Raw genomic sequence first — 144,179 nt, 5'->3', positions numbered from 1 at the left:
TGTGGTAGTGTTTTTTATGAGAAGTTTTTAATGCTTGATACTTTATTGATTATCGATTCAATTTAAACACTTTTATTTATTAATTTATGAGTAATTATAATATAATATTTGTTTGAACTAAACATTTTTAAAAAAAAAATTGAACGAAACATTCAAACATCTTTATAGATGTCATACTCGAATTTGATATCTCTAGAAATAACAATCGTTTCTTATTCATTGAAATCATTTTATTCGTGCAGTTAAATTTGATATTTAAATATAAATAAACTCTTTTGATATATATATTCATAAGATTCAAATTCTTAACTTTAATTATGGAATTTTGGTACGCATTAATGCATTTAAAAATATTGTTTAGGCTAATATGTCATTATAGGCAAACCCATCACTGTCATTAAGGTATTGTGATTTGATTCTGTCTTGGATGTATAATTAGTTTAGCTTAACTCGTTTGACTTTATATGAATTTTCACGGTTTATAATTTTTAACCATTCGACAATAAATACTTTTATATATTTATGGTGTTTTATGGTGCTCGATCTCAATACCTTAAGAAATAACAACTCCTCATTTACCACTGAGTTTGCTCGATTTATAAACTTGATCCGCAATAAAGAGCAGAGTTAATGTCACTTTTCTTTATATTTGGGTAAATTACCTTTTTAGTATCTTTCAAACCTAGAGTTTTGGATTTCCTTCTATTATTTGATTGATAACAACGTAGGCCAGCACTTCGGTTTAAGTCCATCTCATTTCTCTCCACCGTCAACTGCCCCCACTTCCCTTCTTTTTCCATCGGTTGTCAATTAAGGGATGGGCGGGACCCGAATCCGATTGGTTTTGACATGATATGTTTTTCTTTTTTTTTAAATGGTTTTGATTTCGGGCCAGATCGATTTTTTAGAAAATATGTTCGGGTTAATCCGGTTTTAGGATGAAAATATTAGATTCAACTATAAATTAATATAAATCTACCTTATATATTCATGGATAATTATAACAATAACCCTTTATATATTAATTTTTTTCAATTAGATCCTTATTTTTATTGGATGAAAATAATATTTTTTATAAATATATTTAGTTCAGGTCAGATCAGGTTCGAATTTTATTTCAGAAAAACAACCGACTCATTCTCATCCCTACATAAAATATATCTAAAACACTTATGTATGTATGTATGTATCGCATAGATTGTTAGAACAAAAAATATAATTGAACATGAAAATTAAATCAAGATTTTATCACGTCAAATCATCAACAATAAAATAAATGCTAGATTTACGGAAACATACTTGAATCCATTGTTAGATTTTATTCCAACATAGATAACTTGTGAAAGCATTTCTTTGATTAGTAATCACTACGTGTTCATGTCATAAGTATAAACATATATACAATTTAATCACTACGTTTTTTGATTAGTAACCACTACATTTGAAATATACCCTATTTTATTTATAGCAATATCACATCATCTTATACAAGCCGACAAAATGATGAACTGGCATCATACTTTACATTTTAAGGATTTAATTATGATATTTTAAAATTTGAAGGCATTTTAAAGCTATGTTATAATTAGGAATACGTATTGTGTAATTAACTCAAATAGTTTTTAAGGAGTACACTTGCAATATCAAACCACTTGTGAGTTTTATGTATCCCCACTATTTCTGATTTCACTAGGACAAGCTGAATTTTAGCTGTCTGGGGACCATGGGCACGACTCGTGTTCAACGTTTGGTGAAGATCAATCGAATGGATGCATGTCCATGTCATGTCCATGTCTCTAGATGCATATAAATTCCAAATTCTATGGTATATGCACTACATTAACAACATTCACAGCTTCAAAAGCTTGTTTAGAGCGGAGGGAATATTAATTAATGTTTAATTAATCCCCATGATTAACTTATACATATTAATTAGAGGCATGCCATTTAATAAAGACAACCCTAATCGATATTATTCTTTTGCATGTCCCCCCATTAATTAATATTAATCCTCTCCCTCTTTATACCTTTCTAGTGATCACACTCGGACATAGCTAAAACCCTATTTTCACTTCCATGCTGGTTCTCAATTTCGTTTTGAATAATTTGGATCAATCCGTGTCGCACACTTAATTTTGGTAGATGAGTCTTCTAGAAGAGATTTTATACACACATAAAAATTCGAACTCGAAACTCACTTAAACGATATCAAACTATTTACTACTTAAATCACACACTGTTGATAATGCATTGTCTCCTTTTCAATCTACCTAAACGATGCATTTCGTGAGTTATGAATCACTTAACCCTAGAAGATACCTGTTGCATTGTGATAAGCCTCTAAATGACATTGCTTTAAAACCCTAAGGGGCTGTTTGGTTCGGAGAATGTGAGATTCCCATGGGAATAGAATCCACATTCCTCCGTTTGGTTGGCCGGTAATCTCATTCCCGGTAATGTTTTATTACCAATAGTGGATTTTTTGGGATATATTATCGGGAATGTCATTACCTCCCTTCCCTTAGGTATTGTTGGATTACCGGTGTTTTGGACTAAAATACCCTTAATTTTCCCCCAAAAATATCATTATTATGTCATTGAATAATAAAAATTCTACGAATGTTAAATTACCAATTTATCCTTAAACTATTTTAGATTTACAAAAAAGTCTATAATTAAAATTTTATATGAAGTTCAAGGGTTAAAATAAAATTTTACCCTTTCATTAAACTTTTTTATATTTTCAATTTTGTAAAAAAATTATATAAATTTTATGAATTTAAATTTTTTAAAGAAAATATATAAATATTTTTCAACTTGTTAAAAAAATAAATATATAATAAGGACAATTTGGTCCAATATATATTTCAATAATCTTTTATTCCTTTAATCAAACACTATAATCTTATATTCCTGCTAAACCAAGTAAACACAAAATACATCATTCTCAGTAATTTTATTCTCTATTAATCTTTTATTTCCACCGATAATCTTACATTTCGTGAACTAAACGCACCCTAAAATCTACCCTAAGGAAAGATCAAACGGAATAGGGTTTGGTACCGTGCCACTGTTGAGAGATCATCCCACGGACACGGAGGTAACAATAATTTTTCTGAGATCTGCATGCGATTGTCTGAATTTTTGGGAGCCGACAAAAGGTGGCAAGCAAATTGGGACCTCACATATTTAACCAGTGCTATTTTACACTATTTATCTGCCACTTTTCTGGATTGACTAATAATGCAAACATATTGTACGATTATGCTTTTGCACCCAACACCAGTAGCATAGTCAACAGCTATATTAAGAATTTATAAGAAAAAAAATAATTAAATCATTATAAAATAAAACAAAAAAAAGAGATAAAACTTAACATGATTTTATTTTATTTGTTCTTATAAACAACAGAAATAATAAATGATAGTCCCTTTTTCTCATATATATGGGTAAGGGGGAGGTAAGATAGTATGCTACACCCAACATCAGGTTGAGAGCAGCTTCCGTAAGAGACCTCCGAATTATAAAATGCCTTCCATGGGACTCGATCCCACGACCTCAACATTAAGAACCTTGTGCTCTACCAATTGAGTTGGATGGTCATTTCAAACAACAAAAATAATAATTTGCTATAAATGTAGAGAACACAAGCACACATGTATCTTACAATTCGATATATATACAGCAAGATCCGTTGTTATATCCCGGAAAATCTATCTATATATTTATGCAAAATTAACCAATCTCTACAGGATGCATCCCAATAGTTACAAATATCATAAAAAAATTACATTTGTCTAAAATATTTTTATCACGTAATTCTAAAAATAAGACCAATTATATACTTAGGGGGTGTTTGGTTCAAAGATTGTGGGAATCCCATGTTTGGTTGGCTGGAAATCTCATTTCCGGTAATGTTTTATTACCAATAGTAGATTTTTTGGGTATATTACCGGGAATGTCATTACCTCCTTTCCCTTAGGTATTTAAACATTATCGGCGTTTTGGACTAAAATGCCCTTAAATTTTTATTATTTTTCTTCAAAAATATCCTTCTTCTGTCATTGAATAATAAAAATTCTAAGAATGTTAAATTACAAATTTATCCTTAAATTATTTTAGATTTAAAAAAAAAACTATAATTAAAATTTTATATGAAGTTCAGGGGTTAAAAAAAATTTACCCTTTCATTAAACATTTTTTATATTTTTAATTTTGTACAAAAAATTAAATAAATATTATGAATTTAATTTTTTTTAAAAAATATATAAATATTTTACAATTTGTAATATTATACAAATATATAATATGGACAATTTGGTTAAATATGCATTCCAATAATCTTTTATTCCTTTAACCAAATACGTAATCTTACATTCCTGCTAAACCAACCAAACAATCGTGAACCAACGGACCCTTATAGAAAAAAAAGTCAATGGGAATCTTTATCCCGTAAAGATTCTTACCTAGGGATAGATTGAAGTGGGGTTGATACCCCTCTAATAATTTTAAATTTCTATAATTTATATATTTTTATTTATAATATGTTTTTACTCTTAAAATTTTATAACTTCGTTACTTAACGTAAAATTATATAATGCGTCCCATCTCTGCTTTTATCTATATAAAATTTTCATTAAATAATCTTCGATCACTGTAATTACATCAAAATATAACTTAATTGCAGGTCAGATTTTGGGTAAACCTATAACATGCCAGCTGTTATAGTAAGTACGTACAATCACTTGTCCCCAACCAAGATAAACATGAGATTTTAGCTTAGATTTGTTGGTGAATCAGATATCAATATGGGGTCATCTCTGCGTCAAGATCACCGGGAAACATGTACTATTGAAAAGAAAGAAAAACGGTGAACGTAAGTCCGTACAAGGAGAGGGACGTACGTAGGTGGGAGAAAGAAAGGTGCAGCGGCCAACCGGAGAATCCATAGCCACTCGTAAAGGATTCCGGTTCGGTTATTCAAGAAAACGAAAGAAAATGGAAGACACAACCGAAGAAACCCCACAGTTACGTCGGAGTTGGCGGTGGTTGGCCCGACAGAAGCTGCACCACTTCACATGGCTTGGGGTTCGCCCCTTGGTTGCTTCCCTGCCTTGCCTTCCCACCTTCTCATTACAAGCCATATATGATATATATATATATATACTATTTGTAATTATTGTGGTATAATCTAAGGAGATCCAGAGACATCAATTTGACCATAAAATGAAAAAAAATAAGTAAAAAATATTTTAATAATAAAAGAATTATTTTAAGTTCGAGTATTAGGAGTGTGCGAATATATGAATCATAAGAGTGTGATTTCGATGCTCTACTTTACTAGGTAGATAAGCACAAGCCTTTCGATATTATTTAAATAATATCTATTGAATTTGATGTGACTTAAATCTAACGGAATTTGACTTCACTTGATATTTTAAGACTATTTTTTCATAAAATTTTGAGTTCAAATGGATCGGATTTAATTTCAGATTTAAGATAAAAAATATTAAATTTTACCCGACTCGACCTAAAAATAATAGTAACATCTTTATATATTTTTTGGATAACTGTTATAATACTCATCTCTTCATACTATTTCGATTAAGTTCATATTTTATCTAGTAAAAATCTATTTCAACCTGACGTAAAACTTTTAGATTTATACATTTTTAGGATATTTAGATGAGTAAAAAAATAGACGATAGGATTAATTACCTCATTTTCCATATAAATAACTTTTCATTTCATATTATTAATTTCACTCGTCTATTTTTATTCGTCTAACCATCTTGAAAGAGTATAAAACTAAAAAAAAATTACACAATGTCGGGTCAGATCATATATATATATATATATATATTACTTTAAAATGAAAGTCACGTTTTGAATCTAATAGAGCCTTCCTAATTCAAATCGCATCAAATGATAATTAGAGATACGTTATATCCAAACTAGGTTTGAATGGACTAAAAATTCAACCTAACTTGATTATGATGATCCCTATGTTTACCCGTCGTATAAATAATTATAACATTATTTTTAAGATAAAATATATAAATGGTCCACTGACTATAGAATATTAGTTTATTAAATCTATTAACTATTAAAAGTTAAAAAATGATCCTCCTACTATAGAGTATTGCTTTGTTGAGTCTCTTGATTATTAAAAGTTACAAATGGTCACCGACTATTCATTATGTTCTAAACTCAACATTTCTGTTAAAAATTGATGGTATTATAAGTTGAACGTTAATCTGTTCTAATCACCATTTTTGTGCTATATATTTATTATTGTTATTATTATTATTATTACAAAATAACACAGTAGGCCCAATATACAAATCATAACCGACCCAATTGCCAAACCCTAGCCCAAGCCTAAACCCTAACTCAGCCTAACCCTAATTAGAAATCCTAGACGTCGCCCACCGTCGAAAAGAAAGCCACCGCCGTCAGCCACGCCTAGCCATTCCGATCGTTGTGCCATTGTTATCCCTACAATCAACCAAAACCAAACCAAATCAAAAAAATGATAAAAAGAAAAATGGTGATGTAAGAAATCCAACCAAACCCGACCTAATCCCCTGAAAATCCGAGAGCCATACCTCTCTACCACTAACCCCCATCAACGACAGAGAAATAAAAAGGGAGTAGAACCATTCGGGAAAAAAAAAGAGAAAAAGGAGAGGAAACAAAAAAATTTGGAGAAAACAACCATTCGAAAAAAGACAAAAAAAAGGAGAGCAAATTCGAAAAAAACAGAAAACCAAAAAATAAAAAAGAGCTTATACAACTGCCTAATACTGTTTGTTTTTAAACCATTTAAAATATAACAGTTATATTATTCACTCATAATTATGATTAGTACTAAAATTAGACAAAACTAAAGAAAATAACCCTAATTACTATTACAAACCCTTTTAAAATAATCTGATGAAGCAACCCTACATATATAATGTACATGCAACTAATAAGCCAAAGTTAGGAAGTCTTACTGATACTATCGGTAGGTTTGATAATGTACATGCTACTATTCAATTATCACGCGCTAAGTTTTGGGATAGAAAACTTGTATATTAATCATTTTACTAACTCAAGGCTCCAAATTGATCCAAATTGATCTCCAAGTCACATAACACTTCTAATATCAATTCTAGACCATAAGAAAATTTTCAATATTTTCCCCCAATTTTTCCCTAATGGTCGAATATCACCTTAATCTTAAGGCTAGTTTTTCATTCAATTTCAAGCATGAATTCAACTTCCTTAGATTAAATTCATGCTATTCTAACCATAACAACATAAAAAAATCCAATCATTCACAAAACCCTAATTAGGTCAAATGTTTTAAATCACTCCACATTTTAATTTTAAACATCGCATATACTTGAAAATTAATTTCCAACCTAAAAAACATAATAATTTTTCATCAATTCTTTAAACTCCAAAAAACTTACATAAACCTTAACTTTCAATCTCAACATATAAGCATCCTCACCATGAAATATTGATACCAAATGATAGAGAATTACATGTAGATTAATTCTCTATCTAATAGTTTAATCCAAAAATCAAGTATATGGCTTCAAAAATCAAAAATAAAATATTATCTTAATAAGCTTGGTATTTTCGGCCATGAGGAGGAAGATATCTGAAAAATATGCTTCATCTCTTGATAATTATAATATTAATTAATTAATACACTTGGCATTTAACTAATTAAATTGAATTTAAAATTTAATTCTTAAGAAATTCCATTTTTACCATTAATGAACCTTGGTAATTACCAAATTCCATTGCATTATCCTCCATTAAAATATTCCTTAGTCAAAGATGAATCAAATTTTCTTTGACTTTCTACTTTGGCCATGCATTTTTTGAAAATTGCATTTTAGTCACTAATTTTCCACCGTTAGACCAAATCTAAAAAATCATATTGTTTTGAGCCAAATTTATTTGATCTAAAATATGGAAATAATATTCCCAACCATTTTATAACATCCTTCAATTTTTTTGTAAAATTCTAGTTCGATCCGATTATCCGATTTCAATACTAAACTTTATCGCTTTATAGCTTTTAACACAAATCACGTTCCGAAAATCTGATTCCCATGAAAATCCTTGTTATAGACCAATTTTTTCATTTAAAGACTAAAATATATATAACTTTTTTCAAAATTATATTTTTAATCCCTAAACTTTTACAAAGTTTATACTTTAGCCCTCAAACATTCAAAACTTACATTTTGGTCACTAGTCAAAATTTGGGGTATTACATTATATTTTATATTTTATTATTTATTTTTCATCTTACGTGGATATTTCATCTATTTTGTACATTACATTTATTACTATTGCACTCATAAATCATGCATTTAATTACTCATTTTCCACAAGATTCCAAGGCAATGTTGTCTTGTATCATGAGTTAATGAAATTACGTCAAACATTACTAGATTTTAATTTATGTTAATTCACATAGCAAAAGGACACATTTTTTAAATCAAATCGAGTGAATTGAATCTTTCATCGAATCAAATATTTAAAAAAATGAATTCACTCATTCCAAAAAAATCATAGAAATAAAAAGGATCATAATTTAAATTTCGAGTTCAAATTTGTAAAATTTCATCATTTATCGATAACATATAATCGAGAGGTACCAGTCTTGGGTGTTGTGGGGTATTTACCCTTCTCCACACGTAACCGACTTTAAAATCCTTAAAAATGAATTTTGTTAAACACATACCATTTTTTGTCTTTAAATGATTTTTATAAAATTCGTTTTCTGGATATTCGACATACCTAACCAAAAGGTTGATGGCGACTCCAATCTTTTTTGAAATAATACGATTTTTTTAAAAAATTGACATTCCTTGAAAGTCATGTCGTACATATATTCTTTTCAACGTCTTTGGCAAAAAACAGTGGTGACACCTATTGACCGTGATATAATAATATCTGATCATAGAATCTGAAATGACCATCATATCTCAGTCATCATGTTAACGTTTAACTTAGACAACCCCTAATTTTTAACAGAAAAGTATGAGTTTGGAACATAATGAATAGTCGAGTGACCATTTTGTAACTTTTAATAGTTGAGGAACTTAATAAAACAACATTCTACAATCAGAAGACCATTTTGTAACTTTTAATAGTCAAAGAACTTAATAAAGCAATAATCTATAATCGAGAAACCATTTGTGTATTTTACCCTATTTTTTAATAGTCGCATCTAATTTGTTCATATAATAGAAATACACAAATCAGGTTTACGACTTAATCTGTAGGCCTGTAAATGAATTGAACGTTCAACGAATCATTTTACGGGAAGTTGATATATGTTCATTTATTTATTAAACGAATGAACATGAAAAAGATTTTATGTTTGTTTAATCAAATGAACGAGCACAAACAAAAAGCTTGTTCGTTCATTTATGTTCGTGAACGTTCAATAATTTATTCGTTTATGTTCGTTCATGTTCTCCAGATCCGTTTGAAATATAAAGATTTAATAATTTTAACCATAAACCCATTAGTATTATTAAACTCAATTACTTTTAAACCCAAATAAAAAGTACTCAAATCAATAAAAGAAAATAAAATTATTTGAAAATAAAAAATCTTCTCAAATATAAACTCAATTAATTTTATGTTCTTTCGTTTATGTTCGTTTACATTTGTTTATGTTCGATAGTTTGTGTTCATTTATCATTTAAACGAACAAACATGAACGAACGCGAACAAACTAAATTTCTTAATGAACGAACACAAACAAGAAATTTCGTTCGTTTAGTTGTTTGTGTTTGTTCGTTTAGTTTTTGTGTTTGTTTGTTTAGTTGTTTGTGTTTGTTCGTTTGTTCGGTTAAAGATAAATGAACGAACATGAACATAATCTCGTGTGTGTTCGTTCGGTTCGTTTATAGGCCTATTCATCTGTGTTTTTATATGTGCTTATTGCCGAATTCAAATGGGTGTTTATTGGCCTAAACGAACAAGAAAACAACGGGAGGACTTGATTTGGAGGACCAAATCCGAATCTGAACACACTTTATGAATATCTATTGTAATTAACCCATATTTTTACTTTAGATCTAATTTATAAATAAATTTTAATTAAAAACTACACCATTATGGATGCTCAAAAATCAGGATCTTCCCTTGTCCAGAATAAATGTAAAAGCTCTGCAACTGCTTCATTGAGTATTAAACAAATCCTCCATTTTTATTTTAATATTTTTTTTCCAAAATAATAATTAATTATGTAAAAGTTTTGACTTTAATTGATGTATAATGATAGATGCCCGAATAAGGAATCAACAAATCTTGCACCGTGACATGTGAAAGATCTCCTGCTAGTGGGCATTTGTCGTGTGTATATTCAAAGGAACTTCATTTTTCACCCCCATTTTAGTCGAACATTATAGGTTTATTTATTATGTTTTAAACTCGTTATTTTTCATTAAAAATTGGCGGTTGCTTAAGCTGGATGTTAACACGATGACTGAGATATGATAGTCGATTGAGATTCTGAAATCAAATTTTATCATATTACAGCCAGTAGGTTAACGTTCAGCTCAGAATACCATCAATTTTTTAACATAAAATGACGAATCTGGAGCATAATGAATTGTTGGGTGACCATTTTATAACTTTTAATAGTCTAGTGGCTCAACAAATCAACACTCTATAATCAAAGGATCATTTTGAAATTTTTAATATTTGAGGGACCTAATAAAGTGATACCATATAGTAAGGGAATCATTTGTGAACTTTATTATATATTTTTATAATTTAATAATAACTAAAGAAAAGGGGTTTTCATTTACATATTTTCCATTTTTTTTATTTTTCATATAATGCTTAAATCATTTAAAATTTTCTTTAAACTCAGGTATAAACAATATTTAAACTTGTCACTTTTGACCACTCAAAATTCATTGATTAGTTAGTTATTTAAACATTTAAATTTAAACTTTAACGTAGTAATAAGTAGGGATGTCAAAAAAAACCCCGAACTCGGATGGGAAAAATCTGTTTATGTTAAATTAAAAATTATTATTATATATATAATATTAGTAAATTTAATTTAATTTAAATATATATATATATATATAATATTTATATATTTAATTTAAATATATATATACCGACCCGATACTCGTTTAAATAATCGTTTATGCTAAACGGGGATACCCGTTTCCCCGCGGTTTTCTCCGATTACTCGATGGGGATCCCCGTTTAAATCCCCGCAATTTTTTAAACGGGAATGAATATGTGTTTTTTAAACGGAGACGAGGACGGGGCCAGGGTTCGGGCGGGGTATTGCTCCCCCGTCCCTGTAATAAGGTACCTAATACTTAATGTAGACCTAAAATCCACGTGTCGCACCAGGAACCCTCTTTTAAGTTAAAATTTTATTATTTCTTGCATTTTCAATTAACAATCCACTTGCCCCATACAAAAATTATTTGTACCGTAATGCCTAATAAAACATAGTTCACGTTTTTTTATTATCAATAGCTCCTTTAAAAATATTAGGGATGGGCAAGAGATCCAAATCCGATAAGTTTTAATCTGATTCGATTCGATTCGATTCGATTGGGTCGGGTTTTAAAAGAGATTTTGGGTTAAAGTCAGGTTGGGTCTATTTTTTTAGAGGATATATTTGGATTGTGCTGAATTCGAGCTTAGAGTTAAACATATCTGACACAACTCCCCTCGAAAAATAATATAAAAATATCTTATATATTTACGGATACTTACAAGAATACACCTTTTTATATTATTATTTTTTAAATTAAGCCTCTATTTATTAAATAAAATTAATGATTTTATATTATATCAAGTCGGGTAGGTTTAGAACCGGGTTTTATCTCAAAAGACGGGTTGAATTTCGGGTCGGGAGAAATTGCTTTAAACTTAGATCAAGTCAAGTTTCGGGTGGATGATATATAATTTTCGAGTCAAATCGGGTTAGTCGGAAACCCGACCGAACCTGACCCATGTCCATCCCTAAAAAATATAAATGGCTAAAATTAGTTAGGAATTATAGTTTGATTTTTGTTAGCTTTAGTTTAAGCTTTTTTGATACGATTCATCCGATGAAAATTCAAATTGATAGAAAAACAAAATGGTATTTATGTACGTACTCAAACCTTTCTAAAGCTATTGTATTTTTCGTATTTTCTTGTAATATTTTATTCATCGCAGTGTTTTTATCTTCTTCTCTATATGTGATTAAATATATATGTTCATTTTTTATTTACTATTATCCTTTTTAATTCGTCTTTTATTTATTTATTTGAATGGCACTCATCTAACTCTAATAATTGATTTCGATAATAACATTTCATATCAACATATTAAGTATTTTAGTGTTAAAAAACCCTATTAGATGCAACAAATTTAAATAATTGTATCTATAGAGTATATGTCGCATAAATTTTAAATATATGTTATTAGGGATATAATACTGCTATACAATGTAAAATTAAAAGGACTATTGGATGAGTGAAAATATATGACCGAGATTAACATTAAGAAATGAGAAAATATTCACTTTAAAAAAACCAAAGAGTCAATCTCAAACATTTATTTTAACTCATCCAACGTTCTTAAATTTGTGTAAAACTAAAGAGTTTTACATTGTGTTAGTGGATCCTAAACCATATTGTCTTATAATTATTCTCAATTATAAAAAATAATATTTTATAAAAAATGTTTTATAAATTTTATTAAATTGGATTCAATTTTATTTTAAATATTATTTAAATGTATTTGAGTTATTTGTATTAAATTAAATTAAATTTTACTTTAAATGTTATTTAAAAATATTTGAGTGATTTTAATTTTTATTCTTAGATTAAAATTTTGTATATTAAATTTAAAAATATTTATAATTTTATATTATAAAAATGATTATTTTACGCTTATATTATTTTAAATTTTTTAGATCTATATTATATAAAATCAAACGACTTCAGTAGTTAAGAGATTTATTGTTATCCTGTGAACTGCTAAGTTGAAATATCATATATGTTAGAGGTATGAGTGCTAATTATCAAATGATTGAGTTTTTGAATAAAACTGTGTCGTATCCACCCTAGTTTTTTTAAAAAAAATATTAAATGTATAAATACGATGTAATATTAAAATATTACGTCATTAAAATAAAATAACTAATATAAATAAAAAAAGTAAGGAATAAAATTGAAAATATTACTAAATTTATGGACTAAATGTTTATTATCCCTTACTTTTTAACCCCAAGTCTAAAGAGACAGAGCCATAACGCACGCCCACAACGCTGCACGCGCGCACCTTCCCAAGACTTAAACGGCGAAAAGGATGCTACCAATATAAACGGTCAGCCTATTAACAGCCTATCGCCACGCGCGCGAACTCATACTCGCAACGATTAAAAATTTAATTCAAAAAGTAAAAAGTTTTTCATTTTATCTTTTGCTTTGTTGAATTTACCAAGGCCAGATTGCTTCATAGTTCAGCCTCCACAACCTATTGTATGTCGGCATGTTTCACAAATTATATATATATATAGAGAAGGAAAACTTTAAGAAAAAAGCTGTTTCTTTTCTTTTCTGCTCTGCTTTTGTTTTTGCTTTCGGTTCTCTGATTTCCCGGCGACTAGCGTGTTCCCCTTCTCCTTGATCCTATAAAGTTCCTTTATTTTATTTTTTGTTTTTTTCTCTTTCGAAAATGTTTCTGATTGTCGGATTCTAGAACTCAAAACGATGAGCTTCGACTGAGCCGAGGAGCAGTTTTAGAAACCGGTTGTTAATGTTCCATGCAGTTAGTTCTTCTTAACCGATTAAACCGTGGAATATGGTTTAATCATTTGGAATATACCAAATGCTTGGAATAGCTGACAATTAAAGCTTTTCACGAAGCTAACCAAAGAGAAAGCATACAAGCTTTGGCTTTTGGTTTGCTTCCTAAGTTAGGGTTTCAGTTTTTCTGGGATTTTAATGTTAATTGGAGCTGCTGTGGCGCGTCTGTAATAGTTTTCCTACAAAGGGTCGCTGCTGTAAAATGGGATTTTTTTTGAAGCGTTGTGGTTTGATACTTTGAATAGCTGGAAGAGTTGTCAAGAAAGTTGATTTCTTCAGTGTTATGCTGGAGCAAAACAAGTAGTTGGATTCCTTAAGAAAGTTTCTCTCTTTTTTTTATTTGATCCAAGATTTTAAGCATGAAGGTTCCACCAAATGGATTCATGGCAAGTTCTGCAGAAGGTCTGATTTCTCTTATCTCGTTCATTTTGTCTCCCTTTAACTCAGTTTTATTCTTTTGGTTGTCAAAATAGTCTTTGGGTTTTCCTTAAATATTTGGTCGCTTTCCTCTGTTAACCAGATCCTTCTAAAGCTGTCTTGGTTTTGGTTTTGTTTTAATGCTCTACATTTGTCTTGTAAGATGTCACATGTTTTTTGTGAAATCCTATAAAACCCCATTTTCATAAAGATGGAAACAAGCAAAGAACAAAACTAGGAGTAAAGGATATAGTAACCAAAGGGTAAACTTTCCTCATTTTAATGGGGAGAAGGTTTGGGATCAATCATCATTTGCAATTTGAAGGTGCAAAAAGAAAGAAAGCATGAAACAATATATATATATATATATATATATATATTTGTCATGTTTAAATATAAAGAGTTATATAAGAATATTCATTGTAATTTTTAATTGTGATTTTTATTTTTGCTTTGAGGTCTTAAAATTAATTGCTGCCTTGTATATGGTTCAAATTTTGGGAGAATATGGATATTGAGAACTGCTTGCAAGTTGATGCTTTGTAATAATTTTAGAACTCCCTCTGTGTTCGGTTTTGTGGGATGTTCGATTAATATTCTGGTTGGTTTGTTGAAAGCAGCAGAAAGGAAGGGCATCAATTCAGAGTTATGGCATGCTTGTGCTGGACCACTTGTTTCTTTGCCTCCAGTTGGAAGTTTGGTCGTTTACTTTCCTCAAGGTCACAGCGAGCAAGTGAGTTGTTTTCCTCATTCATTCATATTGAGTAAACTTTTTTTTCCTCGAATCTGGTGTTTTATGGAACTTTCTCTAATTATGATATGTTTTTTTTCCCAGGTTGCAGCATCAATGCAAAAGGAGACCGATTTCACTCCAAGCTATCCTAACCTTCCTTCCAAGTTGATTTGCTTGCTACATAATGTAACATTGCATGTAAGCAAAAGCACCGCACCGTTACCCCAGTTTTCTTATATATTCAGCCATTGAAGGGGAAAAGTGTTTTCCTAAATGAACTTTGTGCATGTATCAGCAACTTTGGATCCGCACTATCTCTTTCATATTTTAGACAATCTTTCTGTTTAATTGCCAAGTCGTTTGTTGGCATACGTACTTGGCGCATCCATGTGCTATCTGGTTAGTTGTGGTTGTATTGACTACTTCTAGGGAGTTATTGTTGGGTGCCGAGTCATATTGCAATATGAATAGGATCTTTTATGGTATATGCATGACGATAACTTTGTAATGGTCAAAATGATGTATGTAAGGTAATTTGTATTATCATATGGATTTACTAATTGGTTCGGTTATTTAAACTTTGAATCAGGCTGATCCAGAAACGGATGAGGTGTATGCCCAGATGACGCTTCAACCTGTGAACAAAGTAGGTCAGCTATTCAATTCATGGACATTGCAGGACTGCATCTCTTCCTTCTATTTCCCCTTCAATGAAATATGGTATGAATCTTTGAATTATTTTTCAACAGTATGACAAAGAAGCGTTACTGGCATCTGACATGGCCCTCAAGCAGAGCAGACAACCCGCTGAGTTCTTTTGCAAGACTCTTACAGCCAGTGACACTAGCACTCATGGTGGATTTTCCGTGCCTCGACGAGCAGCTGAGAAGATCTTCCCTCCTCTGGTGCTTAGAAACTTTCAATTTTAGCTTTCTATTATTAAGATTTGAGAGGTCTGATGGAAGCATTTGTGCTCATTTTTCCTAAAATCTGAATGACGATATTTGATAGGATTTCTCGATGCAACCACCTGCACAGGAGCTAGTAGCTAAAGATTTACATGACAATACATGGACATTTAGACATATTTATCGAGGTAACTTTCTCTTCAAGATGTCATTAGTAATCTTTTGAGTGATACTAATAAGTCAGCGCATTTCGTTCTGCATATTATGGTAGCTTACTTATTTAATGTTATAGGCATTAATAGCGTATCTGAACGATTAATGGCTTCTTTGCAGGTCAACCAAAGCGGCACCTTCTGACTACTGGTTGGAGTGTCTTTGTTAGCACGAAAAAACTTTTTGCCGGTGATTCCGTTCTTTTCATAAGGTATGATATATATATATATATATACCCACAAACTCACACACATGCACTAACACTTATATTGTGTGTATGTATTCCATAGAATTTCCATAGATTATTGTCCATTGTGCTCTGCTTAACCGAAATTCCTTGCTTAAATGTAGAGATGAGAAGTCTCAACTTCTCTTGGGTACAAGGCCTGCAAATAGACAACAGCCAGGTCTCTCGTCGTCTGTAATTTCTAGTGATAGCATGCATATTGGGATCCTTGCTGCTGCGGCTCACGCTGCGGCAAATAATAGCCCGTTTACTATATTCTACAATCCAAGGTATTGATATAGTACATTTGGTCGTATATAGATTCATGTTTATTTTCTGATCATCAAAAAAGGATATTCATTGAAGGTCTAAAAGGATTTTATTAATATCGACAGGGCAAGCCCTTCTGAGTTTGTGGTACCCTTAGCGAAGTATAACAAAGCTATGTATACCCAAGTTTCCCTTGGCATGAGGTTTAGAATGATGTTTGAAACAGAGGAGTCCGGGGTGCGCAGGTACATGGGCACTATAACTGGTATCAGTGACTTGGATCCCGTGAGATGGAAAAACTCACAGTGGCGTAATCTTCAGGTATTTTTACCGATGTCCTGAATGCCAATATTAGCCTTTGTTTTTCTTTTTTCTTTCTAATTTCAGAAGATTATCTTTATGGAAAGCGTGTTATTATCACGCAAATATTAAGTTACATCATGGTTTTGTCATTCATAATACATTGCTCTATCATGGTGAGGAATGTCTCGGCATATGTCCTTTCGGTCTTGTTATTTGATCGTGCAACTGTTTAAACTGATTCTGTCATGGTGTTGTTGCACAAGGAGAAAATACCACTTAATTTTTCATTCTCAACAGGTTGGGTGGGATGAATCTACAGCTGGTGAGCGGCCCAGCCGAGTTTCAATTTGGGACATTGAGCCTGTCATAACTCCTTTCTACATTTGTCCACCTCCGTTTTTCAGGCCCCGGTTCCCCAAGCAACCCGGGGTGACTGGTAAATCATATTTGCCGTACATATCTTACTTTAAACATTGACAAATCAAAGGAAAATTCGAGAACTTAGTTGTGATCTCTTAAGAGATTTTGCAGATGACGAGTCTGATATTGAGAACGCCTTCAAGAGAGCTATGCCCTGGCTTGGAGATGAATTTGGCATGAAAGATGCCCCTAGTTCCATCTTCCCCGGTTTGAGTTTAGTTCAGTGGATGAGCATGCAACAGAATAATCAGTTCCCAGCTGCTCAATCGGCATTGTTTCCATCGATGGTTTCTTCAAATCCGCTCCATAGTAGCCTTACCGATGATCCTGCCAAATTATTGAATTTCCAATCTCCTGGGTTACCTGCGTCGAATATGCAATTTAACAAAGCAAATACGAACCAAGTCAACCTGTTGCCTCAGACACCTATGACATGGGCCCAACAGCAGCAACTTCAACAGTTATTGCAGACTCCTTTAAATCAACAGCAGCAGCAAACGCTGCAGCAATTGCAGCGATATCAACAACAACAACAGCAGCAGGAGTTTCAGCCTCAGCCACATCTTCTAAACCAACAGCAGCCTCAGCCTCCGTCTCAGACTCAAACTCAGCCGCAGCAGCAGCCACAGCCACTGCAGCAACAAAAAAGACAGCACACGCTACCACCGCAGCAGCTGCAACAGCAGGCATTCCTTCCGTCTCAAGTAAGTAATGGAATCGTTGCCTCTACCCAGATCCCAAATCAAAATTTGCATCAGCCGGCTGTTTACTCGCAGCTTCAGCAGCAACAATTGCTGACAAGCAATAGCCAGTCTGCTCAAACCATCCTCTCTGCCAATAAAACTTCATATCCTTTGACGTCATTACCACAAGATACACAGATTCAGCAACAGATGGAACAGCAAGCTAACCTCATACAGAGACAACAACAACAACAGTTGCAGCAGGCGCCACTACAATTGTTGCAACAGAACTTGTCTCAGAGTACACAGCAGCAGCCACAGATGATGCAGTTGCCTCAGCAGGGCTTCTCGGAGCAACAGCTTCAATTACAGCTGTTACAGAAATTGCAGCAACAGAAACAGCAGCAGTCGTCTCAACAGTTACTCTCCCCTGCTGGATCACTGTTGCAGCAACAGCCGACCCATCAACAAAACCAACCGTTGCAGCAATTGCCTCTTTTACAGAACCAATCACAACCTCTCGGAAGCAATGGCTTCTCAGCATCAATGCTTGTCCAGCCTCAACAACTTTCGGTGAACCAACCTCAAGTTCATAACAAGCCTCTTACTGCTATGAGAACCCATTCTGGTCTTACTGATGGAGATGCGCCTTCATGTTTGACCTCTCCTTCTACCAACAATTGTCAGGTTTCCCCATTGAACTTCCTAAACAAAAACCAGCAAGTACCGTCCATGTTGGTGACGGATCCACCTGCTGATCCTGCAAGTACCCTCGTTCAAGAGCTACAGAGCAAGCCTGATATAAGAATCAAACATGAGCTACCCACCTCTAGAGGACCAGAATTGTCGAAGTACAAAAGTACCGTGACGGATCAATTAGAAGCATCCGCTTGCGGAACATCATACTGCCTGGAGGAAGGAAGAACCCATCATAATTTCACCCTTCCTACCTTTCTGGAAGGTGACGTTCAATCACATCATCGGAACAATCTTCCATTTACAGCTAATATTGATGGATTGGCACCTGACACTTTGTTATCGAGGGGATGACTCTCAAAAGGATCTTCAAAATCTGCTTTCCAGCTATGGTGGCAACCCAAGAGATATTGATGCAGAGTTTTCTACTCCTGCAATAAGCTCCCAGTCGTTTGGTGTGCCCAACATACGTTTCAAGACTGGGTGTTCTAATGATGTTGCCATCAATGACACAGGAGTCCTAAATGGCGGATTGTGGGCCAACCAAACTCAACGAGTGCGAACATATACAAAGGTATGTATCCGTAACCCCACTGATTATGGTTATGCATGTTACCTCATTTGTTCTAGATACAAATCTGATATCTAGATTTCCTGTCGCAATTACAAGTTCCTTAGTCGTCTAAATCTACCAAAAATCCACCGTCTTTGTTACATATATTAAATCCTTCCCTCATTACAACATGGTCGATTGTTTGTGTGCCTTTCGCTGAAAACACTAATGTATGGTGCTGGTTTGAAATAAATGAAGGTGCAAAAGCGTGGCTCCGTAGGAAGATCAATTGACGTGACCCGCTACAAAGGGTATGATGAACTCAGACATGATTTGGCACACATGTTTGGCATCGAGGGGCAGCTGGAAGATCCACAAAGTTCCGACTGGAAATTAGTTTATGTGGATCATGAAAATGACATATTACTTGTCGGTGATGATCCGTGGGAGTAAGTGAAGAACCCCAATTCAAACTCCTTTTAACATTTACATTCGGTATTGATTCATCCTCATCTGAATTTCTAATTCCTTTGCAGAGAATTTGTCAGTTGTGTTCAGAGCATAAAGATACTGTCATCTGCTGAAGTACAGCAGATGAGCTTGGATGGTGATCTCGGGAATGTGGCAGTTCCCAATCAAGCTTGCAGTGGGACCGACAGCGGAAACGCGTGGAGGGGACCATACGACGATACCTCGGCTGCTTCATTTAACAGATAAAAAGGTTTTGAAATTCAGATAACATATATTCATCTGTTGGCAGGAAGATGATGTTTTAATTAACTTTTAACAGCAACTCTCTGACTTGGCCTTTGTATGGTGCCATAAGGGACCATTGATGTACAACCATTGTATTGCTAGAGCTGATCTGATATTCTTCTCATCTCCTGTAAATGCCTATGATGTAAGACATCCTATGTCTTGTACAAGTAGAATGAATTTCGGTCGGTGCTGCACGTTGCAGCCGATGCTTCCTTCTACCTGTTTCCGGCTACGATCGACGATGAAGTACAGTACGGTTGGATAAGTGGAAGGGCAAAACAGATGACTCAAATATGATAAATATGGAGCTGGACTTGTTTTATTGGTCATTGACAGGGTAGTGCGACCGGAAGCAAAGCCAAGGTAGAGGGATTAAGAGATCATGCATGACGCAAAGCATAAGCGCGTGTCGGATGGTATGTAATGGTCCTAATGGGGGCTTTGGACACCTTGGTTCATCGTCTATTTTGGATGACGATGCTTTATCTCTTCACGTTGGATAATAAAATTATGGGTAAATTATGTGTGTACTTAAACTATATTTTATTTTTTTTAAAATTATGCCTAAAATTTAGTTTTTGTTTATTTTAGTATCTCGCTATTAAAATTTTAGTGGCACTTTATTTTTACGGATAAATTGCATCATTCATCGCTCAACTATTTTCTTACTCTTATTTTGGTACTAGTGCTTAAAATTTTTTAATTTAACCACTCAACTTTAAATTACTCATATTTTAATAACTTTTAATTTATTATTATAAATTTTGTGACAACTTTTTTATTATATTTTATCGATATTAATTAAAAATAAATAAATTTAAAAGTTAACGTGATTAAATTAAGAGTAATTTGAAAATTAAGTAATTAAATTAAAAAGATTTAAACTTTAGTGATCAAAATATGAGTGAGAAGATAGTTGAATGATGTATTTTACCCATAAAAATGCCACGTGTAAATTACCGTTAAGCTTTTAACGACGAGGTATTAAAAACGAAACAAAAACTAAACGTTAGATATGGTTTTAAAGAAATTGAAAGTTCAAGTACTAAATCGGATCAAAATTAAAAGTCTAAACTAACGCATAATTTACCCTAAAATAATTTTAATGTATTTTTTTTTTTTCCCCCTACAGAACTCTGTTTATGACATTTCCCTTTCAAATGCATAAAAACTGACCTGTCATGTGTTTAGCGTGTATAGTGATTTTTTAATGGAAATTATTGATGAGAGATTAATTATAAGTCGAAATACTATTATTTGGTATTTGGAGATGTTAAAAAAAAGACAGTTTAATATAAGGTTAAAAAAGGTATTACTGAAAATATTTATATATATTTTTTATTTTCGGTATAACACTACCTAGGATATTTTTTTACCGAAAATATTAATATCGGGTGCTATTGAAAATGTTATTTTTTTACTTAGAATGTTAATATCGAAAATATTGATTTTAGGTAGTGAAATTAACATTTCTGGTAAAAAAACAATATTTTAATTAACACTCTTTTAAAAATATTAAAAAATATTAATATTTCTGATAACGTATTTTTTTAACCTTATATTAGATTGACGCAAAATCATCACATTCACAACTATTCTAAAAAAATTAACTTATCCTATTCTCATATGTAATGAGGTAAGGGAGAGATAGGGTAGTAAACTGCCCCCAACGTCAAGTTAAGAGCAACTTCCGTGGAAGACCTCCATTATGAATTCTCCTCAATTAGACTCGATCTCACAATTACAAAATTAAAAGCCTTATACTCTGTCAACTGAGATAGACAGACAATTATATTCACAACTATTCTCTCTTTCGTTATATATTAACATAATTAATAAAAGCAAAATAAAGGTACGTGTGGGACAACCTCCGAACGCGTAGCGACGCCAAAAAGGGCCTTCGACAATGCGCCACGTCGGCATCGTTAAACGCTTTTCGGATGCCAAACGCTATGTCAAACGCGTCTCTTTGTCTTTGACTGCTCACTCCCAGTGAGAAACCTTGGCTTCCCCATTGTAGCTCTAAATAAGCCGCAAATTCTCCCTGTTTTCTCAGTCTCCAAACAACAATCTGCAGCCAGGAATAAAAAAACAAAAAAAAACCTCGCCGCTTGGTACTTTGATTCAAGGAGGGGGGGACAGAAACAATGGTGAAACACGGAAGCGAAGAGCCTGCCACCGAGAGAACCGAATCGAAGTTCAAGGGCGTTCGCAAGCGGAAATGGGGAAATGGGTATCGGAAATCAGACTGCCACAGCAGGGAAAGGATTTGGTTGGATCTTACAAATCAGCCGAGAAAGCAGCCCGCGCTTTCGACGCCGCTCTTTTTTGTTTACGAGGCCATTCTGCCAAATTCAATTTCCCCGATAACCCACCCGATATAGTCGGAGGCAGGTCTTTGACCTGGGCCCAGATCCAAGCCGCCGCCCGTTCACTAAATCAGACCTTCGATATCGGAGGAATCCAACACTCAAACGGATCCTCTTCGCCGTCGGTTTCGGACGGGACAACACAGTTCGACACCCAGTTGCCTATGGAGGAGACCTTTCTGGATCTTTGACCCGGTCAAGATTACGGCTATATGGGTCGATATCCCCGAATTTGATGATTTCTCGAGTGATTTTCTCGGATCATCGTAGCCCATCGGGTATGAAGAGGAGAATTTTGATGGGATTTTAGTTCCAGAATATTTCTTTGGGATTCTGAAAACGGGTCGACCTGGGCATTTTAGTATCCAGAGTTGGATCCGGATTTTGGCGGGTCTAATTTTTGCTCTGAATTAGAAATATCAATTTTTACTAGAAAATATATCTTAATCCTTAAGTCGAATGTAAATTACAGCTTCTATATATATTATTTTCGTAATTTGTTTAGTAATTTTGTATATATATTTTTATTAATATTTAACTTAAACAGTTCAATTTATCAAAATTAATATACTTATATATATATATATATAATTTTAAATCAATTCAGCATTTATATATGTGGATCTAAAGTAATATTTATTAATTATACATTTAATAATTAACAAGATTTTATCTAAAATAAATAATAAATATTTTAAATTTACTTCAAATTTGATTAGAATAATCTATGTGAATATAACATGAATTTAATAATTATTTTATTAAAATTAATCATATAAAAATTTAGAAATTTATAAAACTCAATTTATTTTTTAATATAATTGCATTCCTATCTTATTTTATAATTTAGAAAAAATAAAAAATATTTAAGCAAATTTTAAATCTGATTTTATTTTTTTTAAATTATTACAAAAACTAAATTTAGTTTTTTAACCAAATTTTACGACAAATTTTTGAATTAAATCTCATAAATCTTTGTTTTTCATCATTCAAATTTAATTATATTTTTAATTATTTTTTGAATGACGACGGTAAAAATGATCAAACATTCATTATTAAATAATCGATTCTGTCCTATAATAACTTTAGCTTAATCAAAAAAAATATTTTGAATAATTCATGTCCTATAGGGACGACGGCAAGAAAATACATTTCCTGGATACCATGCATGCATGCATGGTGCACTGCTTGGATGCACTGCTCATGTCATGTAGTGATGAAGGAAAAAAAAACGAAACCCCCAAACGCCGATGACTAGCACGGCTTGCCAGGGCGGCAGGTAAGTGTACCGGAGTAATGAACGATGAGAGGCACTTTAAGGCCCGACTTAAATTTAATCGTTTTCTCAGGCGCGAACTTCTTGATGGCATCTGGACTCCCCGATTGGATAAAGATGGCGCCGTTCAACAACACGTCGTCGTCCGATCTCCAGTCCCAGCACTTCCACACTTCTGGTGCCGTGAACTCCCTCTTCAACACCTCTGGCCGCGATGTTCCGTGGAGCTCTGAACCGGTTTCCCTGTGAGATGATCGTAGGGTGGCTGCTGCCGCCGATGGCGTACAGTTCCAGAAAGTGTAGTCATTGTTGACGATGGACGAAGCCAAATCGTGCTCTCGGCATTCTCTGTACAAGATTTTTTCCGAAACGGTTGAACGCTACGGTGACCTGCATCTTCTCGTCCGGCGTGTAGCTGTCGCTTGCTCCGAACAACATCACGTCGTTGTGATCGGTGATGTGACAATTAGAAATGGTAATGGCGGTTGCCCCTGAATGATGTCAACGATGCCGTCGGAGCATTTGTAAATGGAAAGATGGTCGAGCCAGATGTTGGTCGCTCCGAAGATGGAAACCCCATCGCCGTCGCTCCTCGTCCTTAGCCCGATATGATTGGCACCGTCCTGAATCAAGCCGCCGTTCCCCGGAATAATATGGTGGATATGGATGTTATGGATGATCGTTCTAATAAACTGGATGGTGAAGCTAGCCCCATAAGCAATATGCACGTCAACTCCCTACCATCAATTGTTTTATCGCACGACATAATGAGCTCCTCTTTCAGCCTGATGATCATCCCCTAGAGAAGATGATCCAAAGAGGCACGTTCCGGGTGACGGCATGCCGTAAAGTCCCCGGCGCCGGGTTAGAACATCATCGGAAGAATTAGTCACGACGTAAAATCTCTCCATCCTTTCCGCCGGTAACACCACGTCCGAATCCGAGAGCGCAATCAGCCAGCCTCTTTCTATTCTTTTCCCAGTTAGGATCACACCGCCAACACTGGTCGATCGGGTTGGTCGCCTCGCACTTAGTCACACCTCTCCTCCTTCCCAACCTCGCCACGACCGCCTCGTCGTGGCCGTGCCGTTAGAACCGAGCCCCGCCAACGTGGCGGCGACACGTTCGTTCAGATGATTCGTGACCTCCTCCGGTTTGGGATTATCTCTTTCCAGATTCTCTTTAGCCTGCAACTCACGTTCCCTCCAGTAATCATCGTACTCGGCGATGTGAGCCTGCAGTGTCGGGATTTTTACAACAAACAACAAACACAACAAACATAAACTAAAGCTTTGGTTCCCCAAAGTGGCGGCCATGATTATAGCCCCTTTTGGCTTCAGGCCTTTATTATTCCGGTCCTGTCGAGAATTTAGAGCAAGAAATACAGGTTTTATTCGATATATATATATATATAAAAAGAATTTCCAGGCCAAAGTCCTGCACACAATTTATTCGATTGCAACAAGACCCTGACCGGAGATAAGCCAAGCCAAGCCAATACAATGAGATACTCACGTTAAGGCTCGTCTTATTATAGGGTGCAATCCGCTACTAATGCGCCGAGGAGGTTAAGGTCTCTCCATGGTTGAGAAATTTAAGGCCTTCGCTTGCGTCTTCCTCGCCATTTGCTCCCTATGCAGTTTTTCATAGTCTTAAGATATATTCTTGGGTAAATTACGCATTTATAGTGTCTAAACTATCAGTTTCTGTCCGTTTCAGTACTTGAACTTTTAATTTTTTCAAAATCATACATGAAGTTTAGTTTTTGTTTCATTTTAGTACCCCGCCATTAAAAACTTTAGTTTTTGTTTCGTTATAGTACCCCATTCAAAATTTAAAGTTAAGTTTTGAAAATATTGAAAGTTTAGGTTCTAAAACGGGCCAAAGCTGATAGTTTAATCTAGGTACTAAACGCGTTACGTTTTTAACGACAGGTTACTAAAATGAAATGAAAACTAAACGTTAGGTATGATTTTTAAAAAAAATGAAAGTTTAGGTACTTAAACGACCAAAACTGATAGTTTAGGTACTAAACATGTTAAGTTTTTAACGACTAAAATGAAATGAAAACTAAAAGTTTATGTACTAAAATAAACCAAAACTGATAGTTTTTGTATTCTTTGTAACTAAATATGAATTTAGGGTTTCTGAATTTTTAGAGTTTTACATTAATGTCCTTAAACTATAACCTTTATTTTAAATTGATCCTTAGACATTTGAATATTCCAATTTCATCCCAAACTTTTAAGCATTTTGATTTCATCCTTGAACCATGATCATATTTCTAAATTGGTCCCTAAACTTTTAAACGTTCCAATTCCACCCCAAATTCATCAAAATAGTAATTATTTTCAACCATAATTTAACCTAAAATTTATTTTTTTCAAACATAGAATAATTTAACTTGGCCTAACAATTTTATTAACAAGGGATGTGATTAGTATATATATATATATAGTTTGGAATGTTAAAAAAGTTTGGGAACTAATTCGAATGAAGATTGTAGTTGAGATGAAATTGAATTGTTCAAAAGTTGAGAACTAATTTAGAATGATAATCATAGTTTAGGGATGAAATTAGAAAAATTAAAAGTTTGATGATCAATTTAAAATAAGGGTTGTACTTTGAGGACACGTGATGCAATTAACTCAAAATTTTAAAATCTTAGCAAAATTATACAATAGCATAAAAATTATTTAAAAATGAGAGCATTTCTCAAGTAAAATTAATGATCGCGATGAAAGTTTCTTTATTCATGTGATTAAAGTATGAACCAGGGTTTTAAAAAACATTACACGACCGTGATTTCATCCGTGATATAGCGGTTTTATCGTCGTTCGAGTTAATCGTTACACCCGCAATAGCGCCTGCGACGGCCGTAATTACGGTAAACCGGAAATGACAGAAAATACGACCGCGACTTGAAACTCTGGTATGAACACCGTAAAAGTTCAAGGACAGTTAGAACAATTCATCTTAAAATAAAGGGTAAACTACGCATTTAGTTATTAAAATATCAGTTTTGGTTCGTTTTAGTACCTAACTTTCAATTTTTTTTCAAAATTATACCTAACCTTTAGTTTTATTTCATTTTAGTACCTTGCCGTTTAAAACTTAACATGTTTAGACTTTAGACTATCAGTTTTGATCTGATTTAGTACCTAAACTTTCAATATTTTCAAACTTTAACGTTAAATTTTGAATGGGTGTACTAAAATGAAACAAAAACTAAATTTTTTGATGACAAATACTAAAATAAAATAAAAACTAAACTTTATGTATTTATTTGAAAAAATTAAAAGTTAAAAAAACGAATCAAAATTAATAGTTTACGTACTAAATACGAATTTACCCTATTTTTTAAACTAAAACTAAAATCGAACCATTTTTTTAAAGTGAATATATCAAATATCATGTTTTACGTTAACCTATAAGATTGTATGTTTTCGACAATTAGACAGCATGGTTTTATCCAGAAACCGCAGATGTTTTTGCGGCAGACCAGAGGTAGTTGCGGGCATAACGGAGACTATAATAATAGGGGTACAACAAAATAAGGGTAAACTACATCAAATACCACTTGGTTTTATAATTTGTTTAAATTGGATAACTTAACTTTAAATATTTTCAATTTAAACTCTAAATTCTTGTATTTGAATGAATCAATGTAAGTAATGCAAGTCTTTGCTCTCGAGAAAAACTTGCACTCTTTTAACATTAGCCACAGTAAGCAATCTCCAAGGCAATCTGTATAATTGATCCTATTTACATGTTGTTCCACAGCTTTACCAATCAATACTCTATGCTCCCCTTGACTTGTGATGCTTGGGAGAGTTCGACCCGTTTCTAACGGCATCGTTTTTTGAGTGAATCGGAGACATCCTCGGTGATCTGTTCCGATGCCGATGTTCATGACGGAGTTTGTGGCTTCTTTGATGATTCCCATCGTCTTTCTTCGACTCCTTTTTGGAGTCACTTTCATTGGTGTCCTTGTCCTCCTTCGGCGAACCACTTTCGGTTGGAACCGTGTAAACAAAGGTACCAATGGGGATATCTTCACAGTCCTGAAGTGGCTCCAATGTCTGGACCACATCACATTTTTGGTCTCTGCTTCGGGCGTTGGCTGAGACATCGGTAAGCCAATGCAGCCGCCTTTCGTGCCCATATTCCGAGTATTGCCCTTCGAGTCTAGGATCCATTATCCGAACAAGTTTCGATCATTCAACACCGGCCTCGCCCACTCTACCAAGTTCTGTTGTCTTGGGCTACGGTTCTTGTCTAAAGATCTCCTCCCGGTTAGAAGCTCCAGAGTACCACTCCGAAGCTATACACTTCGCTCATCGTGGTCAAGTGACCGGTCATGACGTATTCAGGAGCAGCATAACCTTCTGTCCCCATGACCCTTGTGGAAACATGCGTGTCATCCCCTTCCGGACCATCTTTGGCCAGGCCGAAATCCGAAGTTTGGCATTGCAATCCTGGTTCAAACACGACATCAATAAACTAGGAATATTCATGTTACTTGAGCAACAAGCGAAGAACTTGAAGAAAGGTATACTTACAGAGTCTAACAAGATATTTGATGCTTGAAATCTCGGTAAATGACCGGCTTTTTCTGCTTCATGGAGATAGGCAAGACCCTTGGCAGCTCCGAGAGCAATTTTCATCCTCGTCGCCCATGGAAGGGAAATCGAATATCCTGCATCAAGGATGATTGACATAGTTTCGCCTCCGAGACTCGAGTTTCGGGTTTAGGGTGACACAGAAAAAGAACATACTTCTAAAAAGTTGATTCTCCAAGCTGCCCCTAGCCATATATTCATACACCAGCAGCTATTTTCTTCTTCGCAACATATCCGATCAGCTTCACAAGATGCGGGTGCCTCAATTGTGCAAGAAGATCACTCAGTCTGCTCAAGAAAAACAGTAACAATCAACGTTAAGCAAAATATTATTCTCGATCCAAGTTCGAGCAATTACGTATGTTAATAGGTTAAGAAAATTATATGTACTCACCAGCCACTCTTTAGTCCCTGCAGGCCTTCTAAATCCAGGTTTTTAACAGCAACAGGCTGAGCTTTCAACCCAGGCCTGAGCTTGTCATCAATGAACCCTTTATGAACCGGTCCGAACCCGCCTTCACCGAGAAATTAGCCGACGAAAAGCTCTGTGTTATCACCTTTAGCTCCCCGAGCGTAAAAACATGAAGATTCGAACCAGCGAGCGAGGTCGACAAATCTTCTGACAACATCGATGAGCTTGGATAACTCAAGTCTAACATGGCGAACCTCGTGAACGAACTTTGCTTTGAAACATCCTTCTTAGGTTACTCTCTGGTCTCACAACACCCTTTGAACAGCTCGGGATGATGGATCTTAAAGTAATCTTCATCACTGTCATTCTTTTTTCCAGAATCTGGGAATCAAGTCTTCAAATTTGGTTTGTGCTATCGACGTTTATAAATCCCAGAACTAAAAGGATAGTCTGTGGTTGGTGAAAGAAGAAAATATTCAATCTCGAATCACCAACTTCCTTACATAATATGAAAATCTTTAGAGATATATATATACAAGAGTTTGACATTAGTGTGTGTATATATATATCATTTTGATTTGATTATGGGGACGATAAGTCCGCAAAGTAGGTTAAATACAAAATTACGCGGCTGCTCCCATTGACTTTCTTCCTTCGTTTTTCCATGAAAATTAGAACTTTGTTCGCATTTGGAATGTTGTGTATGAAAGCACACTCGAAAACTTATTTTTATTTCATTTAAAATTTAATTCAATTTCAGATATAATTAAGATGACGTTATTATCAAATATAAAAGATTTCAAATAATAAAAAGGTAAAGCATATAAATTGTATCCCGATTGTATGGTATTGTTTTATTATACTCTCTAATATTAAAAGTTACAAAATAATCATCTGATTATAGTGTTGCTTATTGAGTTTTCGACTATTAAAAGTTACAAAATAGTCACAATATTCCAAACTCATACTTTTCCGTGAAATTAGTGATTCTCTAAGCTGGACGTCAACAATATGACTGAGATATAATATTCGTTTGAGATTCTGAGACCATATTTTTTTCATATCACAATCATCAGGTTAACGTTAAACTTAGAATTTAATTTTTTAACGGAAAATGACGAGTTTGGAACATAATGAATAGTCAAATGATAATTTTATAATTTTCAATAGTTAAGGAACTTAACAAAGCAATACTCTATATTCAAAAGATTTTTTTTATAACTTTTAATTAAGGGACTTAATAAAATAATAACTTTTTATAGTTAAGATAATAAAATAAATTAACTGACCCTATTCCCATATATAATAAGGTAAGGAGGAGGTAGGATAGTAGGCTGCCCCCAACGCCAGGTTGAGAGCATCTTCCGTAGAATACCTCCAATTATAAATTGTCAACCATGAGACTCGATCCCATGAACACAAGGTTAAGAACCTTGCGTTCTACCAACTGAGATGGACGGACAATTCAATTAAGATAATAAAATAATATCCTATATATTTACCTGTGATAAAAAGTGAATTCAAGGTTTAAAGGTTGTTTGGTTGAATAGATTAATGGGGAATTAGGTATTAATCCAGAAAGAGGACACTATGTACAAGTTGGTACACTATTTTCTTTTATTGATATGGAGTAAGTATAAAATAGTATATGTTTAAAGATAACTCTGAATAGATATTGAACGTTCACATTTTTGACATTCCTTGTGCTCAAACCTGAAACCTTAAAGAAAAACGAATAATTCTTTTACAACCGAAATCGTTTGATTCGTACATATGATGCACACTAAAATCCTCAGTCAGAGGAGAATTTTAATCCTATTTTTTCTTCTTATTTTTAGTTAACCAACTCGGAAATTCTGGGTTTGTTTTGGACTTGGTAAACGACAGAGGTTGGCACACTATCAATAAGTCATATGTATCTTCTAGAAGATTTAATCAAAGATTGTTGACATGAACATGGTGGAAATATCTTGCATGCTTATCCAATGTAAATGAATAATCTAATGTTTGAAAACAAATAAAAAAACTATATAATAATAAAAATACATTTTGATACCTCAAAATTGTTTAATTCAACATCAGCCCCCACTATATCTAAGACGTGAATGAAAATCGAAGTTACATTTGGAACGTACCTTTTGAAATTTAGGGTCTGTTGCCACTACTTGTGCATCGCATCCTACCCCATTGTTGGCTGTTTGCTTAATCCGATCGACGAACCGTTTCCGAGCCATCTAGTTATTATTCGAATCGTTTCGCCCCATTTCAATACAGTTGAATTAAAATCGCTAGCTTTAACTGTTCCGCCCCCTCCGACTATCGCTTCGGTATCGTACTTGCATGATCTCCCACGGTCGGGGCAGTACGTAACCTGCGTAAAAATTGGCGTATCCGATTTAGAAAATAGGATTATAATGAAGATCACCAGTAATCATTAAAAGCAATTTAAGCCTTCTTCGATATTATGATTATTCAGTCATGAAGCAGAACATCAAATGGAAGGATGTAATTTTCAATAACAAACCTCCAATAACTTAGGCTGTGAAGAGGCATCAAGCATTACATCCACACCATACATGGCCCTAGACTTTGGATCATGCATCTCCGGATGTACTGATGCAGCTGACTCGAAGACGGATCTAATCATGCTTTTTACTCTCTGGTGGATGTCGAGCCATTTAACTGTAACAGACACGTAAATCGTCAATAAAGAAATGACTTAAATATCGCCTCTAGGTTGCCTTCCAAGCCGTGTACATTCGTTTTGTTCAAGGGAAAGGCAATCTGGGTGGGCACAAATTCGGCAAGCACATATACCATGATGCTCCTTCTCAAGCTCTCTAACAAATTCTGGTGTGTTCATGTGATTCAACCTCCGACCGTAGTTCTGCAAATCATAGAATAATTAGATTACAAAGTAAAAATCCGAAGTTAACATTAAACTCCACAAGAACTGCAATGATTCAATGGGAAAGCATAAAATACACTACTCTATTCGAGCTGCCAAAAGAAGCTGCCTACACATACCATAACAGTGAAGTGTGTCTCGTACTCGAAGAGACTATGCTTCTGGAGGGTATACGGGTTGTTTGCCAATCGGACCTGAAATTAACAGGAAAATCTAGATAAGGTATTTTAATAGCAGAAACATATTTAAACAAGAAAATTCCTCTAAAGGAAACTCATTCAATAAATGGCATCTCTGTCAGACAACAGAATGTGCATTACCCAGAAGACATCTGAAAGGAAGATCTCCAAAGGGTTTATACTCCGAACGAGTACAATATAACGAAGATCAAACTTTTTTCATTGAAATAGAGCAGGATGCTCAATGAACTTTTGGCATATTTTTGGACCAGTTTCCATGAGACGAATAATAGCAGATAAATTATCAGTTACAGTTGTATCAATAGTCCGTGCCATGTTCCAAGGTTTTAAGATCCATAGATTGTTGCGCCCATCTCTCTCGCGCAGAAAATAGTCACCGATGAGTTGAGAAAGATGTGTTTCGAGACTATAAGAAGGCTGCATCCATCCAGGAGATCCCTGCGCCTATTGCAAGGAAAGAATAGGCAAATTAAGTGTTACTGTGTTAGTTAACCACAGCAAAGAGAATAGGTTATCTTCGTATCAAGCTTTAAAACTATCGGAAGAAATATGATTGCCATTGAAAAAACAAGCCAGCAGGTTAGTATCGTAATAAGTAAAATAAAAATTTCAATTCTTGAAAACAGGGTCTAGCTGCAACCATTAATATGTAAAATAAGTTAGCAATCTCAACCTTTTGTATGGTATCTGCCAAATGATGTTTCATCACAACACAAGCCTCGAAAGGAAATTGATTTACATATTGTTGATCTGTTATTCCTACGGCTTTTTTCATCTCTTCATCTATCTGCATACTCGTCCATAAAATATCCGCATCCTTCGGCTCATTTGCTGCTAGCAATAACAAGAACAAACTATCTCAGATCAGAAAGAGTACTGAAGCCAACAAATAAAAGCTCGGGTATATTCAATGCGCAGCAGATTTCAATATGCCGCATGAGAATTGACGGTTACTTTCCTTTTAATAAATAAAATGACTTAATTACTTGAAACAAATCTCATCAGATGCATATGTTTCAGAGGAAAAAAGAGTACAAGGCAAAATGAAAACAACTTTGCCCTGCATGGAAAATAGCACATACTGATGACAAATTCTGGTTGTGTCAAAAATTCTTCAACTTGCGGTATGTCGGAGTAAACACATAATGCACTCCCATCACTGCGACGCACCACACCAGGGGAAGAAGAATTCACTGGTAGAGAAGGTAAACTTTTTGATTGCAAGCTTTGAAATGCTTCTCATATTCCTGCATAAAGTGATGCAAATTATTAAGAAACCAAGAAGCAGAGAAGCAGACCACAGTTTAAATGGAAACTGAGGTAATTCCAGCAATAGAATAAAATACTTGGATAAAATAATGCTGAGGCTGTGGAACCAAGCGGTAAGTCTGGCAGAACGCTGCTTGTCCTCCCCAATACCGAAGAGATAATCACGAGTGCACTCATCACCTTTCTTAACATTTTGGATTGGCCATAATATTGAAAAACTGAGAAAGGAAGTTAACATGTGTCATGACTCTGCATGAATGAACCTCAATTGAAAGAGCAGAAAAGTTATACTACAAGAACGGATAGAACGGATAGCACGGATGAACGAATATGTGGAGGCAAGCATACATTTTATACACACTATATAACTAGAAAACAACTGAACACAGTACAAAGTACCTTACTGCTGATGCCAGGTTCCCCTGTGGCATGAAGAGAAAGGGAGCAACTCTGAAATTCGGTTCATCGCTATGCCGCAAAGCTGAACCGAGTTCATCCATAACATACCAGTGTAGGAACTTAAATATTTTTCATGATAATTGAATATAATGAATCCAGAAAACATCTTAGAAGTGATGATTGCAAGCAGATGCTTGTGGCTTTTAATGTTTAAGCCTAGACAAATACTGATGATTGCTTCCAAGAATTCAATAAATGATAAAAAAATTGTCGGAGGTATAGATGCAAGTAAAAATATCAATGTAAAAGTACATACCACACAGGAGTTTCATCGAGCTTTTCCTCATCTGCAAGTCTATAAGTCATTAAATATAACCACATTGCATTAAGAACACGATCGACAAGAGGTTCCTCGGCAGTCCTTTCAGGCAGACGAGGCTGAAGCATTGAATCAACAACATGCTTTTCAGCTTCTAAGATTTTGGATGCATCAACACCGTTCAGCAAGGAAAGAGCGGGAAGAGATTCAAGGATTTCCACAGCACTATCTCCAAGTGGGCCAGGTATATCCACCTGTAAGAACAATTGATATAAGAGGAAATAAAACCTTCCAACGGCTTCAAACCTTTCGTAGCATCAAAGCGACGTTTTCCAACATACATACCTCTAAAGATTGTAGGGAATAAAAGGCCCTCAAGAGTCCAAACAAATCACTGACTGAATTTTCTTCAATCGGATTGCCTCGAATGTTCAAATAAGAAAGATTCGGCATCTCAAAAGGTGAAAAAGCCTGAAAAAAGAAAAGAAAAGCAGAACTATCTCACATCTTATTTCCACATTATGATTAAGTTTGGAAACAAAAGGGAAAACACGAAGTATATTACACCTTATTGATCAGATTATGAATGCCTCTATTCGAAAGATCAAGTGAGGTCACACTTTGCAAAGGAAGGTCTCCCAGATGACCGCTTCCAGGATTATCCTTCCCATACACATCAGCAGAAAACCCCAATGCCCACGCACCGAAATTGCGGGTAAAACTAGAGTTATAGATTTCTAGTTTGGGACATTCTCGAAGAATTGCATCTTCCATACCACAATCACTATAAACAGAAACAGATACTCAACACAAACCCAATTAACAGCAACTTAAAACAGTTTAATCTTCAATTGTGAACAAGAAAAAACCTTTTCTCAATAACTGGGTTATTGTTCAACCAAGGACCCTTTAAATTCTTAAACTTAGTAACTTCGTCGACAATTTTCTCCCGGTTTTCGAGCTTGTTCCCGAACAAGCTGAGAGCCAACAAATCCTGCAAACAAAACAGAACAAATACATAAGTCAAAGGAGATTTCACACAGAAACGTGAGAATATGTAAAATGAGATAAAATGGTGGTTTAAAAACCGGAAATTTAGTGGATAAATCGAGAGAAAGGAGAATGGTGTCGTCAAGTTCAAGCTCCTCTAGCTCCAACCATCTCACGAATCCATCTCCACTCTCTTCCGCATATCGAATTACGGTCTCCAAAGCTTCCTCAACCGTCATTCTCCCGCCAGTTTCAACGGCCTGTTCTAAACCGCCGTCATCGTCATCGCCTTCCACGCACATTAAAGCAGCCATCCTCTGCACCAGCCCCGGAACCTCCAGCAACTGCAAACCAGTTCATTGAGGTTGTGCACAAATGCTGTCACCACAGCTCGTATAAACCCTCATGGGGCACCGAACATTAGTTCAGTATTCGTCCCGAAGGACTGCTATATATGTCCCCGTAGGACCACTACGTCCCGAAGGACTACGTCCCGAAGAACTACGTCCCGAAGGACTCAGAACCCTCGACTCTTGGCATGCCAACTATACATATAGCTCTCGTATCATATACTAGGCATTATGATGATACATTTCTCACTTGTTCTTTCTCTTCTGTCACATACCACATGTATGTGTAACCATGTATTTCATATCATATCAGTATCCATTTTGCATATTCATATGTCATTTCATATATTCACATAGTTTTTTCTCATTTCACATGGTCATGTCTCATAGCATAATCATGTATGCATGTATATCATGTAACATTTATAATAATCTATACACATTTCATGTATTCATGCACATATAAAAATCATGAAATCAAATAACAATTTAGGAGTCACTTCTACCGATAACTCCATCACTGGCTCATCGCAAGCCAATGTTCGTTCAATATATAAGTACAATAAAAATTGCACTCACCTTAGCCTTGTTTGATTTGAATCAATTCTAATCCTTTGATTATTTCCAGAACTTGTTTAGGCTCAATATCTACATAAATAACATTTCAAAACAACTATCAGAAGCCTAAACCTTAAACTTGATGTTAACAACTTAAGCCAGATTATTGAACCTATTTCATTTTTCCTTTAGGGGGAATCGATTCCCCTGAGGAATCGATACCCCTGGACATTCTGGAAAAAATTCGTCCAAGAGGGGGAATCGATTCCCTTCATAGGGTATCGGTTCCCTCTACCAGAATTGGTATTTTAACCCCCGAAAATCATAAATTCTTCACTTAATTCTTCTATTTAAACCCCTATCATGTCATTAAATTCAACTACCATCACTTAAACCAACTTATATCCATGAAAATCATCTATAACTTCAAAATCCTATCCTTCATATGAAATTCAGAATCATACTCAATTTCAATATGTTCTAAATACAATTCTAACACTTCATATTCCTTAATTAGATGATGACAAGTCAAATTTAACTTTAATTCAACTTATCAACTCTTTTCCATGATTTCATATAAAAACTCATTTTCTTTAATCTCTTATAACTTCTCATCTTTTAATTATAAGACAACTTAAGCTTTCCTTAAGCTTAGTTATCATCTAATGATCAAAACCTAATCTTTAATTTAACAAATAACCAACAATTTAGAAAACCTTACCTTTGCCCTACACGTTGGAGAAGAAAGGAAGAAGAAAGAGTTTTCAGAAACTCTTTCCCCAACTCACGTTTATCTCTTAATAAAGAGATAAAAATATCTTTCATGCTAAATGACATTTTGCCCTTTAATTCCTTTGATAATTACTAATAATTTCAGGAAATATTTCCGAACAATCATTGGACTGTACAAATCCTACTTAAATCACCAAACTCTGAAATTTTACAATTTAGTCACTAACCCGTATTTTGGGATGTTACACAACCTTAATTTTTTAATTAAGTATAATCACCCAACTATGATTACTTAATTGATGATTCTTTATTATTGTTGAACAATTTTTTCTCATTATTAAAGTTTATTCTTTTTGAGTGATTTTAGTGATGAAAAATATTATTATAAATATTAAATTTAAACATTTATATATATATGGTTTTATATAAATAAATGTTACTATGTAATCATCTGAGATTTTTTAAATAAAAATTAACCTTTTAGTTTTGGGCCTCGAAAGTTTGAGTCAAGGTGGCCCAGGTATTTTTGAGCTTTTCCCCGTTCTTTTCGTATAGGATGAGTATGATCGAGTTTCCTATCATCCGTTGTGACCTGAAATTATACACCTCCCACACAACTCGAATTTGACATGTATTTTGAGGTAAAATCCGAATAGGAGAAAATGGAAATAAAAACAACTATTGACACACGAAGCAGTCAACAAAAATCCAAGGACGACGATCTCTACAAGACTACAAGGAAGTCTTACTCCGTCCTCTTTCTTTCTTTCTTAATTCCTACACGGCCAAATATCTCTATCCAATCTTATTTGCTCCCTCTCTTTTGTTCTTTCTTCCATTTTACAATTTTCAACATCAAAGAAAGAAGGAATTTTCCATCAGGATAAGGCTTCCCCATCTTCATTTATTCGATTCAGTATTCAACAATCTCAGTTTCTTGTAATATATATAGAAGAATTCAAAGTAACCCTCTCTTTTTTTCTCTCTCTACCTTTTGTCAACAATGGAGGAAATATAGCCTCCCCATGTGCACTTCACCAGATAATTGATATACTCGCTGCTTTTACTAACTCCCTTTGCTTCATCTGCTGCTTTCGTTTCCTCAGACGGTGTCGTTTTTTTTCGAAATGAATGTGAATCTAGTTCGATCAGATCCTCTGTGTTTATCCACGGGATGGAGCGTATCTCGGTCCACGATTCGGCGGAGGATCCGGGGAGGTTTTCGTCGGAGAGGATAGAGAAGAATGATTTGGGGTCTAGTAGTTCGTCGTCGATCGGAAGGAACAGTGATGTTTCCGGTGAATCATCATCGGACGGTGAAGGTTCAGCGGGGGCTGAAGTGGAAAGCCAGCTTAAAGAACCCTTGGATTCCATGGATGTTCTAGTGGATGCTTTGCATATGAGTATTTTTTTAAGAAATAAGGACTTATTCTTTATGGGTTTTGATCCAGTATTGAATCTCTGTTGATGGATTATATTAAAATTATGTAAGAAAGTTTAGGGGAATGTTTAGGGTTTATTGTGAGATTTATTAAGCTTAGCGATAAACTGCTTGAAATTGCATGCTTTGTTAATCTAATGTTGTTAAGCATCCCAGATAGTGTAAATTCATCTTTGAAGATTAAGAGCTCCTATTTTTCCTAGTAAGCATTGCTTGGATCTCGGGAAAATGTTTCCGAGAAGGATTTCTGTGATTTTGTACATTTTGGTGCTTCAATTTCTTATTGTTGTACTTTTGCTTATTTCAGAAGAGGCATATCCAACTTTTATGCTGGCAGATCAAAGTCCTTCACTAGTCTAGCCGATGCAGCTGCCGCGCCGTCCGTTAAAGATTTCGCCAAGCCGGAGGATCTTTATAACAGAAACGCAAGAACTTATTAGCTCTTGGTTCTTTTCTGGGGAAAATCGCAACCGAAGTTCAATGGCTCTTCGAGCTATTGCGAGCACCTCCGACTTCAACTCGATCTCATCATCACCGTCCAGCGCCTTCCACCTCTGCATCCACAGTATAAAAACCAACTGCCATTAGATCATCGCCGACTTCTCGACCGATCCCTCCTTGTGATCTTTCTCCTTATCTGATCTACAGTATGCTGGTTCTTCAACTCCTCACATAGCTGGTTTGGCTGTTCATAGTGGCAACGATGACAACAAACCGTGTTGACTCAACCGAAGTTTCCGCATTCAAAATTATGAAACTGGAAATACCCGAATGGAACTGGTCTTCGAGAATGAAGACCGTCACCTCCCCGTTTCGTACTTTGATCAAATGGTTTAACTTGTAGTTACAGGTGTTCCATGGCCATGCATTTTGAGAAGTAATCCTTGCAGCTGTACTGTATTTTCCATTTCTCTTGTCTGCTTTGAGGTAATAATGAGAATGCTATGTTGTATAGTACAAGAACTAAAATACATTCTCTTCCTATGCAGCCACCGTTGACCGCTTTCTTATTTCTCGGTGATATTGATACCGGTTCCCGGATCGGAGTCTCTATGTTACTGCGGTTATGGTTATAGTACAATGATCAGTGCTTTAGAGTGGCTTGAATCTTGATTGATTTCCCGGAATTCTTAGTCAAGGTCATCCTATGGATCTTGATCTTTGTCAATTGTGTGGTTAAATTGACCTTTTCCCCCTTTTGTAGTATTAAATTATAAATAGATATATTCATGGGTAAACTACCTCCTGTCATTAACTTTAGGGTGTATTTGGTTGCGTTCGGTTCACAGATGTTGGACTATTTTTGGAAATAATATTATCAGAATGTAATATTATTTCGAGAATGTTGTATTACCTTATTTGGTTTGTTTATCAAATGTTAGAAGGTTTTTTTTTTTCCACCCATTTAATTGTAGTTAAAGATAATCATTTTTTTTTGTGTCTTTTGTGACCACCTTAATAAGATGGCGTAGAACTTTGGATAGTTTCGTCAATTTTGAGTGTGTTTTATAAAAAAAAAATCAATCTAAGAGAAGAAGAGAAATAAGATTATAGAATGTTTTGATATCAATTTTTTACGAGTGACTACCAATGATGAATTTCATTAACCGACAACGATAATAAGAGGGTTGATGATTGTCAGCATGGATAAAAAATATACAAAATGAAATCCAGTGTTTAAAAATAAAATATTTTAAAGTGTAATGACAAAATTGATATATAAAATAAAGCTAACAAAATGAAAAAGAATGGTCGTTAAAGATTTAATGACTTAACACTTGCATAAAAATTAAAATATTTTAAAATTTATAATAAAATTAAGGGTGAATTACACGTTTAGTGCAATACTCTAAATTTTGACTAGTGACTAAAATGTAAGTTTTAAAAATTTGATGGTTAAGTATAAATTTGTAAAAGTTTAGAGACCAAAAATATAATTTAAAAGTTATATTTTAACCCGTAAATGAACAATTAGCATAACAAGAACTCTCGCGGTAATCAGATTTTTGATACGAGATTTATTTAAATGCTATAAAGTAATAAAATTTGGTATAAAATCGGTAAACGGATCTAGTCACAATTTCACGAAAATTTGAACGATGTTAGTTTAAGGGAAAATGTTATTTCCATTTTTAGATTTGAGAAATTTAGCTCATATTGGTGTAATTTTCAGATTTGAACAATTTTAGATTTGAGAAAGTTCAGTTTTGGTTCAGTTCTACAATGCCTCCATCAACGATTTCCAAACTAAGCTTGTGCTGAAGCCTTTTATCCCCTGAACGGAGGTGGAAGTTTGCTTATGAACCTTTACATCAAGACGTTCGACTTCTTTCGAAGAAGATTCCTGTTATAAACTTTCTTATCTCCAGTGGTTCACTGTGATTTTTTTTTTTTTGGGATAATTTGGTTTACTGTGATTTATCTTTTTGGAAGATGAACTTTTCTAGTAGTGATGGAACGTAGGAGTCTATTCCCTGTGCATTGCTTGCCTATATTTTCGAAATAGGTTGGGGTAAGCCATAATTTCAATGAATGCAACTGGATGGAAATGGAAGCTCACCACCTGTTTGGGGAGACGGGGTTTCTCGGATTCGGAATAAGACGACACTTGGCTTGGTTCCCGGCCTGGATTTTCGATTCGGGTGGAGGTCCGTTTATGTTCTACCGGAAGCTACAGGGTAAGTTCCTTGATATTCTTTGGACATTGTATTTAAGAATGTTATGTGACAATGGAGGAAGCCCTAAGCTCATGTCTTTGATGTTAGTTTTCGGAATCGTGCCCTATAATTTCTTGAATATTTTGCTGGTTGTTTCCTTGATGTTGTATCCCAAGGGAACTGCAAGTCAATAGCTATCGACCTGCTGATGATATAATTTTTATTGAAAATGTGTTATTGTTGTGCTTCTTCTTTGTTTCTTTGGAATTTATTATTCACTGATTCCATATGTTCCTTCTTTTACCAGTGATGATTATTTGTAGCTTACCATTAGTATCTTGAATTTAACAGAGCTCTGGGTACCGACGAACCATTGTTCAACTTGAACTCGGGGCGGTTGCAAGCATCGTTAGATAGAGTTGAGGCCATTGTGACTCATTTGTCTGATAGGTCGTGATCAGTTGTCAACACATCAGGTACGATTATCTCGAGACCTTCTTCGGAGCATTTAAGACCTTCCTCATGGTCTCCTCCATCTCCCTCTCTCCTCATTTGTAGGTTTCTACTCTCAGTTAACACGCCTCTGCTTCATAACCCACGTTTCTCTTCTCGTCGCCTCGTTGATCGGCCAAGTTCTCGGCATACTGTCATTGTTAACCAGAGAGAAATCGAGCATATCGATGCTGAAAACCACGTTGGAAGTTAAAGAAGCGAAGCTGTTTGCGAGGGTGGAGTGTGGGGTTTTCATCGCGATGTCGGTGATGCAATTGCTGGTTTTGGCGCTGTCCTTCGCGGTGCATCATTGTTGGGTGAGGGAATACGGAGGGTTAGAAGCCGAGAGAGAGTCGACCGCTAAGAAACGGAGCAGGAGGTTGCAGAGAGTGCAAGAGTAATCGATGGCGAATGCAGCGAGGAACGCCGAGTTAAAGCTAAGGACTTTGATGAGAAGATGAAGAGCAAGTGTTGCCAGTGGGGTGAAAACTGATTTTGAGGGCTGAGAGGAATACATGTACTTGTGTTGGTTTCTTGCTCCGGGCCACTGCTGTGGTGGCGCCATTGGAGTTGTTGTGAAGAACCTACCTGGTTTTTAGAATTTGCTATTTCAAAATCAAGCGTGTAACGATATCGTTGATTTTTCTTCGAATCAGATCGAATGCAAGTTTTTATCTTAAAAATCGAGTTGAATTTTAGATCGAATGCAAGTTTCTATCTTAAAAATTGAGTTAATTTCTTATAAGATGAAACTTTATAAAATAATAATTCATCAAATAATAAATAATAGACCCGCCAATCAATTTAAATACAAGTTTTAATCTTAAAAATCGGGTTGAATTTTTCATCGATAAAACTTTTTAAAGTCTGATTCAAATCAAATAATGAAGGGTAATTTATGTGTTTTGTATCTACATTATTAGTTTTGGTCAATTTTAGTATTTAAACTTTTAATTTTTTAAAATCATACTTAAAATTTTATTTTTATTTTAGTATCATGCATTTAAAAATTTTAGTTTTTGTTTTATTTTAATATTAACGTACAAAATTTAATAAATTTTGAAAAAATTAAAAGTTTAGATATTAAAACAGATAGTTTAAATACTAACATATTAAATTTTTAATAGTGGAGTTTTAAATGAGATGAAAATCAAATTTTAAGTATGATTTTAAAAATATTAAAAATTTAAATAGTAAACTAAATTAAAAACTGGAATAAAAAAGAAAAATAATAAAACCCGCCAATCAATTGGAGCCTTTAACTTAATGCCGCATCACAATTCATACACGTGTCAAAATCTCAACCCACATGCACTATTTTGTCTTATCCACTCTTTGAATGGGCCCCACTATTTCGCACCCAACTCGCGTCGTCGTCTTCGGTTCCTTCTTTATTGCTTTTACTAATATTTTTCACATTTTTTTACCCAATTTTCAAATAAACAAGGAAAACACCATCTATATTTTCCGGGAAAGTTTAGTTTTCCGGGAAAACTTTTAGCTCTGCCGCCATGTCAACCGTCTCGGCTTACAGAACTGAATTCCTGACTTTCTCTACTCATGGATCCATCCCCTGCCACAAACTTAAAAGACTCTCCTTTTCTCCCACCGTGTGAGTTATATATATATATATATTGGATTTTCAGTTCTTTTGGGGGGGAAATGTACTTTTTAGATATTTAATGACTTCTTTTGGATAATTGATTAGGAGAATGGATTCTAAATCATTCGAAAAGGTGAAAAAGGAAGAACCTTCGATACAGCTGCAAACGTCGTCAATTCCTCAACTTGAAAACCCGAGGCCCTCTATTCTCAGGTTTGATCGGCTGCAACCGTCGGATCAGGAGCTGCTTCAAGATCACAGATTAGAATTCGGAAGATTCGTCGCAAGAGAGGCTGTTCTTGATGAAGAATTCTGGGTATACCCTTTTTTAACTTTTTTTTTTACTTCCTTTTTATTTGATCAAATTGTCCCTTTCGATGCTGATGAAAATTATGTTTTGATTTGTGTAATAGACAGCGGCATGGCTGAGAGCAGAAAGTCACTGGGAGGATCGACCAGGTGAAAGGTAAGGATTAAATTTCTTCAAGTAAATGGGAATAATACCCCACTCCCTTTTTTGTACTTATCTACAGAAATTAACCATTGAGTCCTAATTTGATAGCTATTTATGATATAGAGATAGTGATGCAGAGGAGTTGCCCTTTTCTGCAAAGAAACAAAATTCTGACCTAATTGTGGAAATATTTAGTTGGTGCGAGTTAATTGTTTCAAAGTTTTACTGTTGAAACTCTATTAAGATGTTGCTATTAATATGTTGACAATGGATTTGACTCAATTCCCACTCCTCTTAACGAATTCAGCATCCTATGCTTTCTTCTTTTGCTGATGTGTGTACGTCGATACTCCTGATTTTTGGTATTCCTTGATTATATAGATACGTCGATAGCTTCAAAAGGCAGTTTGCTGAGCAGGTAGGAGATATTTGTCTTCTCTTAATTGCTTGAAACTTGGCCACATGTATGCTGAGACAGTTTCCTTACCTTGTAGGAGTTCAATGCCATAAAAAGGCGATACAGCGGCCAACATGGACGGACATATACGTGTGTCACGGTTGATGTTCTTACAGGACATCTTTTCCCAGATTCTTATTGCTTTTTATGTGTTTGTTATGTTTGTTGGGGTGAGGATTATGAATCTCTATTTCAATTCAGTTGATGCATAAAGCTCCTGTGTTATGTTGTCATTTTCTTTAGATGGAGTGTCTTAAACACTACTTCTATATCGAATTATCAGGTTAGGAAGGAGGAGAGGAATGTCAAGCGTACGGTGCTGAAAAGTGTGGTCGGAACCCTTGATTTCAGCTTTAGGCATTTGTTGCATGGAGAGTCTTTTCCCGGGGTACGGTGCACATTCTTTTTATTCAAACTGCTATCTTCTTTCATTGTTCTAGGTAAATAGGTTATGTGTTAAGAGAATTGGGAATTTAAACTCTTGCAGGAACGTGAAAAGCATACGTTCTGCGGCATCAGCAGGACAAATCTGAATAGATGTTTATGTTTCCAACTTATGTGGCGAAATCAGCCCGTCGACAGAGCATTGCTAGCAATATGTTGTATTTTGTTATTGAATCGGCGAGATCAAAGGGTAGAAAATTACAAACTTTTCCTTTAGATGCACCTCATCCGATGCAACCAGCAGGAAAAATTCCCTTTCTAAGTTGGTCATTTGGTCGCAGGTGTGGAACCAGTTTACGTGCATGTTCATAGAGACAACGAACCTGCTCTTGAACTGTACGAAAAGATTGGTTTCGAGGTAATACCATTATAATCCGCTCGGATTTTACTCTCTAATTTCGTTTCGTGCTCTTTGGGTTTTCACATGAGGCTGATATATACATTCTGCATTCATCGTCAGATTGTCGAAATTGCAAACTCTCAATTGTTAAAGCAGCAGATGTACTTGCTTTGTTTTAGGACACAAATTTCCTGTTGAAACACAAATCCAGGATTTCGTTTTTTTCTCTTTTTGAATGAAAGAAAGAAACCCTTTACATACAGCTTTGTAATCCTGTGAGGCTTTTGAATGATTGAAAATGGGGAAATATTAGGATTCAGTCCCCCAAGAATGTAATCCCTGCCATTACTGCTCAGGGGAGTTCACGTGTGCTTGTTTCCAAATTGTAAATGCCATGGATTTCTTTCATGCTTATTCTTTGATGTTAGAAGTACAGTGGGATTTCATTTAAGCGTTAGCAACAAGCAGTAGGGGCATTCGTAGCCCTTGGCCTACTTAGCCCGGTGAGGGGTAATGTTAACGCATGCGTCTGAAACTAGTTATTACATAAGTCGCAACATAACCATCCTCGTGTGATTCACGTCCTCCACATGCACCACATGCCTTCTCCGATGATACCCTTTCTTTACCCTTGCTCCTACTTGATGATTTACTACTTGCAGCTTGTACGATGACATCAAAAAGTTCTTCCCATTTTCTCTTACGTACGCAAGTATTCTTTTGAACCTACTTAAAAGCGAGAAAAATCGAGTTTGATCCTCTTTTACTTTCATCTCTGTTTGTCCAAAACATAATATATCCTTCATCTTCTTCTTTACACCTACAAAACAATGGTCGAAAAACCAGTCAAATCACTTGGTCTGCTTTCCCATGATGCTGCAATAGGGGCATTCGTAGCCCTTCGCTTGCTTAGCCTCTTGAGGGGTAATGTTAACGCATACGTCATGAAACCAGTGATTACACGTGTCACAACATATCCAGTCCACATGTGATTCACGTCCTCCACATGCACCACATACCTCATACCATGATACACTTTCTTTACCCTGTGCTTTCTTGCTCCTGGTTGAGGATTTACTACCTCCCTGTATAAACATCTGGTTTTGCTCATCCATTAATAAGCCAACACATGATTTTTTTTAAAAGCATTACAATGTCCTACTTACAGCTTGTGCACTTGGCTTGAATCTCTTGCTGCTAGGGTTACAATCCGATGGCTTTTCCTTTGCCTTTTCACTGACAATATCAAACAATGTAGGTAGATCATTGATCAATGTGAAGAGACGATTCCTTCAAAAGAAAAAAGGAGAACAGGATAGCTTTTAAACAAGATTGTTCCTGAATATAAACGAACCAAACACTTCTATTCATGTTCGTGAATATAAGTGGTAGGAGAGGGGGGAAAGTTTTACCTGTCAGCTTTACTGAAAGTACAGTTACGGGCACCAAGAAAGAAAGCCACTGCTATCAGCCATGAATCACTTGCAGCGGTAACAAAAAGCAACCATTCATTTCCAGGCATCTCATCTCTTACATAGTTAATACCTGTAAAAGGTTCCGGAAAATCTGCAGGTACCAGCTCAACAGGTGGCTTAACTTCCCATTTCCCATCTGCAAGTCCATACAAGAACAGGTCCTCCCCGTTATCTGGAAAAAAAACCAAGGAAAAAAGAATACAGCATTGCCTTGTAAAGAAAGCAACGGGCAGTTTAACTTCATAATTACGTCCAAGAATCATCAGGTAACAAAGAGAAGAAGCTCTTACTAGGATCGCATTGCTTATGAAATTCTTTAAAATCTACGCCAAGACAACAGAAAGAATGGGAATTAGAATGAGAAAAGGATTAATGGATTATAAAGAAAGGGAAAGATTGAAGGAAGATGAGAGAGACCGGTGGTTAAGGCTTTGATCAAAGCTTGACGGCGGCCTCGGAAGTTCAAAAAGACGGCGTCCAATCTTCTGGTGTTGCGTTGTTCTTGAGTATTGGTTCACTCCATTTACGTACAGATTGATTCACACCAGTGATTTAGGAGAAATATGTAGTACGTGTTACTTTTCTTTCTTTATAAACCACGGAGAGTCGTGAAGTCATGAACTATATATATAGTGATAAACGGCTGGAGGTCTCATTCGAGAGCAGTCTGGTTCTTACGAGCCATTGATCTTTTAATGTACTTTCATCTTCATCACTCTCCTCTATTGTTTAACTCTTTGATGTCACGACGACATGAATTTTCTTTCTAGTTATCTGGGAAAACCTAAAGCTGACATCAAAAAGTTCTTCCCATTTATAACAAGAACATATACCCTGCGGATTCAAACCTGAAATCTTTAGAAATAATAACACTCTTTTACCATTGAAGTCGTTTAATAGATTTATATAGTTATCTTTTACAAGGAGTAAAAACAATACTCAGCCAATGAATCAAATATATCGGATTAAAACATCCGAACTCGATGCTGTGTCCGCTCTGTTTTGATATATTTGGACGAAATGAAGGTCTATTTATTTATCCATGTATCCGACACAAGAACATTTTATGACTAATCATTTAGTTGTACGCATGATTCATGGTCTTATACCGTTTAAGTTTCTTTGTTATGGACCTGAGTGTTATCATTTTCCTTGATGCATATCCACAATCTGACTTTTTCAACAAATTGATGCAGAAAAGGTTTCAGAATCCTCTTTATGATATTAACAAAACTATGAACAAAGAACACAATTCAGGCCACCAATATGTTGAACCAACAGGGCAGCACCCCCATTAATACTACTAAATTTCCCTCAGAAAATCATATGATATTGATATGTATACGGTCCTTAACATGATGCGGGTATTGGTTTCTTGTGGCTGCAAGAGGGGCATTTTTAAACCTCCTCGGCCGATGCCTTTGCTTGCTCGGTGGTGCCGCTCGAGGATTGAGCAGATTCAGACCCTCCCTGTGTAAATGGCAACAAACATGTTCAAAGTCTAACCCTACTCATCCAACTGGTAACAGTAAGGATCATGAACAGACGATCAGTTGATATGGAACTCTTGCTGATTGGATTATCAGAATTCGATGACTTATCCACAATACCAGGTAGGGAGAGCATTCATAATCGTGAACAGACGATCCCTGCATCAAAAGATAATGCTTTTTGGAGTCTTGGGACATGACATGAAGATTCCCAGCAGCATAAATAAATATTACCTTTCAGCTCGATTAAAAGAACGCTCAGAAGCAAGAAAGAAAGACGCAGCTAGTAACCATGAATCACATGCAGCAGCAACTTTACGCATGGATATTTATCCAACAAATCTCTGCGAATGTAGAAACCCCATGTAGGGTTTGGTATCACTGGAGGTTTATGGGGAGCAAGTTTAACTTCCCATCGTCCATCTTCAAGTCCAAACAAGCAAAGATCGACGCCCTTCACTGGACAAGAAACACAAACTCGGAAAATAATTATACCACAACTCAAAGAAACAGTCTTGACGTCCAGGAATCATTCAAGCGGCAAGGAAGAGAAGAAGATCTTACCAGGATCGCATTGCTTATAGAATTCTTCAGAGTCTGCTCCAAGAAAAAGGAAAGAATGGGAATTAGAATGCGAAAGAGATTATTAATAGGTTTTAAAGAAAAGGAAAAGCCTAAAGAAAGAAGAGAGAGCGGTGGTTTAAGACTTTGACCAAAGCTTCATGGCGGCCTTGGAAATCCCTAAAGACGGCGTCCACTGCTGTGGTGTTGTCTTGTTCTTGATCTTGAGCATTACTTCCCTCTAGTTACTTAGAGATTGATTCACACCACTGATATAGGAGAAATATGTATTGCAGTAATTTTTCTTTCTTGGAAAATCACATAGAGTCATGAAATCCTTATATATATATATATAGTGAAAAAACAATTTGCTGACTCGAGTGTGATTTGGCTGACTCAGTCTGGTTCTTGGACTAGTGATTTCATCATTAATATTGGGCGTGCTGGTGGTTAAAAGCTAAATATGTCACGAGGTTGTTTAAACCATACCGATTATTTCATCTATCGACTCTGATTTATAATTAGATAATCAACCCATAAGCATAAGAAAATGTTAATGACTTGCAATAGATTTCCTATGTTTTTGCTTGTTCTAAGCTTCTGAATGTCGATGACACAAAGTTGTTCGTTCAAGCTCCGTGTCGCTCGTCTCCTCCTAACATAGACATCAGCCTACTCGAATGACAACCTCATCTTTATTTCCGATCAGTGAAACAACACTAATTGAAGACAAGGGAGGCAACAGATGCTTTTAAGTAATCTTTTCTGCAACAACAAAGAAAAAGGAACACCAGAGAAGCAAATAGAAGGCTCATTGGTCTACAACTGCAAAATAGAGTCCACAAGATCAGACAGAGGTGCAAGTTCTCCTTTGTCAATCAACCGAAATTCCTGCATAAAATGACAATGTTTCAGATATAGAGGCCTCTCATAATCATTAGTCATTACCATAAAAAGAGAAAAACTTACCCAAGTAAACAGAACAAAATGCTTAAAGCAAGTATTCAAATGAGCTTACTCTTTCAAGCTCACAATCTCCTGAAAGTGTGAGTGGTAAATGTGTGCATATACTCTGAACAATCTCTTCAATATCGTCTTCACTACTTCTTGAAAATTCGGTGGAAATGGTGCCCCTGTATTCAATAACACTTCTCATCAGCAATGGCAATAGCTTCCATTTTTAAGTTCATATCATGAGTGTACTATACTAAGTTACTAACCCAGATTTTGTGGGAAAATAGCTTCATCATCCAACTGAGCTTCAATCCAGTCCATGAGATAACATATTTAGGAGCAGATACCTCTATAGGCTTCTTTATAGTAACCCCATCGGCCCACCGATACTCGTATCTGCCAATATCGATCATCATCGATGAGTGATTTGAGTTAAATTCTCAAGTAAACTATAGTAAGTGATTCTGAGTGTATCATACCTTGATCCTGCTGATGAGGAGAAAGTTGATGAGGATAAAGGGGAGGGTGGGGTGGGGTCTTTTTTTTTGTGGGGTCTTCTCTTACATCATATACAAAATTATATGGAGTTGAGTCCACTAATCGGTTACGTTAAACACAAACCAATCTTAAGTAATCTTAAGGGGAGGGTGGGGTCTTCTTAGCTGTAAGTATTTGCTGGATTCTGGATTTGCATTTCAATGCCGTGATTAAGTTGGATTGGATTGGCTCATTCAATTGCTTGACAGAATTCTCAACTCGAAAGTCTCTCGATCACTACCAAGCCTAGTTCGAGCTGTTAAGAGTCCATGGCGTCGAGGTGATCGATTCCGGGTGAAATTCGGATAGCTTCTCTATCTGCACCGATGGCTTTAGCTACTGCTCCAACGATTTGCACCAAGAATCAAGTTCACTCAAGTTTGTCAACTAATGCTCAAAATGCATGGTGAATAACAATGGTGAATGAACGACACAGGGGAAATATGAAACCCTGAACTATATATATAAACAGTTGGCAGGAACACTTGGTTTCTTACGAGCCATTAATCTTTCAATGCACTTTCATCTTCATCACTCTCTTGTTTTAACTATTTGATGTCATGTTGACATGCAATTTTCTTTCTAATTATATGCCAAAACCTATAGCTTTTCTCTCACCGTTACTCTAACTCAATCATTATTCGTTTTCGCCCATTGTTTATGAATTGCCCGATGAAACTAATATCGAGATACATATGGTTTAGGTATTAAAATGAACCAATAGTTTAAGTATTAAAATGGACCAAATCTAATAGTTTAAGTACTAAATACATATTTTACCTAAATATTATTATAGATAAATCAATGATCAATAAATATTATGCAAAACAATGACACAACCTAATATTTATTAAGATAATATTATAGATAAATGTTAAAATTCTATTTTAATTCACACATAATAGGCATAGGCATCATTCATAACAAATAAGAACCAAGTAGGCAGACTCTTAGAACAGATGTTTTTAAGACACTTTACAGTTGCACAACATGCATGAAAGATGGTTGAAATGTAGGTGATAATAGATGATATAAAAGCCAAGGATGAGTTGCCAGCTTCGTCGCCCAGGTTTCTCACAGGACGACCGAAGCATAGTGTCGGATTCCATTGCACACGCCGTTTGCGCTGGGAGAGATGCCTGTGAATCCGTGTTTCGGCCGCTGGGAGCTGCCGTTGTTGTTGGAGATGCTCGAGATGTCCGAGCAGCTTGTAATTGAACCGCTGCAGTCTGCTACACGTGAATAGCTCGAATTCTGATCCGCCGTTAATTCGGTCTAAGCAGGTGGCATCAGAAATGGAACGGGAACTCGGGTTGAAAGTTGGATCGGGAGGCTGTATGAGCTTCTTTTTGCTAAGAAAGCGTCCACCGGATCCCCTAACCCTATTCAGTGCGTGACGATGTCGGGATTCATGAAGATATGGCTGCATTAATTTCAAACCAAAGCAATTGACGGCCTCAAAAAATGTTGCCATTACTGGTACAAGTTCATGTATAACACCATTGCTAAAGCTGCATTTATATCCTTTGGTCATTAGTTTCCAAAACATATCCCCCATGCCACTAAACGTTATAAGTTAATCGAATTCCGAAACGAATTCTATGTAACATACCTTTCGAGATTTGACAAGTTTGTTTTGTGCTTCAAGCTTAGCACGATGCCGCCTCCTTCTAAGAATCCCATTATATTGTTTCGCATTGACATAAACGGGGCCATCTTCAGCAAGATCAAATGGAAGCGGAATTCGTGCTCGTGCACTTCCTCCTCCCATCTGCGCCTGAATCCGGTCAAGTTTAAAACAAGTTGCATTGCAAGTAAAAAGGGTAACACGAAGGATTCTATGCTAAACAGGGTGGAACCTTAGACCAATACTAGAGGAGCAGGGAAGGTGGTTGAAGAAAAGACTTTGAGCTTTTCTAAGCTAACTGACCGACTGTTACGAAACGTTTTGTCGATAAGCAGCATACCGCAAAAACATCCTATAAAGCAATTAAGATGCCATAGAATCGTAGAAGCGAAAATAATCACACTAGCAACTAATGCAACAAGGCACAATAGCTCGGAAGATCTTACAATAACCGGTTGCCCATACGGAGTAAATAGGCCACCAAAGTACGCATCCACATAAGGATATTGAGCAGGAGCCTGAAATAGGATGAGGATTATTAATTTAAAGCAGAGCCAAGAAAATGAACTTGATAGTGAGTTAATGAATGTTAAACATGCTTACGATACCGTTGAATGGTTATAGCTTGGATAGGAAGGGCAGAACATGTTGTTTTGATTGTTAATCAAGAATACGGGCTTCGTTTGACACTCGATGTCCTTCCCACAACTTTGAGCCTGAACTGATGCATGACGAAACAATTATGATATCAGGCAAGCATACAACAAGGTTCGCTCTTCGATAAACTATCTAGCGGATCCTTTTCGGCATATTCGGAAACCAAGGCAAAACACATTAATGCATCGACAGCATGAATCAAAGAATGCTAAACACCAACAACAAGACTACTATTCACGAAACTTGCACAAATCGACAATAAGAACTAGTACATTGCCGATAGATAAACAAGTTCTACCAAAAGTCTGCATCTTCTAAGGCTCCTCACTGATAGTTCAGTTCAATTAGTGAACTGAGAGAAGTAAATAATAGAAAATAGAAAATTCTTGATGAATAACACTTCCAGAAGCATCAATACCAGATTCGGATGAACAAAACGGAGAACCGGTCACTCCTTCGACACTCATTTCAGGCTGAGCATGACCAATCACTTCAGATGAGGCCGATTCCTGGTCTGGTACATAAAGATCACGATTCATTGGTTTATAAAGTTTGGAGGGAGTTTCCTCTTCCGGACTCGTGTTGTGGGGTAAAAACAGTGCAATTTCCCTTTCATTTGAGTTCCACCATTGTTGGAAACCAACAGATACATGGGATCCTGAATGAACGGACCGTTCATTGAAGTTTTTCTTCGACAAGTTTTGAACCCGAACAGCCATATAACTAACCAAGACAATCCTTATCAACAAACAGACCCTCTTTGTCGCACTCCACTATCGACCACTACGAGAGTTAAAAAATATATATATAATGAGCAGTGGACGTCTAAGTCATGAGCCGAACCAAACAAGCAATTGCCGAAGAAATTAAGTTGATGGAACACTAAAAACACAAGCTCAGCGCATGAACCGAAATCACAAGTTAGATTCAGAATATAATATTTGCCAATTTATTAACACTGAATGAAAACTCAGACCCGAAAAACAGCAACACAAAAGATGGAGAATGGGAATGATCCTTTGCGAGTCATATTATCCAAAACCATTTTTATAGCGATAAGGCAACCAAATGCACCAGCCCGTCTTCGGAGGTTAAATTGAAGGTAAATGCACTTTGAAATCATGAATAACTGATACAATTAGTAATCGACATGTAATAGTTTAGACGCTTATTTCAATCATCAAGAACTCACTCAGCACCAATCATCGGACACATAAAATTCACAAGGGATACAAAAGTAAAGCATTTATGAATGTGATCAAAAGTAGCATTGACAAGAAAAGAATGTATTTGCAATAACACCTTCTACAAATTCAATGAAGAATGATAGTCTAAAACCCAGATTCAAAACCATGTACTAGAGCTACCGAGCAATCGAAATACATAAAAGACACCATCACCGTCACCTTTACAAGTCAACTTTAGACAAGCAAATGAATCAGTTTGTCCAGTTAAGACATACATAAAAGTCAACCCTGTAAAAAGCAAACATTTTTGCTCTGCATGCAACAAGAAAGATCTGGAAAAAAAACCCAGATAATATGCAAACAGTTTGGCCACTAAGAAGTTTACAAAGCCTAGACTACAAGTTCAGCAAGGAACCAGACAAGGTTCAGATATGTTGGGTTTTCCATGAATAAAATAGCAAGTTATTACAAATTCCAACGAATTAAAGGAAAACCCTAGCTGAGAAACATGTGGGATTTGAACTTTGAAACTTGAAGAAGAGTAAAGCTTCCTAGTGACATGCAACGGAAGTTAATACAAGAACCGTAACAGATTTAAGAACACAGGAGGTGAAAATAACAATCAACAATATAAAGGGTAAACTTATATATCAGGAAAAAAAATCCCAGAATTTAAGAATCATGGAATTTTAGCTGAAGTAGATCCAAGTTCGTGTCTAGAACCCTAATCTATACGGAGAAGATAATGCTTAAAGGCTCATGATTATGAATATGAGCCATACCTACAACAACTAAAGAAACATTTGTGCAAAAAAACAAGAAAACTAATGCACCCAAAGCCAAAAACAACAGTAGCCAATTACTATACCGAGGGGGAAAAAGGCATCAACTTTACCAACTTCTACAAGAACACCACCAACTTCATCATCATGATCAAACATGCATTTGAAATGGGATAAGATAGAAGAGATAGTAAAAGAAATAAAGGCCTATGGGATCTGATGAAGCTTGAAGAAGAAGCAAAAGCAAATAAATGTTTGAGTTGTTGGGAGGAACTTGGGCATGTCCCCTCCCTTGAAACTCTCCAACTACTCTCTCTCTCTCTCTCTCTCTCTCTCTCTCTCTCTCTCTTCAAATGGATGCCATTGGCATGCTCTTTTTCTTCATAGATTTTCCAGTAAAGACAAAAGAAGTAAATGAAAATTGAAAAGAAAAACAAATAATATTAGTAAATTATCATCACCATTATTCCATCCACTACCGCCATTAAAATCCAGCTTTGACCAACGCCTTTGTTTCTCGACCCTCGGTAACGTATATGCGTTTCTTTTGATATATTTTTTTTGGGTCTAACTCTGAGTTTCATATTTCTACTTCATGAAAATTGAAAAATTAACCCTTTACTTTAATTTGTTAAAATTTTATTCTCTTATTTTATTATAACTAAGAAATTAGTCCAATCTATAACCTTGTTAAGGGTAAAGTATATAAATGATCTCCAGACTATAGAGTGTTACTTTGTTAAGTCTTCTGACTATTAAAAGTTATAAATGACACCTTAACTATAGGGTATTATTTTGTTGAGTCCCTCAACTATTAAAAGTTACAAAATGATCATCTAACTATTCATATATTCCAATTGTCCTTTTTAGTTAAAAAATTTATAGTATTGTTTGGATTGTATAGTCGTTTAAGATTATGAGATCAGATTTTATTATATCTCAGTTAGTAAGTTAACGTTAAACTCGTACGACCATTAATTTTCTAACGAAATATGACGAGTTTGAAACATATGAATAGTTGAATTACCATTTTGTAACTTTTAATAGTCAGAGGACCCAATAAAGTAGTGTCTTGTAGTCAATAGACTACTTTGTAGCTTTTAATAATCGAAAACTAAACAAAATAATATCCTATAGTTGAGGGACCATTTGTACACTTTACCTTATTGTTAAAATTTATCATTGAATTATTAATCTAAAAATTAATAGTTCATCAATTTATACATAGAAAAGTGGGGAAAAATCTATAATTTATAACTAGTAAATGAACAAAAACCATTTGTTTAAATTAACATGTTCACCAATAATAGGATTAATTTTTCAATTTTATAAAGTATAAGGATCAAATTCAAATAAAAAGTAGAAATATTAAGTTGAGTTTTGTCAAAAATATAGGGATGAAATTCATAACTATACCTTAGTCTTTTTTGTCTTTGAGGGGACCACACTCCACCCTTTGAGTTCATTTATGGTTTTATTTTGCTACAGCCGCCCCTTCGCTGTATATAGTTATGTCTATTCTGGGCAGAGACGACAAAGGACAGGATTTTTTTTGTTACACCCAATCCATATACTTAGGGCTGTAAATAGGATGATATAAATCATGAGGTATTCGAAATTGATTCAATTAAAGTTTGATAAATATTCGATTCAAATAAATTTAATTAGAGCTCAAGCTCAACTCTAATTATTAACGATTCGACCAAACCACTTAATACTTTACTCGAAAAACTTATGAGCAACTCAAAAATATAATATATTAAGATTTTATTTTTTTTAAATAAATTATTAATAATATTAACATTTATGCGTTAATTTTTTTAAAAAATGTAGTATAAGGTTTTCATGTATTTAAGGTTCAAGTTCGAGTCTGAGGCTTCAATCATTTCTCATTTTGAGCTTCATATCATGATTTCGAGTTCGAGTCGAGCTTGAAAATTTTTAGGTTAGTGAGTTTCGAGTCGAATCGAGCTTCATTTCAAAATTTTCCATTCGAGTCGAGCTTAACAATACTCGAATTTGACTAGACTCGTTTACAGCCCTGCATATACTAGTAAAAAATATTATATAATCTCGATTTTATTTAAGATTTAATATAATTTTATCTATTTTTAAAAATAAGTACTCTCGTTGTCTCATAATTTGTATCTTATATTAACTATGCACATAATTTTAGGAGATATATTTGATCAAAATATGATAAAATTATCCTTAAAAGTTGATTGATAGATTTGACATATTCATTTTAATAAGTATAAAAAAGTGAGACGTATAAGAATAAAATAGTAAATCTAATTGTTGTTATTTGTTGACGTTTTTAATATAACATTTTGAATGAGACGGTTTTAAAAAAAAAAGATAATTTTAGTGGATATTATTTATGGGTAAAAATCTAAAAAATATTTTAAAAAAACTAAAAAAATATTTAAATAAGTATTTTATATAAAAATAATAAAAAATATATTTTAATAAATATATCAAGATAAGTGGTATTAGATATCATCTCAATTTAATTGGATTCGACCCTAATTTTTTTTAACAAATCATATTTTAAAATCTAATTTAAGAAATTAATCCTCCAATTCGACATCTTTTCAAGAGTATTACAACCATTGATATCCATGAAATTTTTTAATGTATTCAAATGTCAAAAAGATACCTGAGGTTACTGTATTTAAAACGTGACCTTCAAAATCTTTTTTTTATTAAATGTGATTATTAAACTTAAAAAAGAAAGTCAATATAATCATTTAATCAATAGTTTTTACGTTGGTCGTTACGATGCTGACGTGACACTTCATGGTACTGACGTGGTAATTTATGGTAGCTGGTGACGTAGCAAATAGGTTAAATTATTTTTGTTTTAAATTTCTAGAGCCAAATTGATATTTTTTAAACTTTAAGGACTTGTTTATTTTTAAAAGATAAAAATATTTTAAATTTAATGACATATGATATCCCTTTCATGTTTTATTCTAAGTAGTAAAAAGTAGTAACATTTTTAAAAGGGTCAATTATATATTTAGTATATAAACTATCAGTTTTGATCCGTTTTAGTATTTAAACTTTTATTTTTTTCAAAATCATACCTAACGTTTAGTATTCATTTTATTTTAGTACATGTCATTAAAAACGTAATGCATTTAGTATCTATACTGTAATTTTCTGTCCGTTATAGTACCTAAACTTTTAACTTTTTCAAAACTTAACGTTAATTTTTGAACAAGTGTGTTAAAATAAAACAAAAAAACTAAAGTTTTTAACGGTGGGTACTAAAATGAAACAAAAACTAAATATTAAGTATGATTTTGAAAAATTGAAAGCTTAAATACTAAAATGGATCAAAAATAATAGTTTAGGTACTACAATTATAATTTACTCATTTTAAAAACAGGTGTTTGATGCAAATCTCAACCTCTCGGAGTTGCAGTTGGTGGAAATAGTTGGATTATGACACATTGTAAATGTAATAGTCGACCATGATGACATTAAAAAAAATTAGTGATAATATTTTTATGAAGGTTGGGCTGTCGTGTTAGAGAGAGGGGTATTTGAGGGTAAGGATGGGCAGAAAATTCGACAGGTTTTGATTCGATTTGATTAGATCGATTTTTTTTATATATTTTTGGCATGAGACTTTAATCCGACAGATTTAACCCAATTTGATTGGGTCAATTTTTTTATATTTTGGGTTCAAGTCAGATTGAGTGTTTTAAGGTTACATTCGGGGTGGATCGGGTTTAGGTGAAAAATACACGACTCAACCTCAAAAAAACATTGTAATTTTACTCTATATATTTAAGGATAATTACAATAATACCCCTCTGTATATTATTTTCTTTCAATTAAATCCCTATTTTTATTGAATAAAAATAATATTTTCAATAAATATATTATTTATGGTCAGGTCAGATCAAATTCAAATTCAAATTTTATCTAAAAAAATCGAGTCAGGTTCAGGTCAGGTGGAAGATGTATATTTTTCAGATCAAGTGAATGATTTATAATTTTTGAATCTAGTCGGGTAGATCAAAATTCGACCTGACCCAACCCTATTAGAAGGTGCCTTTGAAGATTTTAAAAATTTAATATAGTTGAAATTCTTTTTGTATTTTTTCATTAATCTTTTAATTTTACATTCTTGAAATTTATGATGTCCGATCTGAATTATTCGAAAATCAAAAAATAGATCAGATATCTAAATTTTTAGATCAAATTATCAGATCAACATATCGGATTAGATCATTTTGCACACTCCTAATTTCAACCATACTCAAACAAAACCTAAAAGTCAACAACAGTCTTCAACCACATATAAATTTATTGTTCAAAGATCTATTTAATATTTTAACAATTTAAAGGTAAAATAAAATATTAACATATTTATTAATAATGTTATGTCATTAATTTAATGGGAAATAGCATGGTTTTCAGAATCATATCGGTTAGCGAACCGGTTATGTTATCGGTTCACTGGTTCAATCGGTCGAATCGATCCGATCGGTCGGAAGAACCGAACGACGTTATAAAAATTTAAATAAAAATACCAAAAATATTTAATAAAAAATAATTTTTTATATCACAAGTCATATTCAAAGCAAGTCATAACATATATAAGTTAAAAACCATAAAATCAAGTGAAACAAAATGATTCAAATTAACTACAACATAATATTTAAGGTAAAACATATTAAATAATAAATATAATTATATAACTATAATTAAAAAATAAATTTGGGGTTAAAAAAATCATAACAAAATTATATAACTATAATTATATAACTATTTTTTCACTTCAATCAAGCTCGAATTTTAGGCTTCAATTGAGCTTCTAATTTTTTTTTGAGTTCAAGCTTTTTTGAGTTCAAGTTTCAATATTATATTTCGAGTTTGAGTTGAACTTGATAATTTTTAGCTTGTGAGTTTGAGTTGAGTTGAGCTTACTTTTAAAGTTTTCAAGTTAGAGTCGAGCTCAGCAATACTCGAGTTCGATTTGGCTCGTTTAACAGACGACGTTGTTTGGTTTAATTTTTTTTAAAAAAAAAAACAAAAATCCCTGTTTTTTTCGGTTTTTCCCGGTTTTCAGTCGATCCGATTCGAACGGTTAAACGGTTCTGATCGGTTCACTAATAGCGGTTCAACCAGTTTAAATTAAACCGGACTAAGTAACGATTCCCGATTGAACCGGTTGAACCGACCGGTCCGATCAGGTTTTCAAAACAGAAGGAAATAGGTCAAGCGATCATTTTGTTACAATAAAACAAATCAGCCCATCTAATTTCTCCAGTGGGCCTTTCGATACTATAATTGAAAACATTAGCTGAGCTCGCCCCAAGTCCCCACTGCCAACTCCACTCTTCTTCCATTACAATACACAGCAACAAACTGCAATAAAGCACCTTCTTCTCCTATCTCATTCGATGAGATTTTGAGGAGCTAAATTATTTCTCTTATCTCTTCGATCTTTTTCTATTAAAACCCCTTTTTGTTGTTTTAGTTTGTTTTTAATTATGGGTTAGTTCAGAGATTCTCTGATCGTTTTAACTTGAAAACGTGGCATTAAAGAGCTCGCTGAGTCATTGCTGAGTCTCGAGTGTCGAGCTCCCTGAATCTGCAGAGGTGGAAAATAGAAAGAAATAGTACTAAGAAATATAACCCAAAATTGTTAGTTCTCTGCCTTACCAAGTAACAACCAATGATCCTCTGATTTCTGGGTGCATTAAATTTTTGTTTCTCTGTTTATTTGTTGTTGATCATTAATGTCTCCGACTAGTTTTACTCTGTTTTTTTTTTAAGAAAAGCTGCTGATGAATTTATTAGTTTTTCATTGTTTAGTTCTTAAAATCTGGCAAATCATAAAAGGTAGTCTTGAATGTAATCTGTTTTCGTTTTGGTTTTTTTTAACAGAAGACTTCTTGGTTTTCTAAGAATTTATAAAATCAACAATGTTGACGTGCATAGCTCGTTCGAAGCAACCCGGTGATGACTCAGTGAGTCGACGAGAGGAAATGGACTCTTCCACCACTGCCAGCACTAAGCACAATCAAGCCATCAAATCCCTCACTTCTCAGGTGATTGAATTCTCAATTTTTCGAGTTCTTTGGTATTTGTTTGGCTCTAACGATTTTCATTTTGGGTGTTTTTTTTTAGTTGAGGGACATGGCGCTGAAGGCGTCGGGGGCGTACCGGCACTGTAACCCCTCCAAGGCGCAGAGTCGGTTGAGGAACTCGGGCGAGTTCGACGCGGACTCGGAAAGGATCGGATGGTCGTATCGTAGGACGGGGAGTTCGAGCTCGGCGACACCGAGGACGTGGGGGAAGGAAATGGAAGCGAGGTTGAAAGGGATGTCGAGTTCGAGCGGAGAAGCGACTCCGAAATCGTTGAGTGGGAGCCGAGTCTACACGGTCGTGTTCGCCGAAGAAAACGAGCCTAGAGAGTGGGTGGCTCAGGTGGAGCCCGGCGTACTTATCACCTTTGTTTCACTTCCTGGCGGCGGCAACGATCTCAAGAGGATACGGTTCAGGTGCGCCGCGCCCTTATTTTCCCGGTTTTCTATTTCGATGGTTCTGATTTGTTTTCCGTGCATTAGATTTTTCATCTTGCGGTTGCGGTTATTTTAGAAATTTTAATCAATTTGCTTGATTTAATTCCCCCATAAAAAACTGGGTAAAGTCAGCTAGAGGTCAATGAACCATATAAGAATGATCCATTTGGTAAGTAATCTTTAAAATATTATAAAACAGTCTTTAAATATAAGGTCATTGATATATATTATCAATACATTAAATATAAATATCCGGGTTCTAACACCATAGATACAATGAGTGAGCAAGGAGTGAGCGATTAATGACAAAAAATTGAGATTTATCTTTGAGCAGATACTACCTTATACTTACCTTAGATTTATAAAAAAATACGAAGATTTGACTGTATAAGTTATGACAACATAGAATTTATGTACTTGTGCATATGTAAACTCTCAAAATATGTTTGAAAATGCATCAAAATTACATGCACTCATGCAGCACTAAAGATTAATACTTCATATAGTTATGGATTTGGCTGTCTGTGTTTGTTTTTTTTCAAACGCTGCAACCAAACACTGCCTTAGCAACCTAGGTAGGAAAAGCCGGAGTTTCTGTAGGTGAGGGCCCAAGGGGTGTCACAGTAGGCTTCACGCCTAATTAAAAGGTATCCCATAAAAGTCCAAAAGCAGGACTCATTGTGCCTCCACCCACCATTGATTGTGTGGGCAAAAAAGCTTTATTTTCACTCACCCTTTGTCATCTTGTCGACCAACCAACAACAAAAATAAAATTCCCCTTCACGCCTGACTATCCGTGCTATTATCTTCTTCCCTTGTTCCTCCTCTAATGACCCATTTCTTGTCATTTTGTCACTAAACAAAAACTACATGCAAGACAAAAACTTTGACCCTTTTTTAAGCTTAATATTTGCCAGCACACAAAAGACCATGTCTTCAATGGATGGTGATGGGAGGGATCGGTCATTTTATCAAGGGAACATTGCTGTTGCCTCTCGTTTATGACCCTTGGCCTCATTTGAACTTTACTTTTTTCCCATTCTAGAGGAATTTGATTCTAATTGGTCTCTTAATTGACTGTATTTTCCATTTCCACTTTCATATTCATGGTGATGGTGTCTGATTTAATGCTTTGATAAAGCTCCGACGACTAGACACATCCAAATTCATGGATGCCACTAAGAATTTTTTAATATTTCTCCTTACCTTAGGCTGGTTGGTAGCTTATTTTATTATCCTAACTAATAAGGAGAAATTCTTAGTCACAAAATGTATACGAGGCAACCTAGTGGCCCCAATATTATTAAATTTTCCATTCACATTGAATGGTATAGGTGCATTTATACTGTCCGTGATTGGTATTTAGTTAGTGACATGTAGAGCTGTAAACGAGCAAAGTCGAGTTCAGCAATACTCGAGCTGAACTTTAAATAAATGAAAACTTTATGCTCAAATTCGTGAGCCTAAAATTTTCAAGGTCGACTCGAACTCGAAATCATGAACTAGAGCTCGTAAAAGCTCGAAAGGGCTCGAAAAGAAGAGAAAAAATCTAAAACTTAGCTCGATTAAAGCCTCAAACTCAAATTCGAACCTGAACCTTAAATACAAGAAAATTTTATATTGCATTTAAAAAAAATCAGCACATAAATGTTAATATTATTAATAATTTATTTAAAAAAAATAAAATCTTAATATATTATATTTCGAGCTGCTCATGAGCTTTTCGAGTCGAGTATCAAGTAGTTCGTTTCGACTCGTTAAGAACTCGAGTCGAGTCCATTCGAGTTGAGTATTTATCGAGTTTTGACCGAGTCGATCTTGAGTAGCTTAAGATCTGTCTCGTCTTATTTATAGCCCTAGTGACATGTGAATAAGGGTAATTAGGGACGGACACATTTTATGTTAGGGATGAAGTTAGGGATGAATTTATAAAATTTTACGGAGGCGAAAATAAATTATTAATAGAAAATATAAAAGAAATACTTAAATTATATGAGAATTTAAAATTTTAAGGGTGTAACAACCCCGGCCGCTCCTCTCAGTCCACCCTTGAGGGTAGCATGGTATAGTTGTTAACCTTATGTTTTATCTTTTGTTTTTTTTTATGATTTTAACCGAAACTTTGTGCTTGGCTTACCTAATGCATGTTACTGTATTGCTCCATTTTAGCACATGTATGTCTTGAACCTCCAGTTTTTGATTTATGGCAATGCTAATCTCATGAACATCAGGAGTGCTGAAACATAGTTTATTTTCTTTGACTAGTCGGGAAATGTTTAACAAATGGCAAGCTCAAAGATGGTGGGCAGAGAATTATGATAGGGTCATGGAACTTTACAATGTTCAGAGGTTTAACCGCCAGGCATTCCCGCTACCAACACCCCCTAGAGCTGAAGATGAGGCAAGTTCATAGGCTGTTGCCTGCTTTTCATAGTGTGAATGAACCTATGTTACTCGGACTCTGGTGCGAGTGTTGGATATGGTTCGATTTTCCTTGAAGTTATCCCCATGTCCATGTATTGAGCATGAATGTCGAGCATGACTGCTTCAAGAACATTAAAGAGTCCTAGCAACATGGGAATGAACTCCACCTATCTAATGCCCTGCACTATTGTTGTAAAAGAGCTGAACTTTGAATGTTAATAACATCGTTGTTTTGGTTTCTTACAGAGCTCGAAAATGGAATCAGCAGAAGAAAGTCCTGTAACACCACCACTTACTAACGAACGTTTACCTTGTAGTTTACATCGTCCAACTGGGATGGGAATGGCTTATTCATCATCAGATTCGCTTGATCAGCACTCAATGCAGTCTCGGCACTATTGTGACTCTGGTCTTACCTCAACCCCAAAACTTTCCAGTATTAGTGGTGCCAAGACAGATATATCATCCATGGATGCCTCTATGAGGAGTAGTTCATCAAGAGAGGCCGACCGCTCTGGAGAGCCATCCATTAGCAATGCCAGTGATCTTGAAACTGAGTGGGTTGAAATGGATGAACCAGGGGTTTACATTACTATCAGAGCCTTGCCAGGGGACAAAAGGGAGCTTAGGCGAGTTAGATTCAGGTATGGTTCTTTGACATTCTTCAATATTGACCAGGACCATCATAACTGATAGAAAAATGTGCTCGGATGAATTTTTCGACCGGCACATCGACATTTTAGAAACTTGCAACATATCAAATTGGTAAATATAGCAGGTTGTAGTTTAATCCTTGCAGCCCCTGTAAGTTCCATCTTACAAGCTACAAGTTTCTGAATCATTGCAAATCCTCCAAAAGCCATTTTTTCCGAGGATTTGGTTTCATTATTAGGTTGATGGGTCCAGCAAAAGTGGAGTCCATCTTAGAAACAATTATGAGGCTGTAAAACCTGTTTTTAACAGCATAATTGCCGAGTCACTTATTCACTGATGAAATGTGATTGTCTTAACTTTTTACGTCACTCTAAATCATGCAGCCGGGAAAGGTTTGGAGAGATGCATGCCAGACTGTGGTGGGAAGAGAACCGAGCCAGGATACACAAACAATACTTGTGATCGAGCGAAACGGACGAGACTAACGGTTTGCCGGCGCTTCTCTAAATCGTGGGGGGTGTTTATCTTTGTCATTCTCTTCAGCCATACTTGTGGAATCTCTCCTACAAAGATCGAAAGCAGGTGTTTCTGTCACCTTTTGCTAAGTATTTTGTTTTCCCAGCTTCATAGTAGCTATAGGAAATGTGATGGTGGGGTTTTATAGTACAAGTTTCTTTAAAATCAAAAGTTTGGGGGTAAACAGCATCAAATGTGTATCTGGGGTGATGGTAAAAATGGCAATCCAATTATGAATGAAAGAATGTTTTTCATTCTTCTTTGGTTATATCTAGGTTCTTTTGAGACCCAATGATCTTTTAGAGTGAATTACGCGTTTAATACCTAAATTTCGTTTTAATATTTAAAATTTTAATTTCTTTTAGAATTTATACCTAAAATTTATTTATTTATTTTTTGTTTCATTACCGTTAAAAACTTAAAAAAAAAGAAGGGTTTTGATTTGACACAGGAGACCTGTTAAAATAATAATTAGGTCATCCAAAATCAGACATCTTTGAAATGACCATCTAGTTCAGTTAGTAGAGCATAAGGTTCTTAACCTTGGGGTCGTGAGATCGAGTCTCACGGAGGGTATTTCATAATTCGGAAGTCTCCTACGAAAGCTGCTCTCAACCTGACGTTGGGGGCAGCCTATTATTCTACCTCTTCTTATCCCATTACATATGAGAATGAGGGTTAACTAATAAAATTAGACATCTTTCTGATTGAATTTTCATCAAAGAAGCACAAAGCTAAAGGAGGTACTGTTTCCATTTAGGGATGGAAATGGATTCCAACCCGATAGATTTTGACTCGACTTCATTGGGTTAATTTTATTTTTATAAAAATTCGAGTTTAGATTGAGTCGGGTCAGAGTTCTTTTAAGTTATGTTTGGATCATGTCAGATGCGAATTTAAGATGAAAAATATTTGACATGACTTGAAAAAATTATAATTTTATCTTATATATTTAGAGATAATTAAAATAATATTCATCTATATATTATTTTCTTTTAATTAAATTTCTACTTTATTGAATAAAAATAATATTTTTTTTAATAAATATATTATTTCAAATGGGATCAGATTTAAATTTTATCTAAAAAATCAGGATAGATTCGGATCAAGTGAAACATATATATTTTTCGAGTCAAATTTAGATCGAATGAAAGATTTATAATTTCCGGATTAAATCAAATGAATTAAAAAACTAACCCGACCCATATATATCCCACTTGCATTTCATTTTTGTCCGATTCGGGAGGTGAAAACTGGGTGATAAGGATTACAAATGACCGGAAGAAAAGTGAAAGGTAAAAATGACGAGACATTACGCACCCCATTGACATCTGATTGGCTGTTGGCTGACAATTTAGCCCCTACAAAGAAAAGAAGTTACCTTTAGTCCTTACAAAAAAAAACATCATCAAATTAAGTAAAAACTAAAACAATAAATAAAGTTTTACCCAACAATCAAACCTGCAAACAGCCTGGCCTCGTACACTCCCACCCGCACGCGCGGCACTCTCAACTTTACATCAACAACAAAGTACACAATTCTCCCCTCGATCTATATTAATCGATCAATTGATCGAATAACGATATTCAAAAAAAATATTATATATCGGTTCCAAACTAAACAGTCCAGTTCGTATTGAAGAGTTCTCTTTCTTTGGTCCTTGTTTCACATGATCTACTTGCACATTTCTACTTGATCCGTCTCTTTGCAGCTTTTGACACTCCCTAAGTAGACATTAAAGCTTTAAATTAACCCTTCGCTGTCCCTTTTCTGTTGTTTCCCTTCTTTGATCTCAAATCCCCCCTGTTTTTTCCCTGTATAGATCTCTGTTTCCCCTGTTTTCGTTTTGTGTATGCAAAAAAGAAGAACAATATGCATAGAAGAGAGTGTTCCACGATAGACACTACGGTTCCTCGTAGAAGAAGAAACCCTTCTTTCTCTTCGACTCTTTTCGATGCTATTTATCGTTCCGTCGACGATTCGGGGAACGGAAACGAGCCGACATTGCGCCGTTACGTGGAGAAAACAGGTGCAAACCCTGTTAAGAAACAGGGCGGTGGTTCCATGGAGAAGGCTTCAAGTCTGAAACGGGCAATCATGATTGAGAAATGGATTGAAAAGCAGGGCAATTACGGCTCAGCTGTTCATTCCAACTCGGCTTCGAGCTCCTCGGGTTCCAGCAACGGCGGGATCTTCTCGTCCTCCGAAGTGGAGTCGAGAAGATCCAAAACGGACAAGAACAACAAGCAAGAAGGTGGTGGAGGGTTCACAAAGACCAAACTCAAAGCACTGAAAATCTATGGCGAATTGAAGAAAGTGAAGCAACCGATTTCCCCCGGTGGTCGGATCACTAACTTCTTGAACTCCATTTTCAATGCCAATGCCAAGAAAGTGAAGATGTGCTCCGATGGGGTCTCCGGCGATGTGAGTTTTCGTCGAAAGTCGAAATCGACAGCTTCGTCACGCGCTTCATTTTCCAGGTCTTGTTTGAGCAAAACACCTTGTTCGAGAGGTAATAATAAGTACAGTGATGGCAATAAAAGGTCAGTCAAATTTTGTCCAGTTAGTGTCATTGTTGATGAAGATTGCAGACCTTGTGGCCATAAACGCATCTACGAAGAAGATCCCAGATTAATCCCCACTTCAACTGTTCAAAAGAATCTTAAATTTTCTTCAAGAAACTTGGAGTTGAAGAAGAAAGAATCTGCAGTTGACAGCAAAGCAAGTGATTGTTTAAGGAGTTATCAAAGAAGGGGTATTGGGAAACTGAATTTGACTGGGTTTATAGAACATTATGACGATGAGGACGAAGATGATGATGCGCTGAGTTGTTCGAGTTCGGATCTTTTCGAGTTGGATCATCTGATCGGAATCGGAAGGTATAGAGAGGAACTACCGGTGTATGAAACTACTAGGTTCAAAAATAATGAAGCCTTTGTTAATGGCTTCATGTTCTAAGCTCATTTTCTCTTTTGTTTTTCTTATTCAATTTGTAATTATTGGCTTTGGGGTTTTCAATTTAAAAAAATCAACTTATTTGAAAACAAAAAAATGTCATCGACGTTGTTAAATTAAGGGATTCATGCAACTATTAAACATTATAAAGGGTAAAGTACACAAATGGTCCCTTAACTATGAGATAATACTTTATTAAGTCTTTCGACTATTAAAAGTTATAAAATGGTCATCCGACTATTAATCATGTTCTAAACTCGTCATTTTTTGTTAAAACTTTGACGACAATCTGAGTTGTATGTTAACCCGCTGATTTAGATGTTATAAAATCTGATCTCATAATCTTACATGACTATCATATATTTAACGAAAAAGGACAAGTTTAGAACATAATGAATAGTCGAGTAATTATTTTGTAACTTTTGATAGTCGAGGGACTCAATAAAGTAATTCCCTATAGTCGAGAGATCACTTTGTAATTTAATAGTTAAAGAACTCAATAAAAAATTATCACATAGTCGGAGGACCATTTGTGTACTTTACCCTAGAATTTTCTACCGAAATAAACGAAAAACAAACCTAAAGTGAAACAGCAAAAGGCAGCACAAATCTTCTCCCCACGAGAGAAGGGGAAAGTGAAAGCTCTTTGCTTTTCATTTCAACTGGCTTAAGCACATGGCCTCAACAGCCACAAAAATTAATAAAATCTTCATTGTTTTTCATTTTTTTCATATACGTTCATATTCGAACATTAAATTTTTTTTCATATACTTTCACATCTATTTTAGTTAGGGATGAACGTAAAATTTTATATTAGAGAATGAACTTGAACTTATAAAATTATAACAGGTGAACTTAAATTTATAAAATTCCAGGAGACGAAAATAAATTTTTAATAAAAAACTAAAATGTAAGATTATTTTAAAATTTTAACAGAGCGACTCTCCACCCGACCCTAGTCTATTCCTGATTATATACCTTTGTATCGCATTAAACGACCATCACATCAATGCTTAGATTCTCTTGGACATGTCCCATGGCTATCACGTTGAACACGGACCCTTTGAACACTGTTAAATCCTTGTAGGGTTGTTTTTGTTCGATCCGAACATCGAATTTCTTATCACTCGATCTACTAACAACGTTAGATAACGAATCGAACCGATGAAGTAGGTCTCATGTGGAATCCCAGAGATCAAAATGCAGCAGTAATTTGTGGGACACCATAGTTGACTTCGTTGCAGTTCTATCAATTACTTCATTACCAAAAGAAGAGAAAGATAAAGGAAATGGAGAAAAACCCCAGAACGGTGGAAAAGTTTACTGAGACATTAGCACATGTCATCCTCAAGTTGCGTTCAAAATGGGGTTTGGAATGAAGATCAAGTGACTCAATAATAGAGAATATATATATATATATATATATATATTGCCATAAAGTATGAGTGGAGCATGTTTCTCAACAACCAAACACGAGTTTGTGGTACGTACCATAGTAGGTTACTTGGATTGTATTGTAACAAATGCATGTGGAGCAAGCAATGCCCTGACCATTGGCCAATTGGTTTTCGAAGGATAAGTGGTAGTATAGTTAGTTAAAACTTACATGTACCACTAGGGCTGTAAATGAGAGGAGACAGATCGAGAGCTATTCGAGATTGACTCGATCAAGGCTCGATAAATACTCGGATCGAATGGATTCGACTCGAGCTCGAGCTCGACTCGAGTTCTTAACGAGCTGAAACGAGCTACTCGATATTCGACTCGAAAAGCTCGTGAGCAACAGTAAGATTTCATGTATTTAAAGTTCATGTTCGAGTTTGAGTTTGAGGCTTCAATCGAGTTAAGTTTAAGAATTTTTTTTTCATTTCGAGCCTTTTTCGAGCTGCTCACGAGCTTCAGTTCAGGATTTCGAGTTCGAGTCGAGCTTGAAAATTTTAAGCTCGCGAGTTTTCGAGTCGAGTCGAGCTCAGCAATACTCGAGCTCGACTCGGCTCGTTTACACCCCTATGTACCACTTCCTCGGCTATATAAAGTTCCATCTAGGGATGACAAAAAAAATCATATTCGACTGAATTTGATTAAATAAAACTAATTAAAGTATAAAAATGATCTTTCGACTATAGAGTGTTTTATTTAGATTTCTTACTAGTAAAAGTTATAAAATAATCCCCTGACTATATGATGTTATTTTTTTTAAGTACTATGACTATTAAAAATTATAACGATTCCCTTAACCACTGAGATAAATTGATTCGTGCTTAGTTAAGTTGATCGAGTTAGGGAGAATATGCCGTATCCCACTTGGGATAATAATGGAAATATTATTAATTAACACTTAATAAAATATATGTTAAAATTTAATTTTAATAAACTAATATTTATCTAAATATTTTTTATTTTAATAAAAAATATATTAAAATTAATTTTTTGGGCGGGCCCCCGGGGGGGGAGGGGGGATCAAATTCAGTTTTCAATTAAATTACTGTGGTGTTTATGCTAGCAATAATTTCAAAAGGGCCCTCTTGCTGTATTGTGTCGGGTCCGAGGCACGCGATCTCTGCTCCGTAGTGCTGGCCTGGCAAAGCCCACAGTGGAGCGCGTGAATTACATACAAATTGAGTGAGAGTGAGGAAAGAACCGAGGACGATAAAGCCGCACCTGACCGCCTGCTAGCATGTCCACCAAGTGCACGTGTGCTCATTTTTGTTGATTATTTTAAGGTTCAGAAACCAGTAAAAAAATTAAAAAAAAATACAGCTTTTAATTCGGGTTTATTTAGAAAAAGCCCTCTAAAATATGTTTGTTTTTTGAAAAAGCCCTAAAATATAACCTTTTTCAATCTCCACTTATATTTGTTTCATAAAAATTGTTTCAATTTTTATAGATCTAATTCAATTGATTTTTTAAAAATTAAATCATAATAATTAATTTACTATTAATATTTTTAAAAAATAAACACACTAACAATATAAATTTATATCATAATAAAATATGTAAATTTATTATTAACCTTCAAATTAAATGGTTCTAAGTTTAATGATATGTATCACTAAATTTATTATTTATAATGATATAAATTTAGATAAAATATTATTTTAAGTAATATTTTTCTTATGATAAGAGTTGATTCGAATTATTTTAAATTAAATAAGTTACTTGAATTAATATTTTTCCCATCATAAGATTTGATTTGAATTAATTTTAAATGTAAATTTAAATGAAATAATTAAATTAATATTATATATATATCATTATGAATAATTTTTTTAATTTAGTTATTATATAATTATTTTTTTACGATTCGAATGAGTCCAAGGGTCATATAACATGCCAGGGGAAAGCCCAGAATTCAGACTCCATATGATTAGACTAACAATCAACGAAGCCTAGAACAATAATGTACACAAATGGTCCTCGAGTATAAGATATTGCTTTGTTGAGTCTTTCGACTATTAAGATTTATAAAATTATCTCTTGAATATCATTTTATAATTCCTTGAGTCTTTCGACTATAGGATATTGTTTTGTTGAGTTTCTTAACTTAAAAGTTATAAAATGATCACCCGACTATTCATATGTTCTAAACTCTATTATTTTTTATAAAAAAATTTGATGACAGTCTAAGCTGAACGTTAATCTGTTAACTAAAATATGATAATCGTTTCAGATCTTACGATTAGATTTTGTTATATATAAATAGCCATACTAATATTTTATAATTTTTAATAATTAGGTGATTCATCAAAATAATGTCCTATAATTAAATATCTATTTTTGTAGCTTTTATTATTTGGTATACTTAAGAAAGTATTTTTAATAGTCGGGGACTATTTGTGTACTTTACCATAAAAATAACGGCTATTCTCCGTTCGCGGCGTAAAGTCGCAAGGAAGTTATCTTCGTGGCTGAGCAATCAAACAAACAACCTCGAAGAATCAATCTCCTAGCCGTGCCCAACGCTATTTTATATCAGGTTGGATCATCGTAGCCTCCGTAAAATCGTCTTCGGACTGCTTTCGTAGTATTCGATCCAACGTGAGTTTTCTCTTTGGCAGGAGAAAAAAATCCAGCAGGTATCAATTTTGTTTTTAAACAATTAGTTAGCATTGATTTCCAAAATTCCTGCCGATTCTGTGCTGATCGGTACGTGCTTGTATCTGATAGAGTGCTTTTAGTCGGATAGTTTTGGCAATTGGATAATTAAGTCATCTAAATGTTACTGATATGAAGGATTTGATTTTTGAAATAGTTGTTCTGCTAATGAAAGCAACTCGACTGTGTTATTTTGTTTATTTGATTTATTTTGAATTAATCGTATGGTTGGTTGTTTGTTCACATTTCCAACAATTGGGTTTTGCAACTGATTGAGCCTTTCTCACTTTAGTGTATGAAAGATCAGGTAAACGTATTACGTGAACTGTGTAGTTTGTGCTTTTCAGATCTTTTTTCCCTTGAAGTCCGAAGTCTTTTCAGTACTTTATCAATATCGAAGTCTTTTCACCAAGATAAAGAAAGTTGAGTGTTGATTTTGGCATCGGAGTTGTGAAATGCCGAGAATCGTTATGCAGTCCTCCTCCGTGAATATGAAGGGAAGTTGTGAATAATATCCAGGAGACGAGTGAATAAGAACAACTATTATGGGGAGAAGTGTTGGAATAAGATACAAAACTGCAGTTTTATTCTTTAATTTGTTTTGCTCATGCTAATTTGGGATACTGTAGTAATAGTCTTGTTCATTTATTGGATTTCTTCTTAAAATGTAAAATCTGCATTCTCTATTGTAATTTCAACTTGAAAAACTTCACTCTTATAGCTAACTTTGTATGTAGTAGGTATTCTGTTCTTGTCTGGTACTCTTTCTATCAATGATCATGCACGAGAAGGTTGCTAACTCTGCTTTCTGCTGGGCGAAGGCAAAGAGGAACCTGTTTCGGAGTTGCCTTGTTCAGCTTCACCAAGGTGCTCCTATCAATGAAGAGTACCAGTCAAGAACAGAATACATACTACATACAACAGTTAGCTATAAGAATGAAGTTTCAAGTTGAAAATACAATAGAGAACGCAGATTTTACATTTTAAGAAGAAATCCAGTAAATGACCATGCACAAGAAGGTTGCTAATCCTGCTCTTTGATTGGCGAAGGCAGAGAGGAACCTGTTTCGGAGTTTCCGTGTTCAGCTTCACCAGGGTGCTCCCATAGATTCCTGTCGAACGTGTCGTCGATGCATGGTGTGTTCATCCCATGGATGCCTGTGGAACCTACTTCTAGGTCCTCCAACATCTGTTGCAACAGCCGATCATCCCACTCATCTGTGAGAATAAACATTGGTGCCAGAGGGTTAGACTTTAATGTCACATTGACAAAACAACAAGAGAAGATATGGACACAAACCATCAGAGTAGAAGTCTTGAGGGTCTTCTGTGAGGTATCTAGTCAACTGCTGATTATTATTCACTGGTGCTGATGTTTGAATCGGTTGTCTAGTCAGCTGCTGATTGTTATTCACTGGTGCTGAGTTGGTATACGGAGCTAATGCTTGAATAGGTTGTCTAGTCAACTGCTGATTGTTATTCACCGGTGCTGATGCTTGAATCGGTTGTCTAGTCGTTTGTGGATTGTTATTCACTGGTGCTGATGCTTGAATCGGTTGTCGTGTCAACTGCTGATTTTTATTCATCGGTGTTGAACTTGTATATGGAGCTGATGTTTGAATCAGTTGTCTAGCCAACTCTGGATTGTTATTCACTGGTGCTGATGTTTGAATCGATTTAGTCAACTGCTGATTGTTTTTCACCGGTGCTGATGCTTGAATCGGTTGTCTAGTAATTTGTGGATCGTTATTCACTTGTGCTGATGCTTGAACCGGTTGTCGTGTCAACTGCTGATTGTTATTCACCGGTGCTGAACTTGTATACGGAGCTGATGCTTGAATTAGTTGTCTAGCTAACTCTGGATTGTTATTCAATAGTGCTGATGCTTGAATCAGTTGTCTAGTCAACTGATTATTGTTATTTACTGGTGCTGAATTTGTATACAGAGCTAATGCTTGTCTAATCAACTCTTGATTGTTATTCACCGATGCTGATGTTTGAACTGGTTGTCTAGCCAACTGCGGATTGCTATTCATTGTTGCAGATGCCTGAACCGGTTGTCTAATCAACTGCGGATTCTTATTCACTGGTGCTGAACTCGTATTCGGAGCTGATGCTTGAATCCGTTGTAATGGATATTGTTCTCCCCTCAACCTCGACACGATACTCGCCATTTGGGATGAACTCAAAGGAGAACCTGCCAAAAAGAGACATGAAACTGAGGCCGACCCGAGAGCCAGACAACAGTTAACCGAACATTTCAAAATGGAGTTTGTAAATACTCACAAAGTAGGAAACCGCAGAGCAAGTTTTCTACGTCATACAACATGTCCATATAAAGTTCATATAGGTCACTATCTTCTAAATCTTTATCAATTGTAGCGCTCACTTCTGACAGTCTTCCTTCCCCCGCAACCTGTATCAATAAAGCCATTTAAACAGCCGAAAAAACTAAGAGCTGCTTATACTTTCAGTCATCTTACCACAAATATGCCACCTCTAGAAGTGACTTCGGTGAAGATTCGGTGCAGGTTCAGTTCTTTTCCCCGGAACACCGGAACACTGTGATTTGAAGAGGAAATGGAAGTTAGTAAAATCAAGCAGGCAGTGAAACATGAACAAAATGGTGAAAGAACAAGCTGCAAGTGGCTTACCGGCAAGGTGTGTTTTTCGCAATCGATAGAGATCGCAGAAGTGAATAAAAGTGATGGGGATTTCTCAATGCATGTTCATATTGATCACGATGGCTGTCCGGTACATTTACGACGCTCGGGAAGATCGTTGAAGGGCGAGGCGACAAAGGGTTCCGGTCTGTAGCCCGATAGAGCTGATAGCAATGATCGCATTGAACAGTCTGGTTCATCAAAATCATGAAATATTCCGCCTCTGCATTGCACGAAGGGCAAGCAGCCATGAACGATTGTTGCTTTCCAACAGACAAGGCAGGAAGGACGGTTGTTCGACGGTCGGAGAAGCCTGTCACCGGAACAGCAGGTTCTTTTCTTTTACCTCGTCTTATGCTTTTTCTACGGTCTTCTTTTTCCGGTTTATCACCACCGCCCATTGGTCCCCGTAATCTTTGCTTGAAATCTTGCGTCCAAGAAATGAAGCAGATGAGAAAAACTGAGAAAACAATTGCTTTCCCGAGAAACCCAGTTTGTTTAGAACTCAATAACGGAAAAGATCAAACAAGAACTTGAAACAAACCAGATTAAGAAGAGCTGAAAATGTTGGAACCAAAACATAATACACATAAAATCTAATCAAGATCTAATAACATTAAACCATCAAAAATAAATACTAAATTTACTAAAGATTTACCTTGAAATTTGATATCTTTCCTTTAATAAGATAAACTTATTTTGAGTATAAACTATGTATTAGGATAACAAAAAAATACAAGTTAACCTATTTTCTGGAGTCACTACCTCTTTATATATCTAATTTAGGAATCAGTTATTATATGTATTTATAATTGTGTCTCTCATTAAATTATAAATACAATTTGATTATATTTACACTTTTATTTTTATAAATATTTTTTATACCTTACGTTGGGATTGAACCAAAATTTAATATTAACTGAGGTTGAATTTTTTTAACGACTTTAATTTTTTTTTACATAATTTTACTTTTATTGTTTAATTATTTTTTAAAAATATAAATGATATCATTAAATATGCATATTAGTTCTATCATTTATATGAAATAACAAGTAGAAATTTAGGGATTAAATTAAAGTAAATAATAAAAAATGTATGATTTTAAAATATGTTAAAGACATAACTATCACATATATCTTCAAATCATGAAATGCATCTTTTAGTGATATTGCACTAAATATACTAAAATTAAATATAAGATCGAACAACTCCAATTAATAAATATAATATTATTTAATTATTTACCTTTAAAATTTTACACTCGATTGAATTGGATCACTTCAGTAAATCTCTGACAATCATAGTAGAAGGGGCTTACTTTTGTCGTGGAATTGATTGTTGTATCGTAATATTTTGTGATGGAAGAACGAAGAATGTATAACTTATTATATTTTGTTTTGGGAAAGACGAAATCTATACAATTTATAGGATAAACTACAAGTTTAGTACTACTTAAACTATCACTTTTGTTCTGTTTAGGTACTCAAAATTTTTTTAAATCATATCTAACATTTAGTTTAAGTTTCATTTTTACCCCATAGTTAAAAACTTAACAGTGATATTGAAGTATCACCCTAAGATAATGTCACGTCATCATTTGAAAAAATAAAAAAATATCATGTCAATAGTCTTGTTAAATTTTTAATGATAGGTATCAAATTCAAAATTAAACTAAATATTAAGTATGATTTTGAAAAAAGAACTTGTAGCTTTCTTGAGAACGAATAACCGAGAAAAATGTAACTAAATCATAACTGTAAGGGTGCGTTTGGTTCACGGAATATAAGATTACCAGTGGGAATGAGATTATCGGTGGGGATAAGATTACTGATAATGTTGTATTTTGTGTTTGGTTGGTTTAGCAGGATGTAAGATTATCGTATTTGGTTAAAAGAATAAAAGATTATTGGAATATATATTTTACCAAATTGTCCTTATTATATATTTGTTTTTTTAACAAGTTGAACTCTACTATAATTTTACTATAATTAATTTATATATTTTCTTTAAAAAAATTAAATTCATAAAATTTATATAATTTTTTTTACAAAATTAAAAAGATAAATAGGGGCTAATTTTGTGAAAATATTAGGGGTTAATTTTGTCATTTTATCTAAAATTTAATAAATTTAAGAAGTATTTTATAACTATTTGATAAATTTAATAATAACTGTATAATAATTTAATAAAATTTAATGATCATTTTATAATTATTTAAAAATTATTTTTTAATTTTTAAAACTTTAATAATCAAAATATATTTTTAGTATAATTTAATAATTATTTATATAGTTTGTAAAAAAGGATAAATTATGGATTTAGTATATAAATTATTAATTTTGATCCGTTTTAGTGCATAAACTTTCAAAATTTCAAAATCTTACTTAACGTTTAGTTTTCATTTTATTTTAGTACCACACCATTAAAAATTTAACGTGTTTAATACTTAAGCTATCAGTTTCGGTCTATTTTAGTACTTAAACTTTCATTTTTTTCAAAATCATATCTAACATTTAGTTTTTATTTTATTTTAGTATCCACCATTAAAAACTTAAAGCGTTTAGTACCTAAAATATTAGTTTTTATCCGTTTTAGTACCTAAACTTTCATATTTTTTTTCAAAAAATAACGTAAATTTTCAACGGGAGTACTAAAATGAAACAAAAGCTAAACTTTAGGCATGATTTTAAAAAAAATTAAAAGTTTAGGTACTGAAACGTATCAAAATTGATAGTTCAGATGCTAAATTTGTGATTTACCCAAAATATTATTTCTAGAAAGATAACCTTATCCATGGATTACAGCTTGAGAGGCTGCCACTTGGGAAGGGAGATAGAGATAAGAAACCAACCTGATATCCTCTAATTTCCACCTCTCAAAAACACCTACTTTAACACCCAATCTTCATTTCTCAGCGAAATTCTCAATCAAAAGGTGTTGCTTTTAGACGACGAACCAACCCAACAATGGCTTCTACTTCACCTATTTCAATGGCTCTCCCACTAACCGGTGCCACCACCCAAAAGAAGATGCTCGGTTCCCAGGCTTTGTTTAAGCCACTGCCGGTGAAGCCATCGACGGAAATGGCGGCTAAGAGATCCAATGCAAGGCTGGAAGTGAAAGCTTCTTCTTCTTCTTCTTCATTCAGTGAGAAGGTGGTCAGTGGATTGACAGCTGCTGCTCTGACAACATCCATGGTGATCCCCGAGGTGGCTCAAGCTGCCGATGGCTTTACGCCGTCGCTGAAGAACTTCTTGCTTAGCATTGCGGCTGGTGGTGTTGTGGCTGTTGCCATTATCGGAGCCGTCATCGGTGTGTCCAATTTCGACCCTGTCAAGCGGAGCTGAGCCATTGAATTTCTCCCCCCCTCTATGTATCTGTTTGATATGTTTCCAGCAATGAAGTTCCATCTTTTCTGTGTGTTTCTGAATTCTCAAAAATCTATATTTTTTACAAAATAATAATTGGCATTTGCCTTATGTATGAGTAAATATAGTAAATTAATGTCGACATATACACAAAATACGTCGCACTATCGGGTGGCCATTAACACCACCAAATGCATAGCATACTATTCATTCACATCTCAGGGCTCATGGGAGTCACTCCGACCGGGTATCTCGGTTACGTTTTCAGTCACTCCGAACGAGTGTTATTACAGTCATTACGGTAATAATGGTTTTGGACGAGACCTTTATTGCTATATAACTACTAATATTCTGATAGAATCCGTTATTTAAATCTTCGACTCCGACTTCACACCAGATCAAGTATTGCAGAATTCCAATACGACGACGATCCTTCAAAATAAGTTTATTTTATTCACAAACGTTAAAATTTAAACATTTAATCTTATTTAAAATATCTAATATCCCACCGTATTATATCAATGATTGTCGGTAATCACGATATAATTTGATTGCTTTAATATCAGCTATTATAGCAGCTATTACTGCAACTGTTTATGCTACATAAATTAAACCTTAATATTAGCTTAAAGGTTCATTTTCTATTGCTGAATTCAGCGTGTAGAAACCAAAGTTCTTAGCAGTTTTAAATCATCTCATAAGTCGTAAGTTTATTCTACTTACAAAATCTATCTATATTTTTCTCTGTATTTTCGAAGCTAACTGTTACCATCGTTCGTTTTAAACTTGGATGTTCGAGTTTTTGGAGAGATTATGTTCTTTTAGGGGTGTCATCTAATGTACCCATTAGACTAATAGAGTTGAATTTGTTTCTACGACAGTGGTTCACCATGAGACGATATTTTATTCTCTTATTTGATTTATTATTTTGTCTATTATATCAATACTAATGTCTCATTTTGCAGTGCATGTACTAACATTACGAGGGCCTTAAGTCACAATGTAATTAGATACTCATGTAAAAAAAGTATACGCCAACAAAATCCTAAATTTTGAGTCAAAGAAAATTTTGGAACAATAAAAATCTAAGTAAAATTAAACTCAGACATTTCATGGTAGGGGTGTTCAAATAACCGAACTAATTCGGTTAACCGACCGAACCAAATTAATTCAGTTAATTCGGTTCGGTTACTGAATTAGTTCGGTCGGTTAACGGTTAAGAAAAATTTTAGAATTCGGTTAACGGTTAATTCGATTCGAAATCGGTTAATTAACCGAAATTAAATTTTAAATATTAAATATATTATATATAACATATGGGCTCAGCCCAAACTATTTAAAACCCAATTAATAATTTAAGATCTAATAACTTTTAAACCTAAATCAATATTAATTAATTAAAAATTTTATATAAAATTTGTATTTTATAATTATATATTATTTAAATTAATTGTAAACTATTTTTTTAATTAAAAAATATTAAATATATTATATATAATATATGGGCTCAACCCAAACCATTTAAAACCCAATTAATAATTTAAGATCCAATAACTTTTAAACCTAAATCAATATTAATTAATTAAAAAAATTATCTGAAATTTTTATTTTATAATTCTATATTATTTAAATTAATTATAATTTTTTTGAATTAAAAAACATTTAATTTTTATATAAATTAGAAAATTTGTAAAATTTTCGGTTAATTCGAAAATTAACCGAAATTGGTTCGGTTCGATTAATATTTTTGAAATTTTTTTTGGTTCGGTTAACAGTTAAATAAAAAAAATTCAGTTAATTCGGTTATGGTTAATTCGGTTCGGTTTTAACCGAATGAACAACCTTATTTCATAGTATCCAGGGATGGACTGAAGGGTGTTGAGGTGTCATTACGCTGATAGAGATGAATTTGCTTCTGTGACAGTGGTTCACCGTGACACAATATTTTATTTCCTTATTTGATTTATTATTTTATATATTGTATCAATATTAATATCTCATTTTATAGTATATATATTATATATATATATATATATATATATATATATATATATATATATATATATATATAAAAGGCCTATGTCAACAAAATCCTAAATTTTGAGTCAAATAAAATTTTGGAAACAATAACAAATCTAAGAAAAATTAAACTCTATCATATAATTTGAAAATTAAACTCAGACATTTCATAGTATTCAGGGATGAACTGAAGGGTGATAGGGTGCAATCACTTTCTAAAAATGATTTTAAGTTTCCTTATATTTTAGGGTTTTTTTTATTTTTTATTTTATAAATTATCTAATTTCGCACCCTCTAAAATTTTATAACTCGACTCCTCCTAATTTTTTTTATATAACTTCTTAAGTCCACATCCTATAACATAAATTCCCGCGTCTGTGTACAATACTATCTACTTTTTAATATAATGTTTAGAGCATTCTAAATTTTACATGATTTGTCAAGAACGCCCCAAAATTCCACTTTCAAAAAACTAAATAACAATTAATCATACTTCTATGTAAGTAATCAATCGCCATTTGAATAACAAATGATTCGTTTGGCAAATGTTCATCTTGTATCCGTATTATTTTGCGGGTAAACTATATATTTAATACTTAAACTATCAGTTTTTATTCATTTTAGTACCTAAACTTTCAATTCTTTCATAATCATACATAATGTTTAGTTTTTGTTTTATTTTAATACCTCGTCGTTAAAAATTTAACAAGTTTAGTACCTAAACTATCAGTTTTGATCCTTTTTAGTACCTAAATTTTCAAAAAAAAAAAATCAAAACTTAACGTTAAATTTTGAACGGAGGTACTAAAATGAACAAAAAAACTAATTAGGTATGATTTTGAAAAAATAAAAGTTTAAATACTAAAACAGACCAAATATTATAGTTTAGGTACTAAACGTATAATTCATCTTATTTTGTTTTGTCAATATTCAACTTGATTCATCTCTACCCTAACTTCCACCAAAAAGCCCCACTCATAATATACTCATTAGTATTCAACTCCGGTCTACCAAGTTGATGGATCATCTTAATCTCCTCGTACAACTAAGGATGGCTAATCCTAATTCTACGGTTTCGACTTGATCTATTCGATAGGATTGGATTTTTTTTATAAAACAATTAGGTTCAGGTCGGATTTATTAAGGGGTGAGGTCGGGTTAAGTTGGGTTCAGGTAGAAGGTGAAAAAAACTTCGACCGATTTAAGGATAATAATGTAATTTTTTTTAATTTTTTAATTAAATCTTTATTTTACATAGGATCAGGTCGGATTTATACTCTAAAAAATTTGGTTAGGTCCGAGTTGGGTAAAAATATATATTTTTGGGTCGAATAGGATCAGATGAAGGATATAAAATTTTCGAATTTAATCTAACTCAGATGGATAATACATATTTTTAGATCAGTCGAATTGACAAAAAACCCAACCCATGACCATATCTGCATGCAACTTGTTGCTCACATCCAAAATACTTTACTTTGCCGTAAATTAAAACATAAATACAATTAGGATTAAAAAATATATTTGAATTGTTAATTTTTAAATCAATGATTTAATGACAAGATTTAACATTATTTTATTGAGTCATTTGACTATTAAAAGTTATAAAATAATCCTTCAATTATAGGACGTTACTTTGTTGAGTCCATCAACTATTAAAAGTTACAAAATAATCACCTAACTATTTATATGTTTCAAACTCATATTTTTTTAATTAAACAATTTATGACAATTTGAGTTAGACGTTAATATGATAACTGAAATATGATAGTCGTTTGAGATTTTGAGATAAAATTTTATCTTACACAAACAACAGGTTATCGTCTAGCTCAGACTACTGTCAATTTCTAATAGAAAAAAGACAAGTTTGAAACATATGAATAGTCGGTGATCGTTTTGTAACTTTTATTAGTCGGGTGACATAACAAAGAAATGTCTTATAGTCATGAGATCATTTTATAACTTTTAATAGTCAGAAAACTCAATAAAGCAACGTCGTTTAGTTGGGGATAATTTGTGTATGGGATATAGGGAAGGAACGAGAGTGCTCCTAGTGAGTCTATAACTCATTACTTAAAAGAATATATAAAAATAAATAAAGATGAACAACTCGACCAACTAACAAAATTTACTCGCTTAAAATAATCTAATCTCTAAACTAATTGTTCAAATTTTATAAAATATCAGGACCAACATTAGTTTTCTAATATTTTTTTTATTAAACTAAGGTGATTATAAAGCAATATATGCTCCAAATACTTTTAACCATTTAACAACGAACGCTCCATCACCCTGCTGTTCGAACCCGTCATCTACAGAAATAATAACGATTCCTTTAACCACTAAGGTAAGTTGATCCATGTGATTTTTCTAATATCTAGATGATGGTATTAATTTAGAACAACATAATATCAACCACTTATATTATATTCAAACGTTATTTGCCTTTTCATTTTAGGTAGTGAAACCTCTCTTATTATTATTAATAATAATAATAACAAAATTTCATGATATTGTACTTACATGTCACCCTTTGAAAGGGACATCCTACCTATATATAAATAATTGTCATTGTCAAACATAAATGCTCCATAAGGTTTAGATTCTTTCTTTCTCTCTATATATTATTAGTGGTCATACATTTGTCGTTCATCCTCATAAGTCGTACGTAATATTATTAGCCGACATTTTTCTTGCAAGACCACACAATATTTTGATTAATATAATGTGGCAATAATGTATATGCATTTTATTGCAACATCGTTCAAGGCTGCTGTTTTAAAGTCTAAAAGGGTTGGTGGAAAATAACCTAACCATGAACATGAAATGATAGAAACGATGAAGTTGGATGAATGTAATCAACAAATTCGATCAATTAATTAATTAATTCGAATCAGATATTACAGAGACAATAACGACTATCTCAATTCAATTTGATCTATTTACAATTCAGTTGCTTAGGAGATTTAATATCTCATCCCACTAAATCAACTGACTGTTGGTTATAATGATAATTTTATTTAACTAATAATATGTGAATATAATCATATTATATTTCATATGATAATATAATGTGGGGTAGATCAACAAAAGACAACTGTTATCCATGAAAGGAATCAATCATAAAGAAGTCACAAGAGACATTCATTATATAAAGAGAATAACATGTGGGGGAATATATATATATATATATATATATATATATATATTATGGTTAAAGGAGAAATAAACCTAAGTAGAAAGGGTTGGGGATAAGCATGGAGAGGTTGATGGGGCCAAGTTGTCACGTTGTTGGGGGTGTCACTGTTTACAGATATATTTGTCTCTCTCTTGCAACTCTATGCGATGTCTTTATTTATTATTTACAATAATAACTTTATTTAGAACTCATAAAATGGTTTCCAATATCATAACGTGTTATTCTTCTTACAAATCTTGAATTTAAATAATTATGTCTGTAAAATTTACGTCGTTAATATTTAAAAAGATTCTGAATATAAACTACCGTAGTAATTTTTTTTTTTTTTGAATTGTTTGATTGAAAAGGAGATTAAAGCATGTAGAAAAACAGGTGAAGAGCTCATCAATCTATCATCTCAGATTCTGTTTTCTGTGGTGTTATTATTATTATTATCAACTTTCTTTTTTCAACATCATTTTCCCCAGAGAATGTTGGTTTGCTTTTAGTTCTCCACAGCACAGAGCAGGTATAGGAAAAGTAATGAAAACACAGTTTCTTTCCATCTAAAAGTTGATAATTAACCTTCGTGGCCAAGAATCTGAGAGAGGAAGTATATATATATATATATAGACACACACACATATATATATATATATATATATGCAGAACAGTTTAGCACCCATTATTGGTATCAGCCCTTTTGACAAAGAGGGAAAATAAAGTTGGGATAAACTAAAAGCTGAAATTCCCAAGTATCATATGTTGTAGAGGGCTAAAAACACAGTCTGTTTCATCCAATAAAGACATAAAGTTGATAATGAACCTTCATGGTCAAGAATCTAATATATATATATATATATATATATATATATATACACACACACATATATATGTAAATCGTTAAGCACCCATTATAGCTATCATTCCTTTTGACAAAGAGGGTTACATTACACAACTTACAATGCAATATCAGATGAAGCTTCAGCCCCCCATTATTCCTCTCTAGCAAATGTTTTTGATAATCTAAAGAGAGTTTATAAAGTTACAGAAACTGACCCATTTTTATACGAACCTCAAACTTGGAGCTGTGAAAGTTGTATCATGGTGTTCGCCAACCAAGCAAAAAAATGAGTAATAAAACCCCCAAAATCATGCAGGCCTGTTCCTTTTATGACCGCCATTGGAGTCACCTTCAGACGAGCCAATATGATCGGCGGATTTAGAGACAGAACTGGAAAGATCAGCATAGATATCAACCGCCCTCCTTATGTTGTTGTTGAGCTCCCTGATCAACCCAACGTTCCTTCCCAAGTTGTCGGGGATCTTGGACTCGTGGTTCTGGTTTATCTCGTTGATCAGCAGCCTATTCTGGTCCAATATATTCTGGACCTGAACAAAACTCTTCTGAAATGTCTGCACCACTTTGCCATCCACCTGACCGCCATTGCCGAGCCTAAATGTGTCGCCCTCCATTCCTTTCTTTCCTTAAATCTCCAACTCACAGCTCTATCAAATCAAAAGAAACCATAATGAACCAAAAGAAAAACCAGTCAATGATGCTGATAAGATTATTAATCTTTTCAACAGCAAAAACGACAGTGAATATATATATATATATATATATATACACACACACATATACATACACATATAACAGATAAAAACAATAATTCACACATCTTTTTATATAAAAAAAGGGGGGAAATAGCATCAAATTCTGGGAGTAAGGAGCTGATAAGGAAACCGTGAGTTTAAAGAAAAGAAAAGCCCTCGTTAATTCAACTATAGAAGAGGTAAAATTACAAAGACAAAGAGATACCATCACATGTTCTTGTTCTTTTGAACCGTTTTCCTAAAGATGGACTTATAATAGCCAGGTAGTACTTACTTTAACATACGTACCTTGCTGGAGCATCATGTTTTCTGGGAATTAGACACAGATTCAGAGCAGGAAAGCGTGTTTCAGAACCCCAAAAAAGAATGAATTATTGAGAGTTTTTAGAGAGACAGAGAGAGAGGAGAGATAATAGTATATGTAGATTAAGTATATCTGAGTTCTATATATATAGACACAACTATTTTCCTTTAGTTTCTGGGGATTGAGTGGGGGATGAGATTGGTTTGTGAGTTATGCTCAGATCCGGGGGCATGATGAATGATTCGAGCAAGGTGTTCATTATTTGCCACGTGGCGTTTGGACATTGATGGAAAATCTCCCATCTATCAATATATATAAAACCTACTTTTATAATATCCATGTTTTGTTTGCTTTGGTAGATGGAAATATATCTATATAATATTTTATAATATTTTTATTATTATAATACTATAATAGAGATTCATTATTACCAAGAACCAGTTAATCTATGAGATGAAACATTAAATTCTATAAGTATGGTCAGGATTTCGAATCTTGACATTTATGTATGGAGTAAATTGGGTTTGGGGTCGTTTCCATAATAAATCTTTGCAAAACTCGGTTTAGATTAATTGGTTAATAGATCAGATACAAATGATTAATTAAGAAATATTTTGAATGTCATTTTCAATTTTTTAATAATTAAATGGTTTAATAAGGGATAATGGGATTGATTTTTGGACAGACGATAATCTAATTGTCTTTTATTTTTTTTAAGGAATATTACTACATATTATCCAAAGTTTTCAAACCCAATAAGAATCTGAAAATGCAAAAAAATGGAATCCTCGTAAATTGATTAAATTAGCTTTTCTTTTATTTAGAATTTATTTTAGTTTTTAAAGTATAATCATCTATATTTATTTTTTATCCGATTAATCTATATCGGTTACCGTAAATTCATGTTACTAGGATATTTCTCTCAATCTACTAGTCTATTAATTCAGATCGGATTATTGGGATTTCATCTCATCATACTAATTGATAGCTAACTCATCTCATCATACTAATTGATAGCTGATTTTCTTTAGAGATAGACATAGGTCGGGTTGTATTAAATTTTCATTTTATCTGAATCTGACCCGAGTTTTATATCCTTTGTCTGTATTGAAAAATAGAGAGACTTAATCCGACTTAATTGAAAAATATAAAGAGATATATATTATTATAATTATTCTTAAATACAGTAGGATAATTACATTATTGTCTTGAGTCGGGACATGTTAAAAAAACATTTATCTTAAAACATAACAAGACCCAATCTTATCCTCTTAAAAAAAGTCATTTCGAACCCGTATTTTAAAAAATTAAACATATTAAACTAAGATCATTATTCTTAATATTTATTAATTTGTTGGTGTTTATGTTGATTTTGGTAGGGTAAATATTAAAGTAGGACTTAGGGGTGTAAACAAGTGGAGTCAAGTTCGAGATTGTTGAGCTCGATTCGACTCGAAAGCTAGTGAGCTTAAAATTTTTAAGCTCGACCCGAACTCGAAATCCTGAACTGAAACTCGTGAGCAGCTCGAAGAGGCTCGAAATGAAAAAAAAATCTTAAACTTAACTAAATTGAAGCCTCAAACTCGAACTTGAACTTTAAATACATGAAAACATTATTGTATTTTTTAAAAATATCAACACATAAATGTTAATATTATTAATAATTTATTTTTTAAAAAATAAAATTTTAATAAATTATATTTTTGAGTTGCTCACGAGATTTTTGAGTCGAGTATCAAGTAGCTCGTTTCGACTCGTTAAGAATTCGAGTCGAGTTCGAACTCGAGTTCATTCGATCTAAATATTTATCGAACTTTGATCAAATTAATCTTAAGTAACTCGCGATCATTTACAACCGTAGTATTGGCAAACATTGATAATTGAGAGAGGGAAAGGGACAAAGTATTTGACTGCAAGTGGGATACCAGCCCATGTGGAAATGAAATTTTGAAAGATTAAAGGTGACTGGTGAGTGCAAGTGGGAGACGATGAGATGTGACGCCACTTCATTTCTTCCGTATTTAGGTTTAGATTTTGTCAACATTTGAAAGTAGCAAAAAAAAATATTTTTATAATATTTTTATTTGGGTATAATTTGAAATGTTAATCTTTTAATATTTTTTATCGAAACAAAAAAAAGTATAATATCTTCAATTGTCAACTGAAAATATTACGAAAAAAATTTACAACCGAAAAATGTTAAGAATAAATTAACATTTTAAGTTATGTTCAATAAAAAATATTATATTTTTGGTAGCATATTTACGTGATATGTTATGAATATATATATATATATATATATATATATATATATATATATATATATATATATTTGCAACGTATGGAATATAAATAATTTCAAAATTCAGATACTATGAAGAAAACTATAATCGAATGGGGCAGGATAAGGTTAGGAGTTAGGACCACGACCACATTTATTCTTGACAAACTGTTTACTATCAATAAAGAGGCAACGAGGATGTACACAAATTGTGGTCCATGAATTTCATCCACATGACCAAAACTAGAAGACAAGTATGTTATATTTTTCATTAAAATATATACCTAATTTATTAAAAAAAATACATATGATATTTTTATAAAAATATATAATAATACTAAACTAGCCCTTAATATTTACCTAGAACATCATAAGATGCAGATAAATTGAATTCACATATATATATGTGACCACGTTAGAACTTATATCTGATGCAGGAGTCGTCTCTTCACAATGATCAATGCTCTCCCCAGATTGTATGAAATCGTCAGTGGCAATGTAAATGAAAAGGCAAAGGAAGAGCCATCGGATTGTAACCCTAGCCGCAAGAGATTCAAGCCAAGTGCACGAGCTTCTAAATCCTCAAGCAGCAGGAGCAAGAGAGCAAAGGGTAAAGAAAGTGTATCATGCGGTTCATGTGGAGGACGTGAATCACATGAGGACTGGATATGTTGTGACACGTGTAATCACTGGTTCCATGACGTATGCGTTAACATTACCCCTCACCAGGCTGAGCAGGCGAAGGGCTACTAATGTCTCTATTGCAGCAACATGGGAAAGCAGGCCAAGTGATCATTCTGACTGGTTTTTCGACCACTGTTTTGAAAGTGTAAACAAGAAGATGGAGGATATAACTATGCATTTGATTATCGATGCATGAATGAAATTGATAACAGAATGTGAATCCCATGTTGATCGGTTTGGTTTTCCAATAGGACAAGAGAATGTTAGTTAATCACCTCGTGTAGGACGTGAGATCAACTAGGTTCCAGTTAATCACCTCGTGTAGGACGTGAGATCAACTAGGTTCCATTCGATTTCTATTGCTAGTCAACCTCGTGGATAGAGATGATTATGGGTTAGGGTTGGGTTTGGTTTATGGCCCACCGGAGCCTAACCCGAAAATTAAACATCTCTACTCGTACCATACTTGATTTTAAGAGGGTCGGGTCTCACTTGACACCCGAAATTCGATCTGATTTTTCGGGTCAAAATTCACACTTGATTCAACTCGATTTATTTACATAATTTATTTTTATTAGGTAAAATAAGAATATAATTGAAAGAAATAATATAATCAAAATAAGGTTTAAGGATTATTTAATTATGTTCATGTAGTAGAGTCAATTTATCATTTTTGCATCAATTTGTCCCTCGATATTGTTTAATTGCATCACCCTAAACCTTAACTTAAAACCCTAAACAATAGTGAATATTTCAAATATTTATGCAATCAAACAACTTCGAGGGTTAAATTGATATTAAAATACTACGTGGTGAAAATGATAAATTATGTCTATTATAATAGCAAAAGTAGCTAAAGATAGCAATTTAATCCAAATCCGATGATTATTTTTTATGAAAATAAGCCTTAAGCCTAAAAATAATATGAAAATGGGTATTATTTTTTTATTACAAAAGAAAGTAGCTCGCAGGCTACATAGCTCTGGGAGCTAAAGCCTCACTATCAGCCTGGAGAATATCCTTCACCACATCAGGACAAGATAATGTTAGTTAAATGGACGGTGGGTGTACGTATGAACTGGGAAAAAAAGACCCATGTGGGTGTATTTTCTATAAGGGTAAATTACACGCTTACTAACTGAATTTTACTCTCTCTCTTTATTCACTCATCGTATGTTTAATTTTTTCAATTTGCTTATTGAACTTTAGACATTGATCCTTTTTTTCACTCGACCATTAAATTTCTAACGGCGTTAATTAAAATTGAAAAAAATTGAAAGTACAGTGAGTAAAATAGGAGAGAATGCTAAGTTCAATGAGTAAACGTGTGGCATATTTTATTATTAAAATAAGCCACATAAGCTGATAAGCACACCCGTTATTGAGTAAACGATCGAGTGACCAAAAAAGTTCAATGTCTAAAGTTCAGTGACCAAATTGAAAAATAGAAAGTAAGGTGACTGGAATAGAAGAGAGATAAAGTTCAATGAGTAAGCGTACAATTTACCCTTTCTGTAATAACATATGACTGCTGAAGAAAAGAGGTCGTCCATGTACCAACCGCGGCATTTTCCACAAGGCCAATGGTCAATTCCACACTTCCATTAATTGTTTAATATTCAATTTAGTCCTCAATTGTAAACAATTTCCCCTTAATTTTCACCTTTACTTACTACATCAAGAAAAAACAAAGAGTTAGTTAGCAAAAGAAAATTTAATTATTAGTATAACATTTTTATATTAATATCCAAATATTAGTTATTAGGGTAAACTACTTGTTTAGTACATAAATTATCAACTTCGGTTCGTTTTAGTGCCTAAATTTTCAATTCTTTTTAAAACCATACTTAACGTTTAGTTTTATTTTTTTTTAGTATCCATCCATTACAAACCTAATGGACGGACTCGTCGGTCACCACGTCTATGATCGTCGGACGATGAAGCCCTAACTTTCCAGCTCGCACCTTTTCGACCTTGGGCGCAATTTTGACCTTCATTTTATCGAAAAACAACTCATTTGGAATGATTATGAAAAAAATAAAAGTTATGGAGTCACCACTGGGTTCGGTCCTACGTCTCATCGATGTACCGCGAAGGCTTCCGACCTCCAGACGGAGCTTATAAGATTCTTGAACGCCGGTGTGATCGGGAAAGAGTATCTTCCGACGAGTTATTCCAAGGCGGTTATGCTTGTTCGTGCCAACACGCTCATGCAAGGGTATTCCGGTATCCGGTGGGAGATACTCGAAGCCATGACTGAACTCATGAATCGGAATTTGATCCCATCTTCCTATCATACAAATGCCATGTCATTTTCCAAATACTCAAGGTCTCTGCTTCAGTATGGAATGGAGGGAGCTTCCTGTTAGAAGTGACGCCTAGACAGGTAATCGTGAAGGAGAAAAAGAAATCCGAGATTCAGATGCAGCCGGTCCGGTACTACAAAATGATCAACCTTCGGAATTATCTGTGAACACGGTGACGGCAAACAGTTCGTCTGAGATACACCACCGCCCTTGAAAGCTTTAAAATCCACGGCGAATCAGTAAGTCCCCCCGCTTAGCTGTTGATTGTATGGGACAAAGGAGTTATTGGTTCTCTTAGAGAGTCCGAACCAGTAGGCTTGATTTAAGAATTTATAGTGTTATACATAAATATTAAGCTGCTATATAAAATCTGAATTTTGTAAAATTAAATTCAAAATTTTAATGACTGTAGATATTAGAATAAAAACATAATCCATTGCAAAGGAATACTAAATTGTGTGTTTATCACTAATATTAAAGAAGCATGAAATTGTCTTGCATCCTAATTTCCAAAATAATTAAAAATGAAACATTGAGACTAAAATATTTCAAAAATATGTAATATCTTACGATAAATAAAAAATAATTAAAAAGAAAAAAAAACAAAATTTATGAACTGATTAAGCAATTTATAAAATTTATAAGGAGTGAATTGCAAAATTACAATTGCAAGCATTTGAGCCACATACGGGAAATCATATTTTTTTATTAAATTCAAAATCATTCTTAACATTACGATTTGATTCATCATAGGTATTGTCATATCAGTATTAAAAAACATCACGCCAATGCCACACTTAACTTTTTAATAATGAGTGACTAATACAAAATTAAAACGTAACGTTAGAGATGATTTTGAAGAAAAAAAACATTAAGTGACTAAAATAAAAATTAAGTAATAGATGAGGGACAGATAAGTAGTTTACCCCAAAAATTATTACGACTTATTATTCGAACAAATATATCTTAAAATATTTCGTTAACAAAAAGTAAAATTGGAAGCCCAAACGAATAATGAGAACTGATTTGCATCCAATCAGCTCGAAAGAGAAAATGACGAAGGGAAAGGGGATTTCGATCCCTAATTTGAAGCTCTCTCTCCCTCATGCAGACGAGATCTCCATCTCCAAATTTCTGTAATGATTAATTTAATTAATTATTAGGTCCACTCATTCAATGTTTCTGTTTTTCTTTATTTAGAAATTTGATTTTGGTGATGAGTTTTTAATGGCAGAACCGAAAGCGGCACATTCAAAGACGGCGATCTTCTAGTCAACAAGGACGGTGTTCGAATTGTCTCTCAATCCGAACCTGAAGCTGTAAGATTTTTATTTTTCCTTTTCCGCTTTAGTGTTTTTTTGTTGTTCAGTTTTTTTTTTTTTTTTTACTTTTTACGTATTACTAAATTGATCTTGGTTAAATAGATATTGCCAAATTGAGGAAAGCTGTTTGATATTTATTTTATTAAATTTCATGCTTCGAAGATCTTAACTTTGTGATTGTTTTTGGTTTTAGCCTCCGCCTATTAAGCCATCGGAAGCTGACAATGATAATCAACTGAGTTTAGAAGATATAGATGCTATAAAAGTCATCGGAAAGGGTAATGGTGGAATTGTGCAGCTGGTCCAACACAAATGGACTGGCCAGTTTTTTGCGTTGAAGGTACATCTCCATGTACCAAGTTTAACACTTGCTGTATATTTTTGGTATTAGAATGTTCTGATGTATGTTTTTAGTTAAGCAGGAATTAGTTGCTCTTCAAACACAACGTTTACTTGGTTTTGTTTAGATCACCTCTACTGTTATGAAATTACATGTCGTGAAGCAGGAACCTCTCTAGGTTGCAAAAGTGTAACTTTGATTATTTTATCATTTTACCTTTTGTCAACTCAAGTCAGGGGCCTTGGTTCGTTGGAAACTTATTGATAGGTTTGATCTTAATAATGATAACAAAGAATCTCTCCTTCATCTTGATTCATCAATGTATTATGATCAATATCCTGTAATAGCAATGCAACTGTTGTAGGCTAAACTAAGAATTCATGAAGCAAGTCCAGAATTTCTTTTTGTGATAGACGCCATTCTTCTAAACAGATTTTGTTGTTTCGTTTCCAATATTGGAGCTTGCCAAGAGAAAAAAATTAACAATAGAAATGAGTTATTAGTTTTGCATCTCCATGTTGTGCTCACAACTCATAATTTCTGACATGTATCATTTTGTTAGGTTATTCAAATGAATATTGAGGAGTCATCTCGGAAGCAGATTGCAAAGGAATTGAAAATAAATCAGTCCTCCCAGTGTCCATATGTTGTTGTTTGTTATCAGTCTTTCTATAACAACGGCTGCATTTCAATCATCTTAGAGTATATGGATGGTGGATCCTTAGCAGACTTTCTGGGAAAGGTTAAATCAATCCCTGAACCATATCTTGCTATGATATGTAAGCAGGTTTGTAAATTTGAACTTCAAATCAGTTATAGTTTATACCAAATGTTATAGTATGCAGTGTTAAATTCTTCTCATTAATGCAGGTGCTCAAGGGTTTGATTTATCTTCATCATGAAAAACACATTATCCACCGTGATTTAAAGCCATCTAACCTGTTAATAAATCATAGAGGAGAAGTCAAAATAACTGACTTTGGTGTGAGTGCAATAATGACGAGCACCTTAGGACTAGCAAACACTTTTGTTGGCACATACAACTATATGTCTGTAAGTAATTTAATTTACCAAAACAATGTTCTTTTAGTTGCTGAGTTTTATGTTATTCTTATTTGTTCTAAATTTGTTAGTCTTTTACTGACTATTTGCTTCTTTTCTAGCCTGAGAGAATTATTGGTGGCAATTATGGCAATAAGAGTGATATCTGGAGTCTGGGACTGGTGTTGCTCGAGTGTGCAACTGGTCGGTTCCCATATTCCCCACCAGATCAGGCAGCAGGATGGACAAATTTTTATGAGCTCATGGAACAAATTGTCGAACAACCACCACCTTGTGCACCTTTAAATCAGTTCTCTCCTGAGTTTTGTTCATTTATCTCAGCATGGTAAGGATTATGTTTTGAATTACTTGATGCACTTGCCTTATGTTCTAGAATTTTTCGTGCTCATGAGTTGGCAAGTTTTGTACTAAAGTAATCTTCAAATTGGTAGTCTGTCAAAGGAGATCATTCATCGATTTCCTTAATTATTAGAATGATAGTCTCTGCAATTGGTATATTTTTCGTTCTAGAGCATTTTATAACATGTTTGATTGTACAATTTTTCCAAGCCCAATCTTGGTTTTTTGTTTTTAATTGCCGTTTCATTCATTTATCCATGTCAGTTTAAAGAAAGACCCAAATGAGAGAAAGTCGGCCCAGGAACTACTGGTATGTAAATATCTTGATTCTTTTTCTTTTTTGTCTCCATTATTCTCAGTCAGTAAAGAATTGATTAAATATCTGTTAAAGATGCTTCAGTTGTGATTTCAATGTGAAAACAGGATTTGCCTTTCTTGAACATGTACGATAACTCAAATGTTGATCTCACGTCTTACTTCAACGATGCTGGATCACCACTTGCAACACTTTAGAATTTATGTGGTATGTCCGATATTGTAATTTTATCATTTGAGCTTGCTCTATAATATTTGATAACCCGTTCTCTGGAATTTAATTTTGACATGCTTTGTTGTGGGATTGATCACAGTTATATAATTCTCAAGGTTTCTGTTTTTTCCCTTTAATTTGTTTGTTTTTCTAACATAAGCAAGCCATTCACGTGAGTTGTAATTAATATTTTATTAGGGAAGTTAACACCCCTCTTTGGCAGAGTTTGGGTAGAAGAAATTATCAGTTAGGCTTAAAAGAAGTAAGCTTGGATGATTTGTAGTTGTCTTTGAGACAACAGTGTGGGACTTATCTGAGTAGCTTGATGATGATGCCCGAATTTAGGCATCAAAATGTTCTTGCCCGAGGACTCGGTGCGAGTTATGACTTATTGCTGTGTGTCGGTTTTTAGTAACTGAAAGGTAATGCTATCATATATCCAATAACAGTTTTCTGAACTTCCTGAAATCGGAATCGTACCAAATTAGATAATGCAAAGTGAATTTTCTTTTTCCTATATTCTAGTTTCCGGGGCGTATGATAGTGCATGGCTGCATGTGCTTGAATTGTAATAAGGATACGACATGTTTAGCTGCTGCTTTTAACCAGTTGTAGACTTACTTGCAGACGGTCATAACTCGTATGAGAAGCGATTGATTTTCTGAAAGAGCTGGTTGAAGCTCACAACAAACGATACCCTCCGATCAGAATCGCTCGATTCTGATCAAGTGATACGAACCAAGCCAGGTAGCCCTCGCAAAATGGCATTGTTAGAAGAGATGGTTCATAGTCTCCTCTTGTCTAAATCGTTATTAGGTTTGAAAAATAGTGTTATAAATGCGTTTTAGAAAACTAAACCGTCCGATTAGGTACGACTGAATACTTATAAAATTGTTCTTTAAAACGTTTTTTAGAAATTCTTTTTGGAATGTTAAAGAATCTCTTGACGTCCGAAATTTGTATCTTTTTAAAATCTGATTGTGGTCTTGGTTTTATGAAGTTACGAATCTGATTAACTTTTATTTTTATCTATTGGAAGTTAAGAGTTTTATGATAGATTTTTGGAATTTACATAATTTTTTTTGATGAAATATATATTAGATTTATGGTAAAAATGAATAAATTGAAATTTTGAGTTTCGATAATCATTAATGATAATGATCGGTTGATAGCGAGAGAATTAAATCGGATAGATTCATTGATGGTTGACGATGGAAAATTTTAATTCGATTTATGTTAAATTAATATTTTATTTAAATTTAAGGATTAAATTAATATTTAATCTAAAATTTGAGGATTAAATTAATATTTTATTTAAAATGTAAGAGTTAAGTTGAAAATTAAAATGTAGATATAAAAAGTAAAAAAAGGAGCAATAAAAATATTATTTTTTTATGAAAGAAGAAAACACTTTACAAGTAAAAGAAAATGATTTTTTTTTTTTGGATAATGTACGCAAATGACCTTTTTGTTTTGTTGAGTATTCTAACTTTTAAAAGTTATAAAATGATTTTTTGATTATAAGGTATTGATTTTTTGAGTCTCCAACTATTATAAGTTGTAAAAAAGTTTTTAAACTATTTATATTTTTTAAGATCATTTTTCGTTAAAAAATAAAGTCAGTCTATGTTGAAAGATAACCTAATGACTGAGATATAATAAAATTTGATCTTAAATTCTTAGACGATTATAATATTATAGTCGGCACGTTAACGTCTAGTTTAGGTGATCGTCGATTTTTTAACAAAAAAATATGAGTTTAGAACATATGAATAGTCGAGTGATAATTTTGTAACTTTTAATAGTCAATGGATTTAACAAAGTAATACTCTTTAATTAGATAATTATTTTATAACTTTTAATAGTCAAATAAGTCAATAAAATAATGTCATATAATCAGGATGACTTGTGTACTTTACCTATGATATTTTAAACAATATACACAAACCGAGCAACTTCGATAATAAAAAAATTATTGTTATTCTTTGAGATATCGAGTTTAAGTATCAAAAAAATCAAATGTATAAACGTTAAACTAATGATTAAGAATTATCCTTAAACAAATACTATTTATATTTACCTAAATGATGATTTTACCGAAAAATCATCCTGACAAGAAATAATTATCTGTCAGGCACTCTTTTTCCAAATTTTACCGATCTAACACCCTTTCTGACAAGGCGCAGATCATCATCGGTGCCTTTTCGAGGTTTCATTCGAGCTAGCGCCACATAATGACCTATGTGAATCGTCATCTGCGCCTTTCTGGGGTTTCTGCACGACCCAGTAAGACGCATATTTCATTATTGTTTCCGAAAATCTCGGCCTTTAAACTCTCCTCTTGCCTATAAATAACACCCATTTAACCATAAACATCACCACATCAATTTCTTCTATTTTTACTTCACCAATTTCTTCGGTTTTTTGTTGTAAGGTAAAATTATTTTTTATTGTACTAATTATTTTGTATTCTTTTTTACAGTTGTAAAATTAGAAACTGTGATCATATGGCGAGACATTTTTGCCGACACGGTAAATTTTTTATAATTTTTTTATTAGGTTATATTTTAATTCATATACTATTTATTTAATTAGACGTATTTCAGATATTATTTTTACAGATATAAGACTCAATTTTTCAAACTCTCATAATGACGAGTATTTCAACTATTGTTTACTATAATGGAAAAATTGGGGAAGATGAAATTAACGTCTTGTTCGCATCAAATCATTCTGTCAAAATATCCTTAAAGAGAAACATAACTCTTGAGGAGCTGATAACGAAGATTTCAAGGAATGTTCATGTTGGAAGTACTAGAAGACTGTCTTCACTTTAGTACATATTTTCAACCGCAATATTTCCGTTAACTTATACAACGTTCAAACTATCAAATGATAACGATGTTGTTATGATGGTTTATTCTAAAAATCATTATTCAGACGCCGATACAGAGATGTATGCGAAATTTATTGAAGTGTGTGTTGTTCGTAGTATGTCATTATGCTCCTACTATGAGCTGAGTCAACAAGCTGATTAAGTTGACATCCCAACTTAAGTAATATGTAATGATTTTAACTCGTTAATAGGAAATCCACATCATGGTGTCATCTCATCAAGTTCAATGGTGAGACATTCATCAGCAACTTCTTACGATCTGTTCCGAGGTGGCTCCACAAACAATCCATATGGCAACATTACGTCCAGTTCAAGGGAAATGCATCCATCTGCCATTTCTTTTACCTGAATATAGAGATGCCCTCGACGCAGTAATTTGTGCAGTACCCATTTGACACGATGCTTCAAGCTCCAATGGGAGCATTCAACTACAAGCTTCTTCGACCTCAATGTCGAGATGCCTTCAAGTTCAAGGGGAAGGCATGCAACTACCAGCTTGTTCGACCTAAATGTCGAAAGCGTGGAGGAACCCTCATCTCCATCAGAAGAACCTCTTCGAGAGCTAGGTACGGATGGTGCTGAGACTGGGCTATTCGTTCAGCCAGAATCACCGCAGTTCAACATAAAATCCGATGATAATGATGTAGATGAAGTTCCAACAAAAACCCCATAATAGAATTTCTTCTTGCAACATAATTTATAAATACAAAATGCATGTTGAAGTTTATGGTCAAAACTAGAACAAAAGCTACCTCGGCGGCATTGCAGGTTCATCAGAACATGGCAGATGGCATTCTAGCACTCGATAGGTCTCTCGATCAAGAAAACAAAGAGGCCACTGTTACCTGCAATAGACTTCTAAGAGAGATGGAGAGAGAAACATAAAGGAGCAAGGAATGCAAGGCAAAATTGATTACAAATAATGACTTAAAGCAAAAACTAATATCAGTAACACGGTAACAAGTCAGTGCCCTAGAACCACGGTGAAAGGAAGCCGAAATTTGAAACAACCTTTCAGTTCAAGGGTAATAAATGTAGCTGATAAAGATCTTACCATATAGTTCCTGAGATTATTGAAGTGAGAACCTGCAACTTAAGTAACAAGGCAGAAAAAATACAAAATTAATAGTTCCCAGTCAGTACCACAGGCATCTTTCCTAATTGTTAAAACATGGCAAATTATTGAATTGAACATTCTTACCTCGAGTAACTTTGACCGGCAGATGCAGCTGGCAAGTGAAAATAAAGACCAGAAAACCAGGAAAGAGAACCTTGTATGCTTATATTTATAAGGTATTATATTGAACAAAGAAACTAATTTTATTGGGAATATAAATGTATGTACAATCTGAGCATTACTCTCTGATTTGTAAAGGCTACAGACAGGATACATTTTTGCTAGGACATGCTAACTTGTAGGAACAAAAGATCTTTACAGTCGAAGTCATCAACTTAAGAGAAAAATTCAAGACATCCAAATGGGTTCACTTGAAATCAACTTCTGGAGGAGCCTATAAAGAATCTATGTAACCTAATTGTGGACCGGACAGCAAAACAACTATCCCCATAACAGTAATCTATTGATGACTGTGATTGTGTTTTTGTTTGTCAACGGTATAACGAACAATACTATACAAAGAAAGCAACTCAAACCATCATATTCAGGTCAGAAAGATCGTCCATGGGAATTTCAAGGCCCATGAAGTCATCATCTTGTAATCCATCATCATCAATGTTTAACCATGAACCCAAATCTTGTCCTGGTAGCTGCAAATCATCTAACCCATCCAGGCCAAAATCATCTTTTTCTTTGGCATTATTATTGGTAGTTATCTCATTTGACTTTGATATGGAGGTTGATGGTTTGGGTAGTTCCGACATCTCGCCAAGAATGTCGTTCACAGAAACAGATAGTTGAGTTGTTTTCTGCTTAGGCTTGATTTTTAATTTCCATTCCCCCTTAACATTGGATACTGGTCGACCAATCTTATTAGTTCCATTTCTAGATAAAACCTCTCTACCAAGTCCCTTTCCATCTCTGTCTCTCTCGCTCCTCTTTCCTTTAGTACTGCTCGACAAAGAACTTCCAATGCCTGGCTGGGCACTAGAAGCACCAGTACCAGCAACTACATCCTCCAGCAATAACTCTCTCTTTTTCACCCTGTTAGACCATGAGTCATCTTTTACAGTAGTTTGGTCAGATAACCGATTTTTGGGTGGAAGCAGATCAACAGCATAGCTATCCCCATTTTGACCTGCCAGAGTAGCGTGTAAGAAGATAGCAAGGTGTAGATGAATAACATTTTACAGATAATCACATTACATGGGATCAAACACTCATGAACAGATACAACTAGACATGAGGGAATCAAAGTGTCCGCTCTCAGCTTCTCCACAAGCATCAAAGTAAATACCTGAAGTTATACCTTCCAGATAACGGGTGGAACTGTTGGCACATGGCTTCCCAGATTCACTGTCTGTAGTAGTATCTATTAATCGTGCACCATTTAGCCGGGAAGATCCAGAAAGGAAAATGTCCCTAAGCATGGGCTCATCGAAGCAGCTCTTGCCTGTATCTTCAAATTTATGATATCGATCTAATGTCCGTTTAACAAATGCTAAGGCAGCTTGCTTGATCATTTTGTTACTGGAACTCTTCCCACCAGTAGCATTAGGACCCCAACAACTCTATTAAAAGATTATTAATAAATTGTCAAAAATAAAACACCAGAAAAGTATCATAATATGCCAGAATATAGCATGATAACTAGGATAATTAACAGTCCAACTTTTAGATACCTAAAAATCCTCAAAGGAAAATAAAAATTCGTAATGCGAACAGAGAGAATTTATCCACCTTGGTAAGAAGCTCTAGAGAGGAGAAAAACTAGAAGCAAACTCAAATTTGAGAGAATATCCCATTCATAATATAAATTTTGCACCAGAAAACCATAACTACCACTTCAATTCTTAGCATTTAAACTATCTTCAATTATCAGCTAAAGTTCTGATGGCCAAATTCTTCAGAAGGGTTTTAAGAAAATCTAAACAAGCATGTATACCAGGAAGGGGGAGAGGAAAGTACACTGCCTCGGGTTTTCAACCACATGAAACGCATGGTTGACACAGATTTCAGGTAATAAGATAACGAGAACTGGAGAAGCATTATCAGCTTGAACTCAAATAACAGCCAAAAGAACTTTTGGAACCATCTTGAGATGTAGTCTCTTTACCATTTGAATACTAAAAGGAGTTTGAACTACCCAATAGGAGGTAATTCAATCCTGTGACAAAGAATTAAACCAACTTTGAGTTGGTTGAGGTTAACAATATTATCATCACACCAATTTCCATCTTTTTATTTCTTTCTTTGTTAGTTTTAGTCCACCCAGAAAATTATTTCCTTAAAATCCTTCGGCTATATTCTAGACTAAAGATTGGTTTCTATATCCTTATGTTAAAGTGCTTTTGTACTGACTTGGTTCTGTGCATTCAAGATATTAAACATTGTCCTTATGGGTGATCGCAAATGAAAACCAAAACAAAAAGGAGACTGGGTGTTAAGAGAATTACCATGTACTTTTCATAAGCCATAGTGACAAGCTTGTCAAGAGCATTTCGTTCAAATTCCCTATAAGAAAAATGAAATGTTTATACACACACACTAGGCGCCAATGACTTTATGTTAAAAGGAAAATGAATACAAAACTATACGGAGAGAAAGGATAAAACAATACTTCTCCTGAAGTGTTCTTGTTTCTGAGGCAGCTTTCAATAGTTTATCAAGCAAGCCTTTCTTCCTCGAAACCTATTGCATTCACAAAAAAAATATAACATGAACTTCCTATAACAAATTTTGAACTTTATGATAGACAGTTCAACAATTAACATAGTAGCAAAGCGTAGAAGGATAGAAATTGTTGAATATCTAAAGGCAATTATCATAAAATAAAGAGTGAAAACAATACTCTGAAGTGTGAAGAAAGTAAATACAAGATTGCATATTGGAGCCTCGATAATTACTGAGTAACTACCTGTTCATCGAGCTTCTCCTCTAGCTTACTAATGTCATCACAGATTTCATCATCATCCATCTGTGTTATGTCAGGCTGAGAAAGAGTGAAATACGTAAAGTTAAATACATTATCAAACTTAATGCCAGGGCTGAAACAGAAAAAACCCGAAAGACAAGTATAACAGTGGGAAGAATAAAGACGCTTTCAAGATAATGAGAAGATGCACTGGACAAACATGCACTATTTGACAGCCAACCATTCAAATAAAAGTGGAAATGACCGGATTGCTAGATCACGATATTGATTTTGAAACAACAAAGAGAGCAAGAGAGAGAATTTCCAAATGCAGCATTTAACATAAATATTCATGTAGAAGAAGACCAACCATTGGTTCTAAGAAAATTCCGATACTTTGAGCCTCCAAAAGGAGTTTCTCATTTATATTCATACTCTCGTACTGAAATTCTGAACAAACCATATCGGGCATTGGTTTGTCTGGAAAACTGCCATTCAGGGAATGACTAAAAGTTGAGCTGATTCCTGTGGTTCCCAATATATCAATTTCAGGATTATCGTATTCTGGCCACCCAGATGTCCTATAACCATTAAAACAAGCATGCCCAGTAGATTGGAAATTAACAATATGACTTAAACCATTAGATCCCAATTCACCATCCACTTGATATCCAGTTCCATATATGTCAAGTTGGGGGTCTTCATTTCCACTGTCACTATCTTCTTCAGGAATTAGAGCTGCTAAAAATCTCTGACACAGGGGGATCACATTATTGTCCCTAGTATCCAAAAGAATTTCATCAGCTGATGTTTTAGCAGCAATTCTGCCATCTCTTTCCTGTTCAAGCAGTCCACATCCATTGGAGATGGTACTACAATTGTCTGCAATTGAAGGAAGTGGTGTCGTTCCCAGTCTTGTGAGTTCATAATTTCCCTAAAAGACATGAAAGAGTTTAGAGAGACCAAACTTCAATTAGAATGAAACCAAAAAAAAATTGATGCAAGTTCAATAAGAAACAAGGTACTTTTCTTTTACCTATTCAATAAAAGTACTACATTCAGAAAAGGTTTAGGCATAGTGCTATCTTCTCTTCTTTTATTACAAGGTGCTGTAATGTTTGAAGATAAGTGGTGGAAGAGCACTTATGAATTTTAAAGTTAAAAAAACAAATTTGAAAGATAGGCTTTAGTATCACATGCCAAAACAAAATAAATCATAAATTCTTGAAAATTAATCATGTGGTTCAACAGCCATCCATGCTAACATAATTAGCAAGCCAAGAGGAACTTATTTATCTCATGCTTTTTTGGTCGAAACTTAATATAAATATTGTCAACAACCCATGCCTGTCCCAGAGGCAATGAAGGGTGAAGATCTAGGGTCAATTCCCCTTTCCCCTACCTTGTTGAAAAGAAATAACCGACTCTGGCCAAAAACAGACAAGTTGCAAGCAATAATTCATATTAAGCATTTCAATAAAAGATTTAATCCAAGAATATTTACCAATGATTTTCTTTAAAGAAAAAACAGAATACATTAAAGGGTTTTGGTACCTGCTGCTTCAAATAGGCAATATCTGCATCAGATAAGAAACCAAGAAATGGTTCCATCTGCCTCCAAAAGGGGTTGGGAAATGCATGGGCTGAAACAAAAGTAAAATCAACCGATGCGGGAGGAAACTTTGAACCAAATAAAATACAAAAACATTGACAACAAAAAGAAGTCTAAATATTTCAGAAGACACTACCAGAACCAATAAGAGCATTGACAGCAGCCACCAACTCTTCATGTCCATCCTCGGAACCAACTAAGAAAAATGTACCGAAGGCAATTAGAAGCCATATACATGTATCACAGGTTTAGAAATTCAGAAAAATTTTCTAAGCGTGGAAATTTTAAGAATCCAAGGAAATTTCTTTGTTTGAAATGTAAGTACCAAGAACATCTGCAGCTGCATTCATTGCTGCATGCTTCTGGCGCATATAGGCCATGCGATCAGTGAGCTTCCTAGTTGGAGGCCTACCAGCCTTGCTGAGAAATATTCATCAAACTATGAGATTTCAATCAGGAAAAATAATGATACTAAACCACAATAAAAGAAATATCATGGGAGAACAAAGGTAACAAATGGTCAGGTAGGAAGAAAAAACTAACCTTTCAGTCTTATCCAAGCCAAGCCTGGCACTTCTAAGCTGTTTTGCTGTTCTCACATTGCCAAACTTCTCAACTTTCATTGGCATAAGAGACCTTGTAGAACTGATACCCCGACCTGTCCTCCCTTGTCGACGCACACCATCTCCAATATCTTCTCCAGTCATCAGCTTATTTTTTCTTGATGGCAGGACCAATGTGGATACTTTCTGAACATTCTGTTGTCCAGCTTTCTCATCTATTTCATCAGACCTTTTCACCTTTTCTTTAGATTTGATCTCAGCAGCCCCAGATTCCTCACTCTCGGAAAGCGCTGCTGAAGATAAGGCATCACCTTTTAGTTTAATTTGTTGTGGAGAGAAGCGTCTAGCAAATCCTGACCCAATCTCGTTACCTGCCATATCAGACGTAGTATCCAGTGAAGGAGTTTCATCATTACTTGAAATGATAGGAACAATATTTGTTCGTCTTGCAGTACGGGAGCTCTTCTGTGGTCTCTGGCTGGCCCAGTTGACAACAGGTGGTGACGAAGACCGAGATGATGCTGTGCGTTTGCGATTAGTAGCTCCACCATGAGTAGGCGGTTTATTTGTACAGTGAGAAAGCTCCAAATCATTTGATGCCATTGCTCTATGAATAACTGGTAACAACTTTGGTGCAACTCCAGTGCCTGATCGTGGACCGCAAATAGATGTATTCATTTTTGTGCTTGAAGTAGGACTAGCTGAAAATTCATCACGAACACTCATCCTGCATATTGTACAGACCAAAAGGTATATACATATAAGTACACAACTAGTCCCAAAAAGGAAAAGTACTCCAGGTGCCTGAAATAAAGATGCCCAAATTAAAAAAACAAAGGCTTTATAAATACAAATTGAACAATGAAGTTTACACTAAAAATAGAAAACAAAATATTCATCAAGAAAATTATGAATACTTGATAGCAGCTCTGAGATTCACTCTCTCTTTGTCAGGACCAACAGGACGGTCCCTCCTATCATTGAGAAGGGAACTGGCATCCGGTTCAGTCCTAAGGACAGATGACCGTGGACCCAAACCTGACTGCTGCGAGATACCTTCTGGTTTTCCAACTCCAACAGATCCATTAGCAATTCCTGACCTATAATAATTTATATATTTAATAATAGAAAATCAAGAATAGGAGACATCAAATTGTTAAAAAAATATAAACGAAGGTTCAGGTTATGAAATGCTCCAAATAGAAGGTTTGAAGAAATTTTCAAACAAGAAAGCCCCTCACACAGTTTCTGCACAGCCACCATTATGATCGTCTATTAAGGAAATTACATCCCACTTGAGTGTAACAATAGCCCAAATAAGCATTCATTCTTTATGTGTTCGAAAATCATGTTCTTGGATATTAATCAAAAGGTAAGGTCAAATCAAGACTAAAGAACTCTACCTCTCAAACACTATTTTCAGGATGGATTAAATCATATGGTTTACTTTTCAGTTCAAAAACACAGTTTTCAAAAATTAGTGGCTCTACCATCTACTTCTCTGCAAATATTCTCAACTGTAGATGCACCTTTAAGGGGTTAGTTTAGATTTCCTATGCACTAAAGGGATAAGCACTTCATCCTAATATAAACCCCCATATCATGCATTCAGAAGATGTGGATCTCAACCAAAACAGCATGCCAAATAAGGGCAATATAGCATAGGATGATATAATGTGGGTACAAAAAATAAATGAACATGAAAGAAAGAACAAAGGATTACCAAAAATATACTGTTACTCCCCCTGGCACTATCATTAACACCATGCTCAAAATTGAATAAGGAAAAAAAATAAACAACTTGAATGGGAAACAAACGGAAACTCAGACGAATAAAATAAAAGCTCAAAACAGAAACCACACTGGAGGTTGCACCGATGGGGTCCCTAGGTCCAACCATTTCAACTAGCGATCCAATCAAAGAAGAATTTTATAAACAGAAGCATGGTTTTCACATTAAATAAGTATTGAACATAGTGAATATGTAACCATGTGCCAGATATGAGTGTCGCAGGTGGATCCTTCAACAAAATCAAGAGAGTGAGCAACAAAAATTCAGATAATTACCATATGACACATGCACAATAATAGTACTTTCAGCAGACCTACCTAAACCCATGGGTATCATTATTTAACCTTGATCGAATATCAGAAACAGCCCTTTGCTGTATTCCCTGTTTAGATTCTCGATGCCCTTCAAGTTTAGTTGAAACCATGCTTGGAGATACATCAGCTTTTATCCCAGAACGCTTTTTTTTCATCTTTGACTTTTCCCATCCATCAACACTACCTGATAAAGTTCGATCTTCACCCTGAACTGAGCCACTATTTGAAACCCTGAGCATTTCCTTATCTCTATCTGCATTACCAGGCTGCCTGACCAGAGCATTATTCCGTATATCCATCTAGATTCATTAGAACAAATGTTAAATTCTTCTTCAAGAGATAGTGACACAAAAAAGGCAATCCACATGCAAATTGGCACCAAGGCACCAAGATGAGACCAAAAATGTCACAACCTTGCAGAAGTGTAAGAAAATGAGATGAAAAAACAAATTGATCTTATTGCTTGTGCAAAAGAGAAAGTTATGAGGAATCTTGTACCAGGAAACAGGTTTCCTTTCACTCACTTAGGTACTAACTCCACGAGAAATACAAAAGGAAACCAATTGAACTGGAAGAGTAAAGAGAACAAACAACCCACCACCACCAGTTGTAACTTGTTTCAAAAGAAAGAAGTGCAGTTTGGATTCAGTGACAAATGGAAAAGAAATCTACTGGTATAGAAACATGAAGGGAACACCAGAGAGAAGAAATAAGAGAAGCAGTAGTGACAACAATAATCATTTGAACTTGGCATTTTTATCCCAAATTACACTTGAATATGGCACATAAGATAACCATTGCTCAAGTTTACGAAACAACTGATATCAGGCTTAACAACAGACATGGAATCATAAAATTATCATGACAAAACTGCATAGAGATAGAAGATATCACAGATACAAACCCTCACATCCACCAAAGAAGTCCGAGTACGTTTATTAGGAATAGCACTTTTAGGCCTTTCTTCTGACTTCTGCTGTTCAAATTCAAGACCTCCAGCAATGGAGTTATTATGCATTCCCATCTTACCAATGGTAGGGCTCACTACCGACCGATCACCAGATATCAAGGCATTAGGTCGGTCATTAGAAAAGCTTTCTGATCGAGATCTCTTCTTAGACGGTATGCTCGGGAAAAACTTGTTGAATACCGACAAGGCTTCATTGAAAGTTTTCACTCGCTCCCTGTTAACTGATTCACTTTAATAACCAAGGACAGCTTAGATCCAAAATACAAAATTTACAAAGATACCTTGCTTTGACAGCGCAATCTCGCAGACCAGCCTTAACTCGTTTGATTTCTTCTGGAATAGGAGAAGGCAGGAGCTTGCCTTTTGACAACAGGGTAGGAGATTCATCGGAAGAAAGGCCAAGAGCAACATTAATGTGCCGTTTAAAGTCTCCTTGACGATTAGACTTATGATCAGCAGCAACCACCTTGGGATCAAAACGCAAGCACTGGAAGAAGCTGGATACATCTCCTTGGGCTGCTACTGAACTGTTTCTCGACATACTTGGCATAGAAGATAGAATCTGATTCTCCATGGTCTCGCGAAAGCTACTTGATCTGTCTAATTGAGCAGCTAAGAGAGCTCCACGCTGCCCACTGGTATACAGTGGCCTGTCTGGACTACCGGAAGACAGCTCAAACTTGCTGGACATCGCCATTGCATCAGATTTTGCAAATCCACAATTTGACAAGGCCAATAAATACAGTAGAGCATTACAAAATTGTAGAGCAGCACATAAAGGCTGATCTAAACTCTTAATGGACTACTTATCTGCAAAGGAGAAAAAACTACAGATAAGCATGTAAATTATATATTGGAACAAATATGCTCGACACTACCTCAAAATTCATGCTGTTTAATGCATAATGCGAACACAAAAGAAGCATTTTTTTAAAAGGAACAGAAAATACAACTAGAAGTAGCAGATTAAAGTTAAGTCATAAAATAATCAATAGTAGTTATAAAGAAATTTTCAAAGGCCAGAGAACTAAGATGACATTCATCACCTTCCACAGCCTGTGCCAATAATCTTTTTACTGTCCCGTTACTAGAAAGTAGGAGTTCCTAAAGGTTGAAGGAGGGCACTCCACTAGCTCGCATTTACATTTTCAACTCATGTTGAAAAGCAATCAATTTGCATGATTAATTAATGACCAGATAATTAATGGATGCATTGTCAATATAAGGATTTTGATATATTATAAAAACTAGTAAAGAAGTAACATGGCAAAGGCACCTCACATAAATGCAAAAAATGAAAGCAGTGAATACAAGGTATTTGTGTAATATTTTCTCCAATGCATAGGAATTCATTGCATTAATAGTCTATTACTACATTTAATATAGATAGTCTACCATAATAGTTTCCTTAAGGAACTCTCCAGTAAAACCCACATAAAATGAAATAGTGATTGAACCACGCATTCAATTTACCTTTTATTTAAACAAGTTTCTAGACTATATAACTCCTCCATGTAAAATCACTTCTCATGCATCAAAACAAAAATTCCTACTAAGGCTGCTTGTCCGTCTCTGCAGTGCACATGTAGGAGAACAAACATATCAGAACCAGAATCTTGAATCGTAGAATGTTACAAAGATAGAAATCAGGGTTTATGTTAGCTAAACCTTTCACAACCATATCATTAACACATCATGACTTAAGATAGAATCATAGTTCAAAAAGCTTTCCCATATAAATTTCAGCACATTAACCAGACTCGAGCAGAAGAACACTGCCATTTATTTGGCTAAACACTCCAGCTGATCAATAGCCTGTGTACTATATAATGCAATAAAATATAATGTATAAAATATATATCATTTCATTGAGATTATAACTTAAGATGAACAACATTATTTAGCTGGTTGAACTCGATGTGATTTCAAATGAAAAATACTTCTAGATCAGAGAAATCAGTAAGAGCCGCACTCCCATTTAATTATTTCCTAATCAACATTGCTCTTTTGTTCCTCGTCCTTTTAAATTCTAACCATGAGACAAGGATACATATAATTGCCTTCAACTTAACTTTCCTTACTTCAATTAAATCCATGCAGAGATTGGATCAGACAACAACAAGACAAAACAAAATATCATTTCAGATAACTTACTCAATATTTCTGCATTTTTGACTAATCAACAAAATCGAGCTTCATCAAATGAAATGCTGTATTTAACACAGTAAAGCCAGTCTAAGCTTATAAATCACCAGCTTATCCTATAATTCCTGGATTATACATCTAAATCATACTTCATTAATCCATCCTCAACAATTGACAAAAAAAAATTAAAAATATCGATATAAATTTGCAGAAAACCTCTAACGATTAAATCAAGACCAAAATTATAAAACAAAAGTAAATCAAATGAACAAAGAATCGAAAACCCTAAAGCTTGGAATCAATAATGTAAGTAAGAAACTACCTTCGGTGAATCGCGAGAGGAGAGGTGACGGAGGAGGCCGTAATTAATTTAGCAAGGTAATTAGATTCTTTAAATTATGGGCACGAATTTTGGTTTACGTGGGTTGATTCGAAGCTCGAAACTGAGAGTGGGAAGTTCGTACATGGCCATGGAGGTCGAAAGCGAGCCTGTGTTTTGATCGGCAATGAAATCTGGCTCGGTTAAATGACTACTTTGCCCATGGTCCGTTTTCTTTCGAATGCAGAAGCGTGGCGTATCGGAATGGGGACCTTTTTGGTAATATAGATATGTTGAGCCGGCTCCTGACCTAAGACAGCTTGTACCTCGTGGCCATGTCCCTTTCTTTTGTGAAACTTAGATTGGATTTTTTTATTGACTAGTGTCTTAAATATTACAATTATTATATTAAGTAAATTATTATCTTCAGTTAATTAAAAAAAAATTGGATTAATATTATAAAAAGGTAATTTATTTTTAATAAAAATATATAGAAAACACTGGTTAATAAGATTCAATTTAGTTTCATTTTAATTAAAGAAAACATTTAGACTTTTGATTATTATAAAAACATAAATAATTCCAAGAAAATGTTTTTTTAGTTGACAATGGCAATAAGCGAATCGATTAAAGAAAAATAAAACTAATAAGGGTTAATATATTATTTGATACCTAAACTTAGAATTAGTATTCGAACCGGTACTTTATTTTTTAGGAAGATTTTATACTTGTATATTGTTATCCATATTTATATCAGAATTTGACTATAGATTTAAGAGTAAATTACGCGTTTTAGTATTTAAATTATCAGTTTTGGTCTTTTTTAATACTTAAACTTTTAATTTTTTTAAAAAACATACCTAAAGTTAGTTTTTGTTTCATTTTAATACCCCTGATCAAAATTTAACATTAAGCTTTAAAAAAATGAAAGTTTAGGTACTAAAACGGATTAAAACTGATAGTTTAGGTACTAAATGAGTTAAGCTTTTAACAATAGAGTACTAAAATAAAATCAAAACTAAGTTAGGTATGGCTTTTGAAAAAATTAAAAATTTAGGCACTAAAACGGATAAAAACTAATAATTTAGGTATTAAATGCGTAATTTACCCTAATTTAAATGGGTACTATATATATATATATATATATATATATATATATTGTCTACACTAATATATTAACTTATTTATGTCGTAAATTTTAGTATATGTACTTTACTTTTATTTCGACATTTAACTAATGATGGTGAAATTGAAATCACGTATCAAAATGATCGATAAAAAAGCAAGTTATTATACTAACATCAATAAAAATATATATAATTACCAATTTAAATACTTAAATAAAATATGAGTACCAATTTAAAGACTTAAATAATATATATATATATATATATATATATATATATATATAATTTAAATATTTATTTTTAAGTAAGTCAATGATAATATATTAACTCAAATAATAAGGTGGGCAAACTAATGCATACGGTATTACAATCATAAAAGAAGGAATTTAATTGGTAAAAAATAAATAAATAAAGATAAATTATAAGGTTATTAATCAATAAATCCATTTTTTCCGGTGAAATAGTATGAATTCATAGTGTTGAATCATACAATGGAATATTACCATTAGTCTCGTTAAAAAAAAATCTAATCGGAAGAAAAGAGTGCTAATGATAATATGAAACAAAGCATAAATTTACAAGACACTGCAAATACAGCAGAACAGAAATGAACCGGCAACTAAGTCGATCAACCAACGCAGTAGCTATCGTCCGCAAGCAGCAAGGGAGTCACCAAGGACGGAGACGGTGAACATGATTAATATCCTCCACCGCTGCACCACAAACAGAACAGCTGCTATCAGAAGAAAACTGACGCCGAGACCTCTCCTCATTAGTCGTAACTATCAATAAAGCTACTTTGATGCGGATTAATTAGCTAAATAATCATATAATTGCGATGTAAGAAATAATTGATTAGGACTTAGGAGAATCGAATACAAGTCCTCAATTATTAAATAATCATCCTCATTAGCAAAAGCTATTCTTTCTCATAAACAAATAAGAATAAAAATATTTTTTTACTGAAAAAATAACAATCTTTATTGAAATATCCCCAAAAGAATTACATGTAAAGATTCCTAAATCAAAAACACCAATCAATGATAATACAGAAAATCAGCGGCTATAGAAAACCAGCGGCCGTGGCACGACCAGCATGGTGCAACAAATTGTGAGCGATGTGATTTCTGGCTTGTGCGGCAGCCATGGACCTTATGTTATTTTCCGGAACCACCTCATCGTCGAAAAGCTCGAATCTGAGCTCGGGATCCATCGTCTCGTTCCTCATCTCGCATATATTATGCAAAACGCAGCAAGCACCGAGCACGATAGGCAACTCTTGAAGCTTCACCTCGGTTCTCTTTTGCAAGCACGACCATCGTGCTTTTAGCCTCGCGAATGCATCCTTGGCCACCTTTTCGATTTCCCCGATCTTCTCGTTGAAGGCGTGTTGAGCCCAGGTGAGATTTTGGTGACTGTATGGGACCAAAACCCAGTCCATTAATGGGTACCCTTTGTTCCCCGCCACCCAAACGTCCTTCAATTGCCCCCTGGTGGCTCTTTGGCAGAATGCTGATTTCTCTAGAACTTGGTCATCGGACATCGAACCGGGCCAGCCGATGCACACGTCGGTGAAAGCTCCGGTTTGATCGACGACGCCTTGGAGGGTGATTGAGTACGAAGATTTTTGGTTCCTCTCCGTGTGTTTTTTGTTGAAGTACGCCGCGACGTTTCCTTTCGGTGCAATGATGGGGACGTGTGTCGTGTACATTGAGCCGCCGACGTTTGGGATTCCGATGGCGGATTCGAATTCTTGTTTGATTCTCTTAATCTTGTTTTCGTCGGGCCATTGAACGAATTTCGGCATCAAAACGGTTTTTATGGCGGCGCAGACCTCCAAGACCAGCTTATGACAAGTCGAGATCCCCAACCCGAACCGTTTCGATACCATCCGGAGCGGTTCTCCGGTGGCTAGACGCCAGATGCAAACCGCCACGCGCTGACGAACCGGGATCGCATCGCGGAGCATCGTGTTCTTTTTCATCACCGCCGGTTCGAGCTCCTCGCAGACCATGTTGAACGTGGCTTTGCTCATCCGAAACGCTCGTTTAAACTCCTCGTCGGGGAAATCCGGGTGGTTACACTTATCCCACCAGTCCTTCGATCGATCTTTCACCCATAACCGCCTTTGCTGGCCGGATCCGGTACCCGATTGCGACGGACTCACATTGCCCGACCCGATCGAAACCATATTCCCCGTCGCAGCAACGGCCGCTAAACCCGAATTACGCGGCCGTTTGTTTCTGGAATCATCCGCCTGGTTCATTTCAGAGCATCGGTTCTCGAATTGATCAAAAAACCCATTCATTTCTACAACTCTTTCATCAAAACTCCGATCGAAGAAAGCTGTTTGTTGATCGGAATCAGCAAACCATTGAATCTGCTGTTCTTGCTCCTGCTCTTGCTTCGCTTCCTCGCCCAACATCAAAATGGAAGAAAGTATATCACCAAACCCACTCTTCTCATTGACTACAGATTCATCAAAATCCCTTCTACTCCTCTTCTTGCCGTAGTTCCCGTTGAACCCGCTTTCCATATCCAGAAACCACGAGAAATCGCTGCTGCCGTTATTGTTGAAATTAAAGCATGAATCTTCTGGAGAAAGCAATGTGAAAGACCCGATTTCCATGTAAGCAAACTCAAGATTTAGGTTTTCTTTTGACCGAACTTGAATTGAATTGACCAAAAGTGAAAAGCAATAGATTTGAAAGCTGTGAAACCGGAGATGTGAAACGGAGGGCACTGAGTTTTCTTTATATACGTATCAGGGGACACGGTTAGAGGGAAAGGGGAAGCGCGTGGAGGAGGAAACGTGTGAACGCGGTGGCCTTTGACGTTGATTTGACTTTCTTTTGTTTATGTGCAGTTTATCTTATTTCATTAAAAAAATTAATCCTACTCGGTATAGTGATTACACGTTTGGGAATAAGGAAAGTTGTACCGAAGGTTCGTTCAAACGGAAAGGGAGAGTAGGGAGTAGGAAGGCAAAGCGAAGTAACTTAAAAGGGCAAAGCATAAGGATAAGGTTATCCTTATACCTTGCTTGAGTGAGAAAGGAACTACATGTCCTACATATCTATAAAAGGGTACTAGTGGACCCTCTAGTCTATATGAAGCTTGAAAGGTTCAACCTCAACCTTTCATTGATCATTATTTTAATATAATTTAAATAATTAGAATTTAAATAAATCTTTTCATTTTAGTTTTATCTAAAATATAAATGATATTTAAGTTTAGTGACTAAAATAAAATGAAACCTACGTTCGGTGACTTGTTTGCAATTTTTTATGAACTGTTTTTCAGCTAAGAAATGTTTTTCAATACATACTTCGTAGTTTAATTTTCATATTAGACAGATAGGTAAATATTTTAATTAATTGAAAAATTAATATGCATAATACTTTGCATATAAAATTAAAAATATAACAATCAAACTACATCATCGGCTTGTGAGTTTACAGTTGGCTTCTGTGATATGTTATCATTTTTCTTCGAGGCAAAAGCTTTGAATTTATATTTTACTATTATGGTGAAGTTGACAATACACTTAATATTGAGTTTTGACCAAGAAGGTTGATTTTATTTAAATTTTATGGGTTTAATTTAATTTATTTTATAGAATTATTTTTAAAATTAAGTTTAAATAAGATCGAGTTTTTCGAACGACGAGATCTGATCGAATTCGAGTTTAAGATGATTTTTTTAATCCGATATAATAGTATAATTATTCTCTATATTTTTAGGTATAATTGTTATAATGACCCTCTATATTTTTCAACTGTCTCTAGGGATAGGCATGAGATCCGAACCCGACGGGTTCCGACCCGAGCCGACCGGGTCGATTTTTTTTATTCGGGTTTGGGTCAAGTTTTTTATAAGGTTGTGTTCGGGTCGAGTTGGATTCGGGTTTAGAGTAAAAAATATCCGACTTGACCCGAAAAAATAATGTTACCTTATTTATTTAGTAATAATTACAATAATAGTCTTCTATATATTATTTTTTCCAATTAAACAATTGTTTTTATTAAATACAAAATAATATTTTTATTATTATTTTAGGTCAGGTCGGGTTCGGATTTTATTTCAAAAAATCGAGTTGGGTGGAGGGTATATATTATGCGGGTTTGGTCGGATTTCGGGTGGAAGAGTCATTGTACTCGGATCGGGTCGGGTGAACCAAAAATCTGACCTATGCACATCCCTAACTGTCTCCCTATTTTATTGAATAAAAATATGTTTTCTTAATATATTTATACATGTCAAATCAAATATGGGTTTTAATTATAAATTTTGAATCCATAAGATTCTCGTTAAACACAAATCAAATCAAGTAGGACAAAGAGATATAATACTCTAGTCGGATTTAGATCGACCAAAAATCTGATTTAACTCGACCACTAATCATATTTAATTTTGACGACACAATTAAAAGTATTTTTAAATCTTAAAATATTCGAACCCAATGTCTTACTTAAACGATAATTTTTTTAGTCTTTCAATTGTTGCATCTCATAACTACTAGTACTAGGTTAAGTGGAACATCCTTGTACTAACTACCATACTTGTCATGTTCCAATCCAACTAGTCACATGAAAATCAAGAAGATTAGATCACTCTTATAATTATTGTTATGTGATTAATAAATTATGATTCTTATTCAGTTCAACAAAATATATTTAATTGTATGACCAACATGAAAAACACATGATTATTATTAGTGATTAATTTTGTTGTAAGTAAATTATTATGACTTTGGATTCGTTACTCGTTTTCAACGAACATGGCACTTTGACTTCCCACAAGAAGAGAAGCACTCGTTACGGGGAAATTATTCCATATAAAAAAACATATTCGATATTAAATTTAAAAAGGGTAAAGTATACAAAAGGTTAACTATTATATGGTATTGTTTTATTAAGTCTCTCGATTATTAAAATTTATAAAACAACCCTCTAGCTATAGAATGTTATTTTATTAAGTCACTCGACTATTAAAATTTAGAAAATGGTCACCTGACTATCCGTTGTGTTCCAAATCATCCTTTTTTCGTTAAAAAAATTATGGATGTATAAGTCGAATGTTAACATGATGACTAAGATATGATAGTCGTTTGAGATTCTGATATCAGATTTTATCATATCACAATTAGAAGGTTAACATTAAGCTCATAATATCTTCAGTTTTTAACAGAAAAAGACGAGTTTTGAACATAATGAATAGTTTGATGACCATTTTGTAACTTTTAATAGTCGAGGAGCTCAACAAATTAATACTCAACAGTCAAAGCATCATTTTGTAACTTTTAATAGTTAAGAGTCTTAATAAAGTAGTACTCTATAATTGGGGACTATTTGTGTACTTAACCCTTAAATTTAAAAAAATACAAAATTTTAAATAGGTAAAAAATGGTTAAAAACATAATTTTATGCTAAAAGATGATAATCAAATGCCCAATTGCTAAAGTTATTTACACAATTCACCTAATTGTTTTGTTTATTGCAGAATTACCCCGATTCTCAACTAGTGGATGAGATTTATGTTCATTTCCGAAGATCTGAGCCATGGATTAATGAACGGTTTGAATTTGCAGAGGGTTCAAAAAAGGCACAAAAATAATAAAGGGAAAGGATTGACGAAACAGAGTGAAGCTTAGCCATGGCGTCTCTGCTCAGTCCCTCTGCAGCAATTTCTCTTCAATACAAGGTAAACTTCATTAGCTATCAAGAATATTCGCACTGTAATTAAACTGAAGTTCTTCTGTCGGTTAAATGATTTATAGTTGATTAAGATTTGGTCGAGAATTATGTTGATAGCTGATTTTGAATATTTTTTACCATAAAATGTCTGGTTTTCTTTAAAACTGGGATTTATTATTCGATTCGAATATAAAAACTTGTTCTTAGATTAGGGGATCTGAAATTCGAATCCTATAATCTTGAATTACGCACAAATTGAGCTGAAAGTTGAGTTCGATGTTTTTAATGCCCTTCTCCTTTTATTTATTTCTGTTTTCTGGTTGACAGCTGAACCGTTCAATTGCAAGTGCCCTATCTGCACATACTCCATCCAAAGTTTCCCATGCTTTTACCGGAGATGGGAGATGTCGAAGGCTGAGTTTCAAGACAAAAGCTGCAGGTCCCGTTGAAGGAAATGTACTCGACAAAGAATCAGCTAGTACCAATGACAAGATAGGTAGCTTGTTCTGCTCTTATTCAGTGTGGTGTTGTTAGGTTGCAATATATTTTCCTGTCTTGGAAGCCATGGTTGTGTTAGTTATTCAGAGCTAAAGAGAATGAAATGGGGATCAATTCTAACCCTGTCATGGCTCATCTGGCTTTTCGAGCATATTCGAACTTTTCGATTTTAAAAAAATAAAAAAAAGTTCTTGTTTTTTGGGTCTTTTTTTTCTGTTGAGAATTGATATTTCCACATTTCATGCTTTTCCAATTTTGAGTGAAATTACATTAAAGCATCTTCATTGACGTAGATTATGGAGTTGTTGGTATGCACCATGTCGGGATTCTGTGTGAAAACCTTGAAAGATCACTTGAATTTTATCAGAATATTTTAGGTATGTATTCCATTTTCTACACTGATAGTAGATATTTATTTGTTTTTTTCCTATGAAAGAAGAGTTAGAAATTGAACATCTGCTTCTAAATGTACAGGTCTTGAAATAAATGAGGCTAGGCCTCATGATAAGCTTCCATATAGGGGTGCTTGGTTGTGGGTAGGTTCTGAGATGATTCATTTGATGGAACTTCCGAATCCAGACCCCTTAACTGGAAGACCCGAACATGGAGGCCGTGACCGTCATGCTTGTATTTCAATTCGAGATGTATCTATGTTGCAAGCAATCCTTGACAAAGCTGGTAAGCTTATTCCAGGGTCATCCATGACGAGCAATATCTCATTGCATGTTAATTTGCATTGTATCTTTTAGTTTCTAGCTTTCTAATGGCAGATTTCTCATGTAGCTCTGTAAGTTACAAACAGGAGGAGGATATCTTATTCTGATATTGTTACATATTGCAGGTATTCCCTACACTCTTAGCCGATCCGGGAGGCCGGCAATTTTTACACGAGATCCAGATGCAAATGCTCTAGAATTCACACAAGTTTGACGCCTTAGATGTTTTAGCATTCAAAACTGGATTTCTTCAAAGATAATATCCCAGGTCCCTTTTTCTCTCTGGATACAGATCATGTATATAATAATAGAAAATGCCAAGGATTTATATTCTGAATTATATTGTAAGACAGCTTAATAAATAGAAAAATCTTTATAATAGAGTTTGTCTTCTTTCATGCATACTAAAAAGTGATGTGCAAAATCACATTTTATGTGCAAATCTAGTTGTAGACATCATCCTGTGCCCTCATTTTTTCTATCTATTCCTATTTGATTTCTTCGGTTGCGGTGGATAGATGGATGGTTGGTTCTTTTTCATCTTGGAACAATGTCTTGTAACTTCCTCGAAAACGAACCATGGCATGCAACCTGCTTAATATAACGTACTGGATAATGTCACATGTACCTTCCAGTCATATATGGCAGAGCGTAGCGTGTGAATTGGAGTTGATACGGAATTCTGAAGCCGATGCTATGTAACTGGTGTTATGTTGTGTTTCTCAAGCCATGCCTCTTGCTCTTGTGCTAATACTTAAAGATGTGATGGATGTCCCTCACATTGCTCCCGATGGTTTTACATATACAGGATCGTGCTTAAGCCGAGAATCAGTTCTGCTGACAGTTTTCAACCTGAAGGAATGAACAGAAGTGTGTCGGAGAATATGCATTGTTCTTTCCAACTTTAAACTTGCATTTGCAACATCGGCAAGTCTTTCGAGTATCGGTAGAACCCGTGTGTCAAGATCAGATATTTCCCTGCATCTAAGCTTTGAACGTTTCAGTGCTATTCGAGCTAATTTTTCTGTCTGAGCACACTTCAGGACAGTATTAGGTGTCACATGACCCTTCAGCTTCCTATACTACACATCGCTGAAGATTATTCCATAGCCACTATTTAGCTTAATTATGATCTAAAAAAACTAGCTCAACAATATTTCCTGTACAAAAACAATTTTAGTGTTGCATGGAGCTGGGATAGAGGTGATTGCCGGAATGACGTGGACTAATACGAAACGGCCAGCTTTCAAATTCTCTGCCGCCCATCAAACGGCGCATCTACTACCGTTTCCTCCCTTGAAGGCAATCGCAATGGTGGTCTTCTTCGGCGGAGAACCACCGTGCTGGAAGTAGGCGTGCTCATGTCCTTCCGTTCAAATTTAGTTCGCGATTTTGCGCTTCTAAAAATCTGTTGCAGGTAGCGTTGACCAGGGTTTTAAATAGTGTTTACGGTCACGTTTTAGGTCGCGTCGCGTTTATCGCGGTTGCGGACATAATGGATGCCATCGCGTTCACTGCGGGTGTCGCGGTCGTGAATTTTTTTAAATTTTGCACAACTTATCTTAAAACACAATAAAAATAATTATAATTATAAGGAACCATTTTTAAAGATTTTTAAAATATTTTCTAAGCGAAATTGACCTATATATAATATAGTTTAACCAAATAGAAGATTTTAAAAATCTGATGATAAGATAAGATAATTAATTAATTATGATATATTATTTTTAATATTTTTATGTTTTTTTTTCAGTTTGGTCTGAATATATAAATTTAACAGGGAAAATTTTCAACTTTAATATTATTGTGTGTCCGATTTAAGAACTCTAAACTCCAATCTATAACATTTAAACTCTAAAATATATACCTTAAATTCTAAAATGCTAACTCATAAATCTTAAATAAAATATATGACAATATTAGAAGTTTAGAATGTTTAGAACCTAGATTGTAAAACAAATTTTCATTAGTGGTGCATGAAATATTTTTTCTATTTTCCTTTTTTTAATAATATAACTCATTTGGCCGAGAAGTTTCTCAGCTCTTCCCAGTTCCCACTTCTCTCAAACCCATATTCTTCGTTTCTTCCCATCCCCATTCCCCAATTCAAATTTTTTCAGTTTTCACCCACAATTTCACTCTTCCATGTTCGAAACTCTAAATCTCCCTAGTGAAGATTGCATCTTCTATACGATTCGAAACCCCATTTCACTCTTTTTTGTTTTTCTATACGGTTGAATGGTTGATTGCAGTGAATCAACCACGATTGAATAACGGTGATTGTGTCCCGTTATTGGCACAATAGTCTGTTTTCCGTTAAATTGTTGGCGCATTCGATCGCAATCGGTGTGAATCCGTGACCCACCGCAAAAATCATGAGTTGTGATTTCGGACGGTGGCACGACCGCAATATCGCGGCCGCTATTGCGTTTTCGGAACGCTATTTGATACTCTGACGTTCACGACAGGCCATTTCAACTTTATATCTACTATTCTTTGTCAGTATTAAAATTGTCTTTTATTTATAATTTTTTTAATAAAAGTTATGGATTAACATGATACAGGAAGAGGAGACACTATGTCTATTAAATAATGTTTAAGATTTAAATTTTAATGTTGTGAATGAAATAAGTTGAATTACGAGACTACTCTTACAACAAATTTCTACAATAGTTAAATTGTAGAATAAATTTTACATGTAGTATTTAAACTATCAGTTTTGATCCGTTTTAGTATTTAAACTTTCAATTTTTCCAAAACTATACCTAAAGTTTAGTTTTTGTTTCATATTAATACCCGTCGTAAAAAACTTTAGTTTTTGTTTCATTTTGATATTTCGTTCAAAATTTAACGCTAAGTTTTGAAAAATTGAAAGTTTAAATACTAAAAAGGACATTTAGGTACTAAACGTGCGAAGTTTTTAACGGCGGCGTACTAAAATGAAATGAAAACTAATTGTTAGATATGATTTTGAAAAAATTAAAAGTTTAAGTACGAAAATAGACTAAAATTGATAATTTAACTACTAAATGCGTAGTTTACCCTAAATTGTATTAGACGACGAATAAATTAGACGCCAAATGATTATAATGACTGGTCTGTAAATTTCTCTCTCGGAAATGTGCAACCCATCTTGAAACTTCACATATTGGTTAGTCAAAAAAATATTGGAAGCCTGCAACCTACCTTATCGAACTTCAAAGTCCAAGCAGATACTTTACCATGAACTACAGGTTGATGTGTATCAAGTACGTCTTTGAAAGATTTTGATATATATATATATATATAAACAAGTTGATGATGCACTTAAAAACAACAAAAAACGATAAGTACAATATAGGGAAGGGAGTGAAAGAGGTACGTGACAGAAGAGAGCAAGCACATAAAGCTTCAAGCATGAATCTCTCATGCTAGACACAACTCTGTGTGCTCCCTCTCTTCTGTCACCTTCCTTCCCTCACAATTACCAACCTGCCTTTTTCTTTATATATGTATGTATGTATCTATTTGCAGCACGACGGCTCTAGTCAACTAGATTACCTCGCCTTATCGATCGGAATGGCCAGTTATCACCACGGTTTTGCTCGAGCTTCATCCTAAACAAAAGCTGCAAGTTTAGTATGTTGCAGGATCTGAGAAATCTTTGTTCCTTCTGAGTGAAAATAAATATTGATGAGAGGTTGTAGGCCATTTATAGAAGGTGAAAACAACCACCAAGTGGTGGTGATGTACGAGATGACATCACGTGTATGAGGTAATAGAGATTTATTAAGTGTTTAAATCTAAATTTTTTTGAAACGAAGACTCGTTTAATCTTCCCAACCGATTACCGGAGCCCGGATACGAATACACCCTAATACTAGAACGAAACGTAGGACGATAAGATACTGACTACATTTGTTTCTATTACTAATACGCTCCTTGTGGCAAGGGATGATGGTATGTAAATGTTCAAGCAGAATGCATTCCACTTTTATCGGTAATTACCTCACCAGTAAATGCAAACAATAACATTCTTCCTTTGCTTACTGATCAACGTATTTACTTTATACTATATCAGGATTTTGGATGATCATTGGATGCTTAAAAATGTATACCACAAGTTATAGTATCGTGTTCGAATTCATTATCTTCGATAGGTGCCGATCGAACGAAGACTCGACCGACTGTTTTTATTAATTTTAATGGTTCATTGATTAAGGAATATAATTTGAGTAATGGCTGTCTTTGTTAGACATAAAGAAATCGAGGAAGTATGAAGAAGAAGAATAAAAACCCACCCCTTTACAAAAGGATCAACCAATGTGAGCTTGATAAAAGTCTAAGCTTATCCGAAGATTTGCAATGGCATAAAACAAAAAGTAGCATAAAGTGGACATGCTTTTATGTTAAACAAAATTATGGGTCTTAACCCTTTGCTAATCATTCACATTACGAATACAATGTACCATATTAGTGTTTAAGATTTTCGATTCTTAACATATTATTAAAACACGAACTTCGAACACGTAAGTGCAAGGAGGAGATATCCTTTACTACATTCTTCCTATATTATCTTTCGATAAACATAGAGACATGATGCTCATGAAAGCAATCAAAGCTTGAACATAAAAGCTTTTATCCAAGCATATGCTGATGCTAAAATCTCAAATTTGCTCATATAAACAATGCGTCCCAACACGAGCGATACCGCCTTTTCTTTGTTGTTTGATTCTGTCACAAACTCACAATTGTGTCTCCATTAATGACTCGAATTTACAAACGATCGGGATACGTTTAGAGACGAAGTTAAGATTTTATTAAGGTGTCGGAATGAATTTGTAAATGTTTAGTGGCATAAGTGCAATCTTTTGGACCAAAAAGCTACTGATCTAGTTGTAGCTTGCAGGTGGGTTCAAGTGTTGACATAATGTTCAAGGTTCTAGTCTTATGAAATCCATGAATGGGAGGTGTTGATACTAGGGTTAAGTTAATCCAAATGCTGTGAAAAGCATCTAAAAAGCTACAAAGATTCTTTGGATTTGTGGACTAAAAAGCTAAAAAAATAAAAATTCATGACTAATCACCATATTGAGTGGAAGGGGAACATCTCCTCCCAAGTCTTTTTGAAAGTTCTCTGAATTTGCCCCCTCCCTGTAGTATTTGTTTAATTCAATAATTAACATTGGCATATTCATGGATTAGGTCATGGGGGCCCTTGTGATGCTGTGGGGTTCAAGACATATTACAGATGTCTTTGGGGCATATAAAGTTATAGTTCTTACATGTTTTGCCATTCTTGACATGATAGACTAGAATGTCCCCTTCAAGGATGCAGTATATATGGATCATCATCTAGCCACCTAATATCATCATCATCATCATCATTCATCCCTGTGAGATTCTCTGTCATACATTCAAATTCCTTTTAATCATGATAAATGATTGGGACATACACACACACATATGACCATAACCAGTGAGAGCATTGTAAGAACCGAGAAACAAACCACATGCAAAATCTCAACATTGTTGGTCCTTAGAACAATATTTGTCAACACAATCAAGGCTGCTCTTTCATGCGCTGCAAACCAGATTCTTGACTGTGGATGCAGTGGAACATGAAATATAATGAAATCCGGCACAAACCGATGGACCGAAATTTAAACATACAAAGCTATAAGAGTACAAGACCTAGCTCGGCTGTTCTCAAGGCATTTCCTACCCTATAATTATACAGGTAGTAGTGAAGTTGTCCATCACCTGGTCCGAATTTCAATTCTTCGAGGAAAGACTCGTTGTGCATGACATGCAGTGCGTTGAAAATATCGAGATCCTTCTTCTTACAAACGATGAGCGCATCGTACATCAATTGAAGCAGTGGAGTCTAGGTGGAGAGATTGTAACTAAAAAAGTACTGAAATTGAGTGTCTTAGAACATATAATAACTTATGATTTGTAAGATTTTCATATTATAAATAATTATAAGTATGAAATAAATAAAAGTTTCAGATAAAATATTAAAATATAGTAATTTAATTAGAGATATCGAATTAGAGTATATGCATCTATAGGATATATATGTATTTTTAATAGTTAAAATTATTCTGAATATATATTATCCCATAATCACTCAAAACTAATATAAAATAATTATTTTTTAAATTTTTAGTCATGGTTGGTTTGGATTTTTTATATACTTTTTTTTTATTAATCTGATGCAAGTATAAAATAATATTTATTCAAAGATAAACTCTCAATCTTTTGAGATGGGACACTTAGACTCCTGACATCTATGGTGCTTGAACTCGAGTCCTCAAGAAATAACAATAATTCATTTATTACGAAGATTCGTACAAATTTTTATATGTTTGAATTGCCGGTTTGCCACCTAATTAATAGAGAATTTTACTTGTATCTAAATTTAATTTTTTTTACTAACTCTATGAAATCCTATATGACATTTAATTTTTTTTAAACAAACAAATACTTTTCATTGCTAGTTTTCTTTTTAATATTTGAAGAATGTGAAATTGTAGCATCCAAGACTATGTCAACAAATCTGTCGACCCAAATATGTTTTTCAAGGGGGGAAATTATAAAGAATCAAGGTTAAACTACGTATTTAGTATTTAAATTATCAATTTTATTCTGTTTTAGTATATAAACTTTTAATTTTTTCAAAACTATACATAATGTTTATTTTTTATTTCATTTTAGACCCTTATTAAAAAGATTTACGTCAAATTTTGAAACAAATTGAAAGTTTAGGTACTAAAACATAACCAAACTGATAGTTTAAGTACTAAACGTGTTAAGTTTTTAATGGTGGATTACTAAAATGAAACAAAAACTGAACATTCGGTATGGTTCTGAAAAAATTAAAAGTTTAAGTACTAAAACAGATCAAAACTGATAGTTTAGGTACTAAATGCATAGTATACCTAAGAATCAATAATCGAAAGTTTGACGAGTTTTTAAGGTGGAATTATATATTTAGTCCTTGCACTATATACAATTTTATAAATTTAATCTCTATAATATTTAGTTTTTTTATCAATTTTAGTTTGTTTTCAGTGTACTTTCAGATTTTGAAATTTCAATATTGATCTACACAATGTAGGAATAACATGACTAAATTATGTGGATTAAAAGTGATAAATTAGATAAAAAAAATTAGCTGACCCTTATTCCCATATGTATTGGGGTAAGGGGGAGGTATGATAGTAGGCTGCCCCCAATGCCAGGTTGAGAGCAGCTTCCGTAGGAGACCTTTAAATTATGAAATGCCCTCCGTGAGACTCGATCCCACGACCCCAAGGTTAATAGATTTTTCGATTATTGTTGGTTCGAGATTAAAATTTTATTTTGAAATGCAAAAAGAAACAAGACTAAAAGAACCAAATTAAAATATAAAGATTAAATCTATAACTTATGTATGATATAGGGATTGATAGAGAAATTCAACCACTATTTTTGTTGGTGACAAGAAACTAGAATTCATACATACATACATGCATACATGCATACATGCATACATGCATGTGTGTCTATAAATTATCAACTCTATCAAATCGAATGGAATTATCATAAACGTTTAAAAAGTTTTGATCCTATCAAATTGGATAAATATATTAAGTACCTAAAGTATACTCTCTTCTTCATTTAGGTACCTAAAGTATTTTATGTAAAAATATGTACCTAAGATATTCAAACCTTTTCATTTAAGTTCTAAAAAATTTAACATGCAACATTAATTAAATAATACTTTAGGTGCTCATATGAAAAAAATTGAATACTTTAGGTACCTATTTTGATCAAAAAGATAACTTTAGGTACTTATTTTGACCAAAAAATATCTCAGGTACTTAAATAAAAAAGATAACATACTTTAGATACTTATTTGTTATTTAAGCCTTCAATTTATAACGAAGGAATGACTTGATTGTAAGAAAAATTTATTCTTGTGTCTCAATTATAACTTTTGAAATTGAATGACCTATTTTTAATTTAAATATAATCGAGTGACTGAGATGTGTTTTATCCAATGTTAAAATATAATTCATCTAATAAGAAAACCTAACATATAAATGGCGGTATATATATTAAGAAATATTTCAATTCATGGCAACGAAATCTCGAACAAAAATATTACCAATAATATTTCAAACTTAACTTTTTTGCACTTTCCAATTATAAATTTCCCAATAAAATAAAATAAATAAAATATAAACATTTATCTTCTTGTACATTCAAAAAAAAAACATATTTTCAATTTTTAATATAAAAATATGATTTATATTTTTTAAAAATCAATAAAAATTGTATTTAGAACATATCCAGAATTGATATATCGTGATTTAAGTTTAAGCATCAGCTTTATACATCTTTAGTAATAATAATAAATCTTAGACCATGTTCACGTTGCTTCTTACGTTAATTCAGTTACAAAATTATTAAAAATAAATTATAACGATACTACAACGATTATAATGTGACGAGCATCAACGTGTGAGTTTACGTCACGAGTAACGTCAATCGAACCAAATAAATTACTATAAAAACAGTGTTAAGTTATTAAACGTTGGGACCTCTGGTTAAAGTAACGAGTGACGTAATCTCAATCGAAGAAATTATTGATTTAATTTTAAAATTATTATAATATTATAAATTATTAAGTGTAAAGGAGGTTTTAATATATATATATATATATTAATGTATTTAGAAATTATATTTAATGATCAAATTATGAATATTTTAATTTTTTAAACATTTTTAAATTTTGATAAGAGGATAGATTTAGGTCTTGATATGGTAAAGGGGATGGGATTTGGTAATGACACGCCTCTTCTCCTCACCCAAAACCCCTTTAAATTCCCAATTTTTATCCCCCAAATCGTATCTGGGGTTTTAGATTATCATATTCTTTTTAAAATCAACCTTTTTTCTTGAAATTCTTTCTTCACAATGACAAACAACGAAGGGATTAACTTCAATATGTCCAGTGGTAGTAATCTCTTGATGTTCTCAATCTTCCACTTTTCACTGTTTCACTGTCATCACTTCCCTCACTGGTTTTTGGTTTTCTATTTTTGGTCGCAGCTCTTGGCGAGGAAGCTCGAGCTGGTGTCGTTAACGCTCTCAAAATCGGTGGCTTTCGGAATTTTTTTTGGTTTCATTGTGTAGTTTTTGAACTCTTTTTTTTTCTTTCAGTTTTTGATGTTTTGGCATTGCAGGATAAATTTCAAGTTCTTGCGTGTGGATGATCTTAGAGAGATCCAGGCATGTTCTTTCCTGCAAAGCCTTCTTTTGTTACTGTAATTGTAACATCCCAAAATACGGGTTAGTGATTAACGTATAAAACTTCAGAGTTTGGTGATCGAAGTAGGATATTTGAATAGTTTAATGATTTGTTCAGAAATATTTCCTGAAAGTTATTAGTAATTATCCAAAGAATTAAAGGGCAAAATGGTCATTTAGCATGAAATATATTTTCCCCCCAATAATATGAATGAATCACGTGGAGGTGGGGGAAAGAGTTATCTGAAAACTCTTTCTTCTTCCTTTCTTCTTCTCCCAACCGTGGAAGATAGGCAAAGGTAAGGGTTTTCTGAGTTGTTGATTATTTGTTAAATTAAAGGTTAGGTTTTGATCACTAGATGATAATTAAGCTTAAGGAAAGCTTAATTCGTTCTAAAACAATAAGATGAAAGGTATAGGAGAGATTAAAGATTTTGAGTTTTTGAATGAAATTTTGAAATAGAGTTGATGAGTTGAATTGTAAGTTAAATTTGACTTGTCATCTATGAGAATAAGAAGATAGAAGTGTTGGAATTAAGTTTGGATAATATGGAAAATTTAGTATAATTCTTGAATTACATATGAGGGATAGAATTTTTAAGTTATATATGATTTTCATGGATATAAGTTGGTTTAAGTAATGGTAGTTGAGTTTAATGATATGATAGGGGTTTAAAATAGAAGAATTAAGTGAAGAATTGATGATTTTCGGGCTTAAAGTACAATTTCTGGGTAGAGGGAACCGATACCTATGAAGGGGAATCGATTCCCCTTCTTGAACGAAAAATTTCCAGTATGTTCAGGGGGTATCGATTCCCCCTTAAAGGAAAAATGAAATTTGGTTCAATAATTTGGCTTAAGATGTTAACATCAAGTTTAAGGTTTAGGCTTCTGATAGTTGTTTTGAAATGTTATATTTATGTAGATATTGAGCCTAACAAGCTCTGGAATAATCAAGGGATTATAATTGATTCAAATCAAACAAGGCTAAGGTGAGTGCAATTTTAATTGTACTTATATTATTGAATGAACATTGGCTTGCGATGAGTCAGTGATGGAGTTACTATGGTAAGAAGTGACTCCTAAAATGTTATTTGATTGATGATTCTTATATGTGCATGAATACATGAAATGAGTATAGGTTATTATATATGTTACATAATATGCATATGTGATATATGATATGAGACATGACCAGTGTGAAATGAGATAAGCTATGTGACTATATGAAATGATATATGAATATACAATACGTGATACATGTGATACGATATGAAATGACATATGAATATGTAATACGTGATACATGTGATATGATATGAAATACATGGTTACACATACATGTGGTATGTGATAGAAGAGAAAGAACAAGTGATGATAAATGTATTCATAATAAATGCCCATAGTATATGATACGAGAGTTATGGGTATAGTTGGTATGCCAAGAGTCGAGGGTTACATATGTCCTATAAGACATATGATAGGTCCTACGGGACACAGATTACATCCTTCGGGATGACAGGTCCTTCGGGACACAGATGACATCCTTCGGAATGATTGGTCCTTCGGGACATTTATATAAGCTGTGGTGACAACATGTGTGCACAACCTCAGTGTACTCACATACCTCTATTCTCAATAATATACATGGGCAATACAATTGAAAGATAAATTAAAGTGAAAGTGGCACAAGAAGGTAAGTTTTACATGTGCATGACATGCTTATATATGTTATCGTGTAATAGATACATGCATGTTGAAATGTCATGATCAAATGATAAGAATGCATATTCATGAATTGGTTGTTAAATGTTTATTTATTGCCTCACTAAGTCTATGACTTAGCGTGTAAGTGATTTACACGTAGGTACCAAGAAACGAAAAGAGCAAGAATGGAAGTGGACAGTACAATATTATTACTAGAAGATCAGATCAGATGTAATCGAGAAAGTATGTATTTTGGTGTGTATAGAGTGTTGCCATGTAATAAGTCGTTAATTACGAGTACTCTGATGGAGTTTGTATTTTGTGGTAATTTTTATGTAAATTAACGTATTTTGCTTTAAACAAAGTTTTAAATTTCTTTGTTTTTCAAAAGAGTCAAAGTTTGAAAAGTCAATGTGACACCTCAGACTTGTATTCGAGTCGGGTACGGGTTATTGTGTTACAGTTAATGGCATCAGAGCCAGGTTTAGTCGATTCTTGGCATAAACTGGAGTCTAGAGTGTTTTATAAGGTATACATTCCAACAAAATAGTGAAACCTTCTGATCGAATGGAATAGTAAGTATACTGTTGTGCTAATAGAACTATATGATTGTATTTTTATAGATGTCCGGACAAGGTAGTTCTAGAAATGAAGTGGGAGATGATATACCCGCTAAAAGTAGTAATTCACCTGCCCTGGCCAGGCAGAATGAAGAACAGACACCCTCTGGAGTGCCTGTGAATGATCAAGATGTATTCTTTAGAACTTTAGACGCGGTATTGACGCGTTTTCAACCTCCTGTTGCTTTAACTCCAAAAATGAATGTTGCAAAAGAGTTGAAGGGTTTAGGAGCTTCAGAGTTTAAAGGGGAAGCTGATGAAGATCCTGTTGCTGCGGACCTTTGGCTCAATGATGTGAAGATTATGTTAAATGGACTCCACTGTTCTGATGTGGAGAAGTTAGATGGAGTGGTCTCTTTGCTTCGTGGACAAGCAAGAATCTGGTGGACAAATGTTACCTTGAGGATGACCAATGATCAAGTGACATGGTCCTTATTTTTAGAAGAGTTTAAGCACAAGTATATTGGAGATCAATTTATAAGGCAAATGAAGCAAGAGTTTATGAGTATGAAACAGTTGAATCGCACCGTATATGAATATGAGTGTGAGTTTAATAAGTTGAGTCGTTTTGCTGCCGAGCTTATTCTAACAGAAAAAGATACTTGTGAATAGTTTGTTGAAGGCTTGCGCCCGAGGTTGAAAGAAATGTTGATCGTGTTAAACTTGTCCTCGTTCCAAGAGGTTGTCAATCGTGCTAAAGCTTTAGAGAGAGCTCAGAATGAAATGTTTGGGGATCAGAGAGTCCAACTGTCTAAAAGAACTGGTGCTTCATCAAGTTTTACACCACCTAAGAGAAGTAGAGATTCTGGTTTTCGTTCTCAGGCAAGGTCTGAATCAATGGTATCTTCCGCTAGAGGATCAAATCAAATGAGATCTAGACAAACTCAATCAACAGGGCCTAGTACTGGGAGAGCAAATCCGGGTCAAGAAAGACAATGTCAGACTTGTGGAAGATATCATAGTGGTATATGTAGAGTAAGATTCGGAGCTTGTTTCCAATGTGGGGAAATGGGACATTTCATGAGAGATTGTCCAGTGAGATCCGTAGAGCCTTCACAGTCGGAGCGATCTGTTTCGATGTCTCAAAGAGGAAGGGGTAGAGGTAGAGGAAGAAGTTAGCCTGAATCTTCTACTCAACAAGAGGTGCGCTCTGTTGCTCGGGTGTATAACCTCAAGACCAATGAAGAACGTGATGATCCTGAGATAATTGCAGGTACCTTTCAATTGTATGATAAACGTGTTATGATATTGATTGATCCGGGGTCAACATATTCATATGTTTGTAGTAAATTGGTGAGTGAACTGGGAATTCAATTAGAAGCCATTAGTAATGATGTGATAGTAACAAATCCATTAGGGCACAGTGCTCGGGTAAATAGAGTGTGTCATGGGTGTCCCATAAAGATTCAAGGAATCGAATTCCCTGCTAATCTGATGGAATTACCCTTTGACGAATTCGAAGTGATACTGGGAATGGACTGGCTATATCGCTATTATGCTAATGTTGACTGTAGACTGAAGAGGGTAACATTAATCAGTCCTGACGGAGTGGATGTTATAGTGTTCAGTGAAGGATGGAATCCATTGGCAAATGTAATTTCAGTAATGTCGGCAAAGAAGTTACTGCTACTGGGATGCCAAGGGTTCATTGCTAATGTGCGGGATATTAGAACCGAGGAAAAAGGGATTGAAGAAATTCCTATCGTCAAAGAATTTTCTGACGTATTTCCTGCAGAGTTACCAGGTCTGCCTCCAGACAGAGAAGTGGAATTCCAAATTGAAATAATGCCTGGAACTGCATCTATTGCCATGTCACCATACAGAATGGCTCCAAAAGAGTTGCAAGAATTAAAGATTCAATTACAAGAATTGCTAGACAAAGGTTTTATTAGACCAAGCGTATCACCTTGGGGAGCTCCAGTTTTGTTTGTTAAGAAGAAGTACGGTTCAATGCGTATCTGCATTAACTACAGACAGCTTAATAAAGTGACTATCAAGAATAAATATCCACTTTCTCGAATCGATGACTTATTTGATCAATTAAAAGGAGCTTCAGTGTTCTCAAAAATTGATCTACGTTCGGGTTATCATCAATTAAAGATTCAAGTGTCCTCGAATTGGGTTTTCATTGATGATATTTTAATATATTCAAAGTCAGAGGAAGAGCATAGTTCTCATTTGAGGATTGCCTTGCAGAATTTACGAGACAAGAAGCTTTATGCTAAATTCTCTAAATGTGAATTCTGGTTGAATGAAGTGACATTTCTTGGACATGTAATTTCTGCAGAAGGAGTTCGAGTGGATCCTCAAAAGATTAAAGCTATTCTGGAGTGGGAAGTTCCAAATAATGTGTCAGAAGTTCGAAGTTTTCTGGGGTTAGCTGGTTATTATTGAAGGTTCGTTAAAAACTTTTCGATCATAGCTTTACCTCTAACTAAACTGTTGAGAAAGGAAGTAAAATTTGTTTGGACTCAAGAATGTCAAAAGAGCTTTGAAAAGTTAAAGAAGATTCTTACAGAAGCTCCAGTGCTAGTTCAACCTGAGTCTGGCAAGGATTTTGTAGTGTATAGTGATGCGCCTCATAATGGCTTGGGATGTGTGTTAATGCAAGAAGTCAAGGTGGTGGCCTATGCTTCGAGACAATTAAAGCCGCATGAGAAGAATTATCCGACACACGATCTGGAGATTGCTGCAGTAGTGTTTGCTCTTAAGATCTGGCGCCACTACTTGTATGGTGAAAAATGCTACTTGTATACAGATCACAAGAGTTTAAAGTACTTGATGACCCATAAAGAGTTGAATTTAAGACAGAGAAGATGGGTGGAATTTCTCAAAGATTATGATATTATGATTGATTTCCATCCCGGAAAGGCAAGCGTGGTAGCGGATGCCTTAAGCCGAAAGACGTTTGCAACCTTACGAGCTATGGATGTTAAACTATCATTAGGCGGAGATGGTGCGATTTGTGCGGAATTAACTATCAAACCATTATGGTTAGAACGAATTAAAAAATTACAAGCTAAAGATGAAAAGTGTTCAATGAAGTTGCAGCAAATAAAGAATGGATAGTGTACAGATTGTGAGATAAAAACTGATGGGAACCTATATTATCAAGGGAGGCTAGTGATTCCAGATGATAATGAATTAAAGAATGATTTATTAATGGAAGCTCACTGTAGTCCATTAACGATGCACCCAGAAGGAAACAAAATGTATATGGATCTCAAGAGTCGATATTGGTGGCTGGGAATGAAGAAAGGCATTACAAAATTTGTATCAAAATGTTTGATTTGTCAGCAAGTTAAGGCTGAGTATCAGGTTCCGTCGGGACTGTTACAATCAATTTCAATTCCTCAATGGAAATGGGAGAATGTAACAATGGATTTTGTGACGGGGTTGCCTTTAACTCCAAACAAAAGAGATTCAATATGGGTGATTGTAGACAGATTAACTAAGTCAGCCCATTTTATTCCGGTACGAACTGATTTCTCTATGGATAAATATGTTGAGCTGTATATCAGAGAGATTATACGGTTACATGGTGTACCTATTTCCATAGTTTCTGATCGGGATCCTAGATTCACGTCACGATTTTGGAAGTCTTTACATAGAGCATTGGGCACAAGACTAAATTTTAGCACATCGTTTCATCCTCAGACAGATGGTCAGTCTGAACGAACTATCCAAATTCTAGAGGATATGTTAAGATCTTGTGTTATCGAATTTAAGGAATCGTGGGAAAAATATTTGCCACTTGCTGAATTTGCATACAATAATAGTTATCAGTCAAGCATCAAAATGGCTCCCTATGAAGCTTTATATGGGAGAAGATGTCGTATACACTTGAATTGGTATGAACTTAAGGATCGAGAAGTTATTGGTCCTGAGTTGATTCAGGAAATGGAAGAGAAAGTCCAAGTAATTCAGAATAATCTGAAAGCTGCAGCTGATAGACAGAAATCATATGCTGATTTGAAAAGGAAAGAAATTGAGTTTCAAATCGGAGATAAAGTATTCTTGAAAGTGTCTCCTTGGAAGAAAGTATTGAGATTTGGACCTAAAGGAAAATTGAGTTCTCGGTTTATTGGACCATATGAAATTGTTAAGAGAGTGGGACCAGTGGCATATCAATTAGCTTTGCCACCTGGAATGGAGAAAATTCATAACGTCTTTCATGTATCAATGCTTAGGAAATATCGATCCGATCCATCTCATATTGTGACTACCGAAAAGATCGAGGTTCAACCAGATTTGAATTATGAGGAAGAACCTGTTCAAATATTGGCTCACGAAGTCAAGCAATTAAGGAACAAGACTATTCCATTAGTCAAATTGTTGTGGAGAAATCACAAGGTGGAAGAAGCGACGTGGGAACGTGAAGAGGACATGAAGATTCAATATCCCCATCTCTTTGTACAATGAAAATTCGAGGATGAATTTTCTTAAGGGGGAGAGATTTGTAATATCCCAAAATACGGGTTAGTGATTAACGTATAAAACTTCAGAGTTTGGTGATCGAAGTAGGATATTTGAATAGTTTAATGATTTGTTCAGAAATATTTCCTGAAAGTTATTAGTAATTATCCAAAGAATTAAAGGGCAAAATGGTCATTTAGCATGAAATATATTTTCCCCCCAATAATATGAATGAATCACGTAGAGGTGGGGGAAAGAGTTATCTGAAAACTATTTCTTCTTCCTTTCTTCTTCTCCCAACCGTAGAAGCTAGGCAAAGGTAAGGGTTTTCTGAGTTATTGATTATTTGTTAAATTAAAGGTTAGGTTTTGATCACTAGATGATAATTAAGCTTAAGGAAAGCTTAATTCGTTCTAAAACAACAAGATGAAAGATATATGAGAGATTAAAGATTTTGAGTTTTTGAATGAAATTTTGAAATAGAGTTGATGAGTTGAATTTTAAGTTAAATTTGACTTGTCATCTATGAGAATAAAAAGATAGAAGTGTTGGAATTAAGTTTGGATAATATGGAAAATTTAGTATAATTCTTGAATTGCATATGAGGGATAGAATTTTTAAGTTATAGATGATTTTCATGGATATAAGTTGGTTTAAGTAATGGTAGTTGAGTTTAATGATATGATAGGGGTTTAAAATAGAAGAATTAAGTGAAGAATTGATGATTTTCGGGCTTAAAGTACAATTTATGGGCAGAGGGAACTGATACCTATGAAGGGGAATCGATTCCCCTTCTTGAACGAAAAATTTCAAGTATGTTCAGGGGGTATCGATTCCCCCCTAAAGGAAAAATGAAATTTGGTTCAATAATCTGGCTTAAGATGTTAACATCAAGTTTAAGGTTTAGGCTTCTGATAGTTGTTTTGAAATGTTATATTTATGTAGATATTGAGCCTAAACAAGCTCTGGAATAATCAAGGGATTATAATTGATTCAAATCAAACAAGGCTAAGGTGAGTGCAATTTTAATTGTACTTATATTATTGAATGAACATTGGCTTGCGATGAGTCAGTGATGGAGTTACTATGGTAAGAAGTGACTCCTAAAATGTTATTTGATTGGTGATTCTTATATGTGCATGAATACATGAAATGAGTATAGGTTATTATATATGTTACATAATATGCATATGTGATATATGCTATGAGACATGACCAGTGTGAAATGAGATAAGCTATGTGACTATATGAAATGATATATGAATATGCAATACGTGATACATGTGATATGATATGAAATGGCATATGAATATGTAATACGTGATACATGTGATATGATATGAAATACATGGTTACACATACATGTGGTATGTGATAGAAGAGAAAGAACAAGTGATAAGAAATGTATTCATAATAAATGCCCATAGTATATGATACGAGAGTTATAGGTATAGTTGGTATGCCAAGAGTCGAGGGTTACATATGTCCTATAAGACATATGATAGGTCCTACGGGACACAGATTACATCCTTCAGGATGACAGGTCCTTCGGGACACAGATGATATCCTTCGGGATGATTGGTCCTTCGGGACATTTATATGAGCTGTGGTGACAACATGTGTGCACAACCTCAGTGTACTCGCATACCTCTATTCTCAATAATATACATGGGCAATACAATTGAAAGATAAATTAAAGTGAAAGTGGCACAAGAAGGTAACTTTTACATATGCATGACATGCTTATATATGTTATCGTGTAATAGATACATGCATGTTGAAATGTCATGATCAAATGATAAGAATGCATATTCATGAATTGGTTGTTAAATGTTTATTTATTGCCTCACTAAGTCTATGACTTAGCGTGTAAGTGATTTACACGTAGGTACCAAGAAACGAAAAGAGCAAGACAGTATTATTACTAGAAGATCAGATCAGAAGTAATCGACAAAGTATGTATTTTGGTGTGTATAGAGTGTTGGCATGTAATAAGTCGTTAATTACGAGTACTTTGATGGAGTTTGTATTTTGTGGTCATTTTTATGTAAATTAACGTATTTTGCTTTAAACAAAGTTTTAAATTTCTCTGTTTTTCAAAAGAGTCAAAGTTTGAAAAGTCAATGTGACACCTCGAACTTGTATTCGAGTCGGGTACGGGTTAAGGTGTTACAGTAATGCTAAGTGTTTACTATGGTATCATCCGTGTTAATGTGCTGAATTTTGATTGGATTTACTTTGATACGCTGGAAAGTTCAATGTTCTTGATATGCAGCTACTTTCGATTATTGTCTCGATGAATTAGATTGTTGTAATCTAATTTCTATTTATTTGAGCTTATATATGGACTATGGTTGTAATTGGAATGACGTTTTTTATATTATTGGCATTTATTTTTTGCAGAGCCAACATGATGAATTGGAGGCTAAGTTTTTCGAGGAAAGGGCAGTTCTTGAAGCTAAATATCAGAAACTATATCAACCCTTATATGTCAAGGTTTGCATTTTGGATTTTGGTTCCGTTTTGGTCCATTCGGTTATTGGTGTTTTCTTACAGGACTAGTTATCATACTTGCAGCGATAGACATTGTCAATGGTGTTGTCGAAGTTGAAGGAACAAAAACTGAAGCGGCCTCGGAGGACCAAGGAAAGGATAAAGATGCTGAAGGTTTGACCTTATTTATTCATTCACCTCCCATAACAGCCTTTTCTTTCTATCGTGGATGGTATTAAAGAAATTATGCTTTATGCAGAGAAAGGGGTGCCTGACTTTTGGCTTATTGCGATGAAAAACAATGAAGCTGTTGCTGATGAGGTGTGTTTTGGTCATACTTTCCGTTGCAGTACCCTTTTATTGGGTTGCAAATACTTGGGCTTGTCTTTATATCTTTCTGTGATTGAAATCAGATCATCGAGCGTGATGAGGAACCTCTCAAATATCTCAAGGATATCAAGTGGTCTAGGGTTGAGGAACCCAAAGGATTCAAGCTCGATTTCTATTTTGACACCAATCCTTATTTCAAGAACACTGTGTTGACAAAAACATATCACATGGTTGATGAGTATGAACCCATTCTTGAGAAAGCCACAGGGTGGATACTATTTCCATGTTTAAAAAAGTCTTATTGGATTATTTGATATCCAAGATTATCAGGTTTCTTAATTTGTTTTACTAAAACGTTTTTGCCCCTAATATGTAGGACGGAAATTGAATGGTATCCTGGAAAATGCTTAACGCAAAAGCTTCTTAAAAAGAGGCCTAAGAATGGATCAAAGAATTCCAAGCCAATGACCAAAACTGAAGAATGTGAGAGTTTCTTCAACTTCTTTGATCCTCCAGAAGTTCCCGGGGATAATGAAATCCTTGACAAAGATACTGTATGCCCAACGTCACCATATCTATGTAAATTTTGGTGATTGATTAATTACTTCTGCTATTCTAATGTTTTTTGCTTCCTTGCACAGGCTAAGGAGCTACAAAATCAAATGGAACAAGATTATGACGTCGGGTGTGTTCCCTTTTCAGCATATTCTAGTCACTGGCTTGTTTCACAGTTTGAACTACACCCATGCTTTTAATGAGATGCTGTTTAGGCAATATTACATGTATGGAATGTTATGCAATATGCTTCTTTTTGCGGGGTAACCATTCGAGACAAGATTATTCCTCATGCTGTGTCATGGTTTACAGGGGAAGCTATTCTGGCTGATGATTTTGATTTAGATGATGATGACACCGATGAAGATGATGGGCTTTATGATGATGATGATGAGGACGAAGATGATGATGAAGGCGACGACGGTGAGGATGATGAAGAAGGAACCGAGACCGATAAGGTATGAGATGTTAACTTGTACTGTTAAATGTGTGCCCGATTATTCGTAACCTAAACTTAATTACTTCGTTGTGTACAGCAGAAGGGTGCAAAAGCTCAGGGGGATGGGCAGCAGGGCGAGAGGCCTCAGGAATGCAAGCAGCAGTAGAATATAATCGCCGCCATCCGCGGATCCACAGATGCGTGTCGATGTTCGTGTGTGTTCTATTAGATGTCACAGTCAGAAGGAAAGAAGGGGCAAAGGGTTTGGGGTTTGCAGTTTTGATGGGCTGCTTATATTTTTACAATTTTCATGTTATACCATGAACGTGATTGGTTTGAAGAACCCTGGTCTGCTTCTAGTAATGGTAGCCACAGAAGTTTGGTGATTTTTTTTCTCTTTTTTGAAGAATCCAGAAACACTGGATTATATATAGTGTCCCCCCGTGTTCATGTTGGTATAGAGTTTTATCAATTATTTAATGGCCAGTTCGATTACGGTTGTTTTTTTAAATCCTCTTTGCGTGTTCCCCTTGACATGAGGCAAGTATTTTTTGCATCAATTTAATCTTCAAGGTACCATCAATCTTAAAACCTAAACCCTAAATTTTATTTAAAATTTTACATCCCAACTTAACCCTAAAGTTTTAAATTCCAAACCATAAATCCTAACCTAAATTTTTTAAAAAAAATAATAAAAATTTTAAACGTCGATGCAATCAAATAATTGGCAAAATTTTTAGATAATGGTGTTGAAAAAAGAATTCGTGAAATAATGATTCGAAGGAATTAAATGTCGAGATAGGATGGTTTTAAAAAAATTGGTCACCAGATGTTCCGGCCTGTATAGGTCGCTATGTCTTCCATGCGTGGTGGCCATGCAATTGCTTGATGCCTAGCAAGCAACATGGGAAATCTGGGAGTTGATTGGAAGGCTTGGCGACACCACATTGGGCGAGCTCGTGCAGGTTTTGCATGCATGCTTCACCATGCATTCACGTGGACCATTCAAGAGGGAGTTCAGTAATATATATTAGTAATTCCTTTTTGACAAGCCAAACACCAATCAATTCAAATAGGAGTTCGGTGTTTTTATTCACTTTTGTTTGGGAAATGCCACGATCAAGAAGCTTGGTCCAAGCCGACTGGAAAGCTTGGTCCAAGCCGACTGGAAAGCTTGGTGATACCCTTTGGTGTCGTATGGAAGGGATGGCGACACCCTTTTGTATCGCATGGAAGGGATGGCGACAAACTTGTACTGTAGTATCATCACCATTTAACGAAATAATTACTTCGAATTATTATTTCACGAATTCTTTTTCCCAACACCATTATCTAAAAAATTTTGCCCAACAAATAATTTTAACCTAATATAATAAGGATGAAAATAATAAATTAAATGAGCAAAATAACACTCAAACAAAATTAAAAATATATTGTCATATATTAAAATATCAGTTGCATTATAAAAATAATAGTATGTTTGGGGTAGTTTTAGGTGGGAAGCTCGTCGGAGTCGGTTGATGAACGGTGTAGTTTGATCAAGCAAACCCAGATGTAAGCACATGCTACTACAAATGTTGATCCATTGCACTTTGTTTTCACCTCGTTTTTCAGTAACTCGATTTGAGATCGTTTGATTTTGTGTGTGACCCGGAGATTATTGAAGAAACTGTAGGGTGAAATTGTGCCTTGGAGTGTCATCCCGATGTTGTTCATCAAAAGGGGTGCTAATCCGAGAGGATCGCTGATCGAATCCCGGTGGAAAACCGGTAAATGATCGTCGAGACAAGCCGGATCGTTTCGATGCCGATGAGCCGATGCCCATGATTTCATGAAGTGAGCAAACGTCCTCCCTCGGCTACATTATGGGAGAAGCCGACGCCTATGGAAAACCCTGCATTGGGAAACGCGGTGACTTGAACCGCCATGGCTGGCTCTAGCTTGCACCCATCAACGGACATGCTTTCAACCGCGGGTGGCTTTCGGGGTACAAGAGGAAGAAACCTTCCATGGTCACGCGCATGATCACCGACTAGATGATCAAAATCCGCCGATGATTCCTTAACGACAAACGAAACGGAGTCGCCCTCCGTGAAGACGATGTAAGGAATCCGAGGCGGAGGAGGGAACACGAAGTTTCCGGCAAAAGGGATTAAAACGTCGCAGAGTGAGCGACAGAGATTATTTGAGATCGGGAAGAATGCTTCGGATGAAACCGGAGGTGGGGTGTTTGGATTCATAGAAAAACAGGCGTTGCATGCAGTTGCAATCGACTGGTATAGTTACGAGGTAGAGTACATGGAAGAAGGTGAGTGGGAGAGAAGTTGTGGGAACTGAGCACGGTGGAGGAGAAACACGGCTCTCATATTCAACTACTTCCACTGTACTTTCCGGTGGAATCGCCATTGATGAGATTAATTGGCCGAGAAACTGTTGGAACTTTGGATTACTCTTAAAAAATTGCTAAAAAGATCATCTTTAACATGTGGGAAGTGAGTATACGTGAATTCAACTAAAACTTTTAGAAGTTACGAAAATATATGAACTTTAAAATTTGTTTATAGGACAAGGCAGCCGAAGTTGTGGATCGGACTTAATAAAATACTTGGACAAGTGGCGACTTCATTACATGCAACGAATACCGTGTAAAAACTAAAAAGGGTTAACTATATGCTTGATCATTTATATTTGTATTTTATTTACTTTTCTTTGCTGATTTTAAAAAAGATATATATAGTCACTTTTGTTTTTATTTAATTAAGATGTGGTTGTCACGAGTTAAGTGCAATTAAATATCTTATTATAATCACACATCTGATCCATATTAGTTACATATTCTTGCAATTTAACCATACTTTTAATAAATTAAAATAAATTTAATCATTCAATTGAATGATGTCGTGTGTCACTAGTATCACATATCACCATTCGGTTTGAGGATTAACTTTATTTTAATTTATTTTAATTTAAATGAGGTTCGAACCGAATGATGTTGAAGAATCAACATATGAGTTGTGATTAGGGGTGAAATGCCACTTGAACCCACAGCTAACTAATTTTCCCCGAAATGTGTTGAGGCACAGCAATTGACTAGACATCTAGGGGTAAAGCATTGTTTCGGTGCAGACCATGAGAGTGGCTGTATATTATGTAAATAACAGAGATTAAATGTGTGATTATACCAAAATACCACATCACTTAACTAACAACAGTTATTCCATAGTGATCATATCTTAATATTGATAAATGTCCGTAATAGTTGAAGATAGATCTCGATTAAATTGAGTTAATGTTATTTTTTAACGAATCATAATTTCATATCTATTTTTATATCAGTGTTTGAAATATTTATCATTCGTAGTCAATAATGATGTTTATATATGTTTATTTTAAATTTTTTTCTTACATGATTTTTGAATATTTAAATAACTTATTTATATATACTTCACTGGAGATTTATAAAGTTACTTCAAAATATTTTGTTTGACCTGGATCGAAGGGGAGCGGGGGAGCAATCGTCTCTTAAAAATTTAAAATTATCATATACTTTAAATTTTTTCTATGTACTTCCTATTGAAAATTTGTTTCGTCCTCTGAAATTTTAGTTCATCATTTTTAAGATTAAATTCGTCCCTAATATAAAACCTTATTTCCGTCTAGGATCGAACCTTCAATTTCAATCACCATATATCAATAATTAAAAAGAGAACGAATCTTATAAACAAAGTCAAAAGTAAACAATGATTAAAAAGGAGATATATCATAAACCGTTTAGGGATGATAACGGGCCGGGTATTGGTCTCTTCATCCCTGTTTAAAAAATTCGTACCCGTCATCGTTTAAAAAATCGCGGAGATTTAAACGAGAATTCTCATCGGGTAATCAGGGAAAATCGTGGGAAAACATGTATCCTCGTTTAGCATAAACGGTTATTTAAACAGGTATCGGGCCGGGTATATATATTTAAATTAAATATATATATATTATATATATATATATTAATTTAAATTAAATTTATTAATATTATATATATATATATATATAATAATTATTTTAAATATGTATCGGGTCAGGTATCAGGCCAGGTAATCGGGTAATCGAGGCGGGGATTACTAAACCCGTCCCCGTCCCCGTCCCCATTTAGCATAAACAGTCTTTTCTGTCCCCATCCCCGTCCCCATTTATCATCTCCGAATCTGACTCGTTTAATTCAATTTTTGATTTTCTATGTCGGGTTCGAGTTTTTTTGCCATCCCTAAGAATATTTCCTTCTTTTTTTTTCTTCTTATTTTAGTTGAACCCAAAGATGGGCTTCCAGATTTGGAAAATGGGTTTTTGTTTTTGGGCATGCTTTTTCTAAGTGCACAGGCTACTGCTGTTGAAGGAACTGTCAATATTATTATTTTTATTAATTTAGTGCGATTATAAGTAATAGTATATGTTATAAAGATTTTTAATTATTTTATAATAAATATTTAAATACCATATAATCGTTGGTGTTCGAACTTAAGACCTCTAAAAATAATAATTATCCCTTTAACTATTAACATTATTGATTTGAGCAATTGTCACTATTGTTGGGAAGGTACAGTGGATGATGATTTTTGTTTGTGCTACTTTGGATTGTTGGCCTACTGAGAGATGTAATTATGGGACATGAGAATGTTAGTAACACACATATATATATATGAGCAATATATTGTTACATAATGTAAAACACTTAACGTTTTAGTCTTAAACTATTAGTTTTAGTCCATTTTAGTACTTAAGTTTTTATTTTTTTTAAAATTATACTTAACATTTAGATTTTATTTCATTTTAGTACCTATCGTTAAAAACTTAACATCTTTAGTACCTGAATTGTCAGTTTTGGCCCGTTTTAGTACTCAAACTTTTAGTTCTTTCAAAACTTAACGTTAAATTTTGAACAGATGTACTAAAATGAAACAAAAATTAAAGTTTTTAACGACGAGGTATTAAAATGAAACAAAAACTAAACTTTAGGTGCGATTTTTTAAAAAAAAATTAACAGTTAAGATACTAAAACATATAAAATCTAATAGTTTATGTACTAAAAGCATAATTTACCCTATTAAAATTACAAAATGCCCCTTTTCAACTTCCAAGTACCATTGAAAGTAGAGGGTTTCAACATCTTATCTTTTTGAACCCAAAGATGGGCTTCCATATTTAGAAAATGGGCTTTTGATTTTGGGTTTGTTTTATTAAGTTGCATCTTGCATTTTAGTTGGACCTTAGGGCACAACTTCGTGAGAGTTAAGGGGAGTTTTGATCTCGTTAAATATATTTTTTAAATATTACTTGATATTAAAAATATATATTTTTAATATTAACAAATAAAATAATTATCGGGCCGTTTAATTAAAAATTATATTTATAAAAAATATTTTAATCCCACTTTAATAAATTGCTAGTTCCGTCTCCGATCGTAGATGATAATGTTATGGACATATTCTTCAATGAAGTTAAGGGAACAGACAAATGTTGCAGACAATTGAGAATCATAAACATAATCATAAACCAATTATTTCTAAACAATATTAGAAAATTTTAATATTCTCTTCAAAACACCGTGTCGTGCCTAATGGTTTTAAGTGTATAGGGACTTGGATGGGACAATTTCAACTTATTTTTATGAATTAAAACGCACGTACACGAAAAGATACCTTCAAGGTATAGTTTATAAATATTTTTAGAATTTAGAGTTTAGGGGTTTTTTTTGTATACGAGAGTTTGCTGAGTGAATGTGTTTTTACTCAAAAATCACCCAACCATTAAGCAATTACGTGTCAGGCACCAATTGCCCTAATTTTATCGATCTAACATCCTTTGTGACAGCGTGGTAAATCCGTACCTTCATGGAGTTCGTCCGAGCTGGCGCGGGGTAAAGCACGAATCACCATCCACTCCTTCTAAAATTACTCCTAACCGTCCTCCTTAATTATCCCATCCCCTCCCATATAAATATCCCCTCATACAACTCTCAAATCACACCAAGACGAAAATAGTCTTTTCTTATCACTCATTCTATCAAAGATCAAGTAAGTTATATTATTATTCTTAAAAGGTAAAATTATTTTTATTATATTATAATCATTTAATAGTTAATTATTTTATTATATTTTACTGCCTAATTTTTTTTTTATGTTTTTTAGTTATAAAATAGAAGGCAGATTGTTGCGTTTAGATGGGAATCATATCGCGAGTCATTTTACTGATACGATAGCAATTTATTTAATTTGTATTAGTTTTATTATTGTGTTATGTTACTTATTACGAAAATTTTATTTATTTATTTAGTATTAGTTTATATTTTAATTTGTATACTATTTATTTAATTAGGGGAATGACCATATATTAAACCCATTTATTCGTAATGCTAAGTTAGAGATACTAAGTCATGTCTGGCCATACTTAGTGGAGATTGAATTCGGTTATATAGCTAGATATGAAGGGTATTGTAACCTTAAAAGCAATCTTATTTTTGCACTGGTCGAGAGGTGGAGACTGGAGACACACACTTTCTATCTTCCGTGTGGGGAGTATATGATTACGCTGGAGGATGTTTCCTTACTTTTGGGGCTGCCTGTTGATGGGGATGTCATTTCGGGTGCGACGAATGATGATTGATATTCGTTGTGCGAGGAGTATCTTGGAGGTATCTCGCCTAATTTCAATGGTTGACGATATATGTTGAACATTTGAGTGAAGACTGTTCCGAGGAACAAGCTAAAAGAGTTACATGGGCTTGCATATTATGACTTATATGAGAGATCTTGATGCCCGATAAATCTCGCAACCAAGTTCATTATATGTGATTGCATCACCTCATCGATTTTCGAGTTGATGGGTCATTCAGTTGGGGCTCCACAGTTTTGGCATATATGTATAGAGAAACGTGTCGAGCAATTGATTAACAGAAAAATACTATCGGCGGATGTCTCATGCTTCTACAGTCATGAGCATGGTATCATATGCCCTTTTTATATCCGGTGCTGAAGAACCCGTTAGCCTTTCCGTTATTGCCGAGGTAATTTCAATACTGAGATCGTATATAAATAATTTTTTTAAGTATATAATGAATATTTTTTGCATTGAATAGGTGGTCATGTGTAAGGAAAGATCATCGTGATATACCAGACAAATTAGAAGAAATTCAACTACTCATTGATCAAAAAGCTAGTACACAGGTATGTATTTAAATTTTGTTATTTAGCTTTAATTATAATTATATAATTAAAATATTATTTTGAAAAGAATTATATATATTTGTTGTAGTTTCAATGGACTCCTTATGCTACTGACGAAATGAGGTATTGTATCCCACCTAATATGAGTGGCCCACTAGATGTATGAATAGCGGTGGTCCCTATGATATGTTATGTTATTGTCGAGTGGTATCCGACTGATCGTATGCTTCAACAATTTGGTTTCATACAATATATTCTAGAAACACCTATAAATCTTCACAATTTGCATAACATCGATAGTCGGAGAAAAAAAAGTCAATTGGCTGATAAAACACAACGAGTGGGTGATGATGTGGGAGGATCGACGTGACGCATTTCCCATAAGGAGACGATTTATGTGGATCAGTATTCGGTTACAGATGATTACTACCAGTGGTTCAACATGAATGGTAAGTCGTTTCTGCTTTTTGAGGAAGCACGAGCCTGAAGCATTCATTAGCGTCGAGAAAGACGTCCACTGTCACAGTCGTATTGTCCCCTGACTCGTGGACGGAGAGCAAACACTTTATGTTTATCTTCAGTTGCAGCACCAAAACCATCACAACAGCCACCGTCTACATCGGGTTGCATTCTACAGTCATTCCAAATGGGGATGCAACCATTTTAGATGGCTCCATAGCTGTTTCAGATGTCACCACCTCAACTTCATATGCCACCACAGCAGGTTCTGATGCTATCACTGTAGAGTTTTATGACCCCTCTAGGCGGATATCACAGTTCCATGCTTGTAGATCCAACATGGGCTTCATATGCTGCTTATTTAGTGTGTGATACGCCACCATAGACTTAGGCACATCCGACCTAGTTTTTTCATTCATCGATGTCTATGTTTTCACAGTTTTCACAATTTTCCATGAGCGGTGGGATGGTTAGTCATACACTTCCAGGGTTCTTATTATATGAAAGTGGTACATTGTCATCTGTCCCTGATCAACCAAATATACATGTTACTGCTAATGATGATGAGAATGAGGAAGAAAAACAAAATATACGAAGAAACCCTCATCGAAATAGACATCCACCACCCTGTGGAACACATTAGGGACGCAGATATCGATAAACTTGTTTAGTTTGCAATATTTTTATTTAGTTTTCTTTATTTAACAGCAAATGTAATATTTTATATAATAATGATTTTTATTTATTTTGTGTCTATTAATTAATTTGTTAAATTATTTTTATTATTTAGTTTGTCCAATTTTTGTACTTAATCTAAACTTGAGTAGCCCATTACTTGAACATAAACGAAAATAAAATAACACAAACTGATATTTCAGAAAAAACAATTTCATTGGCACAACATCAATTGTTATTTATGATAAAAGAGATCGATATTTTTTCCTATTATGACCTACGTTTCTACAATGCCCACATCTTTTATTTTCTTTGGACGTCTCTCGAATATTCATATCACAGTGAATTTGAGTGGATTTTGGATGACTTACTTCCCTTAATAAGTACGGATCAGGTATAATCAGAAACCAATTTTGATCCTCGTCTAGGTATTTCTCATTATCTATGAGGGGAACTCAAATTCATATGCCTTAAATACTTCTGAAAGTTGCTATACAGGATCTACAAAAAGGTTA

The 144,179-nt window shown here is 34.3% G+C and overlaps 11 protein-coding genes and 6 pseudogenes across 18 annotated transcripts; 8 read left to right on the top strand and 9 right to left on the bottom strand.

Annotated features, from left to right (window-relative positions):
* The first annotated feature begins 14,215 nt into the window (after positions 1-14,215).
* Positions 14,216-19,179, top strand: LOC120183555 (auxin response factor 19-like). The gene is made up of 11 exons (XM_039188240.1): positions 14,216-14,258; positions 14,894-15,006; positions 15,109-15,204; positions 15,596-15,652; positions 15,756-15,911; positions 16,018-16,102; positions 16,248-16,338; positions 16,479-16,643; positions 16,749-16,944; positions 17,224-17,362; positions 17,458-19,179. Exons 1-11 carry the CDS (start codon positions 14,216-14,218, stop codon positions 19,077-19,079), a joined length of 2,763 nt encoding a protein of 920 aa, XP_039044171.1. The 3' UTR covers positions 19,080-19,179.
* A 4,374-nt stretch (positions 19,180-23,553) lies between these two features.
* Positions 23,554-24,998, bottom strand: LOC120183564 (annotated as a pseudogene).
* Positions 24,999-27,448: 2,450 nt separating this feature from the next.
* On the bottom strand, positions 27,449-29,082 carry LOC120183670 (annotated as a pseudogene).
* A 1,798-nt stretch (positions 29,083-30,880) lies between these two features.
* On the bottom strand, positions 30,881-37,815 carry LOC120183563 (annotated as a pseudogene).
* Positions 37,816-42,455: 4,640 nt separating this feature from the next.
* Positions 42,456-44,570, top strand: LOC120183663 (annotated as a pseudogene).
* A 610-nt stretch (positions 44,571-45,180) lies between these two features.
* On the bottom strand, positions 45,181-47,617 carry LOC120183562 (PHD finger protein ALFIN-LIKE 3-like). Its single transcript, XM_039188244.1, has 5 exons — positions 47,529-47,617; positions 47,150-47,274; positions 45,742-45,976; positions 45,496-45,619; positions 45,181-45,414 (listed from the first exon to the last, which is right to left on the bottom strand). The coding sequence occupies exons 1-5, from the start codon at positions 47,615-47,617 to the stop codon at positions 45,181-45,183; spliced, it is 807 nt and encodes a 268-aa protein (XP_039044175.1).
* A 1,049-nt stretch (positions 47,618-48,666) lies between these two features.
* Positions 48,667-49,283, bottom strand: LOC120183666 (annotated as a pseudogene).
* A 1,062-nt stretch (positions 49,284-50,345) lies between these two features.
* LOC120183662 lies at positions 50,346-53,940 on the bottom strand (annotated as a pseudogene).
* A 5,019-nt stretch (positions 53,941-58,959) lies between these two features.
* LOC120183659 (protein Brevis radix-like 4) lies at positions 58,960-64,004 on the top strand. Of its 3 annotated transcripts, none has more exons than XM_039188327.1 (6): positions 58,960-59,263; positions 59,507-59,670; positions 59,750-60,123; positions 62,410-62,545; positions 62,815-63,212; positions 63,606-64,004. In XM_039188327.1, the coding sequence occupies exons 2-6, from the start codon at positions 59,545-59,547 to the stop codon at positions 63,682-63,684; spliced, it is 1,113 nt and encodes a 370-aa protein (XP_039044258.1). In that variant the 5' UTR covers positions 58,960-59,263; positions 59,507-59,544; the 3' UTR covers positions 63,685-64,004. The 3 variants fall into 3 exon arrangements, with proteins under 3 accessions (XP_039044258.1, XP_039044259.1, XP_039044257.1); XM_039188328.1 differs by lacking the exon at positions 58,960-59,263 and adding an exon at positions 59,293-59,336 and having other exon boundaries at positions 59,536-59,670; XM_039188326.1 differs by lacking the exon at positions 58,960-59,263 and adding an exon at positions 59,303-59,337 and having other exon boundaries at positions 59,532-59,670.
* Positions 64,005-65,076: 1,072 nt separating this feature from the next.
* On the top strand, positions 65,077-92,492 carry LOC120183668. Of its 2 annotated transcripts, XM_039188333.1 has the most exons (3): positions 65,077-65,114; positions 76,400-76,805; positions 92,446-92,492. In XM_039188333.1, exon 2 carries the CDS (start codon positions 76,419-76,421, stop codon positions 76,797-76,799), a length of 381 nt encoding a protein of 126 aa, XP_039044264.1. In that variant the 5' UTR covers positions 65,077-65,114; positions 76,400-76,418; the 3' UTR covers positions 76,800-76,805; positions 92,446-92,492. The 2 variants fall into 2 exon arrangements, with proteins under 2 accessions (XP_039044264.1, XP_039044263.1); XM_039188332.1 differs by lacking the exon at positions 92,446-92,492 and having other exon boundaries at positions 76,400-76,876.
* On the top strand, positions 65,601-66,707 carry LOC120183661 (protein BIG GRAIN 1-like B). The gene has a single exon (XM_039188329.1). The coding sequence runs from the start codon at positions 65,612-65,614 to the stop codon at positions 66,695-66,697; it is 1,086 nt and encodes a 361-aa protein (XP_039044260.1). The 5' UTR covers positions 65,601-65,611; the 3' UTR covers positions 66,698-66,707.
* LOC120183669 (protein ELF4-LIKE 3-like) lies at positions 82,932-84,111 on the bottom strand. Its single transcript, XM_039188334.1, has 2 exons — positions 83,923-84,111; positions 82,932-83,526 (listed from the first exon to the last, which is right to left on the bottom strand). The coding sequence occupies exon 2, from the start codon at positions 83,491-83,493 to the stop codon at positions 83,170-83,172; it is 324 nt and encodes a 107-aa protein (XP_039044265.1). The 5' UTR covers positions 83,494-83,526; positions 83,923-84,111; the 3' UTR covers positions 82,932-83,169.
* LOC120183658 (mitogen-activated protein kinase kinase 2-like) lies at positions 90,212-93,627 on the top strand. The gene is made up of 9 exons (XM_039188325.1): positions 90,212-90,345; positions 90,444-90,528; positions 90,725-90,871; positions 91,434-91,658; positions 91,742-91,924; positions 92,035-92,258; positions 92,537-92,582; positions 92,696-92,795; positions 93,429-93,627. The coding sequence occupies exons 1-8, from the start codon at positions 90,224-90,226 to the stop codon at positions 92,783-92,785; spliced, it is 1,122 nt and encodes a 373-aa protein (XP_039044256.1). The 5' UTR covers positions 90,212-90,223; the 3' UTR covers positions 92,786-92,795; positions 93,429-93,627.
* Positions 93,628-96,996: 3,369 nt separating this feature from the next.
* LOC120183656 lies at positions 96,997-107,587 on the bottom strand. 5 transcript variants are annotated; one of them, XM_039188322.1, is made up of 17 exons: positions 107,447-107,584; positions 106,453-106,551; positions 105,261-105,789; positions 104,914-105,193; positions 104,013-104,308; positions 102,821-103,003; positions 102,275-102,630; positions 101,884-102,196; positions 101,666-101,760; positions 101,477-101,536; positions 101,283-101,371; positions 100,099-100,662; positions 99,732-99,806; positions 99,435-99,505; positions 99,271-99,328; positions 98,112-98,385; positions 96,997-97,952 (listed from the first exon to the last, which is right to left on the bottom strand). In XM_039188322.1, the coding sequence occupies exons 3-17, from the start codon at positions 105,674-105,676 to the stop codon at positions 97,345-97,347; spliced, it is 3,738 nt and encodes a 1,245-aa protein (XP_039044253.1). In that variant the 5' UTR covers positions 105,677-105,789; positions 106,453-106,551; positions 107,447-107,584; the 3' UTR covers positions 96,997-97,344. The 5 variants fall into 5 exon arrangements, with proteins under 5 accessions (XP_039044253.1, XP_039044254.1, XP_039044251.1 ...); XM_039188323.1 differs by having other exon boundaries at positions 101,884-102,193; XM_039188320.1 differs by having other exon boundaries at positions 101,884-102,630; positions 104,920-105,193; positions 107,447-107,587.
* A 2,021-nt stretch (positions 107,588-109,608) lies between these two features.
* On the bottom strand, positions 109,609-134,686 carry LOC120183657 (protein ALP1-like). The gene is made up of 3 exons (XM_039188324.1): positions 134,681-134,686; positions 124,004-124,014; positions 109,609-111,208 (listed from the first exon to the last, which is right to left on the bottom strand). Exon 3 carries the CDS (start codon positions 111,197-111,199, stop codon positions 109,634-109,636), a length of 1,566 nt encoding a protein of 521 aa, XP_039044255.1. The 5' UTR covers positions 111,200-111,208; positions 124,004-124,014; positions 134,681-134,686; the 3' UTR covers positions 109,609-109,633.
* On the top strand, positions 114,158-115,982 carry LOC120183664. Its single transcript, XM_039188330.1, has 6 exons — positions 114,158-114,273; positions 114,594-114,762; positions 115,058-115,141; positions 115,239-115,442; positions 115,606-115,794; positions 115,850-115,982. The coding sequence occupies exons 1-5, from the start codon at positions 114,226-114,228 to the stop codon at positions 115,692-115,694; spliced, it is 594 nt and encodes a 197-aa protein (XP_039044261.1). The 5' UTR covers positions 114,158-114,225; the 3' UTR covers positions 115,695-115,794; positions 115,850-115,982.
* On the top strand, positions 133,903-135,304 carry LOC120183665 (nucleosome assembly protein 1;2-like). Its single transcript, XM_039188331.1, has 7 exons — positions 133,903-133,998; positions 134,080-134,169; positions 134,255-134,316; positions 134,409-134,593; positions 134,702-134,879; positions 134,967-135,019; positions 135,147-135,304. The coding sequence occupies exons 3-7, from the start codon at positions 134,287-134,289 to the stop codon at positions 135,223-135,225; spliced, it is 525 nt and encodes a 174-aa protein (XP_039044262.1). The 5' UTR covers positions 133,903-133,998; positions 134,080-134,169; positions 134,255-134,286; the 3' UTR covers positions 135,226-135,304.
* The last annotated feature ends 8,875 nt before the right edge of the window (positions 135,305-144,179 follow it).

The sequence above is a fragment of the Hibiscus syriacus genome, unplaced genomic scaffold (genome assembly GCF_006381635.1).
Source record: "Hibiscus syriacus cultivar Baekdansim isolate YM2019G1 unplaced genomic scaffold, ASM638163v2 tig00112800_pilon, whole genome shotgun sequence".
NCBI classification, from domain to species: Eukaryota; Viridiplantae; Streptophyta; class Magnoliopsida; order Malvales; family Malvaceae; genus Hibiscus; species Hibiscus syriacus.
Note: the sequence above shows the minus strand (reverse complement) of the source record. Positions and strands in the feature narration are given on the sequence as shown.

Bases quoted from the DNA above. Each gene is read 5' to 3' on its own strand.
- LOC120183668 (XM_039188333.1), top strand. From the start codon at position 76,419: ATGGCTTCTACTTCACCTATTTCAATGGCTCTCCCACTAACCGGTGCC.
- LOC120183665 (XM_039188331.1), top strand. From the start codon at position 134,287: ATGAAAAACAATGAAGCTGTTGCTGATGAG. The intron at 134,317-134,408 runs GTGTGTTTTGGT...GATTGAAATCAG, and splicing joins ATGAAGCTGTTGCTGATGAG to ATCATCGAGCGTGATGAGGA. The intron at 134,880-134,966 runs GTATGCCCAACG...TTCCTTGCACAG, and splicing joins AAATCCTTGACAAAGATACT to GCTAAGGAGCTACAAAATCA.
- LOC120183661 (XM_039188329.1), top strand. From the start codon at position 65,612: ATGCATAGAAGAGAGTGTTCCACGATAGACACTACGGTTCCTCGTAGA.
- LOC120183669 (XM_039188334.1), bottom strand. From the start codon at position 83,493: ATGGAGGGCGACACATTTAGGCTCGGCAATGGCGGTCAGGTGGATGGC.
- LOC120183657 (XM_039188324.1), bottom strand. From the start codon at position 111,199: ATGGAAATCGGGTCTTTCACATTGCTTTCTCCAGAAGATTCATGCTTT.
- LOC120183562 (XM_039188244.1), bottom strand. From the start codon at position 47,617: ATGCGTAAAGTTGCTGCTGCATGTGATTCATGGTTACTAGCTGCGTCT. The intron at 47,275-47,528 runs GTAATATTTATT...CCATTTACACAG, and splicing joins TCTTTTAATCGAGCTGAAAG to GGAGGGTCTGAATCTGCTCA. The intron at 45,415-45,495 runs GTAAGTAGGACA...ATGTTTATACAG, and splicing joins TCAAGCCAAGTGCACAAGCT to GGAGGTAGTAAATCCTCAAC.
- LOC120183555 (XM_039188240.1), top strand. From the start codon at position 14,216: ATGAAGGTTCCACCAAATGGATTCATGGCAAGTTCTGCAGAAG. The intron at 15,653-15,755 runs GTAGGTCAGCTA...ATTTTTCAACAG, and splicing joins CGCTTCAACCTGTGAACAAA to TATGACAAAGAAGCGTTACT. The intron at 16,103-16,247 runs GTAACTTTCTCT...GCTTCTTTGCAG, and splicing joins ATTTAGACATATTTATCGAG to GTCAACCAAAGCGGCACCTT.
- LOC120183656 (XM_039188319.1), bottom strand. From the start codon at position 105,676: ATGGCGATGTCCAGCAAGTTTGAGCTGTCTTCCGGTAGTCCAGACAGG. The intron at 104,309-104,913 runs GTTTGTATCTGT...TAATGAATCTAG, and splicing joins CTTCTTTGGTGGATGTGAGG to ATGGATATACGGAATAATGC. The intron at 99,807-100,098 runs GTTGGTCTTCTT...ACTCTTTCTCAG, and splicing joins GAATTTTCTTAGAACCAATG to CCTGACATAACACAGATGGA.
- LOC120183659 (XM_039188327.1), top strand. From the start codon at position 59,545: ATGTTGACGTGCATAGCTCGTTCGAAGCAACCCGGTGATGACTCAGTG. The intron at 62,546-62,814 runs GCAAGTTCATAG...GGTTTCTTACAG, and splicing joins CCCCTAGAGCTGAAGATGAG to AGCTCGAAAATGGAATCAGC. The intron at 63,213-63,605 runs GTATGGTTCTTT...TAAATCATGCAG, and splicing joins CTTAGGCGAGTTAGATTCAG to CCGGGAAAGGTTTGGAGAGA.
- LOC120183664 (XM_039188330.1), top strand. From the start codon at position 114,226: ATGGCGTCTCTGCTCAGTCCCTCTGCAGCAATTTCTCTTCAATACAAG. The intron at 114,274-114,593 runs GTAAACTTCATT...TCTGGTTGACAG, and splicing joins CAATTTCTCTTCAATACAAG to CTGAACCGTTCAATTGCAAG. The intron at 115,142-115,238 runs GTATGTATTCCA...CTAAATGTACAG, and splicing joins ATTTTATCAGAATATTTTAG to GTCTTGAAATAAATGAGGCT.
- LOC120183658 (XM_039188325.1), top strand. From the start codon at position 90,224: ATGAGAACTGATTTGCATCCAATCAGCTCGAAAGAGAAAATGACGAAG. The intron at 91,659-91,741 runs GTTTGTAAATTT...TCATTAATGCAG, and splicing joins TTGCTATGATATGTAAGCAG to GTGCTCAAGGGTTTGATTTA. The intron at 91,925-92,034 runs GTAAGTAATTTA...CTTCTTTTCTAG, and splicing joins GCACATACAACTATATGTCT to CCTGAGAGAATTATTGGTGG.